Here is a 144,179-nt window from a genome sequence, read left to right as displayed (position 1 = left end):
TGTTAGTAGTTGTTGTAATAGCAGTAGTAGGCTTTCATTTTACTTCAACAATGTGACAAATTCATGCAGCATTTTCCTTAAGTGTGCCGTACACATGTAAATCGAAGAGTATTCCAAGAGTATGAAGCAACTATTAACTGACGAAGCCTTGGACTCTTTACTACCAAAGAGAAAATATGAAAGTCACATGATTTGGAGACAAGTCCTAACAAAAATAAAATCGGAACGCAACCCTAAATGAGGATTGTAAGCAACCCACAAGCTGCCCGTGGGTTGTTCCTCAACCCTCTTGGGTAAACTCTATGCATTTACTATCTCTGCCTGTTTCCATTGTACACCTGTGGGTTGCTTCTCCGTCACTGCTTCTTGGGTGCACTCTACACATTTACCGTAGCTGCCTGAATCCACTGCACACCTGTGGGTTGCTTCTCCATCACTGCTTCTTGGGTGCACTCTACACAATTACCATCGCTGCCTGTATCCTTTCCACACCCGTGGGTTGCTTCTCTATCACTGCTTCTTGGGTGAGCTCTGCGCATTTACCATAGCTGCCTGTATCCATTCCACACCCATGGGTTGCTTCTCCATCACTGCTTCTTGGGTGAGCTCTCCGCATTTACCATCGCTGCCTGTATCCATTCCACACCCATGGGTTGCATTTCCATCACTGCTACTTGGGTGAGCTCTACTCATTTACCATCACTGCCTGTATCCATTCCACACCCATGGGTTGCTTCTCCATCACTGCTTCCTGGGTGAGCTCTCCGCATTTACCATCGCTGCCTGTATCCATTCCACACCCATGGGTTGCTTCTCTATCACTGCTTCTTGGGTGACCTCTGCGCATTTACCATAGCTGCCTGTATCCATTCCACACCCATGGGTTGCTTCTCCATCACTGCTTCTTGGGTGAGCTCTCCGCATTTACCATCGCTGCCTGTATCCATTCCACACCCATGGGTTGCGTCTCCATCACTGCTTTTTGGGTGAGCTCTACTCATTTACCATCACTGCCTGTATCCATTCCACACCCATGGGTTGCTTCTCCATCACTGCTTCTTGGGTGAGCGCTCCGCATTTACCATTGCTGCCTGTATCCATTCCACACCCATGGGTTGCTTCTCCGTCACTGCTTCTTGGATGAGCTCTACTCATTTACCATTGTTGTCTGTATCCATTCCACACCCATGGGTTGCTTTCCCATCACTACTTCTTGGGTGAACTCTACGCATTTACAATAACTGCTTGTATCCATTGCACACCTGTGGGTTGCTTCTCTATCACTGCTTCTTGGGTGAACTTTACGTATTTACCATAGCTGCCTGTATCCATTGCACACCTGTGGGTTGTTACTCCGTCACTGCTTCTTGGGTGACCTCTACTCATTTACCATAGCTGCTTGTATCATTGCACATGTGCGTTGCCTCTCCGTCACTGCTGACTGGACACTGCCAAACATTTGCTGTAGTTGTCTGTGTCCAGTGCCTCCAGATGAGTTGCTCCTCTCTTGCTCCTGGACAGACTGTACAAGTCATTTACCATAGAATAATAACTGTGGGGCCAGTACCCAGTGCATTTATGCAGGTGATCCTCTGTCACTCATGGGTGAATGCTAGAGGGTTAGGGGACATTCACCCTGAATGACTTTACCCAGGGTTACTCCTAGTTGGCTTCTATAAGCACTCTGCTGACAAGCAAACAATGAAATGTGCATGGCCTTCTAACAGGCATGTTAGGGAGCGGATGTAGCCTTACGGCTAGAGCGGGAGACCTCGAAGCTGGGGAACCGGGTTCGAGTCTCGGCAGGGACGCTCAACATCCTGTGATTCTGGGCAAATCACTTATTCTACCTGTGCTTAAAAAAAAAAAAGATACATGTGTTCTTTTGTAACGAAACTGGTGCTTATGTAAAGAGCTCTGATACCCGATGTCTCGAGTCTAGTTAGCGCTATATAAAACAAAAAAAACAAAAAATTGAAAAAACGGCTGACTATACCCAGAGCATGTTCATGGTTGCTTTTCTGTCGCTCCTGGGTAGAACCTTTACAGCATCTACCAACGCAGTGTTTGGTCTCCCGAGCATGTCCAGGGATTCCTCTCTATTGCTGGTACGTGCATTCTTCAGGTGACTCCAGTGGTCGAAGTAGGCGGGATCGGCAGGGCATGGCGTGCCTCTACTTCTTTAATTCTAAGGATTCCGTTCCCCTACTTTTTTATTTTAAAAATGAGTCCCAGGATGCAAGAAACCGCTATCGTCTATAAATAAAGCTCGGTCTTCATGGCGTTCTTGATGGCGGGCGGCAGATAAGTAACAGGACTCTGTCTTTTATTCTTGCCCAGAGAAGACAAAAACAGTGTCCACTTCTGCTCTGCCGCTTCAGCTGCCCCCCCCCCAACTCTTTCCTTCTCCCCTTCTTCCCTCTCTTTCTGTCTAGCAGTTCTTCTCTTCCTGAAAACCGTGACTTCAAGACGGGGTTCTCACTCTCTTTTCTCTCCTTTCTTTTATTCGCTTCCCTGTGAAATGGATCCAAAAAAGAAAAACACATTTGCGGGAAATGTTGTATTTTCCTGACATTTTAATTCCAATCACTGCTTCTTGGGTGAGCTCTCCGCATTTACCATCGCTGCCTGTATCCATTCCACACCCATGGGTTGCTTCTCCATCACTGCTTCTTGGGTGAGCTCTACTCATTTACCATCGCTGCCTGTATCCATTCCACACCCATGGGTTGCTTCTCCGTCACTGCTTCTTGGATGAGCTCTCCGCATTTACCATTGTTGTCTGTATCCATTCCACACCCATGGGTTGCTTATCCATCACTACTTCTTGGGTGAACTCTACGCATTTACAATAACTGCTTGTATCCATTGCACACCTGTGGGTTGCTTCTCTATCACTGCTTCTTGGGTCAACTTTACGTATTTACCATAGCTGCCTGTATCCATTGCACACCTGTGGGTTGTTACTCCGTCACTGCTTCTTGGGTGACCTCTACTCATTTACCATAGCTGCTTGTATCATTGCACATGTGCGTTGCCTCTCCGTCACTGCTGACTGGACACTGCCAAACATTTGCTGTAGTTGTCTGTGTCCAGTGCCTCCAGATGAGTTGCTCCTCTCTTGCTCCTGGACAGACTGTACAAGTCATTTACCATAGAATAATAACTGTGGGGCCAGTACCCAGTGCATTTATGCAGGTGATCCTCTGTCACTCATGGGTGAATGCTAGAGGGTTAGGGGACATTCACCCTGAATGACTTTACCTAGGGTTACTCCTAGTTGGCTTCTATAAGCACTCTGCTGACAAGCAAACAATGAAATGTGCATGGCCTTCTAACAGGCATGCAATTGTTTTTTACTTTTTCATCTAGTTTAACCTCATATGTGGACTGCTTATTTTTGAATCAACTTTCTGTACTTATACACACTGTACCTGTATTTAAACACCTTTCTGTTACAATTGTAAAGCGCTCTGATACCTCTGGGTCCAGCCAGCGCTATATAAAACCTCTAAAATAAAATAAAATAAAATAAAAATAAAATAAAAAATGTTAGGGAGCGGATGTAGCCTTACGGCTAGAGCGGGAGACCTCGAAGCTGGGGAACCGGGTTCGAGTCTCGGCAGGGACGCTCAACATCCTGTGATTCTTGGCAAATCACTTATTCTACCTGTGCTTAAAAAAAAAAGATATATGTGTTCTTTTGTAACGAAACTGGTGCTTATGTAAAGAGCTCTGATACCCGATGTCTCGAGTCTAGTTAGCGCTATATAAAACAAAAAAAACAAAAAATTGAAAAAACGGCTGACTATACCCAGAGCATGTTCATGGTTGCTTTTCTGTCGCTCCTGGGTAGAACCTTTACAGCATCTACCAACGCAGTGTTTGGTCTCCCGAGCATGTCCAGGGATTCCTCTCTATTGCTGGTACGTGCATTCTTCAGGTGACTCCAGTGGTCGAAGTAGGCGGGATCGGCAGGGCATGGCGTGCCTCTACTTCTTTAATTCTAAGGATTCCGTTCCCCTACTTTTTTATTTTAAAAATGAGTCCCAGGATGCAAGAAACCGCTATCGTCTATAAATAAAGCTCGGTCTTCATGGCGTTCTTGATGGCGGGCGGCAGATAAGTAACAGGACTCTGTCTTTTATTCTTGCCCAGAGAAGACAAAAACAGTGTCCACTTCTGCTCTGCCGCTTCAGCTGCCCCCCCCCAACTCTTTCCTTCTCCCCTTCTTCCCTCTCTTTCTGTCTAGCAGTTCTTCTCTTCCTGAAAACCGTGACTTCAAGACGGGGTTCTCACTCTCTTTTCTCTCCTTTCTTTTATTCGCTTCCCTGTGAAATGGATCCAAAAAAGAAAAACACATTTGCGGGAAATGTTGTATTTTCCTGACATTTTAATTCCAAAGTGCAGCATTGGTAATAAAAGGTTAAAAATATGAAAAATAACTAAATAAAGTAAGACAGAGTGGTAGCAAACTGGCCAGATTGATTTTATTCACACCCAAACACATTAGCGCCACTTTTACAGAGTTTGCCAGTGAAGCGCTAATTTTGTTTTCTTGTCTTTGTTTTCCTTGGGCTTGCAACTAGTGCACAATCCTGGAGGTACTGCAATATGTGGAATGGAAAGCAAAATGTGTACTGTGTCCAGGGATGTGGTCTTTTTAACATACTGCTTACCTTTTGTAAGGATATAAGCAATGGACATTGAAATGGGTCCAGTCAGGGCCCTTTAGTCATGCCCTTAACTTTTCAGGCAAAAGCACTCCCTGATTTCTGAATAGTGAGTGTAAAAGCGTTAAGGTAACCATGTTGTTCCTGCTTACATTTCACATGGTTTGCTAAATTTTGCATTCCCAATGAGTGTTTGCTTTTTCCAGGATGTTGTTACTCTTTTTTGTAGGCCGCATATTGCTCTTGTCTAGTGCGTAATTTAAATTGAGCCGCATCCAGGTGTTTATAGCTAGCAACAATTGGATTGTAGTTAAAGGCAGTGTGAGATTTTCTCAGTGGGGTAGTTTGGTGTTCAGTGTGGGAGAGGATGTAGCACTATGGACAGAGCTGCTTAATTTGGAACTGGGGAACCAGGTTCAGCCTTAATGACCAGTCCACCAGTCCACTCTCCTGAGAGAGCACAATCCAATGCTAGACCTTAGAAGGCTTCGCAAGACCTTAGAATCCCTGGTGTCTTAGCACCAGCAGGTGGACCCTAGTGCGGCAAGTGTGGGTTAACCTTCAAGGCTTGTTCACCACTATCCCTACTGAAGTTCACCTCCAGTCTTGCGGGCAGGCCTATGAAGCAGCACACCCTAGAACAACAGTGACTCTGTCACTGAGGTCACAGGACCCTTGAGAAGGGCCAGCTCTAGGGTGGTGCAACCAGTGTGACCGCACCGGGTGCTGACTTTGGATGGAGGCATTATGTTTGCAGGTATATTATGGTTTTCAATGCGCTTGATGCCTCCTTCCTGCCCTCCAGCAATTTTCGGCAACAATACAAATGTCATGATGACTCTAGTGATTAATGTTCTTCCTAGAGAGAGATCGGAATTTTGTCTAGTGGAAGTTTTGACTCATTGAAAGGTAGGACAGAGGGTTACTGTGCCTGCTGCAAAGAACATGTGCCATGCAGATCACAAAATGCACATAATGTAAATAGGTCAGTGGACTACTGCTTTTGTCAGAGAGATCCTTTGGTTACTTGCAGTTTATAAGTTAAAATCCTAACATAGAACAGTGAGCTATTCACTGTCATCTAAGAGCTGCATACAAACTGCAAGGTATAAATGAGTGCTTTACGTTTCCCCCCCAGTCTTTGATTATCCTAATGTTGCAAAAAGTGTTCTTTTGGACTGATATCAATTCTGATTATTTAAGAGCACCCCCAACCATTACGTTTTAAATTCTGAGTTTGCGTTTCTCCAGACCAATCACTATTAAACTATACGGCCTACTAGTATGGTTGTCATGTGACTCTTACACCTTGTAGTCCTTAGTCTTATGTAACATTTTCAATACAGTGGTTTACACACATATTGATTGTCTCTGTGTAATGTGTGTGATGTAAAGTGCTTTGACACCCTACAATGGTATGAGTGGCGCTGTAAATCAAAGTGAATGCATCTGAGAGAGAGTGTGGTTATGGAGACTTGAGGGGCACTGTTAAAGGGTGGTAGTGAGGGAATCCATGGCAGAGGTGGTCATTGGAGGGCACTAACAAACATTAATGCACAGGGCACCAACAGTGCTAAGGCCTGTTCTGCCCTTGAGGCCAGTCTGCCTCACCCATAGGTACCTCCATTGGCCTTGTTTCAGCAGTAGTAGCTGCAACTCACCAGGGTTTGGCAATGCAGGATTTGCACGCACACCAAACTAAGTTTGCAAACTTCACAGTCTCTCTGCTTCATTTACGAGCACTTTTAACATGTGCTGCCTGCTGTGGGGCCACTGGAATTAATTATGCAGCAAAGGAGGACATAATTATGCTGCAGTGTTGACTAAATTATGCATTTAAAAAAAGGGCTGCACAGAATGCAGTTTATTTTGACATGTGTGCACATGCTAACAGTCTCTGGAAAGATTTTGCCCTATTAGTACCAGTGTAACATACAAATGCAGCAGTGAGAAAGGTGATCAGTCAACCTTTGCAATAAGCCCTCCACTCCTCAGAAACACGTCACATTTTTTATTAACTTTTGATACGTTTGAGCTACAAATAATGTATTCGTTTAAATGGTCAGATCATGCAGCAGATCTTGCATTATGAGGCAAATATGGCAGAGCCATAATTATATAGAAAACATTTGCAAACTAGGATATTTTGCCATTCATGTTTGAACTGCTGTTGTGGAAAATGGGAGAAGTGCTGATGACAGAAACTCCATGGCTCGGAGACAAATATCTTGTACTTCCACATTTTATCATATATTTGGGACATTCTGGGATTAGAAGCATATCCCACTTTGTGAATGTATTTTAATTTCAATAACTCATTATAACCTTAAATAACCATGTGCATCCATTGGTTGATTAAACTGGGCAGTGAAATGCCAAACAGATACTAAAAATTGAGATGTTTGCACATCTGGCCACGCCTCTGGCTCCGCCCACTGATCCAATTCTTGGGTTATTCCAGCCCTCTGATCCTCCACCCACAGTACCCCTACTTTTTTTCCCCCCACTTCGACCACTGGGTGACTCACCCTGCAAGCAGGTATCCAGTGCATGTCTGTGGGTTGCTCACCACTCACTCATGGGTGAATTAAATAGGTCATCTATCATGGCTGTTTATGTTCTCTGCATGCCTGTGGGTGGCTCATCTCTCAATTTAGAGAATTCTCTCCGCGTCATTCACTCTGAACACAAGTATCCAGTGCTCACCTGTGGGTTGCTTTCCACACGCTTGTTGGTAAATCATCTGTCCTACTTATTAGTATCCAGTGTATGCCTGCGGGTGGCTCCTCCATTGCTCCTGAGTAGACCCTGCAAATTATTTACTATGGCTGTCTCTATGCAGTAGATGTGTGGGGGCTCCTCTCGGTCTCTTCTGAATGAGCTCAAAATACCTGCTCCAATTTCTGAGGTTCTCTTATTCATGCCTGACTCCTAAAAACAGCCTCCCTTTGATCCCACAGCTGCCTGTACCAGGAGCATGACTGCAGGTTGCTCCCCTAGCACCGCTGAGTGGACTCCACGGATCATCTATTATGGCTGCTTGTATTCACCGCATGCCTGTGGGTTGCTCTCAAGTCACTCCTTAGTGGAATCTTTTGATCCTTTTCCCAGGCTGTCTGTAAGCTTTGCTTGATCGAGTGGTCCTCAGTCACCTCTATAGCTATTGAATGACGAGGGCAGGGGCGACTGCTCTGCAATGAGCATCGGTCCACTCACTCAGAGCCCGCAGCTGAAAAATAAAACGATATATTGTCATTGTTTTATTTTTCAACTGCTAGCGAGGGTCAGGGCCGTGGGAGCAGGGAGGAGGACAGGTTGTGCACTTATAAGTGCGCATGTGTCTTTGGCCAGCTGTCTTAGGCTGGCCAAACACACATGCGCACTTAGGTTTCTCCAGCCCAGCTATATTGTACAGCTCGGCTGGAGTAACAGCACAGACTCCCTGTCCTGAGCGAAGAGTAAAAGCAGCCTGCTCAAGCCAATCCCCACGATGCTCTTATAGCATGAGAGCAGCGCGGGATTGCACAGGGAGTCTTATGCTGTCCCAGTGCCTGCTGGGACGAGGAAGACCGAGGCGCTACGCAGGGGGCAGCCGGCAGGTCCAGGTAAGTCTCCTTTTTAAAAAATGTTTATCATGATTATTAAGCCCACTACAACGCGCTCCCCCCACCCACCCGCCACTGTTTGTTATTGACAGCCGCCACTGGACGAGGGGTAGTCCTTTCCAGACCAATACTTTTGCACTGTTTGGGATGATAAGAAAGAGTACATATTTAGAAACCTATCTAACTAAAACAACACAACAGAGGCAGACAATGCATCCATAAACTGGTTGTTTTATTTCTTTATACTTCATAATTCAGTTGTTCTAGACCAGGCCAATGAATTCGCATTTTCTTTTTAATAATTTGCATTTGCCACGTGGTTCGCTACTATGTAATATCACTTAAATACAGCAGAACTTCCTTTGGTCCAAACTTGACAAAAAATACTCGCTACATATGTAAAAAAAAAAAAATACAGAAACGAGTCTTTCTGCATTATCAGTCATTTTACACTCAGGCTCTACATGCGATTGCATAAGATGTTGCCGATATCTAATAAAGGGTAGCCTGTACGGGTAAACTAATTAATTAGTTAATCTTATCCATCTTTACATGAATATTTAGATGAGTATTGAGTTCATCTATGTGGCATTATAATAATATTTGACATGCTCTAGCTCTCTTATTTGACTTTTCTGAAGCATGATATTATATTTGATTCTTGTATTTGACCTGTTCAATAGCTTGATCTCTGCCTGTCTAGACAGTGGAACTCCCCTCCCACTTTTCTCAGAGTAACCATGTAACTTGTAGTAATCTTTTTTTATTTGGCACCACTAATGTGTTAACTAAAAACGCTTGCCTTGCCTCGGTGACTGTTGCAAAGACCTCTGTCCAATTTTTCTGTGATCACAATGTTTTAATAAATGCAGTTTCCAAACTCATTCCAAATGCAGAGTATTGTGTTTTCTTTGACAGTCTTGGTGCCGTGACTTCCAAATTGCAAACACTTTATAGGGAGTGCAAAGATCTGAAGCTGTGAAGAGCCTGGGAGTCCTCAGTGGATGCAGGGGCGGCTCCTCCGTTAAGGCGGAGGAGCGCGCCCCACTCAAAAACTGCCCCCAGAGTTGGAAAAATAAAATGGTAATAAAAGTTCATTTGTTACCATTTTTTATTTTTCAAAACCTCAAGCCGAGCATCAAGACGGGGGCGGGGCTTTATGATTTCTGCTGCTACCAGTCAGGCAGCAGCAGAAAGCAGTTATAGGCAGGGCCCTTAGGTTTAAAGTGCGCATGCCTTTTTGGCCGGCCGTCTTGTGAAGGCCAGCCAGACATGCACATTTTCAACTTCTCTAACCCAGCTGTTTAAAACAGCTGGAGACAGCATAGGGCTCTAGTATCCTCGGGCGTGGCAAGAGAAGCCACTCCCTCCAACCCTGGAGCTGCTCTCATGCAGCATGAGGTATGAGAGCAGCGCCAGGATTGCTTACTGAGGTTTCCTGAAGCCTACCTAAAGAGAAGACCCAAGCATGGAGGAGTACGTCGCGCCAGGAATATAATAATATATATATTTTTACTTTTATTTTTGTCCACCCCGCCCTCCTTGTATGCCAGCTGCCACAAAGTGGATGGTGGTCAATTTATCTTATATGGATTTACTAAACATCTGGATCACTCTAGCTCACCGCGACCTACACAAGACATCCTCGCTGTACTGGATTTGGAACAAGCAACAAACTGACGGAAGGACGGCTTCAATTTATGGAGGCTGTCAGACCCCACCTTTGGAGACCAGACTCCCTTCTCTACCTGTGCTTCAGAGCTATATTTATGTGACTTTCAGTGATTAGCCAATGGCGAGGAGGCAGAAGTGGACGTCACGTTGCCATGTCAGCAGCCATCGTGGAGGTTCATCCGCGGGATAGTCTATTAACCGTGATCAAGCAGCGCAAATAATATAGGGCCACATGTATCGTTAATGAAAATAGCGATTACCTAACTTCTAGTCTCTGCGAATTACAATTAGGTAATCGCTATTCCTAATGTATGAAACTTCATGAGTTTTATTCAACGATTCCCAGTGGCTCGAAATTGACCTACCTCTTTAATATTCATAAGGTAGGTCGAAATTTGCGAACCATTTGGGAATTCCTAAAAACACTGGGATGGTGCCCTGCTGGGGACAGCAGACCACCATGTCTGTGTTTGCTGTTAAGTAAAGCAACTTTTTTTTAATGCATCCAGTTTTCCTTAAAGAAAAGAGGGAGGCTTTTAAAAAAGAACAATTTTAAGTTTTCTTTTCATTTTTAAGAGCAGCCAGTGTCCGTGGGACCAATGTCTGCTCTGAAAAAACGTTTTGCCACCATTTCCTAAGAGGGAGGGGCCCCTTGAGGACCCTTGCCAATTAGAGAATGGATTACCACCTAAAAATGCAAATGTTTTGCAACCGCATTTCAGTCGCAAAACATTCTTACATACCGTTGTGATTCAGTATTAGCCTGGCAACTGATCGAGCACTGTATTTTAAATTCAGAGTGGGCTCCCTTCCAGTTGGTGCCCTGGTGTCTAAGTGGAAATCGGGTGCCCACAAGTCCCCCTTTTGCGCCCGTTGCACCACGAGGACAGAGTCTATCCCGCACATATTGTTTGAATGCCCGGACTATGCAAAACCTAGGGGCTTTTGGCTGAATCCCCTTTGTCGTAACATGGGCACGCGTAGTCATCTGGTAGCTCTTCGCATCCTTATGACGGACACTTCACCTCCTATTGTTTGTGGTGTAGCCAAATTTTTAAAACAGTTTTGGTTGATTCGTTGCAAGAGATTGTCAATAGCGGTTTAATTTGTATTTTAGTTAATTTATTCCGACTTCATATGTCTTTTTATAGTTTTTAACTGTACACTCAATACTGTTCTTAAAAAGTCTTTTTCCAGTTTTTAAATGTTGTATTTGTGTACGCTTTCAAGATATCTTGCATATCGAATAAAAGCTTCAACCGAGTATTAGGAAGGGGCACCCTAAATACGCCCCTTCCTAATACCAAATCTAGGGGCCTATTAGGATGGCGGACGGACCTGCGTCCGTCCGCCACCCCGAGGTGGAGGGACCGTCCGTAGGGGCAGCGGCGGTCCCTCCGGTGCAATTAGGATGTGACCGCCACCCTGGGGGTCACGTTTTACATTTACATGCACAAAGCGGCAGGCACCGCGCGGTGCCTGCTGCTTTGTGCATGTAAATGCTGGGGTGTACCATAGGTACCCCCCATGTGCACTCCCCACCCCCGACACCCTGGGGGGCTGCAACGGGTCCCCAAACACCAAAGACCACATGCTTTTCCACGGCGGAAAAGCCGCTGTGGAAAAGCATGTTTCAATGCACATCGTAATTTGGCTGACGGTGTCTTGCAGACACCGCCACCAAATAGCCCTCCACTCCCCGCGGATCAGCGGCGGAAGGACCTGCCGTCCGCCGCTGGTCTCACCGCAATCCCACCGCCATCCTAATCTGGCGGTGGGTGTTTTCTGTGGCCGCGGCGGTGAATCCTCATCCTCCAGGCCAGCGGTGGCTTACGCATGCCCGGGGGATGCGGATTCACCGCCATCCTAATCGGCCCCCAAATTAGTATGTACTCACAATTCCAAATTACAATTCGTTAACACGGTACCGAATAGCAAATTGGAATTCATACATACCAAAATGCATTTTACTATGTAGCCCAGCGTTTATAGATTTTTGGGCGGGCAGCCATTTTGGATGGAATTTCAAAGCTGTGGGGGAGATTGTGCATAAGGCCAAGTGAGGGACAACTTTCATCCATTCTCAGAAATAAGAAGGAGCTTATTTACATGCACTAATTAGGAGGGCAAAGGGAGGCAGTGGGGGAGGGTGGCAGAACAGGGTGTGCTATTAATGCGTGGGTATCCTAGGGGATGAGAGTGTTAGGGCGCAAAAGAAAGAGGGATACGATGATGTATATCTTTGCAGCTGCTCGGGGTTATGTTTCATACTTCACACCGGCGCCAAGAGTTCTGAAAGAGAAGCTTCGAGAAGAGAATTAATTAAGAGACTTCTAGTGCACGCAAGCACTCTGCCCGCCCCCGACCACTGCACGTGAACCCGCCACACAGATAAACATAGAAACAGCTGAAATCCAAAAGAGATCGCACAAACAAACAAGCATTGGCAAAGTCAATAGGGCTTGCCTCTTCGAGATCTATTGGCTTTGCTAATGTTTTTTAACCATGTTGGAAATGGCTGAAAGTAAAGATATAAAGCTTTATGACACCGTCAGCGTTGACTGTGTGATAGCTTTTTTCTACGCTACACTGAAGCCAGTGCTGCTCTATAAGCTATACTATAATGTCCCTATAGATCTACAGTCTGGGGGTCTCAAGCACATTCCTGACCTTTAAATGCGGCACCCTGTTCAAAACGTGCAAGCATTTATTTACAAATTAATCGACGTGAAAAAAAGCAAGAAACTAGGGTGTCTTGCACAGTTAATTGTGCCACCTTCAATTTTAAAGGCTCTGCAACAAATGTGTAAACAATAAAAAAATGCACAAAAAAAAATCAGTGCAAGTATTTTTTTTTTTTAAGGAATTATTTACAAACATGGATTTTGAAGCGTTCATGCTTCCACCCACCCTTTGACAACACCAATAGTGAGCTAAGAGGCAAGTCAGTTATGTGCACCCTTTGGACGGCCTGGGTTGCTAATCTACATGGACAACATTTTACTAAAATCAAATGTTGGAGATGTTTTCATACAGTGCACATTCTGAAGGTATGTATTTCAAGATTGTATTATATGTAATAATAAAGAACAAGCATTGGCAAAGTCCATAGGTTTCGCCTATGCAAAATCTATTGTCTTTGTCAATGTTTTTTGGATATGCAGATGACTATAATAAAGATGTGAAATAATGGAAAGAACTGCCAGCTTGAGGAACCGGATTCAAGTCTCGGCGTTGGCTCAACATCCTGTGATCCTGGCCAAATCATATAATATCCCAGTGCCATACAAAAGTGTCTTTGTGCAATATAACTGGTGCTCTTATATAGCGCTGAAATACTTTATAGAACTTTTAAATGCTTTTTTATAAAAGCTGCCCAAACTGCAAAAAAGTGAACCGTACACTTTTAAGGAGTGCCAGTGTCCTAGGTGAGGAGTAGAGGAAGCCTGTGAGGGAGGAAGCCTGTAAGGTTAGAGAGGATGGGCCAGGAAGCTCGGCAGCGGTGGAGGAAGAGGAGGCGCTCCCACTGCGCCACAGGGTGCACTAGGACGGCAAAGGGTCACCCAGGGGAGGGGAGATATCGGCCAGAGCTGGTTCTCAGTTGGGAGTAATAGTAAAATAGAACAATAATCGGTGTTCAGAGGATTTTCTTGATATTTTGGCTCCTGTGTCACTCACCTGCTGCACCATTTAAATCATAACCCCAGTGCCTGCAAGTTAAAAGCACTTGACTGATTGTTTAGTAGCAAAATATAGCAATAATCGTTATTTTTTGGTTTTCACACAGCTTTTGGAACCTGTGCCACTGCAGCTGCTACACCATTCAAATCATGGCTCCAGTGCCTGGAAGGTGACTGTACCTCTGACTGCTTGTTTAGTAGCAAAATCTAGCAACAATTCATTTGCATTGGGTTTCCTAGACCTTTTGGCCGCTCTCCCACTGCACTTGCTGCCCCATTCAAATCATGACCCTGTTGTCTGCAAGGTAACTGCACTTGTGACTGCCGGTTTAGGGCCCGATTCTGATGCGGGTTAGAAAGCTTCCCAACTGAATCGGTTTGGAAATGGTTTCTGACCCACTCGGATCGGAGTCCGACCGACGGAGTACGATGCATCCGGATGCTTCCAGATACAATTTGGTTGGACTCCCATTGACTTCAATGGGAGCATATGTTCCTAACCGCATCATAATTGTGCCCTTGGTCAGGAAGACACGTTCCTGGTCCGATTTGGAAGGAGCAAATGCCGTTAGGAGGCCTTCCTAACTGCATCAGAATCAGGCCCATAGTAGTAAAATATAACAATTTTTTGTGTTCATAGGGGTTCATAGAGCTTTGGGCCCTGGTGTCACTGCACCTGCCGCACCATTGAAATTATGACTCCAGTGCCTGCAAGGTAACTGCACCTTGCAAGGTAACTGCACCTGTGACTGCTTATTTAGTAGTAAAATATAGCAATAATCTGTGTTCAGTGGGTTTCCTAAACTTTTTGGCCCCTGTGCCACTGCACCTGCTGCACCAATCAAATCTTGACCTTCGTGCCTACAAGGAAACTGCATCTGTGCCTGCTTGTTTGGTAGTGAAATATAACAATAATCAGTGTTCAGTGGGTTTCTGTGACCTTTTGGCCCCTCTGCCAGTGCACCTGCTGCACCATTCAAATTGTTACACTAGTGCCTTCAAGGGCAAATCACGAAAACCTTTATATCTAGTAATATATGTGTTCCAAAAAAGGCACAGTTGCAGATTAAATACATAATTATTGTGTAACCAAGCATAAACACAAAAGCTTTCATAAAAAGTGCCTTAAAACTTACCCAACTCTTTGAATCTCTGAGTCCCCACAGATGTCATAAATAAAGCGTATGCTTTACACATCAAAGTGAAAAGCAAGCATTGTTAAATTAATGTGGCTACCTCTTTCCTGTGAAAAGATAATTTCCTGTGCGTGACTGTGAATGGGCCATAAACTGTGTAAATTGCCCAAGATCACAATACGTGAGCACACTGAGACTGAAATGCGGTTTGGACTTTGTTCATTTTCATTTTCATTTCAAATAACTTTATTTCGATTCCACAAAGGAATCATAAAAGTATACATTAATATAAAAAACACAAATTACAATAAGAAACCACGGTACATATTTACATATTTCTGGATTTCAATACATTCAGTATCGGTTTCTAATAACAAGAGCTGATCTAATAAAACTAAGTACAGCGTTACAAATGTTTGGGGTTGACAAAGATAATAAATATTCATATCCCTCTTTGTAATAACATGATCCAAAGGATAGTAATAATGGTCTAATAAAGGTGTTTCTTGGGACCTTGTACAAACCACAAAAAAGAATAAGGTGCAGAGTATTTTGCGAAACCTTATCATTACAGGGGCAAAACGGTAGTTTCTCACACCACCCGCCCTGCTTTGGAAAGGCAAAAAGGAAGTGTAGAGTACTAAGGCGAAACCTTGTCAAATAGAAACGCCATTGCGTGTTGATGATATATGATAGATAAAAAGGTCGTACCAATTTGCCCCTGATACGTAGTGCATGTTCACTATTCCTTAGGGTACCCAAATTAGAACCATAGGCATTTTTAATAGTTAACTTAGCATCCTTATTGATCATGCCAGGGTTTACAAACATGTTATCTAACCCAATCTTATGAAGGGTATCCTTAACATATCGAAGCCATGGAATCTCCCTATAATGATCAAGTTTAAGGCAATCTTGTAAGATATCTTTTGTCAATTTCAATTCCTCAGATTGCCAAACTTTAGACCATAGTAGTAATGGAGCTACATGTATGATGTCACTCGCAAACTCCATACCAACCTCTCCATGGCAAAAACTGTTTGACTTTGTTCATAAAACAGCAGTTTCTCAAATTAAATGGAGTCACCAGGGAAGAGGAATTTTGGAAAAAATGTGTTAAATATGAAAACGTCTCTGCAAAAATTCCAAAAATGTATTTTATTCACATGCAGAACTGTTTCCTTTTAGTAGTACTGGTACAGTACACTAAATCAGTGTGGTCCACAAGCGCCCTCCTGAACCTAGCCTCTGGCACCCCATTGAAAATGGGCAAGCCTTGAGTTGCGGAGTGAGCTCCTTCGCTTTTCCGCCCGTTTTTTCACAAAAACGACAAATTTCAGTCACCAACTTTGCGCAAATGAGGTCGCTAGACTAGTTTTAGTGGCACTTACTGGCTGAGGAGGTTTGACGCCGTTTTGCTCGAAGGAGGTGCAGTTTTGTGCTTTGTGGTTCCTGCTCCCAGCTCTCTCAAGAGGTACAGCCTGGAGTGTCTGTCAGGGGGGCGGAGTAGACACCAGGAAAGGGCCTTGCTTGGGCCTAGCCACTCCCACAGCCCTATTTAGCTGCTGCACCTGTATTTTTGAAGAGAGCTTATTACTATTTTACTTTAAATTCTCTGGTATTACTTATTTGCTCATTTTACTTCAAATTCAATTATTTTTCTTCTCAAAAATGGAAAAAAAAATTCTGCTAACAATAAAAGAAGACAGCAGGTTTCACCTCCTCCTTTAAAATCGAAAGTGGTGGAGTCATCTGAACCTTCACTGTCTTTAATTTGAGAAGAAATTCAAGCGCTTCGTGCTAATACTGATACTATTGGAGTGGAGTGGAGTAGTGTGGCTCACTGATTAGAGGCGGCAGGCCCGAGAGCAGAAGTCAGCCTGGGACCAGGGTTCAATTCCTGACGCGGCAGGGTTGTGGACCTTGGTCAGCGGACTCGATAATTCTCGCTTCGGTGCTTACTCTAATCAGGGGTTCCACTCGGCAACTCTGGGCATTAGCTTGCCTAATCTCCACAACGGCCCCACCAATTCCGGGGATGCCTGGCTCCACCTTGGGGACTCCCAGCAAGGGACCATCCCACAGGGAAAACCAGGACGGGTTCCCCAGAGTTATACAGCGCTGGGACGCCCCGTTGCTGGGGCAGCTGTGCGCTTTACAAGTATACTACATTTACATTTACATTTATTGTGACAGAAGTTAAAAATGTGAGAAAAGAAATGGCCAGTTTGTCTATGAAAATATCTGACAAATCAATTAAGATACAAGATGATAAATCCAAAATTGATGCTTTTGCCCCACTGGTGGCGAAAATATCTCCTATGGGTTCACATCTTTTGGATATGGAAAATCGTAATAGACAATACAACCTTCGCATATTTAATTTACCAGAAGAAGTTGAGGGGTCTAATTGCCGATTATATTTGGAAAACTTGATTCCTGGTCTTTCAAATATCAAATTCCCAGAAAAATTTGAGGTCAATAAAGCACACAGAATTCCCTCTCATCGCAATCCTCAACATGCCAAACCAAGGCAAATGATATTTAAAGTTTTTCGCCTTCATCACTTGGTTTTGATCAGGAAAGCTACAAGAGAAATCCCCTCACTAATGGTTAATGGCAATAAAATCTTCATTCATCAGGACTTTGCTATGGAAACTGTTGCAATGCGTAAGGAATTTTCTGACCTTCGCCTTTAATTACGCAGTCTTGGATACAAATATGGCCTTTTTGACACATCTACAATGCGCATATGGAAAGACACTTTTTCAAAATCTTTTCATCGACCAGAAGACCTAAGACGTTTTCTTGATCTCCAAACCCAACATTCAATGGATTCTCATGCCCCTACTACTTGAGAATGTTTTTGCTGACCACTTCATAAGTCATTCTTCAATTTTTGGGCTCCAATGGTTTTATGCCATGCTTGTAGGGCGCGTGTGCGTTTCTCTGTTCATATTTATGTTTTTTTGTTGTCTTTTTTTCAATGTTTTCCCTTCTCTCTTACCTTTTTTATTCTCTAGAGCTACTCACTTTTTCTCATATGTGCTTTTTATCACTGTCCTCTTCTTTTCTTTTTCTTTCTTCCCTTTCCATTATGGCTAACATTAAAGTAATTTCGCTAAATGTTAAAGGTTTGCGCCATCCAGTTAAGCGTACTAAAATTTTAGATTATTTAGGCAGTTCTAAAGCTGATTTTTGTTTTTTACAAGAAACGCATGTTGATGATAAAACCTTAGATTATATGAAAAGAAAATGGGTTGACAATATTATTTCCTCTCCTGCTAATGGCAAGAAAAATGGCGTAGCTATGCTATTTGCAAAGAAATCTCATTGCCAAATTTTGAGTAACGTTACTGATACTGAGGGGAGATATTTAATTGTTAAAGTTAAAGTTCATGACTTTATTATATTTTTATTAAATGTTTATGGGCCTAATGCGGATGATCCTGCTTTTTGGACTAATCTCACAACGGAAGTACAAAATTGGGAATGTTCCTTTAATGTTATTTCAGATCCCTTACTATAAAGATTATCTCAAACGAAGTTTCATCCCCCTAAGGCTTATTTTGCTTTTTAAACTTTTCTTCAAACTAGTAAATTAGTTGATATTTGGCGTCTCCATTTCCCTACAGAAAAAACTTTTTTTATACTTTCTTTTCTAATCCTCACAATTCACATTCTCAAATTGATTATATATTAGTCACTAGACAACTTATTAATTCTATAAAAACACCTATGATTGGTAATATTGATGTCTCTGATCATGCTATGATTTCTTGTATTTTAAATCTAAATTCCACCCTTTCCAAACAATCTAGATGGAGAATGAATTCTGGCATAGCTGTCAACGACAATAATAAACCAAAAGTTTTATCTGCCATTAATGATTATTTTCAACTGAATCCTGAAGGCTCTACTTCTATGGTTACCAGATGGGATGCTTTTAAAGCTTATATTAGAGGAGCTACTATTTCTATTATGGCCCATGAAAATAAAATATTTAATGCAAATATTAAACGTTTAGAAAAACAAATATCAACATTTGAACTACTCTTTATTACCTCTAATGATCAACAATATAGGGATAAGTTACAAAAACTTAGATATGAATGTAATACTATTCTTAGTAAAAGAGCTGGCATTCAAATTTCTAAAGCCAAAGCTAAATTTAGTTTTAATGCAAACAAATCTGGTAGACTTTTAGCAAATTATTTACGTATTAAAAAAAGATAAAACCCAAATCACTTCTATTCATGGCCCCAATGGTAAAATTGCATTGTCTCATAAAGACATTGTTAATTAATTTTTGGACTTTTACTCTAAATTATATAATAAACCTGACGTTAATGATGTCTCACTGGTAGACTCTTTCTTATCCTCCTGTAATTTACCTAAGATTTCTCAATCAGATAAAATTGGACTGGAATTACCCATTACTAATGATGAAATTGTATCTGCTATAAAATCTCTCAAACAAAATAAATCTCCTGGTCCTGATGGTTTGCCAGCAGAATTTTAAAAAGAATTTCAATCCCAACTATCACCTTTGTTACTTCAACTTTTTACATCACTTGGTTCATCAGGAATTACATCTGGCACTTTTACTGAAGCTTTAATTATTGTTCTTCCTAAACCAGACAAAGATCCCACTCTTGTTTCTAATTATCGCCCCATTTCATTAATTAATCAAGATTGTAAATTATATGCAAAAATATTGGGTACACGTTTATCTCCTGTTTTAGACTCTATTATTCATCCTGATCAATCTGGGTTTATGAAAAATAGATACTCTGCTAATAACACAAGAACTTTGTAACATGTCATTGAACAAGGTCACACATTAATTAATCCTTCAGGAGTCATGGCTTTGGATGCTGAAAAAGCCTTTGACAAACTGCATTGGCAATTTCTATTTCACACCTTATCGTCTTTTAATTTTGGTGACACTTTCATTCGTATGGTTTCAGCTTTATATTTTGCACCTACTGCTCGTTTATTTATTAAAGGCCAAGTTTCTAATCAATTCTCCCTTTTCAGAGGTACGCGTCAAGGGTGTCCCCTTTCCCCTTTGTTGTTTTTAATAGGTGTTGAACCCTTTCTTACCACTATAAGGAATTGTGATACTATTAAAGGAATTAAGGTTAATGCTGTTACTATTAAAACTCTATATTATGCTGATGATGTGCTTTTATTTATTAGTGATCCATTAACTTCTTTTCCTGCCTTAATTGAAATAATAACGCAATATTCTTTAGTATCTGGGTATAAATTGAATACTAACAAAACTGCATTTTTTCCTTTAAATGTTTTTTGTACTCCAGATGTGATTTCTATGCGTGACATTATTTGGCAAAAGAATAAATTAAAATATCTGGGTATTTTCTTCTCTTCTTCTAGAAAATCAACATTAACTTTAAATAGTGATTTTGTGTTAAAATACATTAAAGATAAAAAGTCCAAATGGTCCTAATTACATCTTTCATGGTGGGGTAGAATGGAATCTATCAAAATGAATATTGCTCCTAAAATTCTTTACACCCTTGCCATGGTTTCCATTCAATTTCCATTAAAATTTTATAAAGATATTGATAAACTTCTTTCCAAATTTCTTCGGAATAACAAAGCTCCTCGTATCAGTTATAAAAAATTAAAACTCTCTAATGTAATGCTGGTTTTGGTATCCCAGATTTTCTTCTTTACCACAAGGCGTTTATTTTGAAACAAAGTGCTATTTAGTTTAATCACTCCTTTTTACAAAACCCTCCTACTTGGTTCCATATTGAAAAATCCATTGTGGAACCTTTTCCACTTCCCACTCTATTAACAATGTCTAACAAATCTTCTTTTTTTCAGAAATCTCTTATTCTCAAATCCACTAAAATGATTTTCAATGATATAGACTCAATTTTTTAATATCCCATGTACAGTACGGTCGAATTATCTTTGTGATATAGCAATGTTAGGTATAGCAATGTTATCAAATTGAACAGAAATGTCAGTTTTTGGTTCTCATGGATTAAAGCTGGTATTTTCTATCTTAAAGATGTTTATTCTAATAATACCTTTATACCATTTAATGATCTACAAATAAAGTTTGGTTTAGCTAATTCTGAACTTATAAAATATGAATATTTAGGTAATTCAATTTTGGATTCATTTTCACAAGTTAGTCCCTCTAATATAAAAGCTGATTTATCTATGTATATCCAAACTATTCCAACAAATGCTCATGGTGTCTCTATTCTATATAAAAGATTATCCAACAATCTAGGCAGTAATATAAATATGATTTCAATGTTTTGGAATAATGAACTATCACTTTTATTATCTACTGATACATGGGAAAATATATGGCTTTATAGTATATCTGGATGTTTACCTGTTTCACTTTTCCAAACGAATTCCTATATTTTATTTAATTGCTTATGGACTCCATTACGTTTATCTCAAGCGAAACTACTTCAATCTGATACATGTTGGCATTGTAATTTACACTCCTGTTCACTACAACACATGCTTTTTACTTGACCTCTAATTTTCTAATTTTGGACAGAAGTTTGGGATATTATTAAAAAGATTCTCAATATTCAAGAAGACTTATCGTATAAATTGTTAATATGTAAATCTGTGATTTTATCACAGGATTTAAGTCCTCTTGAATGCAAACTTTTGAATTTTTTTATTTCAGCTGCGATAAAATCAATTACGTTCTGTTGGAAAGATGTCTCAAAATGATCAGTTCATGCTTGGTGGTCCTGGGTTATTTTTACAAGAAGAGGTGCACAATTATCTTTATCTGGGGTTTGTCAGAATTCTATTTCGTATCATTTATTTTGGACTCCTGTTGATACTTATTTATCCAATTAATGGTATATTTATTACCTGTTGCCTCTATAAAGTTTATGTATGGTATAAATTGTATTAATTGATGTTTCATAGTAGCTCTATTTATAAAGTAATATGTATTCAATATTATAGAGGTACCTTACCCTCCCCTTCCTCTTTTTAGTTTTTTTTTCTTTTATCTACACATGCTTATCCTCTTTCATTCCAAAAGGACTATGATGTTGTAGTGTAGTTCCTATTATCCCAATAGGCTCTGCGCATTGGAATAATACCTTCAATAGTATAGGCCTAGACCAGACGTTAACTAGGTCTACTACTGTCGATATTAGACTTAAAGTTTTGGGTTTGCCAGCTAGCTCAGAGTTCACTAGAAACTTTCTCGAATAGGCAAGGAGGAGTTGAACCTCCCTGGATAGACAAGAAGGGATTTAGTTTCTGACAACCATAGAACATGACAACTTTGCTCTCCCCTAATCAAGAGTGTATCTCGAGAGTCGTGTGAACAAAAGGCAATTTATTTTACTCAGTCAGTACGTGCATTCTTAGTCTCATCAGATTGTAGAGAAAAGGAAGAGACGGGCGTGTTCAATAAAAGATGTTATTTATTGATCAGTCTCTTTTCTCATACAAGAGAAATGGATCGATATTATTGCAATACTTATGGTTAAGTAAAGTGCATACATTAAAAGCAGAAGTATAAAATAATACTGTAAAAACATTGATATGGTTTCTAAGCCATATGAAGGTTTAAAATGAATAAAATATATTACATACACATATACATTTGACTAATCGGACTCAACTGGTGTTTCTAACTATGCCTACCCCGTGTACCTGACCTAAGCCTAATACGTGGGCGGGAATAGAAAGTTACAGTTTAAGTTAAGTTTGTTTTTGCCAAGTGACTGACTAAAGAATTCTCTGCGAGGGGTTATTCAGTTCTGTACCTGGAATCTAGGATGGATGAGGGATGGTATCTCTGGTCTCTGGTCTCGATATTCCAGGCTGCCTGCGAGGGCTACCCGGAAGCGCCGGAGCTGGATTTCTCGGCAGGAGAAAAACGGCTTCTCGTTCTCAGCGCGTCAGGAAGGCGGGGCTGCGCCAGCGGGGTCTGCTCTGCTCTGGGCTTCGGCAAGTCTGGCTGCTCCGATCTCGTCACCACCGCGTGTGTTTGCATAGGGCAATATCGGTAATATTTATACCTTTAAGGTGCCGAGATTGACGTAAGGATGGACATAGATACGTCAATAAAGATGTCATACGACCAGGTCGTTAGCACATTCTTTTGCTGAAGTTCTCGGTGAAATCAAAACAATGGCTGCAGGGTTTTTCCCAGGTCTGTCATAGGTTTGATTTGTTTTGAGAACTCCGTATGCCTTATCAGGGGCTGGAGGAATATCGCTTGTCTAATTAGATGGCAAGCGTTATGACCTAATCAGATAACACGTTCCTGTGCCGTAGTGTGGCTTTATCAGGTAACGGTTCCTGCATCATGGGGGTTTTCTGCCTCATGGGATGGCTGCTAGTTAACTTGTTAGTTTGTTAACCAGAATAGGGTCAGGAATAGGGGGATCGATACAGAACCTATAGGAATACATCACACCCACTCCACGCTAACTATGGACATATTTACTAATCTATGCATAGTAAAACATACTGTAGAGTATCGTGTATACCTTACCACCCCAAAATACATAAATGCATTTTGAAATTATCAAATATACGGAAAAAACAGTCATATGTAATATATGCACTCAAGCTGTAGAATAATGCTAAAGTAATCACGCATATCTATATATTATCACTAATTGGTATATGAGAATTTACACATGAAATGGCTCTTAATACAGAAAAAAGGTTCGAGACCATTCCATCACAGAATAAAATAATTATGAACATACCAGCGGGCAGCTAATGTCTATAAGCTATCTAAAATTAGAAATTTTAGTTCTCTGAGAATAGTTCTTACTTTAAGCAGAAGATAGTGTCCCGAAAAATTCGAAAAATATTTTGGGGCTGCTGGAAAAATTGCTGTCCGTGAACTGGAGGGAAAATTGTTCATGGTATTTTGCTTTTCTAGTTGAAGGTCAAATTCAGGGAACGCCGTGTACGAGCTTGCTCAAAAGTCTCTATTTCTGCTCTGGTGAGAACATCATATCATTTAGACTCTCGAAAAAACTGTCAACAGCTTCCTGGGAGAGTTCCACTAACTCGGAAATAGGTGTAACCATGCATTCGTGCGCATGATTGTCTCCATTGATATTTTGATTTGGATTGCTGACAGAAGGTCGTACCTGATCGATGCTGCTTTCATCTTGAACTTCACTACCCCTTAATCGTAGTGGTGAAGCTTCCACGAATGCCGTCATCAGGATTGGTAGCCGTTGAGGGCAGCACAAAGCATGAGCCTTTGTTGGACTCAACAATGTTTCTGCATCCATTGGCGCATCCGATTGTAGCGTCAGACAGGTGTCTAACACGCATTCTTCTCCGCATAGCAGGCACCTTAATACAGGTAAAACACATCGTTGCCACATTGGTCGAAATGATAGAAACCAAGTCATGTTCAGGTCTCTAAGCCGGGATAGTCCCAGGATTTTTGATATCCGGTCCCGGTATCCAATGGCTAGGATTGTTTCTTCCCTTGTCGCAGGTGTTTTGTCTGTGACATGGTTTGCCATAACGAAATATAAGGACTAAGAATAGGATTCCTGCAATTAGTCCCAAAATGAGGGGAAGTCCGCCAAAAATCGAATGGACGAAATCTGGAAAAATACCCAGTATGGCTTTGAATGGTGTTAATGCCATCGAAAATACTGTCTTAAATACTCTTGAGACTCCACTGGTATCAGAAATATTTAAGATTTCATTTAGGATTTCTGCGAAATGTATGGGGGAATTAGTTGATAACAATGAATGTATCTCTGCAGTCCTTGCGACTTGGAGATCATACGTTTCTTTTGATGACGTGAGCCTTGTCGGCGTCTGAAGAAGCACTGTTTTCATTCTGCTTAAAGTATCTATTCGAATAGAAGTAATTTTCAAGTTGGGCCATGCCCTTGCCTCCCTGTCTGGAAAGGAGCTGGGGAACAATGAGTGTCCACAGCACTTGACCTTCGCAGTCGTAGTTACGAGATAAGGAGTCCCGGGCATAAGACTACAACATCTGCGATCTACAATTAGAATGTAACTCCCATTATAGAGTCTTTGAAAGAATGGTTCTATCTCTGTTGCAGGTGCGCCTTGCTGGTGACATGAAAGGTTATTTGAGTTCCCTTCACAGGCTCCATGCAAACTAATTCCGTTACACAGAAGTGTACCGCTTAGTGACATTGCACAATTATTGCCACTAAGAAACACTTTCTGTCCTTTATTACTGACACATGCATGTGAATAGGGCAAGTTCCATGTTGTTTTAATGTACCCTTTTCCCAGCTTTTCGTACATGCCAGCCTGTATATATTTTTGGCAGTATTGAAACCTGAAGGTTGATATTGGAATATTAATTATCCCATGTATTATCCATTCACTGACAGGTCGTTCTGACATTGTCACTGGTAATCTTTCGAGTTTCTCAATGCTCAGGATTGTATAATCAGCACCCTTTTGTGCCATACTGATTTGTTTATCAGTAAGGTTAAAGATATTGAAAAGTGACGTTGTGTTGATTAAACGCCAAGGCACATAGCCTGAACGCAGATTTTGTAACGTCCAGCCAAGCTGTACAATAGAAAGCAATTGGGACTGACAGTGTTGTAACAACAGTAAGTCTTGCGATATTATGTCGATTGCTGAAGACACAATGCTGTCCAGAGAAAAAATTCTGGAGGACAGAGTCATTAACCCATTGTCCACTACAGAAAGTGATTTTTCCAAATTAATACGGTCAATTTCCCGTATACTTTCTGCTGTCTCAATTTGAGTAACCTTCCAGGCCTCGTTGTATGCTGCGTATACAGAGGCTGCTATGAAACGTTTTTGACGCTGTTTGCGCGGTCCCATTATGAAATCACGCAAGTCAGCACCATCAGTAAGTAAAGTTAGGTGTTGCTTAATTTCTGCCAGTGTGGAAGTTTGCAGCCATTGAAGGCATAATTTGCCCACACTGTAGGTGGTTATTATCCCTGGGTGATGTCTTTGGGGATATCTAGGGTCTGGCCTGGTCATTTTGAACCCCTGTGGTTTGTTCAGGAATCTGTCTTGACAGTTATTAGTATCTGTGGGCCAGATCAACCACTGTTTCCAATCTGGATGTGTTCTGTTTTGGTTTAATACATAATTTACGTCTATCTCTTCATCTGTAGAACTATTGCTGTTCATTGTTGGTTTTGGAATAGACGGTTTATTTAAGTCTTTGATTTTGGCTAAGCCAAGACAGGTAGTTTGTTGAACAGTGTCATTTAAAAATATAATTTGTTCTGGGATCATGCAGGCTCTAAACAAAGATTCTATACCCTGTACTTGCCATTCTTTTGTACCCCAAACACTCTTTACTTCAACATTTTTGTCCCAATAATCAAAACCAAAAGTATTCATTTGTTCAAAGAATGAGTCTGAATATATCAATTTCGTGTTTGTTATCATGGTCTTTGTCCCTGTCTTATTTGACAATTTGAAATAAAATGTTTCAGCATTACTTATGTTAAAACCTGAAAAGTATGAATATTTGTCGTAAACGGTTCTTGAGCTTCCTTTTGGAGGGGTTGCACAATGTTCCCATTGATTATAATTTAAAACATTTCTAGGTTGTGCAGATCTATGTAAAAAATGGTTACCATAGTGGTTGTAGCAATACATACTATCATAATTTGTAGAACCCTGCAAATAATCATGTTTGGTAAATTTAGCAGACATCACTAAGTCAGACATATTATTTATACTTTCGAAGTCCCAATCATCAGCAAATGAGCTTGGTTTTACAAAGTCACTCAATGAGATCTTAATTTGGTGTGGATATTTCAGGATTTCAACCGGACCATAGATTTCGTAGTCAGTGTTGTCCCATGCTACCCCACCCGGTATAGGATTGGCTGTGAAGTTGACTGAAGAAAGTTCTCTTTTCTCGACGTGTGAAGATGTGTGTGGTTTGAGGATCAAGTTGATTTTCTGACTTGCTGTGTCCATTTTAGCATATTTTCCCTCAATGAAGCGTCCCAATGTTAGTATCATGATGAGCCAAAGTATGAGGATAAATGCACCAAAACCCACCCAAAATTCGATCCATGGAGAAATTAGATATGTTTCTTTCAGTTGTTTCAAAAGTTCTTTAGCTTTATCTTTAAAGGTTTTTGATGATGGCTGTGTCTTTGATTCACTGAAGCCTTCAGAGGAATCATCGAAGTTTATGAAGTAGCCGGATGCAGTTCTGTCAATTGTTCCAATTGCTTCAGGATTAATGTTCCTTGCATTATCATTTGGTACTTCATTATAGATTGGTGTGTCTCTGCTAAATGTTTTTATTTGGGTTTTCAGAGGTCTAAGTTCCATTGCATTGTTGCATAGTCCTTGTTGTTCTTCTGTAGGCGTTTCGAATGTGATTAGCCTCTTTGTTAGGACCTCTGTACTGGTAGCAAACCTTGGTGTTCTGCTACTTATGGGGAGTCCACTTGGCCTACTATTTGTTATCGGCCACATGATTGTGGTTTTACCAGGTCGATGGATACAACTCGGTTCTCCTTTTTACCAGCAAGTGGCGGTAGTACAACTGATCTTGTCCCGTTGATAGACAAGACAGGAACTGCTTTTCTGTAAGAAGGCCCAAATTCCTTCTTTACCGCGATCTTTTCTCTGACTAGATCCCCGACTTTTGGAATCCAGACAGGTCTTGCTGGGACAGGTGGTTGTTGGCTGCTGTTTCAACTTTATGTTGCTCAGGTCTTGTTTCGTTTAAGTCCTGTAAAATAGCCAAACGGTCTTTGATATCAAAGCTTTTTTCCTTTACCACTGAAGTCTGACTGTCAAGGTCAGAGATTAACATCCTAGTTCCAAATAATAATTCGTACGGACTGAATCCCTTCAGAGAATTTCTTGGCAGGTTATTTAGACTACGTTGGACACTTATTAGATGTTTGACCCACCCAGCTCCCGAACCTAATATCCTTTCTGTTATAGATAGCTTTATGCCTTGGTTTTTTCTTTACACCATCCCGTATCCCTCAGGAAGGAAGTGAGAAGATTCCCGCTGTGCTATGCTCATTTGGCCATGTTTCCCCTCAGGCTGGAGGGCTAGAGTGAAAATCATGGTCAAACGTAGCATGCTCTTAGCGTATATGCCATTTAGACTCGCAAATCTTTGTATAACAGTCCAGACGTCAGCCGAGTGCTGGTGATCTACATTATAAGTGGAAACTAGCCTGTATATGTTAATCGCAAGCCTTGCTTTTTACTGTTGATTTTTTCTGGAGTGAACCGTTTCTCTCACCACTGCGATTCCTGTTGCAGTTTGTGCAGTTTTTTACAAACATGGTATGATGCAGGCTCATGCCTGGCCACCAGTACCTTGATTGTAATTCTTCCAGAGAATCTTTTTGTTTGAGGTGTCTAAGACCCTCACCCATATGCGCGTCTGCAATTAACAAGTTTCTCCTGTCCATGTTTGGAATCACTCTATCCCCCACTCCAGGGATTCGAGCAAAAGGGACGGAGTTTGCATCGATTATGTATGTATAATTGAGTGGATAGTTGATCGGTAGCGCTGAGCAGTCGCCTTTTAATGACGTTTTCACCGCCAGCACTGTTTCACCGTCAATATACTTCACTGTACGCTTTTTTCGAACTACGGAAGCCGATTTAGTTGCTAACGCTGTGGCTGTCTCAGCCAATGAATTCCCTGCAACGTGAACGCCATCACGCTGATGACTCAGTGAGTGTGTCACGTGAGTCTTTGGTAGTTCTTTTTGTAAAAGAGCTATTTGTTCCCAGAGCAGTTTCTGCTTTATTGTTGCATCTGTGTCATCTTTGTAACCGTTTTGAATCCATGTCTGCAAATCGTTGTTATATGATTTGACGCAGTAATATGAATCGGACACTATAAGTGTCGGGAATTCGCGATCCGCATTATCTAGCGCCATTTTCAATGCTATTATTTCAGTCTGTTGTTCTGAATTAGTTTCTACTGAGTGTGTTTTTGTTAATAGAGGTTTTAGTTTACCTCCGCGCCACACTTCTTTTGTAATCTCACATGTGGGGTTGTATGCTTGTTCTCCCCAAACGGAGGGTTGAGCATGTCCGTCTGTATAGATTACACAAGCGTATTGTCGTAAGGGCAGAATGTCGATTGGCAGAGGGAATGTTCTTTCATATTCTAGATTCTTTAATTCCTCTAGTTCTGGATCAAAGTAGTAGTATACTTTGTCCGTTGTAATGGAATTCACCCATTGTATCCATTCCGGATTCAATGTTGTTGTTGGTAAATTACACGGTGTTGTTAATGCCTCAAAGGCTGATTCTGCTGTTCTGACTGTGATACGTCTACCGTCAGCTTGATCTTTTTCTCTAGCTATTGCGGTTTGAACTGCATGAACAATTTTTTCTTTAATGCTGAATTTCTGTTCAGCTTCTGTGTACAAGTGTGATTTGAATGCAATTGGTACCTTTTCTCCCTCATTAGAGGTCAGGTATGTGAATCCGCATCTTCCTGGGATGACTCGAATCACAAGATTGCGTGTGTTATCACGTGTTTCTAATTTTGTTTTAATTAGCATGTCTGTTTGTAAGGATCTCAGAATTTCTGTGTGTATTTGAGTCCAATTGGTTCTTTTAAAATCTGGTTTTATTAGATCATAAAGGGGTTTGACCCTTTCTGCGTAATTTGCAATGTATGTTCTTCCGAAATTTAGGAAGCCTAGAATTGACTGTAGGTTTTTTAGTGTTCTAGGTGCTTGGAGTACGGCACATTTCTCTAGAAAATTGTCAGCCAGGCTTTTGCCTTCACTTGATAATTCATATCCTAAGAACAGGACTGTCAGATGGGCAATTCTGGATTTTTTAAAGTTGAATTTGTAACCCTCTGCTGCGAACCCAAGTATTATGGTGTTCACTCTCTTCAAGTGAGTCTCCAAGTCATCATCTGTTAAGTATATGTCGTCGACATACGATAATGCTTCGTCATCATATGTTTGTAGTAATTCTGTTACTCTCGCTGAGAATACTCCCGGGCTGTTCTTGTACCCCTGGGCTAACCGACAGAATTGTTTTTGAGTGCCATTTATTGAGAATGCAGACAAATATCTGCTCTCTGGTGCTATGTTTTGACAAAAGAATCCATTAGAGATGTCTAATGTTGTTTTGTATTTTTTGCGCACTATGTTATTCATTAGTGCAGCACTATGCGAGTTTTGCACTGAAAAAGTTTTGCAACATGAGTTAAGGTGTCGGTAATCCAAAACTAGACAATATGAATTGTCTGGTTTGGAGACCGGAAACAAAGGGTTGTTCATTTGTGAGGTGCAAGTTTCAATCACCCCCTGGTATTCTAGCTGATCTAGGATTTCTTTTACCTGTTTTTTAGCTTCTTGCTTAATTGGGTACTGCCTCTGTGCAGTAGGTTGTGATTTTAACTGGATTTTGTGAGGAGGAGAGTCCTCATCCCATCCTACGTGATTTTTATATAAAGCAGGAGCTAGAGCTACTGCCCACTTTCTAGCAAGTGTGTATTTTTTATGAATTGGGATGTGATTTGAGAAGGCAGGCATAATTATTTCTTCGCCATGAGGGCAATCCCTGACAAACTCTGGTGGCCAGTCTTTTTCAGCTAGAAGGATGTCATAGCCCTTGGAGAGATTATCCCAAAATAGTCCCCTTATTTTTCTAGTCTTATCCCCCTCTATACGTAAAGTTATTTCATATATTTTGTGAGGTTTGCTAACTCTGGTGTCTGCAGTTTCCACTTGAAGATATTCATTCGTGTCCACTGTCTCCAGATGATTCATAAGGACTTTGCGAGCTATGCTCACTTCTGCTGCGCTGTCTAGCATTGTCTGAGCCCATTCTCCGTTTTTCAGTTGTGTCCTCAGTATTCTCGGCATTGTTAACTACCTTGATACTGGCTACCTTCTTTTTTGGAAATTGTAATTTCTTTTTTAGCTGAGCAGGTTCCTTGTCTTTGGACTTGGCGTGCTCTTCTCTTTGTTCTGATCGTCCTCTTCTTTCCGATTTCTGCGAGGAAGTCTGAAAAGATTGAGAGGGACGTGTATCAATGTCTTGATATCTATCAGGCTTCTTTATATTATCCCTATTTCTAAGGTTATATCTTTTCCCAGAGGGGTCACTCTGGGGTGACCTGTGTCTTTGGTTCGGAGATTTTTCTCTTCGCCTAGGAGACCTTCCTCTGGACTGGAATTTCTTTTCTTTAGGATTGGATTGTTTGTTTCCATCCCAGCTCTTTTTCTGTGATGTTGAATTATTATTAAAAAATATTTTTTCAGGACTTTCAATCAGTTGTGGTTTTACTGGTATTCCACCTAAACTATCTCTACCTAGTTCCTCATAGGATTTTTCTATGATTCTGGCAATTTTAGCTGGTTGGTCTGCTATATCTGTCTCCTTTAACCTCTGGCGGATCGCCACGTTTGCTGCTTCTCCCTTTATGTTGGCTAATAATATAGCCGAGACCTGCTTGAAGTCTTTTAGTAGTTTCATACCAAGAGTTAAAGCGGGTTCTGGACCATATTCATCTTGAATTTGTTTTAGCACATCTGGTATTACCGAAATGGATGGAACACCGTGCGTTTTTGTGTAAATGGAAGCAAAGACTGTACCCCAAGTGTCACAGTCCTCAATGTGTAGTGCGATTCCCATTGGAAGACAGATAGTCAGAATCCTGTGTTTTTCTAACGGGGTGGTGTCTGGAAACACAGCCTCTATTTGGGTGATTTTTTGTGCTAACCAGAATGGTATTTGTTCCCGTTTAGCTGGTACTTTACCTAGGCAGGATTGTATGTTCTGTGGTGTAATTTTATTTGTGTTCCCCTGGTGAGGGGTCAGCTGTGGAATTTTAATTGCTGGCTGAATTGTTGAAGTCCGCATCACATATTGGACTAATTGTCTATGTATCTTTATTAATTGTTTTAGTTGTACTAAAAGATCTGCTGCAGGCATTCTTTCGAACTCTGGAGGATGTGGTGTGTATCCGGCTAGGACCGGCCACGTTGCTCCTGGTCTACCTAAAGGACCGAGCCTGGTGATGTGATTATTATGTTTTAGGGCGCCATTAAATAAGAGCAAATGCTCTTGAAATTTAAGTGGTACTTCCACCTCCTCGAAAGGAGTGTACATTTCAGGAGGTTCCTCTATTTTGTAATAGTGGAAGTACTTTGTTACAGCATTTGCTGCTGGAAAATGTATCCATGAATAGTATACCTCTGTCTGCCGATATTCGTGTGCCTCAATTACGAATATGACTGTACCACCTCTAGGTGTCAGTCCATTTTCTATAAGTTTTAAGGTTATAGATTTCCTTTTGATGACCGGGATGAGTATTATATCCTGGTCTGCTTCTTGCAGTGCAGTATCAGCTGCTGCCAGTTCAGTTGCTAATCTAACTGCCTCTCTTTCATCATCACTGTCTACCATTTTACCGACAGGATGGTTACTTTGTTTGTTTGCAGATCAGGTTTCTTATGGAAACAATGATTAGATGCACAATATTTTGGAACGGTTTATCCTTCAACGTTGACTAAACCAAGTACCATACATAGGAGTTTCCTCCTGCGAGGTTTGGCGGATATTACCTTTCACCCACTCCAGACGTCTTTGGAGTATTATGGGAAAAAGGGGTCTGAGTGAGAAAGCACGACTGAGTTACTCTAAATGTCTTACGTTAGTTTTATCGCCCTTCCAAACGAGTTGGGCGCCATGTAGTGTAGTTCCTATTATCCCAATAGGCTCTGCGCATTGGAATAATACCTTCAATAGTATAGGCCTAGACCAGACGTTAACTAGGTCTACTACTGTCGATATTAGACTTAAAGTTTTGGGTTTGCCAGCTAGCTCAGAGTTCACTAGAAACTTTCTCGAATAGGCAAGGAGGAGTTGAACCTCCCTGGATAGACAAGAAGGGATTTAGTTTCTGACAACCATAGAACATGACAACTTTGCTCTCCCCTAATCAAGAGTGTATCTCGAGAGTCGTGTGAACAAAAGGCAATTTATTTTACTCAGTCAGTACGTGCATTCTTAATCTCATCAGATTGTAGAGAAAAGGAAGAGACGGGCGTGTTCAATAAAAGATGTTATTTATTGATCAGTCTCTTTTCTCATACAAGAGAAATGGATCGATATTATTGCAATACTTATGGTTAAGTAAAGTGCATACATTAAAAGCAGAAGTATAAAATAATACTGTAAAAACATTGATATGGTTTCTAAGCCATATGAAGGTTTAAAATGAATAAAATATATTACATACACATATACATTTGACTAATCGTACTCAACTGGTGTTTCTAACTACGCCTACCCCGTGTACCTGACCTAAGCCTAATACGTGGGCGGGAATAGAAAGTTACAGTTTAAGTTACGTTTGTTTTTGCCAAGTGACTGACTAAAGAATTCTCTGCGAGGGGTTATTCAGTTCTGTACATGGAATCTAGGATGGATGAGGGATGGTATCTCTCGTCTCTGGTCTCGATATTCCAGGCTGCCTGCGAGGGCTACCCGGAAGCACCGGAGCTGGATTTCTCGGCAGGAGAAAAACGGCTTCTCGTTCTCAGCGCGTCAGGAAGGCGGGGCTGCGCCAGCGGGGTCTGCTCTGCTCTAGGCTTCGGCAAGTCTGGCTGCTCCGATCTCGTCACCACCGCGTGTGTTTGCATAGGGCAATATCGGTAATATTTATACCTTTAAGGTGCCGAGATTGACGTAAAGATGGACATAGATACGTCAATAAAGATGTCATACGACCAGGTCGTTAGCACATTCTTTTGCTGAAGTTCTCGGTGAAATCAAAACAATGGCCGCAGGGTTTTTCCCAGGTCTGTCATAGGTTTGATTTGTTTTGAGAACTCCGTATGCCTTATCAGGGGCTGGAGGAATATCGCTTGTCTAATTAGATGGCAAGCGTTATGACCTAATCAGATAACACGTTCCTGTGCCGTAGTGTGGCTTTATCAGATAACGGTTCCTGCATCATGGGGGTTTTCTGCCTCATGGGATGGCTGCTAGTTAACTTGTTAGTTTGTTAACCAGAATAGGGTCAGGAATAGGGGGATCGATACAGAACCTATAGGAATACATCACAATGTTGTTGTATCATTAATATTATATTAGATTTTTGCAATGTTCTTATATTTTGTATGTCTTGTTTCTATTGTTTATCCTGAAAAATTTCATTAAAATCTTTTGAACACAAAGAAAATGGGCAAGCCTTAACTTACAAGTTAGTTGACGTGAAAGAAAGCAAGTAACAAGGGTGATCTGTACACTTAACTTTCGGTCCACCTTCATTTGTAAATATATTTTGCAAACAATGTGTTAAATGTGGAAAAGTCCCTGCAAATATTCCAAAAAAGTAATTAATTCACATGCTGAACTGTTTTATCTCAGTAGTACTAGTACAGACTAAATCAGTGCAAGTTGTTTTTGAAGTAATAGTTTTCAAACATGATTTTAGAAATGTTCATGCATTCACCCACCGTGACAATGCTAATAGTTAACTTCATGCCCCACGAATGAAAGGCAAATGTCTTGTGCAGATGAGGAACGAGATACCTTTTGAGATATCGATGCAGTGGCGGCCGCCGCCAAACTAAAGTGGTGGGTGGGGTGGAACGGGAAATGTAGGAGAAAATAATAAAAAAAAATTAAAGTACCTATTGTTGCATCCTGCCTCGGGGCTTCTCTCCCGGCAGGCACTGGGGAAGCACAGGCTCCCCTCTCAATCCAGACGCTGCTCTTGTGCTATACCAAGCACAAGAGCAGTGCCAGGATTGGACTGGTATGCCACTCAGACAGTGCCTGGGAGCCTGCGGCATTTCTCCAACCCGGCTGTGCAACACAGCTGGGTTGGACAAATAGAAGTGTGCATCTCTGTTAGGCCGGCCTAAGACAGCTGGCCGAACTGACATGCGCACTTATAAGTACCCACTACTCCTCCCTGTCATGCCCTGGCCCTGCCCTATACAGGCATGCCTCAGCCAGAGCCAGTCACAGAAAGATAAAATGATATTATTGTTTTATTATCATTTTATTTTTCAGTGACTGATTCTGACGAGTGGGGCAATGTTCCTCTGGCATTATGGAGGAGCTGACCCTGTGACTATGTCTAAAAAAATAAAAAAGGGCACAAGTAAGCTTCATGGAGAGAGTATGCTGCATGCCTTTTTCCTGTAATCGTTCAGGGAAACTCAGGCCAAGGTTAAAGAACCAATGAACCCTAAAGGAAAACAATGAACCTTAGGTAGTCATGAGGTACTCATGAGAATCTAATATCAGCAAAGAGTCCCCGCATGAGCGGCCCAATGGGCATTGCAGAGTCCGACCTGTGAGGAACATTGCCCAATGATGAAGCATGCCACCTCAGTGGGTGAAGGTACATGCATCCTATTAGGGATGCTCCCTCTGACTGACCTTTACGACCAACACCAGTGAAGTGTTGAACGCACAATGGAACAACACACCTTGAAATGAACATTGCCTATTTACAAGGGAGGGCGTGTGCTGGACCGCTCTATCTCCTCTAAAACTGCTCCAGTATTTATAGGTAAGCATATAGTGGTCACAGACACTGCTTTAAATGTCCGAGTACTCACCGGGATGGAGCACCAGCACTTTTTTTTATGTTCTCTCCTTGAGTCCTGAGACTTTTCCTCAGAGAAGGAGAGTACCGGTACTCATAGTTAGCCTGGCTTCAACGCAAGTGGTGTTGCTCATGAGTTCTTGGCTCGATAGCAACTTCTGCACGACCTGCATCGGTTTAAACATGTCTTTCAAGTGGTGGAAGCCTGGGCTGGGCTGGTACAAGAGCGCCAGAAAAACTCTTGTCTCTAGGGCACAGTGATCTAGGTGTGCTGCTGAGAAGTTATGAGGAGTGTGGCTGCTGGGTGTTATCTTTATCTTGCACAGTGGGGGTAGAAAGGTAACCTAATGGGCAGGGGTGCTGGACGTATTGTGCAGGGCAGTGCAGCTAGTTTAGCATGCCCATTGTTTTAGATGCCTGCAGATCTTCACTCCTCACCAATTTAAAGGCATTTGCGTGAAAGAAAATCCCTGCCCTCTCCACCAATTTCCTCAATTAACCTCAAAGAAAAATAACATGAGGCTAAATATATTTTATTAAATTAACGTTTTAAAAGTGGCAACATCTTTCTCCAGAGGGAAAAGCAGACCTAAACCAATTGTGATGGGAGGTGCAGTGGAAGATGAGACAATTTCATGCAGTTTTGGATTTTACCTGCCAAACCTTTACATTCTGGGATTTTTTTTTTTTTTTTTAAACCTTTATTGAGAAAAATAGGAGATACATGCGCAAGCCCACAACCAACATGGCCGGCCGCAAAGACAGTCAATAGAAACAGGAGAACCGTAGGTCAATCTATAGTCAGGATATTACAAAGTACACCAGACGTGACTGCGGGGCGCGCAACACAGGATATGAGGTTTTCATTTTTAAATGTAGATGAAGAGAGGGGGCTGCAACAACCAGGACTGCACACCTTACATAAAGGGACACAAAAGAAACAAGGGGACGCACCCCATGTACAATCGGAGATAGGCTACGAATACAGCAACTATACAATAAGCAGCCGCAACAATAAGACTGGAGAATAAGCAGCATCACAGAAAGCAACAATTCCAAATATGATCCCAGAGAGCCCACCCCCAAAAACAGGAAACAAAGGTTAATTGAGACGCAGGAAAAGAAGAAAAAAAGGTGCGAGACCCAGAGACAGCCAACCCTGTTAAAGAGGAAGAACCCTCCCAAAGCCGGAAAAGAGCGATAGGGACCATAGAACAAAACAAACTAAAATAACAACCCCCCCCCCCGCGCCCTCCACCCTGCACCCCTGCAATGGCTACGGCCTAACCCACTAACAGTGTGCCTGTCGCCCCAGAACTGCCCCAAAGTAGGGAAAAATATAGGAAAAGGGATATAGAATGGTCATAGAAAATAACAAAGGAAAAATAAAAAACCCCTCCCACAACCCCCCACCCTACACCCCTGCCAACGGCTACGACCTAACCCCACTAGCAGCGTGCCTGTCGCCCCCTAAACTACACCCCAAGGAAGGGAAAAAGGGTGGAGGAGGAGAATAGAACAAATCAATTCGAGCTCCCGGAGTCCCATCCCCCCGCCAAGAGCAGACATTCCCTGCCATAATGTTAAGCAAATTATAGCAAATCAAGAGGCATTTCGCAGGGGAGCCGCAGGCAGAAAAAGGACTAACCCGCCCGAACTCCGGCACTATAGAGGCAGCAAATCCCGCCCCGAACACATCAGACACTTAAATATCAAATACTTAGAACCACGTCTGGCCTGCACTCCCACTGATATAATCCAGCAAAAACAAAAGAATCATTGCATCAAAGTCTATTCAGGTTTAACCCCAACCCTCACGTTCCTACAACAGCAAGAGCCAATACAATAGAACAATTTACAAGGGACAGACTCAGCCCAAGACAGTGTATCGCATATCCCCCACAGCCCTAAAATCAGAAAATGTCAACACGGAGGAAGCATCCTTTATCCTTGTCCAGTCTTGCTCATACCACCAAAGCCCACCGAATTACCATCCTCCAAGTCCATGGCCGTAGGGAATCGGAATGCCAAGGCGAGCCCAAGCAGCAACACATTTGCCACACTGTGATGCAACCGGACCTCATCCAATCCCGTTTTCTGCAAGTACGGTGGACCCAATCTGGTACAGAAACAGATCTTACACACTTCCTTCGGCGGGGTAGCGCAGGGGGAGAATGTCTCAATGTCCAAACACAGCTGGAGTAGCACCAAAGTCACTAGCAACATGACGTGGAGAGAGGTCCCATCACTCAGGTCCAATCTAGAGCCTACAGGTTGTCCAAGGCATCCGACATCGCAGGCTTGAAATGGCACGAAAACCAGCGTCTCTGGCCCTCCAGTATCAAGGACGGACGCCATCTTGTTGCATCTGGGTATTGAGTAAGGCATCTCGCTGTATATCAACGGTCCAGCCGATCTCATTCGCCCAGCCGCGAGAATAACATCATCCATCTTACTCCCCAATGATCGGGCATCCTGCTCCAAGGAGTCGTGAAGGGCAGTTAGGGCAGCCACAAGATCGCCAAGGTGTAGCTCTGCCCCGTGCCCCCCCGTTGACATGCTCCCCCTCTTCATATGTCCCGCATTAGGTCGAGACTCAGTCTCCCAGAAGCTGCACTCTTCCCTGCCCACCATTCTCCGGGGCAGCACTACTCCGGAATGGGGCCGAGGCACACACAATGGGGCACCGGACGTCATGTAACCACCGTCAGGGTCACCAAGACCGATTCAATGTGACCAGATCGCGGCCACCGATAGAGTCAGCCCTGCTCGATCGCGGCTCGGTGCAAATTCGGGATCCTCCCGCCGAAATCGGGACGAGTCTCAAGCACTTCCCGGCGGCGAGCGATCAAAATATTAATAATCACTAGGTCCACACAGGGGCACAACGACGGGCTGGCACTCGATGCGTGCCTCCAATCGGTCAGTGCGAGCGCTGAGAAAATCGGTCATTCCCTGCCACACCAGAGCCGACCGGTCCCTCCCAGCCTCCGGTGGCCGCTGTTGTGCACTTGGTGACCGGCCTTACAGTCCAATCGAGGCCCCTGTCATAACGCTGCTGCGGGCCGCAGACGTCGTTGGCTGTTTCTCCCTTGATAAAGCAGGTAAAATTCTCGGGATTGCGCCATCGATGATCGGTCGTGTTCATGTGTCCGTTGTGCCAGTTTGCGTCAGAATAATAAGCAGGATAAAAGCACCGGAGGAGATGGTACTCGGAGCCGAGGGACTAGGCGGCCATCGCGGTCACCGGCTTGGCTCCTCCACATTCTGGGATTTGTAGTTGCCTTTTCTCATTCTACACAAGTGATAAAAAAAAAAAAAATCCCAGCATACAAAGCATGTATTGCAAAAATCAGGGATAGATTGAAAACGTCACATGGCATGGTGCCACTTGAGACTACCAGCCCCTGCTCACATGTTTTGTGGGAGTCCACACACAGACTGCATATAAACAAACATCAACAAAGACCATTATTTTGACTTTTTTTATGGTGAATATTGAATCTTTTAGGGCACTGATTCTGGTGCATTCATCTGGACTGTCAATGAATCCTTTTGTCTCCTGGCATCTGTTTAAATTGGGAATAGGGGATAAGATCCATCCTGGCAGAGTATGCAGCCTCCACACAAGAAGCCCTGCCAATGCCTGAAGGGGAAATATAATGCAGGAATCCAGGCCTAAATTAATGCATTAATAAATACAAAAAACTGCAATTTCTTGATTCCTTGGTCTGCCATTTATTATTAAATGTTTCTTATAGAACTGTAAAAACTTCTTAGGTGATTTGGAGCAGCCAAAGGACCTCCTAAGTAACTCTGCTCCAATGAGACACACCTATGGCACCCTCTGAAAATGTTTCGATTGTGAATACGCACAATGCACAGAATGCAACTTCAGACTTGCTATTGTACCTGGTAAAATGTTTGAGAGCTCCCACTGTATGGCAGTGCTTGTGTAAGACAACATGTGAGAGATGAAAAATAAAAGCAAGAAGTGTGTGAGTTTGCAAGCATGGGTATGCCTGTGAGAATGAAATGTGGAACTTGCGTGTTTGAGCAGTGGCGGCTGGTCTCTACCACGAGTCGGAGGGTTGTGGAAATTACATGAAATAAATAAATACAATTTAAAATTACTTACTGTGCAGCAGCCGTTCTCCTCACTCCAGTGCTCTTCTTCTCTGTTACGTCAGGCCCCCGCAACTCCCTTAACCAATCCTGATGCTTCTCTCATGCTGTTAACCAGCATGAGACAAGTGCCAGGACTGGATGAAGTGGCCTCTGTTGGCACTTCTGAAGGTACTGGAGGCCTGCACTTGCTCTCAAATTGAGAAGTTTAAAGTGCGCATGTCAGGCTGGCCATCGCGAGATGGCCGGCTGAAGGGACATGTGCACATTAAACAATGCGCGGGCAACCCACTGTCCACCACTCCTCACTGCTGCCACTCAGCAGGACCTGCCCCGTCCTGACACTCGGTTCAGACAGGGTGATGAAAAATAAAATGGTAATGAATTAACTTATTTTTTTACTTCTGTGGGGGCACTTTAGTGGACAATGATCCTCCGCTATAATGGAGGAGCCGCCTATGCGAAATTGAATGTGAATCAGAGTCTGAAATGGGTGTTTAAGTGTGTGAGTGCATGTGAAAGGAAGGAAATAGATTTAGACTTTTCGAGCGTAGAGAGAATGCGTATGTTAACAGCCTGTCTCCGTCTTATCCAGTGAAAAGTCTGTGATGTTTTGTGACTTTTTTAACTTTTGTGAATTTTTTTAAGAAATGGTCAAGGGCCAAGAGTTGGAAGCAGAAAGTCAGCGAAGCCACAAATAGCAAAGTCTAAACGTATTTAATTTTTAAAACTCTGACAACAAGACAATGTGATAATGAAACGAAATGAAAAAGAGATTTATAAAGCACAAACCAATTACCTGAAGGTGTCAAGGCACTAGTCTCAACAGATAAAAGTGTTGTAAGATCTTGGCTAAAGTCAGAGGTTAAATAGCCAAGTCTTTACTGCCTTCCTAAAAACCAATAGGTGATTCTCGTCTTTTAACCTTTGGGGAAGAGAATTTCAGAGTTTAGTTGTCCCACCAAAAAACTTCTACCACACCAAGCACTTTTCTTGAACCTGGGGATCACCAGATTATGAGATTGAGCTGGACGTAGCTGACGTGTAGGGACATACAAGCAAAGGTTTTGCTTAAAAAAGACTGGCCCTATATCATGAATACCTTTAAATGCTATACATATGACTTTAAACTCAATACGTCGCTTCACTGGTAACCAGTGCAATTCTCTTAAGGCTGCAGTGGCTGATTTATGCTTAGGAATATTCAACAAAATCCGGGCAGCGACATTTTGCACGATCTGAAGTTTAGTCAGGCATTTGGAACTCAGATTAATAAAAAGGCCATTGCAATAATCGGCTATGGATAGAACCAAGGCTGTGATCACCAGCTTACGTAGCTCGGCAGCGATGAATGGGAGAATCTTTCTCAGTAGTTTTAACATATAGAAGGATACTGAGGTAACCTGGTTCACATGAACTTCAAATGTGAGCTTTGAATCAAAGGTGACATCAATGTTTTTTACTTTAGTTGAAGGGGTGGGCAGAGGGACAAGTTCCGGTGGCCAGAGAGTGCTTTCCTTAACTGTTCACACCAGGCTGCATTTCAAAATATCACCTGGTACAGAGATCTTTGTGTATTCAGCAAGTTTCCGAGCAAAATTACTCTTTGATAACTCTGGCAGTTAATGCACTTGCTGGAAAGATCTGTGTGTATTATAAACAAAGGTTCGACTCAGCATAAAATTGCATAGAGGATCAATGTGCCTCCTGAGAAGCACACCATGAAACGTGCTGATCAAATATTTGTTTATGTAGATAGCTCAGATGGTTATTGTTTTTGTTGCAGAGATTCTTGTGTTACCTGCAGGTCCAAAATTAAAATCCTTGGTTTATAGTTTAGCGATTTATGATCCTGCTTGAAGGAAATGCATGCAAACTTCAAGGCATACATTTGGAACCTTGCTGTTTTTTCCTCAATATGACGTTATTCTAAGATTTCCAAAGAAGGGAGACTTTGGTTAATAATAAACACTTAGAGGCCTATTAGGATGGCATACGGAAACTTGCACTGTCCGCCATGGTCGCGGCAAAAACACTCCCGACCGCACCGCGGATAATCCGCGGTAGCGATTAGGATAATTCTGTCAAGAAACACCAACCGCGGCAGACGGAGCACACAAACACCGTCCACGGCGGACGGATCCCACCAAAGACCGCGGTAAGCGGACGGAACCAAAGAAACATCCTCCGCCGCGGACGAACATGACCGCGGAAACAGGCCCAACCGCCGCAATACCTGCAGAGGTTCCGGCCGCACGATTAGGATAACGCCGCCATTCCAACGGAACTCACCACCTCCCTCGACCGCAGCGGAAACAATGCTACGACAAACGGAGCATGACTGCGGAAGGACCAAACGAACAACATCCCTGCCGTCAAACCAATTCCAAAATGGCTGACGGAAGTAAATAGAAAACACACTAAACAGGACACACACCCACCTGAAACACCCACCCCCAACAACTACACGCCCCAATGACACCCCTTCCCAAGCCACGAAAAATGCACCCAAGTCACCACACCCACAGAACACCTGACTGGCAACAACCATTGGGACACAACCAACACACAGAGTATAAAAAGAATCCCTCCCATTACCACAATCCTTTGCATCACAGCATAGCAGCAAGAAAGAGGCAGAATACCACAAACAGCATACACACACAAACACACATACAACCTGCACACAAACACACCCATCACACAAACCCCCACAACACAATTCCTACACACCACACACCTGCACACCCCACCCCACCACACACACACCTTGCACATCACACACCATGGCACCCAAGAAAACCCCCAAGTTTACAGACAGTGAGTTGAAGGTCATGGTGGATGAAATCATCCGTGTCGAACCACATCTGTTCGGTACCCTAGTCCAGCAGACCACCTTGACAACGAAAACAAACATGTGGGACGGGATAGTGACCAGAGTCAATGCGTCAGGGACCGTGCCACGCACCAAACTCGGGATCCAGAGGTGGTGGCACGACCTCAAGACAAGGGTTAAAGGCATCAGGGCCAAGAACCACCTGCGGGCACACCACACTGGCGGCGGCACTCCCCCGGAGCCTATACCATTTGCTGAATGGGAGGAGAAGGTGCTGGGCATACTGCACCCTGAGAGCCTGGAAGGAATCGAAGAGGGACTAGAGGCTGGTAAGTACAAACCAATGACCACTATCACACTGCCATGGTCTGCCTTGCACAACTGCCAAGACACATCCCCCATGCACCAATCCATGCATGTGGGCCACATAGTCACCCAAATGTGAAGTCCTGTGCTCAAATGCACCCACCATGAACAAACACAAATGTTGCCTCCTACGTTACCAGCCTTGCATGTTGTCAAAGCAGCCAGCACCATAACACTCCCAACAGGCCCACATGTCTACAGGGAGGGTGGTGGTGGGTGGGGGGTGTGAGAGACCAGCACTACACCTCCCAACAGGCCCCTATGTCTACAGGGAGGGTATTGGTGGATGGGGGGGGGTGAAGGAGGTGGGTGGGGGATGTGAGAGACCAGCACTACACCTCCCAACAGGCCCCCATGTTGACAGGGAGGGTGGTGGTGGGTGGGGGGTGTGAGAGACCAGCACTACAACTCCCAACAGGCCCCCATGTCTACAGGGAGGGTGTTGGTGGGTGGGGGGTGTGAGAGAGGTGGGTGGGGGGTTGAGAGACCAGCACTACACCTCCCAACAGGCCCCCATGTCTACAGGGAGGGTGTTGGTGGGTGGGGGGTATGAGAGAGGTATGTGGGGTGTGTGAGAGAGGTGGGTGGGGGGTGTGAGAGAGGTGGGTGGGGGGTGTGAGAGACCAGCACTACACCTCCCAACAGGCCCCCATGTCTACAGGGAGGGTGTTGGTGGGTGGGGTGTGTGAGAGAGGTGGGTGGGGGGTGTGAGAGACCAGCACTACACCTCCCAACAGGCCCCCATGTTGACAGGGAGGGTGGTGGTGGGTGGGGGGTGTGAGAGACCAGCACTACAACTCCCAACAGGCCCCCATGCCTACAGGGAGGGTGTTGGTGGATGGGGGTGTGAGAGAGGTGGGTGGGGGGTGTGATAGACCAGCACTACACCTCCCAACGGGCCCCCATGTCTACAGGGAGGGTGTTGGTGGGTGGGGGGTGTGTGAGAGGTGTGTGGGGGGTGTGAGAGACCAGCACTACAGCTCCCAACGGGTCCCCATGTCTACAGCGAGGGTGTTGGTGGGTGGGGGGTGTGAGAGAGGTGGGTGGGGGTGTGAGAGAGGTGGGTGGAGGTGTGAGAGACCAGCACTACACCTCCCAACAGGCCCCCATGTCTACAGGGAGGGTGGTGGGGGGTGGGGGGGTGAGAGAGGTGGGTGGGGGTGTGAGAGACCAGCACTACACCTCCCAACAGGCCCCCATGTCTACAGGGAGGGTGTTGGTGGGTGGGGGTGTGTGAGAGAGGTGGGTGGGGGTGTGAAAGACCAGCACTACACCTGCCAACGGGCCCCCATGTCTCATCCCAGTCTGCCCACCATTTGCTGACCAGTGCATCTCCTCCTTCAAACTTACAGGTACATAGACATCTTCACAGGGGCACCATCCAATAGCAGGACCGGACCACACAAATCCAAGTATTGTCTCCCCACCTCCACGCCACCATATTGCCCTGTACTGTCAACCACAACAACATGATGACAACAACAACCATGTCCTGATACCATAGTGATTTATAATGTGACAACCAAAAGCCTCTCATGTCCACAGCATTGATTCTGAAATTCTTGTCCCTCAGGTGATCGCAACTTGACAGGCGAAAGCATCAACCCCCAGCAACAGTCGCCCCCCTCACAGCCCGGACTCTCTGATGAGGATCCCATTGACACCTCGGGTGCAGAGGACGATGCTGGCCCCAGCACACTCCCAGTGCCATCAGGCTCCCAGGACATCCCGGCCTTCACCACCTTGGCCAGTGTCACAAGACCAACACCTACCATTGTGAGCTGTGCAGCTACCACCACCACCACCACTCCTGCCTGTGCCTCCCTGCCTGACCCATCGGCCGACGATGGGCCATCGACATCTCAGGCTAGCAGGGAGAATGGACGGGAGAGGACACAGGTGAGGCCACAGCCCACAAACAGGAGTGCAGGTGCTAGGCGAGGTGGTGAACGAGACCCACCCCATCCTGGGACGGAGACCCTGGATGCCATCGCCAGAGTCCATGCCTCCTATGAGCAGTCGCAGGCACAGTCAGATCGGGCCCACCAAGACTCGCTACAGAGATGCCAGCTGTTGCGGTCCATTGACACTCGCATTGGCCAAATTGTCGACCTCATGGGGCAGCAAAATGCTCTTTGGAGGGAGTGGTTATCCCGCGCCACACCACCTCCCCCTCACCCAAGTGCCCAGCGGGACAGGTCACCAACACCACTGCCACCATCACCTGAGGCCACTGACCGGGAGACTGTCTCTGACCAACCTGCCCCCACAGCTGTCTCCGCTCCGGCTCCAAGACAGAGGGGCCGTCCGAGCCTGGATCCAGCTGAGAGCAGCGGCAATGCACCATCCACCCACTCGAAGAGGGGCCGCCACTGACTTCACCCTTCCTTGTGCCGCCATTCACCCTGCGAACTATCTTGTCACACAATGCCAAGCCATGGCATATGTCTATTGGACTAGGTATACATCACACAATGTGGTGTTCCCACGGAGTTTTCATCTGCCATGACCTTCAACTCTCACTCCCCCCAACACCTACTTGTAAATATGCACTAACATCAATTCACAACCTGTTAATAAACACCATGTAAACACTCAATGCTGTGTGACCTCCATGTTTTAATCACATGTTTGTCTTATAAGTTGTCATTACCAGGTGCAGGGATCAATGTTCTTGAGAATCATGCCTCTGTGGGAGTGACCCAGGGATAATGAGAGAACAACAAGCACTGGTCAGGAAAGTGATTCACACCCATCACAACACACTGTACTGCAACAACCCACAAACCACACTCATCACCAAATTAGTGGATCACAGGACACACATCAGGGAGCTTTGCATGTACACCATCTCCCACACTCATTTGCGAACAGAACATACCAGAATAGGCAGCATCCACACACCACATCCACACATCACCAGCAAACATACATCACGCATTGACCAGCAGCACAAGAGGTAGTTACTCACATTCATGGAAAGTAGCGATCAATGAGCTGACGCCTCTGGTCCACACCTTCTTTCTCCCCACTATTCTCATCAGTGGACATGGGTGGGATGGAAGGCGGAGCAACCTGTTGGTCTGAAGGGTCCATGATCAGTTCAATATTATTGGGCAAGGCCAGGTTGTGGAGCATTCAGCAGGCAATCACGATTTGGCATACTTTGCCTGGCAAGTATGGCAGGGCCCCTCCGGTTTTATCCAGGCAGCGAAACCTAGACTTCAGCAGTCCAAAAGCGCGTTCCACCACTCAACGTGTCCTCCCATGGGCCTCGTTATAACGCATTTCACCAGGGGTAGTAGGATTCCATATGGGGCTCAGCAGCCACGGCCGGTTTGGGTACGCAGAGTCGCCTAGGTGGGGGATAACAGACACATACATCATTACCAGGATTGGTGGGAACACCATGGCACACATACAACACAATAGTCCTCAAAGCACACTCACCTACAAGCCACGCACGTTCAGGACGCAGATTAGCCATCAGTTGGGGGACAATGCTGCTCCGCAGGATGTGGGAGTCATGTGCGGACCCGGGAAATCTGGCACACACATGGGAGATGATGTTGTCAGCCAGGCACACCACTTGCACGTTGATCGAATGGTAGTGCTTCCGATTGCGATATACCGATTCACGTGCCTGGGGTGGAATTATACCAATATGTGTGCCATCAATGGAACCCACTACGTGTGATATCCGTGCCAGGGCATAGAAGTCCCCTTTGACTGCTGCCAACTCTGCCGGCCGTGGGAAATGGATGTAATCATCCTTGTAATGCATCATGGCATTCAGAACATCCCTTAGCACCATGCTGAACATGGATTGTGACATCCCCCCGGCATGACCAACTGTGTACTGGAAAGTGCCTGTTGTGAAGAAGTGAAGTGCCGCCATCACCTTTGCTGTGGGTGTAATAGCTCCTGGATATGTCCTGCGTGGCTGCAGATGAGGTGCCAATTGTGCTACAAGCTCCTGCAATCTACGACAGTCAAGGCGGAATTTGCGGATCACCTCCTCGTTAACCATGTCCTCCAGCACAGTGTATGGTCGATGCACATTTGGAGCCCTCCTGTGTGGGAGTAGATGGAAGCAGATGTCAATTGACCAACACCGCATAGCTGTGCCACACTATCACATCTTGACCAACACAATACATAGGATGCATCTTTCAGACACTGACTCAATGTGTGACGTGAGCAATATATTAGGCACTACAGCTAACTACACACACAATGTTCACCCACAAACAACATCCTGTGTGCAAACATGTCCAGTTTAATGTTCACACATGTTGAAAGAACTGCCAACAACACATGATTGAGGGCCCAAGTGTGGACAAGCGTCCCCACACACACACACACATGGACGTGCACACACAACACAAACATGGAACACACCCTCCTTGTCTTCATGCACCCATGACCCCACCTTCAATGCTGTGCATCCTCACATGACATGCATGGGCACACAACAGGCGACACACATACGCATACATAGAATGCATGTATACCCCCATCATTGCTACTTGCACACACAAACCACACACTCACAACAGCTTCTGAATGTGGGTACACATCCTTGATGTACTGTGTAGATGTGTACAAATGGAAACGTGTGTCCGCAAAACCAAGACGTCAACACATCGCCATGCTCATCTGACGCAACTTGGGTGCACATCACTGGCCTTTGTTAACCACTGGCAAGGTCAATAGTATGACCACACATGCCACAAATGGACATGAATGACACACGTGGACACGGGCCATTTACTTGACATCATGATTCTTGATGCACTCCGGACATGTCCTGACACACATGTACAACTATGAACATTACATGTGTGCGGAGACATGCAGTGTGTGTACACACGCCATTTGGGTACGCCTTCCCCCAACGCAGAAGATGATCCTTGATACTGCAATGGTGCATGACATATGCTGCATGGGCAAGGACCATCACGGTCACACCCCGCCAAACGCATGTGCGCACTACCGCGATGGTGCATCTTTTGAAAAACATCACTCACTGGCATCGCAATGGCGGAGCACGCATTCCACGTGGGCAGTGCAGGCTAACACATACATTTGAATATGCATTTGGAAATGGCAGTTGGTACCCCCCCTTACAGTCACATTGCAGCACCCACCGCAGACCGCCGGGTGCTGGCCGGTCACCCACCACCGGCCCAGGCCGGTCACCCACCGCCGGGTGCTGGCCGGTCACCCACCGCTGGGTGCTGGCCGGTCACCCACTGCTGGCCCAGGCCGGTCACCCACCGCCGGGTGCTGGCCAGTCACCCACCGCTGGCCCAGGCCGGTCACCCACCACCGGGTGCTGCCCGGTCACCCACTGCCAGCACCTGGCGGTGGGTGACTGGGCAGCACCCGGCGGTGGGTGACCGGGCAGCACCCGGCGGTGGGTGACCGGTCTGGGCCATCCATGCCAGGGTGACCTCAATGCACAGGGCGCTCACCCACCGCCAGCACCCGGAGATGGGTGACCGGCCAGCACCCGGCGGTGGGTGACCATGCAGCACCCGGCGGTCTGCGGTGGGTGCTGCAATGTGACTGTAAGGGGGGGTACCAACTGCCATTTCCAATTGCATATTCAAAAGTATGTGTTAGCTTGCCCTGCCCCCGCGGAATACGTGCTCCACCATAGCGACGCCAGTGAGTGAATAATTTCAAATGATGCACCATCGCGGTAGTGCGCACATGCGGTTGCCGGTGTGTGACCGTCACGGTCTGTGCACATGTAGCCAATGGGAACAGGTAACGCGGGCTGCGTAAGCGCATTCAAAAATAGCGGAAGCCATGCACCGCCACACCAGGGCCAGTCATTGGTTCTTTTTGAATGAGGCATACCGGGAAAACCAATTGCTGCAGACGTGTGCCACTGATGTGAGCTCAGGGCCCTATAAATGTGTGAATTTCAGCAGCACACATTCACTGCTTCCAGCCACTTCTGCCTGCCCCATCACCTCGACCTGCTGCTGCTGAGCTATCCAACAACTGCTGCCTGCACCCATCACCTCGACCTGCTGCTGCTGAGCTATCCAACAACTGCTGCCTGCACCCATCACCTCGACCTGCTGCTGCTGAGCTATCCAACAACTGCTGCCTGCACCCATCACCTCGACCTGCTGCTGCTGACCTATCCAACAACTGCTGCTGTAGTGCCACAGTCCCGGACCTTGCCATGTCGAGATTGCGAGAGATCCGGTCTCGTCCCTTCACCGCAGCGGAGCTGGATGTCCTTGTGGACGGTGTGCTCCGCCACTATGAACGGCTCTACGGTGCCCCCGGACAGGTGGTAAGTGCAGAGGGGGAAATGTTGGTGTGCATGAGGTGGTCACTGACTCCTGGCTTCTGCAATCTTGGCGGTGTGCTGTGGGACCTTCACATGTGTTGTACTGTGCATGGCTGCTGGAAGATATGTGTTGCTATTATGTTTGTGAATGTCCAACTGTCCACTGACGTTCCCCTCTTGTCTCCCATCATGGTAGGTCAAGCTGCACCTTTGCACGGCCGTGTGGAGGACCATAGCACGTGATGTACGGGCAGTGGGGGTGTGCAATAGATGACACACACACTGCCACAAGCGCTGGGACGACATCTCCAGGCTCAGCAAGAATGTGGCGGAGATGACACTGGGCCTGATTCCAAGATCAACCCGGCTTGCACGACGTACCATGACCCCTCTAATGCACCGTACCATAGCTGTGACGCATCCTGACCTGTCCGCACGGCTGAGAGGGGATCAACAGCAAACTAGCGGTAAGCACACTGAATGGGTTTGTGACTTGTGAGTGCATGCATGTATTGCAGCTCAAACACAGTAGTGACATCTGTGGTGTATATGTTGTGCTGCAATTGCATGTTGGTGCCATTAGCAGAGTGAGCGTTGGCATCCATGTCCGCCAGGTGGACATACCAGTTGCATTGTAGTGCAGGGTCCCAGGACATGCCGTTGAGGTCTGTGGTCCCATGGCATCACATGTGTGGTGGTCTGCATGCACCTGCCCTGTTTGTTTGATGTACATGTTTCACAGGCACCCACGGTTTTTTGACATGAGGATGTCTGTTAGGGGTGGTTCGTGTGCAGGATGGGTGTTACATGTTAGTCTACTGTGAGAAAAGTTGTGATTTTGTAACCTTCAGTATGTGAGTGTGGCACTTAGGTAAACCTCTTTTCTCTCTCTTTCAGATTTGGCAGAGGGCACTGAACAACAGCCGACTGAGATGAGTGGTGCCAATGCTTCCGGATCCGAGATCACACACACGCAGACTGAGACTGAAGAGAGCAGCCCCGGAGAGGGGGACAGAACTGTCCCTGAGGAGTCACATGTGGATACACCATCGTCCTCATCTTCAGACAGTGTTGGTATATCAGCACAGTTGGTAGACATAGGGAGTGGGCAATCAACACCTTCAGTCGGTACACAGCACACAGGGCCCACACTGCCACCAACTGCAACAAGTACTGCTCGTGCTCGTCAGAGTAGGGGGAGCAGAGTTGCCTTCGGTGCAGGCACCGCTGCCCCTGCCCCTGTGACACAAAGTGCACTTTGTGCTGAGGCTGTTGATTTGCTGCGACAGCTGTGTGTAGGGCAGACCAACATAATCAATGCATTCCAAGACCACGATAGGAAGTTGGGGCAGATGGTAGCATTCATGGAGGGGATGCATGGCGATGTTGCTGGTCTCCACAGAACAGTTCAGTCATTAGCAAACACAGTGTCTGCAGCCATTCAACAGTCGCATGGACAAGGTTCTACTTCAGTTCCCCCATCCACTCCACTTGATGTCTCAGGGGAGAGTGACATTTCAGGGCAGGCTTCATTTTCGGGTTATTGCACTAGAAGCAGCCACAGGGAGCAAGGCAGGGCAACGGAGGGCACAGACACCATCCCCTAGGACAAGGAAATCTATAACCAAAGACGACACCAGCTACCCTAGATTTGACACACAGGATCCTCAAGGGGTGTTGGGGGACAGGGATTCACATGTAACACAAGCATCCCCCTCAAAAGGTACTCCCAAGGCCAGGGACACTCCCAAGGACACTACAAAGGAAAGGGCACCTCCCAAGGCCAGGGACACTACCAAGGACACTACAAAGGAAAGGGCACCTCCCAAGGTCAGGGACACTCCCAAGGACAAGGACACTACAAAGGAAAGGGCGCCTCCCAAGGGCAGGGAAACTCCCAAGGACAAGGACACTACAAAGGAAAGGGCAGCTCTCAAGGCCAGGGACACTCCCAAGGACAAGGACACTACAAAGGAAAGGGCACCTCCCAAGGCCAGGGAGACTCCCAAGGACTAGGACACTACAAAGGAAAGGGTAGCTCACAAGGCCAGGGACACTCCCAAGGACACTACAAAGGAAAGGGCACCTCCCAAGGCCAGGGACACTACCAAGGATACTACAAAGGAAAGGGCACCTCCCAAGGTCAGGGACACTCCCAAGGACAAGGACACTACAAAGGAAAGGGCACCTCCCAAGGGCAGGGACACTCCCAAGGACAAGGACACTACAAAGGAAAGGGCAGGTCCCAAGGCCAGGGACACTCCCAAGGACAAGGACACTACAAAGGAAAGGGCACCTCCCAAGGCCAGGGAGACTCCCAAGGACACTACAAAGGAAAGGGCAGCTCACAAGGCCAGGGACACTCCCAAGGACACTACAAAGGAAAGGGCACCTCCAAAGGCCAGGGACACTCCCAAGGACAAGGACACTGCAAAGGAAAGGGCACCTCCCAAGGCCAGGGACACTCCCAATGACAAGGACACTACAAAGGAAAGGGCACCTCCCAAGGCCAGGAACACTACCAGTGACAAGGACACTACAAAGGAAAGGGCAGCTCACAAGGCCAGGGAGACTCCCAAGGACAAGGTCGCTTCAAACGACAGGTACACTACAATGGCCAGGGACACTACAAAGGACAAGCCTACTCCCAGGGACATGGCACCGCACAGGGATCAGGGACATACCAGAGACAGGACACCTCCTACGGCCAAGGCACATCCCAGGCCCAAGGGTTCTCCCATGGACACAAGCTCCATCAAGGACAGGCATACATCACCCCTGGCTGCCCTGAGGCTGATGTTGTTGAAGGAACGTAAAACACATGTGTCAGCGGTGGAGTCCCCCCATACCTCTACTCCCATCCACACCCCGCCGAGGCAGAGGAAGGAGTACACTGTTGTTGCATCCCCCATTACACATGATGCAGAGGGCAGAAGGCAGGGCCACAGCAAACGTCAAGCAGGGTCCAGCACGTCCCCAGAGAGCAGACCCCCACCAGCACATGATCCACCTTTGATGGGTGATGTTTCTGATGAGGCCAATCCACTTACCAGTCCAGTCATGTCCTGTGTGCCCCTACATATCCCAAAGAAACGGAGACACACACCAGTGACACCTGACCACCCCAAAGTCGCTCCAGTACAGCTGTCCCCAGCTCCCAGAGCCACCCTGCCTCCTGGCCCATACAGCCCTGTGGCTCATCATTTCAGTGGTCCTAGTGGGTCAACTGCAGTCCACTCTCATGTGTCAGATAGTGGCACTGTGTCTGTTGTTCGCTGTCATGCCTCATGTAGTAGCACTGTGTCAGTTGTGCCCTCTCCTGTTTCAGGTACTGGCACTGTGTGTGTCCGCCACACTCATGTCTCAGATGCTGGCATGGTATTTGTTGGTCACTGTACAGGGACATGTCCTGACAGTGTGTCTGGGTCTATGGCTCATGTGTCAAGCACTAGAGGTGTGGCTGTGTCTCACACTCGTGTTTCTGGTGCTGGCAGTGTGTCTGGGTCTATGGCTCATGTGTCAGTCACTAGAGCTGTGGCTGTGTCTCATACTCCTGCTTCTGGTGCTGGCAGTGTGTCTGGGTCTATCGCTCATGTAGCAGTCACTACATCTGTGGCTGTGTCTCACACTCCTGTTTCTGGTGCTGGCAGTGTGTCTGGGTCTATGGCTCATGTGTCAGTCACTAGAGCTGTGGCTGTGTCTCTCACACTCCTGTTTCTGCTGCTGGCAGTGTGTCTGGTTCTATGGCTCATGTGTCAGTCACTAGAGCTGTGGCTGTGTCTCACACTCCTGCTTCTGGTGCTGGCAGTGTGTCTGGGTCTATGGCTCATGTGGCAGTCACTACATCTGTGGCTGTGTCTCACACTCCTGTTTCTGGTGCTGGCAGTGTGTCTGGGTCTATGGCTCATGTGTCAGTCACTAGAGCTGTGGCTGTGTCTCACACTCCTGTTTCTGGTGCTGGCAGTGTGTCTGGGTCTATGGCTCATGTGTCAGTCAGTAGATCTGTGGCTGTGTGTCACACTCCTGTTTCTGGTGCTGGCAGTGTGTCTGGGTTTATAGCTCATGTGTCAGTCACTAGAGCTGTGGCTGTGTCTCACACTCCTGTTTCTGGTGATGGCAGTGTGTCCGAGGCGACTAGGTCAAGCAGTCCACCAGATTCTGTGCTGTGAGGTGTAGCTCCCATCACTCACATGTCATTTGACTTGGTGTCTAGATTGTCCATTGTAACCACCCTTGCATTATTAATGTCCTTGGAACGGTACGCTTGACCCCTGTACTTGTGCTGCCTCTGATGTACCTGTGCCTTGCCATGGACTGTTGATGCACTTAGCCCCTCTCATGTGCTGCCACAGATGTACCTGCTCTGTGCCTTGCCATGGAATGTTGATGCACTTAGCCCCTCTCATGTGCTGCCTCAGATGTACCTGTGCCTTGCCAAGGACTGTTGATGCACTTAGCCCCTCTCATGTGCTGCCTCTGATGTACCTGCTCTGTGCCTTGCCATGGACTGTTGATGCACTTAGCCCCTCTCATGTGCTGCCTCAGATGTACCTGCTCTGTTATGAACACTGCCCTGTTGCTGTTCTGATACTTCATTGTGCCCTCTCATGTGCTGCCTCTGGTGTACCTGCTCTGTGCCTTGCCATGGACTGTTGATGCTCGTTCCCCCTCTCATGTGCTGCCTCAGATGTACCTGTGCCTTGCCATGGACTGTTGATGCACTTAGCCCCTCTCATGTGCTGCCTCAGATGTACCTGTGCCTTGCCAAGGACTGTTGATGCACTTAGCCCCTCTCATGTGCTGCCTCTGATGTACCTGCTCTGTGCCTTGCCAAGGACTGTTGATGCACTTAGCCCCTCTCATGTGCTGCCTTAGATGTACCTGCTCTGTTATGAACACTGCCCTGTTGCTGTCATGATACTGCATTGTGCCCTCTCAAGTGCTGCCTCTGATGTACCTGCTCTGTTATGAACACTGCCCTGTTGCTGTTCTGATACTGCATTGTGCCCTCTCATGTGCTACCTCTGGTGTACCTGCTCTGTGCCTTGCCATGGACTGTTGATGCTCGTTCCCCCTCTCATGTGCTGCCTCAGATGTACCTGTGCCTTGCCATGGACTGTTGATGCACTTAGACCCTCTCATGTGCTGCCTCAGATGTACCTGTGCCTTGCCAAGGACTGTTGATGCACTTAGCCCCTCTCATGTGCTGCCTCAGATGTACCTGTGCCTTGCCATGGACTGTTGATGCACTTAGCCCCTCTCATGTGCTGCCTCAGATGTACCTGCTCTGTGCCTTGCCTTAGACTGTTGATGCACTTAGCCCCTCTCATGTGCTGCCTCAGATGTACCTGTGCCTTGCCATGGGCTGTTGATGCACTTAGCCCCTCTCATGTGCTGCCTCAGATGTACCTGTGCCTTGCCAAGGACTGTTTATGTACTTAGCCCCAATCATGTGCTGCCTCAGATGTACCTGTGCCTTGCCATGGACAGTTGATGCACTTATCCCCTCTCATGTGCTGCCTCATATGTACCTGTGCCTTGCCATGGACTGTTGATGCACTTAGCCCCTCTCATGTGCTGCCTCAGATGTACCTGTGCCTTGCCATGGGCTGTTGATGCACTTAGCCCCTCTCATGTGCTGCCTCAGATGTACCTGTGCCTTGCCAAGGACAGTTGATGCACTTAGCCCCTCTCATGTGCTGCCTCAAATGTACCTGCTCTGTTATGGACACTGCCCTGTTGCTGTTCTGATACTGCATTGTGCCCTCTCATGTGCTGCCTCTGGTGTACCTGCTCTGTGCTTTGCCATGGACTGTTGATGCACTTATCCCCTCTCATGTGCTGCCTCAGATGTACCTGCTCTGTTATGAACACTGCACTGTTGCTGTTCTGATACTGCATTTTGCCCTCTCATGTGCTGCCTCTGGTGTACCTGCTCTGTGCCTTACCATGGACTATTGATGCTCGTTCCCCCTCTCATGTGCTGCCTCAGATGTACCTGTGCCTTGCCATGGACTGTTGATGCACTTAGCCCCTCTCATGTGCTGCCTCAGATGTACCTGTGCCTTGCCAAAGACTGTTGATGCACTTAGCCCCTCTCATGTGCTGCCTCAGATGTATCTGTGCCTTGCAATGGACTGTTGATGCACTTAGCCCCTCTCATGTGCTGCCTCAGATGTACCTGTGCCTTGCCATGGACTGTTGATAAACGTAGCCCCTCTCATGTGCTGCCTCTGATGTACCTGCTCTGTTATGAACACTGCCCTGTTGCTGTCATGATACTGCATTGTGCCCTCTCATGTGCTGCCTCTGATGTACCTGCTCTGTTATGAACACTGCCCTGTTGCTGTTCTGATACTGCATTGTGCCCTCTCATGTGCTGCCTCTGATGTACCTGCTCTGTTATGGACACTGCCCTGTTGCTGTTCTGATACTGCATTGTGCCCTCTCATGTGCTGCCTCAGATGTACCTGCTCTGTTCTATCCAGTGCCCATGCTCTTGGCTACTCTAGGATTACACCCCTATTATGTGCAATAAAGCAAGTAAATCATGTGTATTGGTTTGTCGTTGTCATTCCTGGTTGTTTCCTTGCATTGTTGATATATTGGTGATCTCGTAAATGCTGTTTCCCCAACATGACCCTCCCCACGTCAGAGCCCTGGAGGGTACTCCCCTTCTGACAGCAATTGTTGTGTTGGCGTACCTGCGTCGTCGTCGGCGACGGTCCATGTCTTGCTGGTGGTGGAGCACGAAGAGTATCGGAAATGCGTGTAGCGCTGGGTCCATGACGGCGATCTGCTTGTGGTGGGTATCTCTGCAATGTGTTGTCTATCCGCTGTGGTGAATCCGCCGTGTTCAGGCAGGTTGTTTTTCCGCAGCGATTTGATATGTGTTTTCCGCCATCGTGATTTAGAGGATGGTCGGAGACGTCATTCCGTACGGCGGTGTCTCTGGATTGGTTACGTCCGCCGCGGGGTCGGGTGTAGTTCCGCGGCGGTGCGTGCTCTTTCGCGGCATACGGACATTTGACTGGGTTTCCCATCCTAATATGGCGGACGGACTGACCGCGGCTGGCGGACTGTAAAAAGGCATTTTCCGCCTACTCCAGGCCGGCGGTCGTCCTTCCGTCCGCCATCGTAATCGACCCCTTAGTAAGTACTGTATAAATGGTTATTAGTGTAATAAAGAATGGACAGATACATCAGACATTCTTACAGTGCATGCATATTTCTGTCATATAAGGCTTATAAAGGTCAAACGCCTTCCCCTGACCCTTGCCCCACCCTTAAACCCACCCCATACTCCAACTTAGACCACCTCTGCTTTTGGTGAGTACCTGCACATATTTTTTTCCATTAAAATCACTGGTCACAGACGAAACAGCTAATGCATAATTCAGGCGCATTACAATTCTAGCACAACCTGCAATACTTGGATAAAACAGGTATGCATTAATTCACACCATGTATACAGTAACCCATATTATATACTTAGTTTTTGATAAACATGCCCAGAGGAGATTGGGGATGAGAGTAATTGTGGATGTGGGAAAGGCTCCACCCTCAGAACAGTATTGGTAATCCCCATATCTTACATTTCTGCCATCCAGAGACGTCAACCAATGATCGTTGCATTGAAAATCCCTCTTTATGTAAATTCCTTATTCCATGTCCCTTTCCTTGATTTGGTCATGTTATGTGCTGCAAAGTAGTCCCACCTGCTAAAGTCAATGATCGTCCTGATAGTTATTGTGTTATAATTAAGCCAGGGCGGAGTTCCTGGAGTTCCGATATGGGAACTCCGCGAATTTCAAAGGAAACTCTGCCACGCTACGCGGAGCTCTGCGAGTACCAGAGTGCGTTAGAAAAATGTTGTTTGCAGTGATTTTCAGTGCCAGGTGCTTGTCCGCACTGTGCAATCATCACGAATGGCACCATGCACAGCGCAAGTGGGTGCTGCTTCCTTTCTGCCACTCAAGTAGATTTTTACTCGAGCAGCAGCTTTCTCAACGAGAACGGACGGTTTCTTAACGCGAGAAGTCGTGAGCAGACGCGACCATGCGCAATGAGAAATCTGACCGCCCGCCTTGAGAAATCTTGCCGGGAGGTTGATTTTCCACCCTTGCGCTCCCCAACTTGCTGTTGCCGATTGTAAATGAGGTAAAATCTCGCTGGGAAATGGATTTTCCTCGCTCACGCTCGCCATCTTGACATTAACGAACGCGAGCGAGGAAAAAAACTCCGCTATGCTACTTGAAGCAGAGTTTTTCGGAACTCGACGAGCTCCGCTTAACGCGGAGCGCAGAAAACTCTGTGAGCCGAGCTGAGTTCACCGCCCAGACTTAGTTATATTAGATACATTCTGTATAATTTTCCTTCAATTCTGTAAGCATTACTATAGTCTTTAATTTTACAGTCCATAACTAATCCTTACCAGTGTGTTTGTATCAGATAGCTATGCTAATGATCGGCCTTGGGAATATGGGTAGACGCCACATCTTTTCTTTTCCACTTTTTTGCAGTGTCTCTATCAGATTGTGGCAATGGGAGGGGAGTGTGTGTGTTGGCCAGTTTCACATTCCAGGCTAGTACCTAGACACAGACATCTCTCTATTTTAGGCTAGGCATTTCCCATACCTTTGACCCCAAGCAGTGGTGTTCTAGAGTGATGGGTGCTCATAACAGTCTGAAATATTTGTAATTGTGTAGCATCTGCTCCCCAAGCTGACTTCCTTCTTGCAGAAATGGAGGTTATTCAAAGTCCTTTTAAAAGTACCTGCCGGAAAAGGATATGGCCGCCATGTGGCATCTGCACCTCATCTGAGAACAAAAATTAGTCCGAGGGTGTGGTTGGTAATTAGTATAAGTGTGGGTGGAGGCTACTGAAACCTTCTTTTAGTTTCTTCTTTACTATTCTCAGGCTACAAGATCTTGACATCAAGGGGAAGTGATCCTCCAAATTGTCTCTTGGTTGTTTAGGAATATTCTATAATCCTAAACTCAGGTCTGGAGTCATTGATAATTTATTGCTGTGGTGCTTGTAGGGGACCCATGTCTCCTACAGAGATATCACCCTTACCTAACCCAGAGATGTCACCATACCTAAACTAGCCCAGGAATATCACCCCACCCAACACAGGGATATCACTCTACCACCTAACCTAGAGATGTCACCCTACCATACCCAACCCAGGGATATCACACTGCCACCTAACTCAGAGATACTACCCTACCATACCCAATCCAGGGATGCCACACTACCACCTAGCCCTGAGATGTCACCCTACTATACCCAACACAGTGATATCACCCAACCCAACCCAGAGCTGTCACCCTACCATATCCAACCCAGGTATATCACACTATCACCTAACCCAGAGATATCACCCTACCATCTCCAATCCAGAGATATCACACGAATCACCTAACCCAGAGATATCATCCGACTATACCCAACCCAGGGACCTGACACTAACACCTAACCCTGAGATATCACCCTACCATATAACCCAGGGATATCACCGACCATATCCAACCCATGGATGTCACACTACCACCTAACCCAGAGGTATCACCCTGCCATACACAACTCCGGGATGTCACACTACCACCTAACTCAGAGCTGTCACCCTACCATACCCAACCCTGGGGTATCACACTTTTACCTAACCCAGAGATATTACCCTACCATACCCAATCCAGGGATATCACACTGCCCTGCTAACACAGAGATATCACCCTACCATACCCAACACACAGAAATCACACTACCACCTAAACCAGAGGTATCACCCTACCATACCCAAACCAGGAATGCCACACTAACACCTAGCCCTGAGATATCACCCTACTATACCCAACCCAGTGATGTCACCCGACCCAACCCAGAACTGTCACCCTACCATACCCAACCCTGGTATATCACACTATCTCCTAACCCAGAGATATCACCCTACCATATCCAATACAGAGATATCACACTATCCTCGAACCCAGAGATGTCATCCGACTATACCCAACCCAGGGATCTCACACTAACACCTAACCCTGAGATATCACCCTACCATATAACTCAGAGATATCACCCTACTATACCCAACCCAAGGATATCACTGACCCAACCCAGAACTATCACCCTACCATACCCAACCTAGGGGTGCCACACTACCATACCCAACCCAGCGATATCACACTATCACCTAACCCAGAGATGTCACCCTATCATACACAACCCAGAGATATCACCCTACCATACAACCCAGAGATATCACTCTCCCATACCCAAGTCAGGTATGTCACACCACCACCTAACCCAGAGCTGTCACCCTACCATACCCAACCCAGTGATATCACACTATCACCTAACCCAGAGATATTACCCTCCCATACTCAATCCAGGGATATCACACTGCCCATCTAACACAGAGATATCACCCTACCATATAATCCAGAGATATCACCCTGCCATACCCAACCTCGGAATTTCACACTGCCACCTAACACAGAGCTGTTACTCTACCATACCCAATCCAGGGATATCACACTACCACCTAACCCTGAGATATCACCCTACTATACCCAACCCAGTGATATCACCCAACCCAACCCAGAGCTGTCACCCTACCATGCCCAACCCAGGTATATCACACTATCACCTAACCCAGAGATATCACCCTACCATATCCAATCCAGAGATATCACACTATCACCTAACCCAGAGATATCATCCGACTATACCCAACCCAGGGATATGACACTAACACCTAACCCTGATATATCACCCTACCATATAACCCAGGGATATCACTGTACCATATCCAACCCATGGATGTCACACTACCACCTAACCCAGAGCTATCACCCTGCCATACACAACCCAGGGATATCACACTGCCCACCTAACACAGAGATATCACCCTACCATACCCAACAGAGAGAAACCACACTATCACCTAAACCAGAGATCTCACCCTACCATACCCAAACCAGGGATCTCACACTGCCATATAAACCAGAGATATCACCTTACCATACCCAAACCATGGATTCCACACTACCACCTAGCCCTGAGATATCACCCTACTATACCCAACCCAGGGATATCACACTACTACCTAGCCCAGAGATATCACCCTACCATGCCCAACCCAGGGATATCACCTGACCCAATCCAGAGAAATCACCCTACCATACCCAAACCAGGGATGCCACACTACCACCTAGCCCTGAGATATCACCCTGCTATACCCATCCCAGGGATATCACACTACTACCTAACCCAAAGAACCACCCTACCATACCCCAGGGGTATCACCCTACCACCTAAACCAGAAATCTCACCCTACCATACCAAACCCAGGGATATCACACTACTACCTAACCCATAGATAGCACTCTAACATACCCAACCTAGGGATACCAACTCACCCAACCCAGGGATATCACCCCACAGAACACAGAGATATCACCCTTTCATACCCAACCCAGAGATATCACCCTCCCACACCTAGATATAACCCTATCATACCCAACGCAGGGATATCACGCTACTACTTTACCCAAAGATGTCACCCCACCATGCCAAACCCAGCGATGTCAACCGACCCTACCCAGAGATATCTCCCCATCCAAACATGTGATTTCACCATACCATTTCTAACCCTGGGATATAAACCTACCACTTAACCCAGAGATATCACCCTACCATACCCAACCCAGGGATATCACACTACATTACCCAGCCCAGAGATATCACCCTACCGTATCCAACCCAGGGATTTCACTTCACCAAAACCAGAGATATCACCCTACCATTCCAGCACAGATGAATTACCCAACTCAACCTAGACATACCACCCTACCATACCCAACCCAGGGATGTCACCGTATAATTTAACCTAGATATATTCCCCTATGATACCCAACCCAGGGATGTCACACTACCACCTAACCCACAGATATCACACTACTATACCCATCCCAAGGATATCGCACTGCCACCTAACCCACAGATATCACCCTACCATACCCAACCCAGGGATATCTGCCGACCCAACCCAAAGATATTACCCTACCAAAACCAAACCAGGGATTTCACTCCACCAAAACCAGAGATATCACCCTACAATACCCAACCCAGAGAGATCACTCTACCAACCCCAGCACAGAAGAATTAACCGTCTCAACCTAGACATATCACCATACTATAACCAGGAATGTCACCCTACCCAACCTATATGTATCAGTCTACAACACCCAACACAGGGATATCACCCCACCCAACCCCTGATATCACCATACCCAACCCAGATATATCTCCTACCCAAGCACGTGATTTCACCCTACCATACCTAACCGTGGGATATAAACCTACCACCTAACCCAGAGATATCATCCTACCATACCCAACCCAGGGGTATCACCCGACCCAACCAAGAGATATCACCTTACCATACCCAAACCAGGGATATCATCCAACCCAACCTAGAGATATCACCCTACCAGGCCCAACCCAGGGATATCACACTACATTACCCAACCCATAGATATCACCCTACTGTATCCAAACCAGGGATTTCACTCCACCAAAACCAAATATATCACCCTATCATACCCAACACACAGACATCACCTTACCATTCTCAGCATAGATGAATTACCCCACTCAACCTAGACTTACCACCTTACCATACCCAACCCACGGATATCACACTATAACTTAACCCAGAGATATCACCCTACCAGACCCAAACCAGGGATGTCACACTACTGTCTAACCCAGATATATCACCCTACCATACCCAACCCAGGGATGTCACATTATAACTTAACCCAGAGATATCACCCTACCAGACCCAAACCAGGGATGTCACACTACTGCCTAACCCTGAGATATCCCCTACCATATAACCCAGATATATCACCCTACCATACCCAATCCAGGGATGTCACACTACCACCTAACCCACAGATACCACCCTACCATACGTAACCTAGGGATATCACACTGCCACCTAACCCACAGATATCACCCTACTATACCCAAACAAGGGATATTACCCAACCCAGAGATATCACCCTACCATACCCAACCCAGTGATATCACTCGACCCAACCCATAGATATCTCCCTACCATACCAAACCCAGGGATATCACACTACCACCGAACCCACAGATATCACCATACTATACCCAACCCAGTGAGATCACTCGACCAAACCCATAGAAATTTCCCTAACATTCCAAACCCAGGGATATCACACTACTACCTAACCCAGAGATGCCACCCTACCCTACCCAACCCAGCAATATCACTCGATCCAACCCATAGATATCCCCCAACATTCCCAACATAGGGATATCATACTACTACCTAACCAGAGATGTCACCATACCCAACCCAGTGATATCCACCGACCCATCCCAGAGAGATTACCCTACCAAAACCAACCAAGGGATTTCACTCCACCAAAACCAAAAATATCACCCTACCATACCCAACCCAGAGAGATCTCCCTACCATCCCCAGCACAGAAGAATTACCACACTCAACCTAGAAATATCACCATACCATAACCAACCCAGGAATGTCACCCTACCCAACCTAGACGTATCAGACTACCACACCAAACCCAGGGATATCACCCCATCCAACCCAGAGATATCACCAGACTCAACCCAGAGATATCGCCCCACCCAAACATGTGATTTCACCCTACCATACCTAACCGTGGGATATAAACCTACCACCTAACTCAGAGATGTCACTCTACCATACTCAACCCAGGGATATCACCCGACCCAACCCAGAGATATCACCCTACCATACCCAACCTAGACATACCACCCTACATTACCCAACCCAGGGATATCACTCCACCAAAAACAAAGATATCACCCTACCATACCCAACCCAGAGATATCACCCTACCATTCCCAACCCAGAGATATCATCCTACCATTCCCAGCACAGATGAATGACCCCACTCAACCTAGACATACCACCCTACCATACCCAACCCAGGTTTGTCACACTACCACGTAACACAGAGATATCACCCTACCAGACTCAAACCAGGGATGTCACACTACCGCCTAACCATGAGATATTCCCCTACCATTCCCAACCCAGGGCTGTCACACTATCACCTAACCCACAGATATCACCCTACCATACCCAACCCATGGATATCATACTACCACCTAACCCACAGATATCACCATACTATACCCAACCCACGGATATCACCCGACCCAACCCAGAGATATCACCCTTCCATACCCAACCCAGTGATATCACTCGACCCAACCCATAGATATCTCCCTATCATACCAAACCCAGGGATATCACACTACCACCGAACCCACAGATATCACCATACTATACCCAACCCAGTGAGATCACTCGACCAAACCCATAGAAATCTCCCTAACATTCCAAACCCAGGGATATCACACTACTACCTAACCCAGAGATGCCACCCTACCCTACCCAACCCAGCAATATCACTCGATCCAACCCATAGATATCCCCCAACATTCCCAACATAGGGATATCATACTACTACCTAACCAGAGATGTCACCATACCCAACCCAGTGATATCCACCGACCCATCCCAGAGAGATTACCCTACCAAAACCAACCAAGGGATTTCACTCCACCAAAACCAAAAATATCACCCTACCATACCCAACCCAGAGAGATCACCCTACCAGCCCCAGCACAGAAGAATTACCACACTCAACCTAGAAATATCACCATACCATAACCAACCCAGGAATGTCACCCTACCCAACCTAGACGTATCAGACTACCACACCAAACCCAGGGATATCACCCCATCCAACCCAGAGATATCACCAGACTCAACCCAGAGATATCGCCCCACCCAAACATGTGATTTCACCCTACCATACCTAACCGTGGGATATAAACCTACCACCTAACTCAGAGATGTCACTCTACCATACTCAACCCAGGGATATCACCCGACCCAACCCAGAGATATCACCCTACCATACCCAACCTAGACATACCACCCTACATTACCCAACCCAGGGATATCACTCCACCAAAAACAAAGATATCACCCTACCATACCCAACCCAGAGATATCACCCTACCATTCCCAACCCAGAGATATCATCCTACCATTCCCAGCACAGATGAATGACCCCACTCAACCTAGACATACCACCCTACCATACCCAACCCAGGTTTGTCACACTACCACGTAACACAGAGATATCACCCTACCAGACTCAAACCAGGGATGTCACACTACCGCCTAACCATGAGATATTCCCCTACCATTCCCAACCCAGGGCTGTCACACTATCACCTAACCCACAGATATCACCCTACCATACCCAACCCATGGATATCATACTACCACCTAACCCACAGATATCACCATACTATACCCAACCCACGGATATCACCCGACCCAACCCAGAGATATCACCCTTCCATACCCAACCCAGTGATATCACTCGACCCAACCCATAGATATCTCCCTATCATACCAAACCCAGGGATATCACACTACCACCGAACCCACAGATATCACCATACTATACCCAACCCAGTGAGATCACTCGACCAAACCCATAGAAATCTCCCTAACATTCCAAACCCAGGGATATCACACTACTACCTAACCCAGAGATGCCACCCTACCCTACCCAACCCAGCAATATCACTCGATCCAACCCATAGATATCCCCCAACATTCCCAACATAGGGATATCATACTACTACCTAACCAGAGATGTCACCATACCCAACCCAGTGATATCCACCGACCCATCCCAGAGAGATTACCCTACCAAAACCAACCAAGGGATTTCACTCCACCAAAACCAAAAATATCACCCTACCATACCCAACCCAGAGAGATCACCCTACCAGCCCCAGCACAGAAGAATTACCACACTCAACCTAGAAATATCACCATACCATAACCAACCCAGGAATGTCACCCTACCCAACCTAGACGTATCAGACTACCATACCAAACCCAGGGATATCACCCCATCCAACCCAGAGATATCACCAGACTCAACCCAGAGATATCGCCCCACCCAAACATGTGATTTCACCCTACCATACCTAACCGTGGGATATAAACCTACCACCTAACCCAGAGATGTCACTCTACCATACTCAACCCAGGGATATCACCCGACCCAACCCAGAGATATCACCCTACCATACCCAACCTAGACATACCACCCTACATTACCCAACCCAGGGATATCACTCCACCAAAAACAAAGATATCACCCTACCATACCCAACCCAGAGATATCACCCTACCATTCCCAACCCAGAGATATCATCCTACCATTCCCAGCACAGATGAATGACCCCACTCAACCTAGACATACCACCCTACCATACCCAACCCAGGTTTGTCACACTACCACGTAACCCAGAGATATCACCCTACCAGACTCAAACCAGGGATGTCACACTACCGCCTAACCATGAGATATTCCCCGACCATTCCCAACCCAGGGATGTCACACTACCACGTAACCCAGAGATATCACCCTACCAGACTCAAACCAGGGATGTCACACTACCGCCTAACCATGAGATATTCCCCTACCATACCCAACCCAGGTTTGTCACACTACCACGTAACCCAGAGATATCACCCTACCAGACTCAAACCAGGGATGTAACACTACCGCCTAACCATGAGATATTCCCCTACCATTCCCAACCCAGGGATGTCACACTATCACCGAACCCACAGATATCACCCTACCATACCCAACCCATGGATATCATACTACCATCTAACCCACAGATATCACCATACTATACCCAACCCACGGATATCACCCGACCCAACCCAGAGATATCACCCTACCCTACCCAACCCAATGATAGCACTCGATCCAACCCATAGATATCTCCCTAACATACCCAACCCAGGGACATCACACTACTACCTAACCCAGAGATGTCAACCCTGGGATATCTACCGACCCATCCCAGAGATATTACCCTACCAAAACCAACCCAGGGATTTCACTCCACCAAAACCAGAGACATCACCCTAACATACCCAACCCAGAGAGATCACCCTACCAACCCCAGCACAGAAGAATTAACCCACCCAACCTAAATGTATCAGACTACCACACCCATCCCAGGGATATCCCTATACCCAGCCCAACTTGTAGATATCACCCTACTTAACCCAGACAGAGCATCGCACACAACCAAACTCACAGGTGGGAGACCAGACTGTAGGAAGGTGGAGTGTTATGTGGTGATGCTGGTTAGGCTTCACCATGCAGTACTCTCACAGACCCCAAAGATGGTCCTTGGATTCACAATAATAAATCCTTAGCTCAGTCCTGGTAGAGTGGCAAAGAGCAGTCAGGGTTTACTAGAGGAACGTGTGTTAAGCATTTCTAGAGCACCAACATGGACAGTAAGTAATTGACACGACTCAATAGAAATCCAACAGCAATTAATAACGATAAAGTGTATTTTATCTTAATTTAGACACCAAAACGAACTTGATCAGATACATATAACTGGAGTTATGAATTTTAGAAGAAAACATAAACAATAGCAGTTCAGTACTGCAGATCTTTTGCATTATGGTCAATGGGAAAAAGTGGTAGTGACAATCGGTCACTTGCAGATCGAGTTGTGTTGGACCCAGCGAGGGTGAATGTGATGCAGGTCCCAGGACCAAGCCACAACAGTCAGTTCAATTTTACCTGGCCGTGGAGCCCAGGTAAAGAGTCGTCCTGGCTGTCTTTCGTGCTGATTGAGAGCCGCAGGAGAGTTACTTTTCATCGCTTACGCAGTGCTGCTGCACCCAACCAAAGCCAGGACTGGGAGAGCTGACCTGGTGCTTGCTATCCATAGAATTCTAATAAGGAAAGCTGACTTTAAGCCTTGCACCTCCCAAACCTGAGATATCACCCTACCTAGCTCAACCCAAGAATATCACCCCTCCCAACCCAGAGATATCACCCTACGTAATGTAACAATAGACTATTACCCTACGAATCCCTACGTAATTTGGTTTTAAATTCTTGAAAATAATTTTTAAACAAGTAATTTATCTTTAGTATTGTGCTTTATGGTAGTGATAACCAAATAAAGTTTTTCTTGCACTGAACTGAACTGAACATAAGCTAAAAATCTGTGCTTAGCATTGTGAAAGAACTAACGAGTCTCTCTTTGAAGTTACCTCAAAGGCAGTGAAGGGTGGTACTGCTGCAGAGTTAAGATGTTTTTTGCACCCTGAGGGTGAGGGCAAAATTGGAGAGCCCAATAGAGACCCATCTCAGCACCTGCTTTTTAGGTTTTGCCTGGCGAAAAGATGCGCTCTGCGCATCTTTTTCGCGCAGGCGAAATCCTGATGAGATCTGTAGTGTGGCTTTGGGTCGGCCCTCGTCATTGATTGGCTGGCTCCATAAATGGAGCCTAGCCATTGGACGAGGGGCCTGTCCGTCAATGCCGGACCAGATTCGGGGGCGTTCCCGCGTTTCTTTGGCTTTTGCCGACGTCACGCGACGTCAGCCGAAAGCCGGGAACGCCCCCGAATCTGGTCCGGCATTGCCGGGACCTGCCTTGCCATTGCCTGCCTTGCCGGTCTCCCGTGTTGTGAGGGAGACCGGAGATGCTGCCCGCAGCGAGAAGCCGGCCTGAAGGAAGCAGCCCCCTACCCCCGGCGACATACCTCCGTCCTCCCCGCATCCAGAGCCCTCGCCCCGCTGCCTGGGTCCTCCGCGCTCTGAGCCCGCCGGTCACTCGTGGAGCAGGCTGCAGATGCGGCAGAGAGGTTAACTCTTGCCGTTCCGCGGCGCAGACAATGCTCCAGCCTGAAACAGCTGAGCTCTGGCCAAGGAGGGGCACCCCTCACTTACATGAACCCCAGCCCTGGCCGGCGCAGCATGTCTGAAACAAAGCGGAGAATACAAGCGCTTACTTTAGTACTCTCTGCAACTGCAGAAAAATGTAAATGTATTGTTTTCTGGTTCCCGTGAGTGAACAAAGGGAAACCCTGAGACTGTATGTCGTGCGCACGTAAAGAGAAACCAGGGTACGAGGGTCTGAGTGAGTGAAGCTGGGAGAGACACGGGGCGGTAAACGCGGAGTCGGCAGGGATAAAGTCGGAGGCCCTGTGGAGTTTGTACAACACAGTGGGCTAGTGCCTGTTTTACTGTGCCTCTACGGTACCTTTGTGGGAAGAGATTTCAACACTCAACAGATTTAAACGAGGTTTTGCTTTTAGGTGTCCTGTTAGTGTCACTCTGTAAAAACTTTACTTTCTTTCAATGTCCGCCCCCCCCCTCCCTCCACCCTCCCCACCCCCCACTGAATTAGGGCCCGAGTGGGCTTGTGGTGCCTTATTTGCTTCTATAGGTACGTGTCTGTCCTACAGGAGCGGGATGCAACAGAGCCACCATTAAAGTCAAGTAAACTGTGGGGGTTACTTGTTCGATATTAAACGTGTTCCTCCCGTGTTGTCCGAAATTCTGTGTTTGTCCTGTATTGTTCTATGTTATGTTTTGCAGAGCATTCTAAGCAGCGCATAACATTCAAGAACGCTTCTAAGTCAAGAGAACACCAAACCATTACTTACAGCATAATATGGGGTAATCTTTTTTAGCTGTCTTTTACGTCACCCCATGTTTGATAAAGTTAAAACAAAGCGGAGAATACAAGCGCTTACTTTAGTACTCTCTGCAACTGCAGGAAAATGTAAATGTATTGTTTTCTGGTTCCCGTGAGTGAACAAAGGGAAACCCTGAGACTTCGGTAAAATGCCCTAATCCGTGCCCTATGGAGCTGTTTGGCGACGGAGGAGCAGGGAAGGGGAAGAACTCGCCGCTGCAGCTAGTTACGTCTGAAGGAGGCTTGGCTTCTGCAAGGAAAGTTTGCCTCGCTGAGTTGGGTCTGACTTATGCAACAGGTGAAACATTTTTGTGTTCGAGTGTAAAGTGTTTTTACTGATGTGCCCACTCTGATGTTGTTAGCTTTTTTTTTTTAAAGAAATATTTTTTCACAGATCTCAGAACGTAGACCGACAATAGCGTTCGTATCCCCCTGGGGAAGCCTCGGAGTGCTGAATGAGCCCAGAGCCTGCCGCTTCTCACAGATGCGCAGGGCAGTGGCGTAACGAAAATGTAGCCTCCCGTTCCTACAAAGTACATCCCCCCCCGGCTCCTGACCCAGTCCTGAGCTCTAATGCTAGGGACGTGGTGGTGGTGGGGGGCAGGGGGCAGGGGGCTCCGGAGCTCCGAGCTGCCCGTCCTGCGCTTCAGAGTGCAGCTTCAGAGTGCAGAGTGGAGCTTCAGAGTGGAGCTTCAGAGTGCAGAGTGGAGCTTCAGAGTGGAGCTTCAGAGTGCAGAGTGGAGCTTCAGAGTGGAGCTTCAGAGTGCAGAGTGGAGCTTCAGAGTGCAGAGTGGAGCTTCAGAGTGCAGAGTGGAGCTTCAGAGTGCAGAGTGGAGCTTCAGAGTGGAGCTTCAGAGTGGAGCTTCAGAGTGGAGCTTCAGAGTGGAGCTTCAGAGTGGAGCTTCAGAGTGCAGAGTGGAGCTGCAGATTCAGAGTGGAGCTGCAGATTCAGAGTGGAGCTGCAGATTCAGAGTGGAGCTGCAGAGTGGAGCTGCAGAGTGGAGCTGCAGAGTGGAGCTTCAGAGTGGCGCTTCAGAGTGGAGCTTCAGAGTGGAGCTTCAGAGTGCAGAGTGGAGCTTCAGAGTGGAGCTTCAGAGTGGAGCTTCAGAGTGGAGCTTCAGAGTGCAGAGTGGAGCTTCAGAGTGGAGCTTCAGAGTGCAGAGTGGAGCTTCAGAGTGGAGCTTCAGAGTGCAGAGTGGAGCTTCAGAGTGCAGAGTGGAGCTTCAGAGTGCAGAGTGGAGCTTCAGAGTGCAGAGTGGAGCTTCAGAGTGCAGAGTGGAGCTTCAGAGTGCAGAGTGGAGCTTCAGAGTGCAGATTCAGAGTGCAGAGTGGAGCTTCAGAGTGCAGAGTGGAGCTTCAGAGTGGAGCTTCAGAGTGGAGCTTCAGAGTGGAGCTTCAGAGTGGAGCTTCAGAGTGGAGCTTCAGAGTGCAGAGTGGAGCTTCAGAGTGCAGCTTCAGAGTGCAGAGTGGAGCTTCAGAGTGGAGCTTCAGAGTGGAGCTTCAGAGTGGAGCTTCAGAGTGGAGCTTCAGAGTGGAGCTTCAGAGTGTCAAGAGCAATGCCAATAGCTCTAACTTTAACAAAGGCAAAACCATTGAATTGTAAATGCTTGTTAGAACTGCCGGTGCGGAGTAGCGGCGGGACCCGGCCCACTTTAAGCCCTTCCTCCACCACTGAGGGATGATACATCTTCCCGCATCAGCACCCTCCTGCCGCCAGAGTCAGTGACGACCTCCCCCGCACAGGGCAGCAGCATCCTCGCCCAGCGTCTCGGACAAGTGCCACCCCTCGCATGTGCCAGGGCACAGCTCATACCACAGATTCTCTTCCCGGGAACCTGGGCACGTCACGAGCCTTTCGGCACGTTTATGCGGTGCTATTTCAGACCAACTTGTGTCTTGGGGAAGGGGGGAGTGGGAGGGGGTGATGAAGGAGCAGCGAAGAAATGGTTCACACGATAGCCGGCCCCTCCCTCCACCACCCCCTCCCCCGGTGCCTGTAAATTCTAAAGCTATGGGTCCGGGCTGGGCGCATTTTATGGGGCTGCTGGCTCCGACGCGTGCTTTATTTTAACTGTTTGTTCCAGGGGCAGACCCCCGGCCATGTGTCGCCCCCTCCCATCAGCTGCTCCTCCGGGGAGTTTATAATTAACACCCCCACCCCCGCTGCCCTACCTGATCGTTTCTTCCAGCATCACGCACACACAGGCTCCCCATAAATCCCTGCAGCTAAATTTGGTAAAATGACTCTGCCGCCAATCAGGGTGCCTCCAGGGGGCGGCCTGGCCACTCAGAGCATTGTGTCCGAGGGCGCCCAATCCTGGGGGGTTGTCCGGGGCAGCTGCTGGGGCAGGGACAGTACAAATTTGAGGGGGGCCTGTGGACAAGGAAGTGGTGTGGTGTGCCAGGCAGAGGAGAGTTCCAGAGGATACCCAGTCGCATCTTCATCATTCCCCACTGACGCGCGGGCAACACTATCACAATGGTAAGGGGCGAGATCAAGCAAACTCAAGGTGTGCTTCTATAGCGCTAAATGACTGTCGACTCTAAGCGCTATGATAGCAGACAGCACTGAATGGTAGTTATTCGTCTGTGTCTGAAATATTTGCAAAGTTAGCCCATCGCGCATAGACCCTTCATACTCCATTGTTGTTAGCCAAAATCAGTGGTCCTCTTGTTATCTGAGCCAAGGAGGATGAAAGGCTGAGCCGTCTCTTCCATGATCCGCACCGGGCTGTTTCTTGAGCACAGCAGAGCTATAAATGAAGGGTGACTGCTTCAGGGCTTCACCCCTTTTGCCATAGGCAGATCTAACACCCATCACTTTTAATTTTTCGAACGTTTCCCTCAGAATTCCCGCCAGTTTCCGCAGGAGGTGCATAAACATACTCGACTATATTTCTGGTTTGAAGGCTCAGGAAACAGAACATCCATGGATGAGAAACGTATCAGACAGCGGACCCGTGTTGTAGTAGGCGTTGAAAGGGATGACACCCCAATATTTTAATTCTCCGACTGACCAGTGAGGGATATGAGGCTGCCTGGGAAACATATCATAACAACAACGATATCATGTTTGCATGGCCCGTACTGCACCCGATTGCAGCTTCGGAGCGCTAAACACACCAGCAATTTCTCTGCGTTCACGTCGATGTCACTCCTTTTTTCGACATCGGAAGACTGAAAGACTCGGTTGGCCTCACTCAGCCTAGAACCACTATCGGCACGCAGACAGTGGCAGCAGCTGGCGCTCTACCGAAAGAGCTGTTCACGGTCGGGTTCGTGAACACTTACCTCCTCAAGTGCTTTTCCATCTCCAGAACAGACATAAGGGCTCAGACGCACATTTTGCGCGCGCACCTTGGAGCGTCGCGTGAGTTCACTATCGTGTGCAATGGTGAGAGGTCAGAACACGCGCTGGTGTCATGGAAAGTGTGATGCTCCCAGCAGGCACGGGCCTAGGGGCGCTCACACGCTGTGGCTGTCAGGATATATTTAATTGAAAACAGTGACAGGAAGATGGGGCACCCACACCCCAGGGGGTGCGCTAGTCACGCAGAGAGCTCAGTTTCGCAGCCGCTGTGTCTTGGGTCCTAGTGTAAGGGAGGACATTCTCCCGCACTCCTGACAGCCGAATAATTATAAGATAGAGCAATAAACAGAGCTCAGTGGCCCCACTCAGGGCTCCGGTGCCACTGCACCTGCTGCACCAATTGAAGCCACATACCTGAGAGAGCTGAGTTCGATGGCGCTCAGTCTTGGAGTGAGGGCTGCTTGCCACAAACAGGAAAGAGGTCAAGTGGGGGACAGCACCGGGGTGTTGGGGGGGGGGGGGGGTGGATCAGGGTGCAGCTGGAAGGGCCGGCGAGGAGCAGCGACAGTGAGGCGCCGGAGTGAGGTGTCTCTCGGAGTGAGGGGACAGCAGTGCAACCACGGGTGCTTGGATATAATGTGGCCGCGAGGGTTTGAAACCCAGAATGGAACTCGAGAGAAACCCGTTCGACAAAATGTTGCTGCTGAGAACATGGGGCAGATTTACAAGCCCCTTGCGCCCCTTTTAACATGTGAAAAGTGACGCAAGGGGCTTGTAAATATGCCCCATGGTGCACAAGTGCAGAGTAACTGTCTGAGGGAGAGGGTTTGTGTGACGATTTATAAGGTAGCGCTACAAAGGACAGGCTTGTCGTCACAGTGCGGAAGACGTGTGAGAGTCGGCGTACGTGTACGGGAGAGAGTCTGTGTCAGAAATTGTGAGTCTGAAGGAGGATGCGCGTGTCTGTGAGTTAGACGTCGTGCATTTGTGAGAAAGCGCGGGAAAGGTGTCTGAATTATAGTGCGTGTGTATGCCTGGGTAAACCACTGAAGTTGTGCATCTCAGAGAGAGTGCAATAGTCTGTGTGTGCGTATGTGTGATTACGAGGTTGTGTACACGTCATAATAACTGAGAGTGCATATGTGGCGGCAGTGGTTAGTTTGTATATAAAAAAAAGTGCTGGGGCTCTAGTCAGGAGGCAGCTTGCACCAGCCAATTTCTCCAGTTAACCTCCTAAAACAGAACAAACTACTAACCGTGAAATTGGGCAGAGGATGTGGCTAATGTCCAGAGCTGCCAATGGAGCTAGGGAACCAGTGTTTGGGCGTTGGCCCAACACCCTATGATTCTGGGAAAATCTCTTAATCTCCCTGTAAATTAACGTGTTCTTAACTGGTGCTCATGAAAAGCACCAGTGTTGATGATTATGTGCTTCAGCACCATAAACCACCGGCTCAAATTAAGCACTGTCTGGCGTTTAAGAAAATGTTTATGTGTGTATGATGTGATTAGAAGTGCGTGTCAGACAGCGGAATATTGTGTCTCTGAGTGTGATTGTGAGAGAAAGACTAAGGGTGAGCATATTTGCGTGAGTGTCTGTGTTTGTATGTAAGCGTGTTTGTATGCCTGTGTGCGTGAGAGTGTCCATGTGAAAGAGTTTGTGGATGAACAAGTGTTTATGTGAGCAACAAAGTGAGTGTGTTGGTGTATGACTCTCACTGTTCTCTAGATCATGTGGATACAGCCTGGTTTTCTTGAGTGACCAGGGCTACTTGAATGAATGAATGAATTTATGATTTATATCGCGCTCGAACGCCCCAGGGCGTCTAGGCGCTATTTCATAGACAGAGGCGAGCAGGGACCTCATGTCTCATCTGAGAAAGAGAGGACCACCTCACCTGGTGGAGTAAAGCCAGGACCCGGTACATCACTAAGGCTGGCTGCCCTGGAAGCAGGCGCCCTGTCCAGAAAGGACTGGACCAATGCCCATACCACTGGAAGGGGGATCCAGAATGGAGGATTCTGTCTTGTGTTCTTTTGTTTAAAATCCAGAAGAATATCCAGATCTTAAATTGGATCTAGCCGGTGATTATGGTGGTCACGGTAGAACCCTATGGTGCATAAATTCAACAGGCTTTCAATTCTGTTTCCTTCATAGCCACAAAGTGGGGTTTGTATGTCAATAAAATATGGAGAATAAAAATTGAACGAGGAGCGGGGAAAGTGGTTTAGGCTAACATCTTCAAAGATGTTCTTGATTTCAAAGTAAGGTTGTGCTAGCCGGTGTGAAGAGATACTGGATCTTTGACCAAAATAAATGTACCGAAAATGTTTGCCCTGCCTGTGTTCCGGCGCGTATTTGTGCGCATACCTTTACAACTATTGAAAGAGCAATCGGCTCTTTAGTGTTTGATATCTCTTAGGTGGAAAGAAAAACCCATGGTTCTAACGGGCACTGTAGAAGTTCGATTGAACAAATACCTTTTGGAGTCCAGGATCTAGGCTTTATGCTTCATCGCTAGCTGAGGGGGCTTACTAGATCCAGCCTGGAGACCCCGATGGACAATAAGTGATCAGGCAGCTTTTCCATTCACTAAAGACCGTGGACCATTTCAATGGATTAGTACATTGTAAAGCAGCAATACTTCCTGTTTGTGGCAGGGTTGACAAGACCTTGAACTGTCAAAGGGACATATCTGATTCCTCATTATGAAAAATCCAAATGTCAGGCTTAACACTGTTTTGAAGATCTTGGGCTTTAAGTCTGGGAGAAGCACATTTGGCATTGGTGTTGTCATGTTCCACTTTTCACCCTCAAACGACTGCCCCATCTGCATTACAAGGTTTTATCAGTTGTTGTTATGAGAAGCTCTCTGAGCATCAGCATGCATGGTTAAAGGGGTACCTTTGGGTGTTTTCCCTGTGCCCTTACTTTTATGGGGTAGTGTGATTCCTGCATCAACATTGAACAAACTATTTATATTACCTGTCTTTGTTCATGATGGTTACCTTCCGGGGTATCAGGTCAAAATAACTGACAAATTGCAATTCTGAACTTGAGTTATGAAATAGTCTGGCTTGAGCTTACTAGCTCCGACTCTGAGACTCTCTGTCCTAAAGGTTATTTTTTGGGAAATATTACACACCAATTTGGTCACAAAATTATATTATCAACCACATCTTATTGCAGAGTTGTGCACCCAAGTGGTAATGTGATGGAATGAGATATTTGAAGTACTTCAGTTGATATCTTACGCTCAGCCTAGGGTGTTTCCTTGTTTGTCAATTTTCCAGTGCGATGGTTCTCTTGATAGAATGTGTGAAGGTCTCTACTCTATGCGCCTTTACTCTTTTAACTTTGACTATGACCAAGAGAATGACTTACACAAAGCAGATATCCATGCATAAACCTAAATCGAAAGATTTTGTAAAGTTTTTTTGTAATAACATAGATATGAAAGAAATGATGAAAAAGGGAGACATTTGCCACATATATCTGATACAGCTTCGAAAACATTTGAGAAGGATCATCAGTTGCTGAGTGGTGCTGTGGTGGTGCTGAGTGATAATATGGTGGTGCTGAGTGATGCTGTGGTGGTGCTGAGTGATGCTGTGGTGGCGCTGAGTGATGCTGGGGTGGCGTTGAGTGATGCAGGGGTGGCGTTGAGTGATGCTGGGGTGGTGCTGTGGTGGTGCTGAGTGATAATGTGGTGGTGCTGAGTGATGCTCTATTTTTGGTTGAATGCTATGGTGAGATAGGGCACCCGCATACCATCGTATTGTCCCATGGGTTCCTTCATTTTATTTGTTTTGTCTTGCTGTTTTTGGGGTTGCTTCAGGGATCAGGCTAAACATCTGGGCTTTTAAATTGAGGCCACCGTTGGTGTTGTATGTATTTGCTGTTTTGATTTTGAATATAGATGTTTATATAAAAATGTTCATTGTTGAGCCTTATTTATGCTTCAAATTTGCAAAACCTTTTCAGTACATATATGATTGTTTCCTTAATGAATAAAACATGCATACAAGATATTGTTCTATGTTCTGTCCCATCACAGAACAGTTGAGCTGCAAAATTTGATGGGCAGTTTTTAAGACTGTGGCCCATAGTCATGGAGTCTGTCAGGAGGGCGGGGCCCCTGAATATCGAAGACGGGAAATTGTGGGATAAGAATACTGAGGACTAATAAAGTAGCGAAAGGAAAGTTAGTATAGGTTTTCTATACCTAACTCCACTTATGTACCTTGACTAAAAAAACACATACACCCACCTTCTCTTTAAGGTTGATAGATGTGAAGCTAGGAATAGTAAGTCTATACTTCCTATATATGCACATACCTTTCAATATCACGATGTTCATAGCCTCGATATTCAGTAGTACAAGCCAGGAAAAGTTGAGAATGTCTGACCACTCTCCTCTACTCTAGCAGTTGCACAAAAGTCCATGTGATATCAGTGTTATCGATAGGTCTGGTGCCAGGGTGCAAGGGAACGCCCCAGACCTGGAGTCAGTTAGTCACCATACTGGCTCAGAGAGGCACATATTAAACAGCATAAAATATGCACACAAATCACATAGATATTTTGTGGAGACTTGTCTTCATAGAAAATCTTCTTTATTCTTGATCCACACAGCCAACGGGTTTCACCCACACGGTTCCTTCTTTTGCGAGTTATCCAATGTTCTCAGGAGGGGTTAAATAAAACCGTCCCACTCTACAAGTATTCCAAGTGCAATGTACCCACACGTCAGTTTATTCCATGTTCTGTACTCTGCACCGTATACGGCGGGAACGGCGATTTGATAATCCACCCAGGTCAACAAACCTGGGTGGATTATCAAATTAATATGACATGGATCACTGAATAAAAACCGAACATTGGAGGATTGCCTATCTACATGCAAGAATGTGGAATAGAGTATTCCACCTTAGCCCTGAGGAAGCCCGTGTGGGTGAAACGTGTTGGCTGTGTGGATCAAGAATAAAGAGGATTTTCTATGAAGACAAGTCTCCACAAAATATCTATGTGATTTGTGTGCATATTGTATGCTGTTTAATATGTGCCTCTCTGAGCCAGTATAGTGTATAGTTTGATTTTAGGTCCTGTGACAGTGGACCTACAGAGGTGGGCACGCTCTAGTTCGATCTGTGTGGATACTTATAGTGATAGAAGAGTAAGTGCGGCTGTAATTGAGTTCCCTCGCTGCCATTAGCGTTTTTTTAAACTGGAGTCAGTTAGTAGCTGCTACTAGTATTGATTGTTTTTTTGTATTGACTAATTGTGTCTTGGTATCAACAACGATGGGTGCGGTCAAGGTCGGTGGGGCAGGGTGGTGGGGATGTTGACAGACGACGGAATAGGAATTATTTAATTGGCCCTATTCCGTCGTCCCCTATATGGACACCTCTTATTTTGGGGTTGTGAACTGTTCTCCCATAAACTCTCTCCCCTCATCTTTGACAGCCACTATCATCTGACAAAAGGTTCAGTTTCCCAAGTTGTTAACCTCTCTCGCCTAAATTCTTGTGGATACCTTCAGCCACGCAACAGGACTCCACTGGACGGACCACAGCTGCGTCCACTTCACCTTCAGAAGAACGACGATCCACCACCTCCAGCAACAGGTTGCTCGAAGAAGCTGGAACAAGATCACAGCCGACCAGCTCACCGCCTCCCTGAGCCAGCACCCTCCCGCCAACTCAGCGAACCCCAGCCAGGCCGCCGACAACCTCACGAAGTGGATCAGCAACTGCGCGGACGAACTCGCCCCTCTAAGGACCCCGCCCAGCAGACCCTGCAGCAGAAAAACACCATGGTTCACCGACGAACTCAAGTGCTCCAAGAAGAACTGTCGAGCCCTCGAGAAAGCCTGGAGAAGGGAACCAACGACGGACAACATGACCACCCTCAAGCTCGCCACCCGGAAACACCACCAACTGATCCGCGCCACCAAGAAAAATGCATACAAGGACCGGCTGGACAACAACGCACACAACTGCAAGGAACTCTTCAACATCGTGAAAGAGCTCTCCAACCCCAACGCCGGAAACAACGACATCACACCGTCGCAAGACCTCTGCAACTCCCTCGCGTCCTACTTCCACAACAAGATCACGGACATACACAACAGCTTCAACAACCAACCAACGCAAGCCACAACCGCTACGACGCCACCATCCACCACCCTCCGCACCTGGACCCCGATCAGCACCGAAGACACCATCCGCACCATGAACTCTATCCATTCCGGATCTCCGACTGACCCCTGCCCTCACCACGTCTTCAACAAGGCCGACGCTGTCCTCGCACCCCACCTGCGGGACATCATCAACACCTCCTTCGACTCCGCCACCTTCCCTGAGAGCTGGAAGCACGCCGAACTCAGCGCTCTCCTCAAGAAACCCACAGCAGACCCCACCGACCTCAAGAACTACCGTCCCATCTCGCTCCTCCCGTTCCCGGCCAAAGTCATCGAGAAGACCGTCAACAAACAGCTGGCCGCCTTCCTCGAGACGAATGGATCCCTCGACCCCTCACAGTCCGGCTTCCGAGCGAACCACAGCACCGAGACCGCCCTCATCGCCGCCACCGACGACCTCCGAACTCTGATGGACAACGGAGAAACAGCGGCCCTCATCCTCCTGGACCTCTCCGCGGCTTTCGACACTGTCTGCCACCGCACCCTAGTACAGCGCCTCAGCAACATCGGAATCCAGGAGAAGGCACTGGAATGGATCACCTCCTTCCTCGACGGAAGAACACAAAGAGTCCGCCTACCACCGTACAAGTCGGAGGCCACCAAAGTCATCTGCGGCGTACCCCAAGGATCCTCGCTGAGCCCAACCCTCTTCAACGTCTACATGAGCCCCCTCGCGGCCATCGCACGCCAACACAACCTGAACATCATCTCCTACGCCGACGACACCCAGCTGATCCTCTCCCTGACCAACGACCCCGCCACCGCCAGAGCCAACCTGCACGAAGGGATGAGAGACGTAGCCGAATGGATGACGACCAGCCGCCTGAAACTGAACTCAGACAAGACGGAGGTACTCATCCTGGGCTCCACGCCCTCCGCCTGGGACGACTCCTGGTGGCCCCCCGCCCTGGGCACCGCACCCGAACCGACGGACCACGCACGCAACCTGGGCTTCATCCTGGACTCCTCCCTCTCCATGACCAGGCAAGTCAACGCCGTCTCCTCGTCATGCTTCAACATCCTGCGCATGCTACGTAAGATCTTCCGGTGGATCCCCACCGAGACGAGGAAGACGGTCACCCAAGCCCTCGTCACCAGCCGACTGGACTACGGCAACGCCCTCTACGCCGGAACTACTGCCAAACTCCAGAAGAGACTCCAGCGGATCCAGAACGCCTCGGCGAGACTCATCCTCGACATCCCCCGACGCAGCCACATCTCCGGACACCTGAGAGATCTGCACTGGCTCCCGGTCAACAAGAGAATCACCTTCCGGCTCCTCACCCACGCGCACAAAGCCCTACACGACCAAGGCCCGAGCTACCTCAACAACCGGATCAACTTCTACACTCCCAAGCGCCTCCTCAGATCAACCAACCACGCCCTCGCCGCCGTCCCCCGCATCCGAAGAGCGACAACAGGAGGAAGATCCTTCTCCTACCTGGCCGCCAAGACCTGGAACTCACTCCCGACCAATCTGCGCCTGACCCAAGACCACCTCTCCTTCAGGAAGAAGCTCAAGACCTGGCTGTTCGAGCAGTAGCGGCACCCCCCCCCCCCTCCCAGCGCCTTGAGACCCTACGGGTGAGTAGTGCGCTCTACAAATGACCTGATTGATTGATTGATTGATTCCACCCCTGCTCTCCAGTAGAGTCTTAGAGCCCTTCTCTCAGCTGACCTCCCCACTCCCCTCCATCAACAGGTGTGAGATGGAAGGCAATGGAGGAGGAGGAGGGCCATTGTCAGCTGTTGTGCATTTGTTGAGTGGGATTCCAACACTGACCACTGGCACATCCCTTACTGCTTACAAAGGAGCTGGTCGACATTGTTGGCAATTCTCATTATTCTCCGATCACAAGTGGTTGTATGTCAAAATACAGAGGACAAAATATAGACCTACACATTTAATCGATCCCAAAAAACAGGCTAACCCATATCACCAAGGTAAGCATGTGGAAATATTGATTTTTTTAACTCCATATCTACTCCCCTCGCCGATAAAAGCGGGAGTTGATACCGTGGAGCCGATATATATATATATGAGGTCTACATTAAAAGCTTGCTTTGTAGCACTACACCCACAGGCAGCATACTATGTATGCATCTATGCCAGGGCAACTGGAATTTTGCAATTATACGGCTGCATCGTTTTCTGCATATTTATAGATTTGCCACATAATCCGTAATCTGCAGCATGATCTGCAGCGTTTAAAAACAAAATTGTTTCTAGCTCAAATGGATCAAAAGTTACCAAAAACTCTGCAAAGCGCGTAGTAGAAGAACCATCGCAAACATTGACCGGTCACATTTCCGTGGCTTATCACTGGATTTGTAGGTTAAACGGATACTAATGAGATGAAACTTTTGCCCAGATATTTTTAACATGTAACAATGACAAAATGAATTAATACTAACACAAATTGTGCAGCATTATGCCACATAATTTGACTTCTCCTGCCACATAATTTAGTCACCCCTGACGCAGAATTTGATCCTTTCTTGCTGCATAATTCCACTGAACCTGTTCTATTTAGGGCTCATTGCACAGCAAAAATCTAGCTAGTGGTGCTTCTAATCCCCTTGTGGTTGAAACTTCATAAACCATTCCACCTGCAAGCTCATGATTTAGAAATAAGCATCTGTTATTTCAGTGCCAAGATACCAATCTGGGTTACCAACTACCCATGCCAAGTTATATGTTTGGTGAACATTGTAAAGTGTAGGTTGCCAAGAGTTACTCCACCAGCTTCAATTTATAACCCACTTTTGACACTCTAGGGGTCAGCATCTCTTGTCAAACATCTCGAGGGCAGGATCTCGTGCCCCCCGAACTATAGGGTCCCACCACCCCTAAACAGACTGTCATCCTGTGTCCACAATGCTCGTTCCATCCAAATTCCCAGCGAAGACATTTTGAGAATCTGGTGTCCTGGAGAATTTAGGGAGTCTTCGCTAACTCCTGCGGTTACCGTTTGCTCCACAGGTGGTCCAGAGAGTTGTCTGATTTCAATTTACACCTAAAATGGATTAAGAATGATTCACCTATAACTAGTCACATCTAGTCGGGGCTACCACGTCAATGGGAGTTTTGAGGCTGAACAATTCCATTTACGCCTACTTGGGTCTAGGGATGAGCTAAGGCTTTTTTTGTGCAGTTCTGCCAATTTTCGTCCTCTTAAAATGTTGCAAACTTTTCCAGTCTGCCTTCGCCTGGTTCAACGGGTTTCTTTCCCTTGCAAAATATTTCTCTGCAAATTTTACTTTGTGAAGCTTTCCAACGCACAATGAAATTGTTGGTCAATGCACAGGAAAATAACACTAAGGGGCCCATTAGGATATAGGGCGGATCACGACCGCCCTCATGGCGGTGGCGATCTGCCCTACATCCTAGCCCGCCTGCCACCCATTTCCCCCCCGCCATATTAGTATGGTGGGGGACCGCGGCAGACGGGAAGACCGTCCACCACTTTCCCGCCTGGTCTTCGAGTTGACAGGGCGGAAAAGGGTTTCATATGGTAGCGGTGTCTGCTAGACACCGCCATCCATATCAGGATGCAGGGGGGAGGGAGCAAAGGCATGCGGTTTTTGTGATTGGGGGCCCGTTGCGGGCCCCCAGGATGTTGCGGGGGGCACATGGGGGGTACCTATGGTACCCCCCAGCAGTTCCATGCACAACATGGCAGGCACCGCACGGTGCCTGCCATGTTGTGTATGGAAGTGCACAACATGCCTTCCTAGCATTGTGGCGGGCAGTGCTGAGTGCACCACCCGCCGCAATGCCAGGAATCCAAGCTGCGCCCGCCACTGTGGCGGGCACATCCTAATTGCCCCCATGGGACCCCGGGCCTTATGGCAGGCGGTCCCTTTTACCGTGAGGATGGCGGGCAGACAAAGTCCGCCCGCCATCCTAATGATGCCCTATGGGTCAGTGGGGTGGCCAGTGCCATTTTAAGAATGTTTGAGTTCTTGGGCCAGACATATTTTGATGCCTGCTGTTCCGAGCAACTCTGAATTTTACTGCCTCTTTTCTGTTAATTTAAAACGGGTCTATCCATCCACCCACCCACCCATCCATCCATCCATCCATCCATTCATCCATCCATCTATCTGTCTATCTATCGGACCCTAAAGCAGAGGGACAGAGTCAAAAGTATAGGTAGAGAGGTGCCGATAGAAACATCGACAAAGGTAAATTAGACATATTTTGATGCCTGCTGTTCCGAGCAACTCTGAATTTTACTGCCTCTTTTCTGCTAATTTAAAATGGGTCTATCCATCCACCCACCCACCCATCCATCCATCCACCCACCCACCCATCCATCCATCCATCCATCCATCCATCCATCCATCCATCCATCCACCCACCCACCCACCCATCCATCCATCCATCCATCCATCCATCCATCCATCCATCCATCCATCCATCCATCCATCCATCCATCTGTCTATCTATCGGACCCTAAAGCAGAGGGACAGAGTCAAAAGTATAGGCAGAGAGGTGCGGATAGAAACATCGACAAAGGTAAGCTAGAGAGGGAGAAAGATCTCATTAACTGGGGGGCCCTTTGAAGGAGGGGGTCATGGAATTGCCCACTTTGCCCATGCCTAGAAAACGTCTCTCTGCGTAGCCAGTGTGTCATGGGGCATAGTGCAAGGAAGGAAGCTGCCCCCTGGCAACTGTCTGAATCGAAAAATACATCAATATTCAGTGTTCTGTGGGCCCCTCAGGGCTCTATGCCCCGGTGCCACTGCACCTGCTGCACCAAAGGAAGCTACGCCCCGGACTGGGGTCCTCTTTACAATAACCATGGGCATCCCAATTTGGTTAGAGCTGCGAGTTGGCGATTGGATGAGAATTCACAGATTTGCAGCAATTAACGGACCTGCGGGTTTCCCCCGAGTCGTTTTATGCTTTGTAAAACCGGCTGGATTTTTTTGCGATAAAAAATTGCACCGTTCCTGGTTTTGACACGTCAGAATGGAGGCAAACACACATTTGAAGCTTAGAAGAGTGCAGTAATACGATCTTGGATTTATAATGAGGGCCCATCAGCTTTCTGAAAAGTATGTGTGTTGGGGACTTTGATAGTATTAAATAAGGCTATGCTTTACCTGCGGTGTCTCATAAATTATGGGTCTCACACCTACATGGCAGGGAGCAAAACTCTGCAAAGGTGCGGATGAAAGCGCTGCAACTTCGCGCACACCTACTGTACCTTCCATCCTGCTGAACAACACACCCCGAAATCTAAACAATGTTGCACTTTAGAGAGAAGGTGCAGAGATGCCTACACCCCGCCCAGTCTCAGGATCAACACCCTCAATTTATTTATTTTATTTTAAAAGTTTTATATAGCGCTAGCTTGACCAGTAGGTATCAGAGCGCTTTACATACACACTGTAAAAACAGAAGAAATTTGCATTACATAGTAGGAAGGCGGTAAGGAAGCAAATCAGAGATAAAAAAAATAAAACATGAAAAATAGGTAAACAGTGCATGGGAGGGAGAGATGGTGCACCCCAGTGTCCTTCGGCCCCTGGAGACCCTCGCTAGGCGCTATGAGCATAACACCTAAATATAACCATGATTGTGAGATGGGAGGGGGCGGCGAAAGGGTCAAACAAGAAACATGAAACATATTTTATTTGACTTGATTTAGACCTCTACTGAAGTCAACAATTACAAAATACATGAATTTTAAACAATTAATATTATACACTTTAAAACAGCTTTTAAGAAGTTAAAAACGTGAACAAATTATGACAGGTAAATTCATCAGGATACGACGTGCAGAATATGATTAAGCCTTGAGCAGAAGAGAAATTATATCTAAAGAAAATGGGCCTTATAAACCCTAGACTCTACCAGAATTGCGTTAAAAAAGAGAATAATCTGAGGTAGGACTACACTAGTGGGTGGGGGGGCTTTCTGGAGTGTGAGGGCCAGTGCTTTAAATGGGCTGGTACTGTCCGGTACTCAGTACAAGCACTTTTTTACTTTCAGAGGGAGAGTACCGGCACTTCTCACGAAAAACGTGATTCTTTCAATTAGAGAGTACCAGCACTTCTCAGAAACAAGCAGGTACTCTGGTACAGAGTACCTGCACTTTTATTTTTCCATTTCAAGCACTGGTGAGGGCACAACCCCAGGGTAAGCAATACTGGGGTGGTTGGAGCCATGGAAGGGGGCCAGAGGTAGAGGGAAGAGTGGAGCGGTGGATCGGGAAGAGTGGGGGATTCTAGAGCTGGTGTTTGAGGAACGTGGTGGAGAGGAAATTGGAGATGAATGAAGGGGATTGTAGGGGTAGTTATACCGTTGATAGTAGGTGGAAAAGTGGAGTAGCAGCAGTGCTTAATTTCAGCCGGTGGCTGCATGCCAGCCCAACTGCACACATTTTTGGATATCCAGCGCTTATTTTCCTTCACAGACTTTGACCCAAAGCAAGAGAGAGCGAAACACAAAAGGAGGAAAGAAGGGCAATGAGAAAGACAGAAAAACAGTGAGAAAGCGAGAAATTAGAGGTGATAAGGAACCTGCAAGATTGACATAAAGAGGCAGGGAGTGTGTGGTGGTGGATGAAAGAGGTATGAGGTGGAATCAAGACTACGCAGCCTTGGTATTTGACAACCCAGACATTCAGCATTACTGGCTGCGGTCTTCTCCGCAGAATGTTGGGTATCAGCACTTATTCTTTTACAAACTGAGCACTGGGTAGAGGCAACACTGGAGACACTGGATAGAAAAGTAAGGGGACAGGGAATACTGAAAATGGTAGATAGGTAAGTAGGAAGAAAGTAATACTGCAGATGGTGGATGGGAAAGTAGTGGGATCAAATACTGGAGATGGTGAATAGTAAAGTAAGGGGCAGGTAATTCTGGAGAAAGTGAATAGGAAATTAGGGGACAGGAAATAATGGCGATGATGGATAGAAAAGTATGGGGAAAAGGAATACTGGAGAAGGTTAACGGGGAAGTAGGGGGACAGGGAAACCTGAAGATGGTGGATAGCAAAGTAAGGGGACATGGAATACTGGAGATGATGGATTGGGAGAAGGAAAAGAGTGAACAATAGAGATTGCAGCTAGGCAGAGAGAGAAGAGAGTGAACACTAGAAATGGTGGATGGTGAGATGCAGAGGAGAAGGAATAACAGAGATAATTAAATAATTACAAGTGGGGAACATCGAGATTGAGGGACAATTACAGGTTGAGGATTGAGTTCTGGTCATGATTCTGCTGCCTGAGCGAATCCCAGGGGAAGCGAAACATGAGGCAACGAAGATCTGAAGGGGGAGAGTGGATGCTCCGGAGGGAGGAGGGAGTGCTGAGGGACTGCTATGAAGATGGTGGTCAGGTGGTGGCCTTGGGTCCTGGCGGGAATGAGACATAAGGCGGGGAAGATCTGAAGGGGTACAGTGGGTGCTTCGGAGGGAGGAGGGATGCTGGGGGCAATGCTTGGAAGATGGTGGTCAGGTGGTGGCCTTGGGGCCTGGAATCTCAGCTCTATTCATAGCCAGGGACAGCTGCCAGCTTTACTGCAGGGAGGAGCAGAGCGCATTCTCAAGCAGCCCTGTCAGGGCAGGAAGGGGGCGGGCAGGGCACTGGGGATGAGGAGAGAAGGTGAGATTCGAGGACACTGTAGGACCCGAAGTGGGTACGAGGAAAGGGTGCTGGGCTACTTCCCCTCGCCTGCTCCTTGCTTTTTCTAAACCTTTGTGTCCTAAGGGCCATATTATCAAGAACGGCGATAAAATTATCTCCACTTTAGCAATAGGAAACTGCTGCTAAAGCGGCGATAAGCGGCTTGATAATATGCCCTTGTGAATTCCAATAGAAGCCCAGGTTGTGGTGTGAAGGACATCAAACCTGGGCTTCTATTGGAATTCACAAGGGCATATTAGCAAGCCCCTTATCGCCACTTTAGCAGCAGTTTCCTGCCACTAAAGCGGTGATAATGTTATCATTGTTCTTGATAATATGGCCCACTTTGTCTAGGGTGGCCAGATTTTGAGAAGCAAAAATTGGCTTTAGTCCAGACATAAAAGTAGGACTAGAGCCTTAATTCTTATTGCTGTGTCTGGCTTGTCCCGGTTATGCGTAGTCTTGTAAATATATATGTATATTATGCACACATTTACAAGGCTACAGTTACATAACATTAGCTATGGCAACACCTCTACCCTGAGCCACCACACCCTCCTCGCACTCTGCCAGGCATTCAATTTCCTCCTGCGCTGCCTGAAAGAAACAGATAAATCGCTTACATTATTTCAGACTCTGGATGAGTCTGTGGAAAGGAAAGCATACATTCAATTCTGCTTTGCAGGATGACTTGACCTTTGTCCCAAAAACCAGGACATGCATTTAAAATTAAGAAAAGCGTCGGGACACCAGGACAGTCGTTGCAAAACCACGACTGTCTGGGCAGATCCAGGAATTTTGGTCACCTTATCTTTGTCATCGCAGGGCTCTCCACTGTCTCCTGTGGTCAGATGATGGGGCGTAACACAGGTGCCGTGAGGCCATGAGGTTCAGTGGAGCCCACCCTTCAGGGGGTGGGAAGGGGCACCCTTCAGTGGAGGCTCTGTTTGTCCAGTGTCACATTTGCAGGGGGGTATCATGTTGTGTTACGCCTCAGGTCAGATCCCATGTAATCAGATCAGACTGCTCAGACTTGGTCCCACCTCATGCTTCTCTGTTCCACCACCCAACCCTTCCTGCACCTTTATCTCTCTCTTCCAGGTTCTGCCTCCCCCTTTGTTTCTGTTTTCCTATATTTCTGTCCCTCCTTGTAAATTGATACTTGTATAGCGCACTACTCACCCGCAAGGGTCTCAAGGCGCTTGTACGAATACCGCTGTGGAACCCATCCTGGCTTTCCCTGTGAGGTGTCCCCTCCTGGGCACCCCCAAGGTGGAGGCCAGGCATCCTTAGCGTTGTGGGGGCCGTTGTGGAGATTAAGCAAGCTATTGCCCAGAGTTGCAGAGTGGGACTCCATGATTGGAATAGGCACCGAGGCGAGAATTATCAGGTCCGTGGAATTTTGAGCCCAAGACCCGCCGAGGGTCTAGACCTCTGCATCAGGGTCTGCCGCTCTAACCATTGAGCCACACTTCTCCTTCTCTCTCCCTTTGCTGTCGTTCTGTCTTTTACTCTGGGTCAAAGCCAGATGATTAAAACATAAGCCCTATCCTCAAAAATAAAAGCTGGTGCCCACCACCTGCATCCACCGGAACAAATTAAACGCTGGTCATCTCTCATATTTGTCCATAATATCTCTCTTTTCTGTTTCTTTCAGTTTTTCCCCCTATTCACGTTTTCATTCTCCTTCATTACTCCTCTCGATTACCGTAACCATTGCCATTCCACAGTCTACGTAACTTATCGTCGCAGTCTGTCTCCTCCCAATTTCGTCACCTCCATGTCTCTGTCACTTTCCTTGTCCACAACTCATACTTCTCCCAGTCCCTCTTCCTCCTTGCCGTTACCCTGTGGTCTTTTCTAATGTCTCGTGTCCCTCTCACCAAACTTGAACACTCCAAAAGTAGACAAAAACATCAAAAGATGATGATGATCAGTGCTTTAAATAGAAATACAGAAGTACTGGTACTCATCATATAGAGTACGTGTTTGCTCTTGAGAAGTGCTGGTACTCTCCCATTAAATGTATTGCAGCAGTCAGGTACTCTCCCTTTCACATTAAAGAAGTGCAGATACTCAGTACCGGACAGTATGTGCCCATTTAAAGCACTGATGAAACAGACTTGTTTCGTACACAGCTACTCCAAGAAGTGTCCCGGCACTGGACACAAGTCACAAATAAGTCATTCATCAAAATTAGAACATTGGAATGTTGGGGGCTCCATTAAAAACAATGGAGTGCTCCGGGCTTATAATAGCTGGTATAACCCTGGAGCTCCAACATCCCAATGTTTCTTTGTTCACAGCTCTGGCTGTGAACAAAGGCTTCAGGGAGCCTGAAGGAATTTCAATCCCCTCACACTCCTTAAAGCCTTTGTTTAATTTGTTAGAACATTCTGCCCTCTAGTGGCAGAATGTTCTAATAGCCTTATAGCCCTTCGTAGCTGAGCTATGCCGGCTATTAAAGTCCCGCTGCCTTGTTAAGATCCCTCGCCTTTGGCTCTGACCTTTAACGCTGCAGCGGACGTTTAATAGCCGGTATAGCCCGCTAAGGCGAGCCATAAGGCTATATCATATATTTGTGTGCTACCACACATCATGAGTGGCAAAGGTTTTGCATCATCCCAAAGTATGCAAAGTGAGAGCCACGGAATTGGGCTTCAATTTGTAGCGCATAAATACCACTGGGGTTAAAGTGCGAATATAAATACTGCCAGATCTAAAACTTACCCTCAACACAGCGCTTTCCCTATTACAATGACGTGCATAAGAAAAAGTTCTACACAGTTACAGACAACCCTACCAGATCAAAAGACAGTAATGGGAAGCTTTAACACCAGTCGTTCACAAACTGGCATTAGAATTGTAACACTTTGTCACTGACAATCATTCACACACAGAGCTTCCATTACAAAGCACTTGCTATTTCCTATGTGGTAATAATGCACATTATGACCATTATTGGAGGTATGAGTAATACTGCGGCGCAATATCACTGGGGAATTAAAAGTTAGTCGCTTATAGGTCTATAGGAAATGGGGTAAAACATCCAGAACACTGGGGCATATTATCAATGGCCAGCTATAATTATCGTTGGCCGTGCTTAGCGATAATTTTGTTATTGCAGGCTATCTCTGCAATTTATCGCCCTAGTAGTGCGTTATTAACAACACGTTTCTCCAGGGCGATAACAATTCCAGAGATAGCGAGGTTATCGCCGTTTTGCAGGGAACATCGCTGGTTTTCCAGCGATCTTCCCTACAAAACGGCGATCAGCCTAATCCACCCCAATGTTAGGGATAGGTAAGTCTGCATTTTAGCAGAAGTTAGTTTTTGGAGAAAACAGCGTTTTTCTCCAAAAACGAACGTTTGCTAAAATGCTGAGGCAGCCATGTAAATATCGCGATGTGAACATCAGCGATATTTGCAAGGTAGTCCATCCGGGATACGCCCAGTGATGCCCACTTTGCATCTCATTGGAGATGCAAAGGGAGGCGTTGGGAAAAAGGGTGCGAACATGCGATTATGCATATTAGCACCCTCTTGTAAATAGGGCGATAGTTATATCCCCACTTTTTTGGCTTTTCAAGCCAAAAAAGCAGAGATAAAGACCTTGTAAATATGCCCCTATGTTAAACTGAACCGTTTTCCACATCTAAAGCTGTAATTTCAGAACGTCTACTGCGATTAAGACCTCTAGTTTTGACCTGGATATTTGTACCTGTAAAATTATGTGGTATTCCCACATGCACTGATACAGTATGCAATGAAATTGCAGGACTTGTAAATCTGGTTTGGGGGCAATAATGCTTCTGCCAAAAAGAGGTTTTAAGAGGCCACTCACACCAAGGGCCACACTTCTGACAGAATGCCGCCTTCCCTGAATGGTGGTGGGAGGGGTGTGAGGGCAATTGGGAAGAGCAATAACAAGTATGCAGCTTTTTTTATTTCTAAAAAACACAAGGAGCAGAGTGCTTGCCAAAACAAGGACCGGCAGAGCCAGCCCAGATCAATCGACACCTAAAACAGATGGTTCAGAGTCAACTCCAAGCATACCTACTTAATAAAGTACTACTGACCAACAATATTCTCTCTCACAACTGCTACAGGTGGTAGGAAGAGCAAGCAGGAAGTACTGATGAACCTGTGCACTGTACTTTGTGCTCTGTAAATTCTCCAGTCCCGCTTTCCCACACAATTGGGGCTGTTCACAAATGTACATTTACACATGAGTACCTGTACACATATAACTGCACTCTTACATTATTTAGTACATTTACTACTTTTGGCTATTCACCCTTTTGAGTGAAAAGTTACTACCAATGTAGACTTGCATGTCTCCACCCCTTGACACTGGAGGTAGAGCCAAATTTACAAATGTAAAGTTACTGCCAGAAACATTTCATATGTAGGCATAGGTCTTGACACCGGTGCGGAGATCCCTTTATGGTAAAGAATAGGGACATTTTAGAAAGTTTACTAAACTATAAAATAACTTGTAAAATATTGTATGCTAAATATTCATTTAAAATAATTGTATATATTTATTTTAAATATAAGCAAAAACAAAAAAAAGCTTCAGCACTATCAACTTACTTTTGAATTAAATATTAAATCAATTTAAATATATTACATTGCGTAACATTTAAAAAAGATTCATCAAAACAACATTTCCACATAAAGTAAATTGTCTGTAAGTATTATATATCAAAAATGACAAAACAATATGAATGGAATAATTTTAAATGAATGTATTGTTTTAAAAAAAAGTTGCTGGTATTTTTAAAATGAAAAAGGTTATTAAAGTAATGTATTATAACATAATATTTAATGTTATTTATATATAATTTTCTAAACATTAAATTAAATTTATATACATTTTTTAACAAGTCACAATAAATTAATTTATTTTTACGTTATTTCTTGGATTCTATTTTAAGTCCCACCCTTTCTGTGGGATGGTATTGTAGTACCAGTGGGCGAACATGTAGGAAAACACAAGGAAAGTCCCTGGGCTATGTACTAACTTGGGAACCCTAGTATAGATCATGTGTACCAAAAGGCTGTACCCCAATATTGAAATATCTTCTAGATAACACTATAATACACCATATTTGTATAAATTGTAAAGCAGAAATGCGAAAAAAATGCGAAAAAAAAAAAAAAAAAAAAAAAAAAAAAGAACCTTAGATGTTTGTTGTTTTATATTTATTTATATTTTCGTTGACAACGAAAACAAACTGTGACTCCTGATACTCATTGTTTTTAATTTAATTGTGATATTGTATTTACTTTTATCTGTGCATAATAATGTTTTTAACCTTGTGAACATTGTAATAAACTGTACAACTTTTAATATAAAACAACAAACATCTAAGGTTCTTTTTTTTTTTTTTCGCATTTTTTCGCATTTTTTTCGCATTTCTGCTTTACAATTTATACAAATATGGTGTATTATAGTGTTATCTAGAAGATATTTCAATATTGGGGTACAGCCTTTTGGTACACATGATCTATACTAGGGTTCCCAAGTTAGTACATAGCCCAGGGACTTTCCTTGTGTTTTCCTACTGAATCCTCCTTGTCCCTCATCACCACACATAGGAGGCCTCCCTTTCCTTTTTCACTTTGTACCAGTGGGCGGCCATGTGCAGTGATGGAATACATTTGCTACTGTTTTGGGTCCTTTTTGCTTGTGGTCACATTAGAAGTGCAGGTTGTAAATTGCAATGGGCATAGTCTTGTGTGGGTGGGTGTCTGGCCCTCCCTAAACACCTCCTAAGACTTCCCTAAACTGCTACTTACTCATTCCTAAACCCATCTCACTTAATAATACCTATTATCCATTTTCCAGCTACTCCTCCTGGTCTTGCCCACATTTACTACTAAGGGCCTGATTGTGATGCGGGTTGGAAAGCTTCCTGATCGAATCGGTTTGGAAATGGTTTCCGACCCACTCGGATCGGGAGAGTCCGACCGACAGAGTAGGATGCATCCGGATGCTTCCAGATATGATTTGGTTGGACTCCCATTGACTTCAATGGGAGCATGTGTTCCTAACCGCATTCATAATTGGGCCCTGGGTCGGGAAGACACATTCCCGATCCGATTTGGAAGGAGCAAATGCCATTAGGAGGCCTTTCTTACCGCCTCAGAATCAGGCCCTAGGTGGGAATGCTTTCCTAACCACATCAGAATCAGGCCCTAGGTGGGAATGCTTTCCAACCCGCATCAGAATCAGGCCCTAGGTGGGAATGCTTTCCTAACCACATCAGAATCAGGCCCTAGGTAGTACACTTACATGTGGGGAGACCTCCCCATACCAAAGATAGGAGACGGAGATTTCCAATCATAGGTTTACGAATTGCATCTTGTAGTACGTAATTAGTACTGCTTTAAATAATATAAAATGAAGTTTGTGAATCTGGCCTGTGTGTTTTGGAAGTACTGAATCCCTGCTGTACTGCACAATATGCTTAATTCGGAAGTGTCACTATGCCTGAATGTATGCTATGGTTCTACTCCAGTCTTGGTGCATCACACTGTGCACTCTAGGAGTACGCCAGCTCTTGTGCACCCCTCCATGTTCTCTAGGATTAATTCAGCCCTTCTACACCACATTGTCTGCTTGTCGGGTAATCCAACTCTCCTGTGCTTCATTGTCTGCTCAGGGATTACTTTTGCAGTGGAGGACTATACTTGGTGATCTCTGGGAATCCCGGCTCTGCTGCACTGCATTGTGTACTCCTGGAGTACTCATGTCCTGGTGCACTGAGCGTTCTGGAAGCACTTCAGCTCTGGTACATCACACCATGTCTTCTGATGGGAATCAGTACTGGTGTACTACATCCCAAATGCTCTGCATTTAGTACAGTGGGAGTGTTTCAGCCCAGGTGCACAGCACTGTATGCTCTAGGAATACTCCAGTCTTGGTGCCCCGCACTATGTTATGTTAAATGTCTTTTGTATTGCGTAAAATCACCTTCAGGTCTCTAAGCACTTTTAGAGAGAGTGACCAGGATCACTGATGGCAACTGGTCCTAGGATGCTTGTTTCCGGTCCTGGGAGGACCTGGCTTGGCAGTTTGGGCTGGACTGTTCCCATGAGGCACAGGGTCAAGACTGATTTGCAAAGGGCCAGGTCTAAACTGGGGTGGCATGATGAGCAAAAGAATGATGGATTTAACCCAGATCTCTTGACTGGGGGTGAATGTTTTGATTTGTTCTGCATTCAGTCCATCAATTGTGTGTATTTTGCTTCATTGCACAAAACAGGAAAAGAGCACCACTCAGGCCACTGACACACAACACCAACCCTTTCCCACTTAGGCATAATTGAAAATACAGTACTTTTCTAACCAAGCTCTCCAGCACCATCTAGCTTCTCCAAATCTGATAAGCTCCTCCAGAGCCTGCATCTGGGCTGAAACGATATACAAATGCATTTACAATCACACATTATTCTGTGTTCTGTGGGTGCTCCAACCCTGGTACACCATCAGCAGTACAGGTACACAACAAAGTGTGCTGTTTGTGCTACTCCAGCCCTGGTGCATCACCCTGTGTGTTCTGGAACTACTCAGTCAAAGGAGCATTGCATTGTGCACTTTGTGTACTCGTGCACTGCAAAGGCCACACACCAACAAAAATACAAAAAAGAGTCCTCTGCACAGTCTACGCTACCAAGAGGAGCAACTGACATCAACAGTCCATTGAAGGCTGAAGCAGCCATTTTGGAACCTAATCAAGAGGCGAATAAAACATGAAGTCAAAAGTGCTTCACTGTCAAATCAGAAATGGAGATACCATCAGGGAAAGCCAGCAAGACCAAAATCCTCACCTACCACAAATGGCAAAGTGTCCATGCGAACGCCCTGAAAATGTGCCATGAACCATGGCAACTGCTAAATAATAAGATCATTTCATGGCTTAAAGATAAAACTGCCCCCGTGACTTTGAAAAGGCCAGGGAGGCTATCAATTGATGCATGGGCCAAATCTAGAGAAGTTATCATTGTTGGTTGCGGGAAGAAGGTGCAGCATCAGAGTATTTCATCCCTTTCAATCGAAAGGGGCCCCAGCTCACTTGGGGGCCACAGCTCACTGGCGGACCCCATCTCCGGAACCGATTCACAGAGCTAATCTGAGACAAAATCCTAAACTTACTACTTTTGGTATTCACAGAAGGCATTTAGTAGGAGTAAAGTTAGTATTTTGTCTTAAGTTAGTATTTTGTTTTAAATTAGTATTTTGTCTTAAATTTTGTTAAGACTAAATCCTAATTTTAGAAAATCCTAATTTAAGACAAAATACTAACTTAATACTAACTTAAGACAAAATACTAATTTAATACAAAATCCCAACTTAAGACAAAATACTAATTTAAGACAAAATAATAACTTAAGACAAAATACTAATTTAAGACAAAATACTAACTTTACTACTACTTAAAAGTAGTACGTTTAGGATTTTGTCTCAGAATCGGCCCCTCCATGAGGGACCCCTTCCATGATGGAACGAGCTAGTCAATCACCAGCTTCAGTCAAAGGCAGGCTGGGAGCATTCATAGTACACGTTATTCCACGTCCAAGCTGTTCACACTGCTAGTAATTAATCGTTTGTATTTCATTTTTTTAAAACAATTGTATCTTTAATTCATTTTATAAGGCACAGAGCCTGTATCACTCATGTTAGGCTACATCAGCAAATATAGCAATAAAAGCACATTGATTTTCATACCCATCATCTGGGAACTGAATCAATAGTCAAAGGCCGTGTCGGGGTATTTATTTATTTTAATGCAATATATTTTTATTGGTATTTGCTGATCGAAGTAGGCCCAGATATATCCAGGGGGCTCCATACATTGATTAGAATTGGGCCCCTTTTTTCCCTCCAGAGGCCCTGGAGGGAACAGCAAATTAACATTATTTCTAAGGTGTAGGACAGAACTGAAATAGAGAAGCTCAAATATTTTAAAAGTACTATAAAATCACAGCCTCGAGCCTTCGCCCTTTTAGTACAGTCCTGACAAAGCATATTTATCAATCTTGCCTGATACAATGCCCAATATGAATTACTTTCATTTGTCTTCACAATTGTTCCCAGATGTCCTCAACTCTCCTTTTCTGATTTTTCCTTTGTGTGTTGAAATACATTCGTTTTGTTTATATTCCACCTAAGCGTTTTCACATTACCGTTTTGTATATGATGTGACGTCTTTTTAATTGTAAAGCACCAATTTTTCTTTAAATAATAACTACATGTGACCAAATGGGGAAAAATCCTTTACAACGCAACTTTTACCACGCAGTGCCTTTACGACGCAACTTTTACAACGCAAACCATTACAACGCATTGCGCTGGGGGGCGCTCTAGGATAGGGAATACGTTTAATTTACTATCCAACACCTTCCCTAGTGTCCACGGGGACTGGAGTTGGAATAGTAAATTAAACTATTCACTATCCAGCACCCCAAAGCGCTATGCGTTGTAAAGGTTTGCGTTGTAAAAACCGCGTTGTAAAGGCATGCGATGTAAAAGCATTCGTTGTAATGTCATACATCCGACCAAATGCTATTAGGTTCTGGTGTGTAGACTGCAGCCCCCACCACCACACACACCTGAGCACTGCACATCTTAAAATCCTTTACGAAAAATCATCCGTTACCACCACTGCCAGGCGCTGAAAGCACTGAAACACCAAATGAATCACCCCCCACCAAAGATTTCATAGGGCTGTGTCTAGTGTAGTTTCAAGAAAAAAACAAGCAATGACAAATCCAATAGGTCGCTCCTATGGTTGTATGACAGAACCACGCATGCCTTTACCGTGTGGTTAATAAAACAAATTTGTCTTTACCACTTACCATGCAATTTCTTTCACACACAGGGAGCTGCCTTTCCAGCTGCTCCCTGTGTGTGAAAGCAATGCGGGCCATTATACTATGGGGAGGGGGGGTGCGCGTCCCCCCTCCCTGGGCTGATTTACATCCTGGGCACCACTTCCCCGGCTGTAAAAAAATATATATATTTTTATTAAGGGACGCGAGACACCATTCCCCAGGGCCCGGCCATTATACTATGGTGAGTGGGGCCATGTTGGGCCGATTTCAGCCCAGGGGACGCCATCCCCCGGGGCTCAGGCTCTTTAGTGTGAGTTGCCTCTGTTGGGGACCGCGGGGAGAGCATCAAGTACACCACGGTCCCTGCTGGCTCCACTGGCGTAACGAAAATTGAGGGGGCCTCCCTGCAAGGTATGTAGAGGGGCCCCCTCCGTGCTCAATTAGGAGCTCTCCAGACAGAGTGCAGTGCCGAGGGGGTCCCCTGGAGCTTTGGGCCCCCCCGCACCGCGTGGGCTGCGGGGGCCTGGCTGGCTCCACCCCTTATGCGGGAGCCGGCATTGCTCTGACAGATAGGGGCCAGCTAAAAGGCAGTACCCTGTTTGTCAGAGCAATGTTTTGATCTGTTTCCGGGAAACAGATGAAAACTCCGCTTTCTACAAGCTGGAGCTGTTTGACAGCTCAAGCTTGCCTAAAGTGCAGTTATGTTTGCTTTTGCTTGGCGGGAGGTGTCAGGTCCCACCAAAGCAAAAGCAAACATCTACCTCCCGAGGGTGGGCATCTCAGGAGGCAGCAGGAGCTGACCCTAGGGGTGGGGGGGGGGATGTAATCCCCAGGGCAATCCATGGCTCGAGGAGATGGGCCATGTGGCCCCTCTCCTTTACAGTAAATAGCCCTGGGAAGGTTGTGGTCCCTGGGGCTGGGACTCACGAAGCCCCGCCATATTGTAAATGAATTGCCCCGGGGAAGTGGCGGTCCCCAGGGCTGCAGGCCCCTTGCATTAATTTGATATTTAGCTCCAGGGAGGTGGCAGTCCCCAGGGGTGTGGGGGGGGCTGCACAGCCCCCCGTACACATAAAAACCAATGACTAGAGGAGGTGGCAGTCCCTGGGGCTGTCACAAGCCCTAGGAGGGGTGCCCTATGCGCCCCCTCCTATTTTTATGACACTGGCCCATCTGAGGTTTATTTAAAAGCAAGTGCAGTAGCCCGCGATTGCATTTTTAAACAAAAGACTCCTGCGAATATCGCATTTATGCCGCACATTTTAAAAAAAATGCTTTTTTGACCTTGCGGGTTACCAGTGGGAACCCAAGACAAAGGCATGGGGGGGTCAGGGTATTCCTACCCTGTCCTTTTCTTTTTTGAATTTTTTTTGGGTGGAACTCGGCTGAAGCCAAGTCCCAAGATGGCTGCCAACATTTCCTGGTTGAAGTATTGATAGCCAATCAGAGATCTACATTTCCCTGCACGAGCTCGTCATTTTTTGTGATTAATTGCAAAGGACCTGTGGCCACAAATATCACTAACTTTATTTGCTTAAATTTCTCAACAACTACTGAGCAGATTTACAATAAATTAAAGAAAGCGCAATTTGAGAACCAAAAGCTAGCTTTCCGCCACATTTTGGTGCAATTCTGTCCAGCAGATCGAGCTGGGGTCGTGTTCAAAAGTCCTATGGGATATAATATGGGAAAACGCCCTTTTTTTACACCCTTTTTCCCTCCTTCTCACGAACATACACAGAAAGGAGCCGCACCACTGGGGTGTTCATTCATCCAATTTTATTATTGTGCTACCGCTTGACACATATCAGCTGCATCGCAGTCTTGATCACAACAAAGGGTGCCTTTTTCACCAATGTTTTTAAAGTGCATACATGTTTACTCGTGATAGACATAGAAATCATCTTAACAGTTTAGCGTTGCACCAGTTTTTTTATTTTCTGTTTCTCTCTTATTTTCTCTTACTACATTTTCATACTTTTTACAAATGTCCAAGTGTACAACCTGATTTTGGATTGGTTATACATATGCTCATTAACTGTGATATCCATTCTATTGGTAGCCATTCTCATACTCAAACCTCTTGATTACTGTATCCTGCATATTGAGCCCATGTGGGCATTCTTCATAAAGTACGTTGGAAGCATCAAAATTGGCAACACATTTCTAATAAGAATCTCTATATAAATATATATACAGACTCATGTAAAATGATGTTTGGTTAAAATCATATAGTTGAAACCATTAACAAGTGCATTGGTAAAAAATATTTAAAATTCCACCCAAATGGGCTTATTGTATAGCTTAGCACTGTATAATTGTAATATTTGATATGCAATCCATATTTTTTGTATTTAATGTGCAATTCATATGGAGCAAATTCATAAAACATGATTTCATTTTAGCAATGCATAATACAGTGCTAATATATAGTGTATGTGTAAATACTATCCAAAAGTGACCCATGTATATGATATTCATTAAAAACACAATTTCATAACTCACCCTAACCTTGCTGACTTACTGTGAGAGTTATATTCACAAGTATATCATAGGAGTGTATGCAAGTCTTCTTCTGCATTAAGTCCTGTCAGCACTTTTGTGTTGAGTTCTATGATTTACCTTGATTCTAAACATCTCAGGGCTTTCTCCCTATTCTCACCTCTTCCATTCTTGGGGATTGCATCAATAATATAATAGGATAGTAAGTTTGCATTGCTTATATGGTACTTCTCAAAATGCCTCGCCACAAGTTAGTTCTTATCTCTGCTATTAATTGCCCTGATGAGTTGTAGGATTAGCTTATGTACCTGTATTGTTGTGCTCCCCACATATAGTAGGTTGCATGGGCAAGAGAGTAGATATACCACACAATCTGATCTGTTTTGAAAGTGTACTGCCTCTTGTACTTGCTCCTTATTTTCTGGAGTGGTATCTCATACTCCTTTGTGTTCTTGCCATGTAGGCACGCTTTACACTTGCTACATTTTCTAAAGCTCAGACTTTGAATTAACCAGGCTACTTTCTTAACATCTTCCAGACTACTTTTAACTATGTAGTATCTCATTGGCCTAGCTCTCCTAAAGGTCAGCCCTGGTTTTCTCACTGCTAATTCCCTATTACTGGGTCATGTTTGACAAGGTGCCAATTTTAAAGTCTTACGTATTGCACCCTCCTGCTTACTGTATGCTGTAATCATCCTAAAATTAGGGACCTTTTTGATATTCTTTGGCTTGTAAAGGAGAATTTCCCTGATGCAGTGACTGGCTCTTCTTATAGCATTCTACTCTGACTTTGGTATGTCCTCTTTCTTTAAATATTTCCAAAAGCTGTTTTATTGCTTTATTGGACTGTTCTTTATTGCTGCAATTCCTTCTCATTCTTCAGCGTTCCCCATAGGGGATGCTTGCTACTAAATTCTGTGAGTGGAAACTACTGCCATGAAAGAGTGCCCTGCTGTTGGTGTTCTAAATACCTTTGTTTCTAGTTGGTTATTCTTGGCATAGACTGTGAGGTTCAAGACGTTTACCTGCTGTTTGCTTTTCTCACTAGTGAATTTCAAATTGAGGGTTTTCTTATTGATTCTTTCAACAACATTCCTAGCACTGTCAACCGACCTCTTCCACTTTACAAATAGGTCATCAATAAATCTGCACCATAAGGAAGACAACCTTGTTTTGCCACTCATCTGGGTATTGTATTGGGAGCAACTGCTCCTCCCACCAGCTCATGTGCAGATTTGCATAGCTGGGGGCAAAGCAGGTGCCCATTGCAGCACCCCTCACTTGTCTAAATAGCTCTCCATTAATAAAAAGCAATTGTTGTTTAGACAAGCACTTATCTGAATTAGTATTTGTGTATGTTTCCAAAGAGTTAATGGTCTTGTGATAAGAAAGTGCTATACTGTCTTTACTCCAGCGGTGTGCTCTATACTAGTGTATCGTATGTATAGTTAGCAGGGTATACTCTTCTTCCCTTGGGATATCAAAGATCTTCAAAAATCACTGGTGTTTTGTATATGTGATAGTAGATTTTTTACAAAATCCCTAAGGAAGTTATCCACATATTTGGATGTGTTCTCAAACATGTCTTTTATGGCCAAAATGATGAGCCGGCCAGGAGGGTTCATTGTATTTTTATGAATTTTAGGGATAAAATATAATACTAGAGGTCTAGGATACTCTGCATGCAAATACTGATATTCTTCTAGGCCTAACAATCCCTCATTGTACCATACTCTAAGTTGTTCATTATAGTCAGCTTTTTGTGTGAAAAAGAAATTTTTAGGTATTCTGACATAGCATGAAATATCGTCCAGCTGCTTATATGCTTCAATCATGTAGATTTGCATTGGCCCCAGAATTATGTTACCCCCCTAATCTGAGATACAAACTACACGATCAGTTCTTGAATTCAATTTCGTCGTCAGATCATTAATGTTGCCCCCATATTTTCCGCTTTTGTTGCAGATACCCACAAGCTCTTTCAATTCCTGGATTACAAAATCATTGAGTCTCTTGGCATCATGGGAGTAATTTTGGAGCTGTGTCTGAAGGTTGTATTGGCTTCCCCAAGTGCTTCCAAATTAAACTTTTATATTATTTCCTCCTCAGTGATTTCATCTGCAATTACAATGATCTAATTCTCCAACTCCTGGAGCTCTTTCATGAGATCTACATCAAGCCACTCTTAGTTGGTTTGGTTGTTCCTCATTTTTAGTCACTTGTTTTTTCGTAAACGTTGGTTGCATCTCAAAGTACTTTCTGATTTTTAATGGTCTGCTGAATTTGAAAAAATCTATTCTCGTTTTCGTGTGGTCGAAGTTTGATTCTGGACAGTATGAAAGTCCCAATGACAGAATATTCAAGATAAAGGCATATGTGGTAAAGACGCATGAATTGTAAAGTCTACTCAGTAATGGCATGCGGGATTCAGCCATCACTGTAAAGGCTGTTTCCCCATGCCTATACAAGAGCTATTGGTTTTGGCAATGTGGTTTTGCTATGTTGTACACCTGTTTGGCTGCTGTTCAGCATGATTAAAAGTGGCTTGGAGCGTCCTAAGAGTGCACTGGGGGGAGCAGAGTATTGTAAACTGGATTTTTTGGTATATAGTTGAGATGGGGGGGAGAGTGTCATAGAGCTGAGTAGACGGGAGTAGAGTTCAGTGGTTTAGTGGCAGAGAGTGTTGTAGAGTGCAGTGTCATAGAGTGGAGTGGCGTAGAGTGGAGTGGGGTACAGTGGAGTGGGGTACAGTGGAGTGGCATAGATTGGAGTGCAGTAGGGTGCAATAGAGTGGAATGGGTTGGAGTGGATTGAGGTAGTGGGGTGGATTGTACTGGAGTAGATTGGGTGGATTGGATTGGGATTGGATTCAGTGGAGTGGGGTGGATTTGAGAGGATGAACTGGATGGTGTAGATTGGATTGGAGTGGGGTTCGGTGGATTGGATTGAAGTGGTGTGGATTGGAGTATGGTGGGCTGGATGGATTGGATTGAGTAGGGTGGACTGAACTGGGGTGGAGTTGATTAGATTTTTGGGTTGTAGAGGGGGCAGATTGGAGTGAGGAGGATTAGCGTGGGACAGACTGTTTTGGATTGGAGATGGGTGGATTGGAGTGGGCTAAATGGAGTGTGGAAGATTGGAGTGTGGGAGATTGTTTTGGATTGGAGTGCAGCAGATTGGTGTAGGGCAGATTGTTTAGGATTGGAGTGGGGCAAATTGGAGTTTGGCAGATTGTTTTGGATTGGAGTGGGGTGGGTTGGGGGGATTGCATTGTGGTGGATTGGAGTGGATTGATTGGGGTGAGTGGAGTAGAGTGAGTGGATTGGATTGGTCTGGGGCGAGGTGGGGTGTATTGATGTGGACCGGAGTGGGCTGGATTAAAGTGGGTGGATTGGGGTGTAGTGCACGATTATGTGTTAAAACATAATTTCAGAGATTGCACATAAGAAACAAACAATGCCACTTTGCAATAAGATAAGCCTCATCTTTTGAGAACCGTGCCCACAATCAAAATAAAAACAAGCATTGGAAATGCAATAGGTCTCGCAGCATTAGAGTTAGTGCTTTTAGAATTGTTTATGGTTTTTTTTGTAAATCTTTAGCATTTTTGTTTCCTGTAGCCAATGCTAAAGAATTTTAAAAAAAAACCATAAACATTTCTAAAAGCTCTAACTCAAATGCTCCGAGACCTATTCCACTGTGTGAGGGTGAGGGGTTGAGGGTGAGTGAGGGTGAGTGAGGGTGGGTGAGGGTGAGTGAGGGTGAGGGGTTGAGGGTGAGTGAGAGTGAGGGTGAGGGTGAGTGAGGGTGAGTAAGGGTGAGGGTGAGGGTGAGTGAGGGTGAGTGTGAGTGAGGGTGAGTGAGGGTGAGTGAGGGTGAGGGTGAGTGAGGGTGAGGGGTTGATGTTGAGGGTGAGGGGTTGAGGGTGAGTGAGGGGTTGAGGGTGAGTGAGGGTGAGGGTGAGTGAGGGTGAGGGGTTGAGGGTGAGTGAGAGTGAGGGTGAGTGAGGGGTTGAGGGTGAGTGAGGGTGAGGGTGAGGGGTTGAGGGTGAGTGAGGGTGAGGGGTTGAGGGTGAGTGAGGGTGAGGGTGAGTGAGGGTGATGGGTTGAGGGTGAGTGAGGGTGAGGGTGAGTGAGGGTGAGGGTGAGTGAGGGTGAGGGGTTGAGGGTGAGTGAGGGTGAGGGTGAGTGAGGGTGAGGGTGAGTGAGGGGTTGAGGGTGAGTGAGGGGTTGAGGGTGAGTGAGGGGTTGAGGGTGAGTGAGGGTGAGGGTGAGTGAGGGTGAGGGGTTGAGGGTGAGTGAGGGACCGCAAAGCTATGGGGGGCAGAAATACCACAGGAGGGGGCTATAGCATAAATACCACTGGGAGTTGATAGAGCGGGAAAACGGCCAGAGATTTGCAGGGCAGAGAGAGCACCACAGCGAGACAGCAAGGTGCGAACTGTGTGAGATATTGTGACCGGCGCACGGTGGGGCATTCCCAGGGTAGAAACGCACTGGGACAGTGGCAGGACAGAGAACCCGCGCGAAGCTGGAATGGCAAGAAGATCTCTGGGGTTGGTATGGGTTGAGTACCACTAAGGCTGGTAGGAGGGGTGTACCACGTGAGACTGGGGAGTGTGAAATAGGAGCAGCTTTGTGAAAAACGCCGGAGGGTGGTCCGTGGAGAATTTGGAGATTATTGAAAGCATGGCGGCGCCCCCAGATGTTCTTGTTCTGCGTACAGTGTTGTGGACGCGCAAATAGCCGGAAATCCGTGAATTGCTCACGGCAGCAGCGGCGGTGTTGCAGGACTCCTGCATGGTGCTTGCCAGAACTTGGATAACTTCAGAGAATACGGATAAAGTACATTTCAATGCACGCAGGAGACTCCAGGAAAAGGTGCAAGGCGCACCGAAAATGGAACTGCCTGACAGGATGCAGATTTAGAAGGTCGCGTGCCAAATGCAAATAATTAAGACAGTGCTGCATTCCGTAATGTAGCCCGTGAAGCAGCATGCTGGAACAATGACAGAGGGATCTGCTTAGCAAAACAGTCATTCCAGGGAAAACAGCATGACCAGGCGAGAGCAGAATGCTGTGACGCACTTAAAGCAGGCATGGAAATTCTGCCAGGCTAACTCAATCTATCTTCGATGATTCAAGTCTCTTCTGCAGGTAAAGATTACGAAGCGGACGGCACATGAGCGTTTGTTATAATGCAAACCGCTCGAGCTAACTCGACAGACGTCTGAAGCAGGACCAGGGCGCCTAGAAGACCACCCGAGGTGATACACAGTGGTATGCAAGGGATGGCACCCACTCATTCGATCTCACGCAGGTTCACATAATAACAGCTCTCTAACACTCTAGGTCAAATTTTGAAGTGCATATTAGGGAGTCAGGGAGGAGATATGGTGGTGGTGGGGGGGGAGGGGGGTAGTGTTGCTAAAGGAGATTTTGAAAGGGGGCGTGGCTTGCGCGCCGCTGTTGCATGGCGTACCGCGCTTGAGCTCCGGGGTGAGTTGGTCCCGTAGAGCGTTTCTCTCCGCTTCTTCGTGCCCTTGCGACCTGAAACTTCACGTACCAGCGGCGGAACATGCGGTGACCTTCACGACGCTGTTCTTTCCGCGTTCTCAGCTACCGAGGACATGTTTCCTGAATTCTTCCTCACAGGCGCTCGCATTCCTGAAGAGCGACCGCCATTTTGTCGCGCATGACGCTCCTGTCATCGGGCTTCTGAGGCGCTGCAGCGGATACAAACTTGCGGTTTTCAGCGCTTGGCTGAGGGTTTCTACTCACGACGGCTGAAATGGTAACATTTATGCTTTTTCCTTGAATGTTACTTTCTTGCTTCTTGGCTGGTCTTTTGAGCTGCTCGCTTTTATTTTTTCTCTCACATTCTTCATGGAGGTGTCTGCTCTGTTTTATTGAAGTGATTTCCTGCGCAATTTTCCTCATACTTGAACAGCTTCTCTTCCTTTGCGTGTTTTGAGCGCAAACTGTCACTGTTCTACACTGAGTCTACATATTTTGCGCAACTTTGGTGTTCCAGCCTATTCCAGTGTATTCTCTCAGGCTCCTGCTGCGTCACTTGTCATTATGAGTCGACCATTGAACAGCAGGGACTCTAAGGAACTGAGCGCATCTTTAAAAAGACTTAAGTCAGTCTCTCCGTCGCCTGAATCTCCTCAGGCAGACAATGCTTCCACATTGGACACCATTTTGGCGCGTCTGAATGAAGTTCATGAAATTGCGCAGTCAACAAAGACTAACACTGACTTACTGCAAGTGGAAGTGTCTGCTATCCGGAATGATTTTAAAGCCCTTTCTCTTCGTGTATCAGCGACGGAAACACGAATAAGTTCTGCAGAGGATGGGATGCAAAAGCAATCCAGGTCCCTTTCTCAATTGGAGCGTTCTATGGTGGCGTTGCGCAGAGACCTCACGGAGCAGGAAGACCGTAATAGGAGATCCAATCTCCGTATTTTTGGTTTGCCGGAGGACTCAGAGAAATCATCCTCCTCTATGATTGAGTTTCTATCTCATTGGATTCCGGATACTCTCCAACTATCTTTTCACAGAGATTTTGAGATTGAAAGGGCACACCGTGTTCCTACGTTTCGGTCTAAGGCAGCCACCCAGCCAAGAGCAATTATTTTTAAACCCTTGAGACATCAACACACTGAACTGATTCTGTCTCATATGCGCAAGATTAAACAACTCAACTGGGAGGGTCATCGCATTTCCATTTCTCAAGACTTTGCCAGAGACACAGTCATAAGACGGAAAGGCTTCTTGAATCTTCGGAAGCGTCTCACCGATCTGGGCATTCCTTTTTCCTTTTCAGGTCCATCCAAGTTTCGCATCACTTATAAAGGACGTACCAGGATCTTTGATGAACCGGCAGACTTGACAACGTTCTTAGACAACCAGGAGGAAATAGAGATGGAGATTCAAAGAGCAACAACACAGGCTCCTGGGGCCTCAGTGACCTGATCTGTTTATCTCTATACTTGTGGTTGTACTGTTTTCAAGATGAATCCCTCTTCGTTCTTTTTCGTAGTCTTTACACGCTAATTTACCTCTCTACTATTGTACTTTTCTTCTTCTCTTTCTCTTCTCCATACTGCTCTTGAATCTCTTCTTCCTTCTCAATTCTGTCCTCTCAGCCTCTTTTTCTGGTCTATCCTTTGCATGATACTGGCCTTGTTCTAGTTATTGGGTGCAGTTTCTTGCTTGTATTCAATATACTATTTCTTTTTTTCACTAGCACTTTTTCTTCACATTTTTACCTTATGCTAGTTATTGTGCTACTATAGCGAAGTAGTATTCTCCTTTCGGTTTCTGCTCCTTTCCCTTTTCCATATTTGTCTCTTCCTTGTCTCTACATGCTCCTCTCTTGCACTTATTTTTTTCTTTTTCTCCTTCTACGGTTTCACTCTATAGTATAGTTATGTAATTCTTGTTATTATTAATATATGAAGTAGCTGACTATTCGTCACTATAGTTATGTAAAGTTACATATTATTTAGGTTGTTTATTGCGTAATTAAGTTTTTTTGCATTCTTGATTCAATTGTTCTTCATTATATGATCTTGTTCATGTTATGGTATCGCTCATCTACCCTGAAGTGTGTTATTCCTCTTATAGCGTCTCAGCTCCCCATTTTCAAAATGTTTTTGCACTGAGTTCGGCTGTTTCTTCATGTGGTTTATTTATTTTCGTGAGATTTTTTCTAATAATTGGGCTGTTTCTCCTTACCAATTTTTTGCTCTTAATACGGTCCCCTACTCGCCTTTTCCACGTTCTCCCTTGCATGATGTGGGTCTCTTTTAGACCTCCCCCTCTGCTTCTTTTCTTTTTCTCTTCTTGTCTTTCTTCTCTTCTGGCCTTTCTTTTTTCCTGGTTCTCCCACATGGTGGCTCCAGTAACATCTATTTTGCTTAATAGCTGGCCCACTGTTTGTTTGCACACCGTTTTTTGTTTGTCATCAATGCTGTCTCCGTTTGTATCCCCCTTTGTTCCATGTCAGGTTTAAATGTGTTATCCCTTAATGTTAAGGGATTAAATCATCCAGTAAAACGATCTAAAATCCTGGATTATTGTAAGTCGCTCTCGGCAGACTTAGTCCTCTTTCAAGAATCTAAAATTACCAGTAGAGAAGCTTTATTTTTAAAGAAGGAATGGGTGTCGGATGTGTCTTGTTCTGATGCTTCTGGTAAACGCAATGGTGTGCTTATGTTAGTCTCAAGGAAGTCAGGATTATCAATCGTCTCTTCTGAACACGATTCTGAGGGTCGCTGGCTTCTATCTAAATTGTCGGATGGACAACATGACTTGTTTGTTATGAATATATATGCCCCGAATGTGGATAACCCAGCCTTTTGGCAATCCATTTCTAAAAAATTGCATGACACCCCTCATGCTGGCAATCTCATTGTTGGTGGCGATTTTAACTTACCAATGGATCCTTTATTAGACAGGAACTCTGCATTCCGGTTTCGTCCACCTAAAGCACATAAGCAGATGATTAACATGTGTTCCAATGCTCAATTACATGATATTTGGCGTCTCCATAATCCCACTGGCAGTGACTTTACTTTCTTTTCTTCCCCTCATTCCTCATTCTCTCGTATTGATTATCTCCTGGTTCACTCCTCTCTTGTCTCAGCTTCTTCCTCTCCGCTGATTCATCCCATTGTCATTTCCGATCATGCTGCGGTCACTTTTACGCTTATGTCCTTTGCGCCGAAACCGCGTGGTCGTTCCTGGAGGCTTAATACGGAAGTGTTACATGACTCTGATCAAGTGGATAAATTCTCCACGGACATAAACACTTTTTTCCGTGAAAATGAGGACTCGGTCTCTTCTCCAATAATTCTATGGGACTCTTTTAAGTGTACTTTTCGGGGCCAAGTTATAGCATGCATGTCCAAACGCAACTTGACGATTAAGAGGGAACTTACGGACTTATCTTCTAACATCAAAACTCTGGAAGCCTCCTTTAGACATACTAAAGATCCGACTAACCTACAACAAATTAAGCTCCTAAAATACAAATATAATACTATTGTCACTAACAGAGCTCATATCGGTTTCCAGGCACAAAAGTCCAAAAAGTTACTTTTAAAGAATCGCGCTGGGAAACTCTTGGCTGCCACGCTAAAATTCCAAGACTCTTCCTATAAGTCCTCCCAGATCTCTTCGATTAAAGACCACACTGGCTCTACCAAATTCCAAACTGAGGAGATTCTTGAAGTCTTTCGCGATTTCTATAATAAATTATACACCCCCTCTAACCAGGCTTCTTTTGACAATTGCCAGGACTTTTTAAAAACAATTCCGATTCAATCAATCTCAGAAGGAGATCGCTCTACTCTGAATGCTCCTATCTCACCGGAGGAAATAGCGGCTGCTATCAAGGCCACCCGCTCGGGGAAAGCTCCTGGTCCAGACGGATACCCGATCTTATTTTATAAAACCTTTCTTCCGCTACTTGTTCCTAAGCTACAAGCTGTCTTTGACACTTTCATTCGTAATGGTTCTGTTTCTGGTACAGCTGCTGATGCCACAATAGTGGTGATCCCGAAAGAAGGTAAGGATCATTCAGATCCTAAGAATTTCCGCCCTATCTCGCTTCTTAATATGGAAGCGAAGATTTTTGCTAAAATTTTGGCTAAACGTCTAGAATCTTTTATTCCTCATCTAGTACATCCCTCCCAAACTGGATTTGTTAAGGGTAGACTGGCAAGAGACAATATCCGCACTTTCTGTCATATTATTGGAGCGGCTAAGCGGTCCCAATTACCTGCCGCGGCCTTAGCCCTCGATGCGGAAAAGGCCTTCGATAAGGTCTCTTGGCCTTTCCTTCGAGCTGTCTTATGTGCACATAACCTCGGAGACTCTTTTATTAACATGGTTATGTCTCTATACTCCCAACCTAAAGCTAACATTAGAGTTAATGGTGCTACTTCTTCTTCTTTTAATCTGTGCCAGGGCACGAGGCAAGGGTGTCCCTTATCCCCTCTCTTGTTTCTGTTATCTATCGATCCTCTTCTTCGGCTGATTGATTTACATCCTGATATCAAAGGCTTTTCCTTTGGCCCTCATTGTCTTAAAACGGCTGCCTACGCTGACGATGTTCTCATTTTCTCAGATGATATAGCGTTGGCCATCCCTGCTATCTCTGACACCATTTCTTTGTTCTCTAAAGTATCCGGATACACTCTAAACAGAGATAAGACAGAAATATTTCCTTTGAATGCCTACTGTTTCCCTGCTCATATGGGTTCGGCTGGCTTTAAGTGGCAATCTACCCATCTCAAATATCTCGGCATCTATTTCTGTTCCACGCTACATACCACGGTTGCCTATAATGAATCTCAAACTCTTACTAAGGTTCGTCATCTTCTGGATACATGGTCTCCGAAACATATTTCGTGGTGGGGTCGCCTACAAACCCTAAAAATGATGATCACGCCGATTATTAATTTTGTCTCATCCATGATTCCGATGAAACTATCCGACTCTTTTTTTCGGGAAATCGATGGGATCACCGCCAAATTTCTTTGGAATGGTAAACGCGCTCGGTTAGCATATAAATATTTACGTAGACCCTGTGATATGGGGGGGTGTAATTTTCCGGATTGGGAAAAATATCAGACGGCTTTCTTGGCCTCTCAGGGGGCCTTATGGTTTTCTCCTCCATCCCATCATACTCCTTTATGGCTACACATAGAACAGGACTTAGCTGCACCTCTACCAATTGCCTCTCTCTGTACTACCTCCACTTTCCACATTCTGTTTTCCCGCTCTATAATTATTGATACAATTTCCGCAATTAAGAGAGTAGACAGGAAGATGGCATTTCCTCTGCACAAAACTAGATGGTCTTCCATTTGGCGTAATTCCAAAATTAAACTTAATATCACTCCCACCCTCATGTCATATTGGGCTACGAAAGGTGTTTCTCTTGTGCAACATCTGTATAGTGACTCTGGGGAGCCTTTACCTTTTTCTACCTTAGCGCTCAATCACTCTCTAACTAATCTCGACTTCTATACCTTTCTTAAAATCAAGGTTGCCATCTCCAAAACTCGTCTTCACCCCTCCTCCCCTACCGTCTCGCTATTTTGTATTTGGCTCAAAGCTGGTCATGTTGCCTCCCACATATACAAGTTTCTATCTTCTACTTCGCTTCCTGACCAGACGGTTGCACAACAAAAATGGATGCGTCATTTTGATCACAATATTACAGATCATTTGTCCTCTGAAGCTTGGCAATCCATTAGCAAATTTGCGCTTCGTAACAAAATAGCTCCTTCCCTTATACAGTCCAAGTTTTTCTCGATGAACTTACTCCACTGGACACCTGTACGTCTTCATTCTCTCAACCTTAAAGAAGATGATCTCTGTTGGAGTTGTGGCCTGGAGGCGGGGGATTTCCCTCATATGTTCTATAATTGTTCCTTACTTAAACCTTTTTGGGACCTTATTCAGCAACATTTATCTCTTATCTTTGACATTCAGCTCCAGCTCTCTTTTCCTCTAGTTATATTAGGTCCCTGGGCTGCTCCTACGCCCCTTCCCCTTGATTTGGTACAATTACAGCTGTTAGATCTTCTGTTATCTATTGCGGTAAAGGTTATCCTTATGGATTGGAAATCCTTCTCATCAGTCTCTTACCATACGTGGTGGGCATGGGTTTCCTTCTTACGCAGTGCTCACACCTCAGTAGATCTAGCACACCTATCGCCTTACATTTCAAGTGGGATTTGGGCATCATTGGATGAATACATGGACCTCTCCTCGCAAGGTGTAGTCCCTCGTTTTCCTGTTGGTTTGTCTACTTAATGTTTGGTCTACTAGCTACGTTGCATTGGGCTATTCCTGTGGGATTCCCTCCCTCTTTCTCCCTCTTTCCTGTCCTCTCATCCCGTTCTTTCTGTCTACTGCTATTTTTTCCCTTTCTTTCTTTCCTTCCTTCCTCCTTTTGCTCTTGTTTCTTCCCCTTCCCCCTCCCTCATCTCAGAGGCTGATATGTTCCACGTTCTGCACGATATACCCATTATTGACTTATATTAGTAACTTCTTATTGATTCCCTTCTTTCTAATTTTATTTCCATATACTTGAATTATTGATCAAATGATATCCATGTTTGGTTTTTCACGTTTTACTCACATTGGAGTGTATCACCTTTTTGTATTTTGACTGCTATTATTTGGATCATTATTTCTCTCAATAAAATCTTGTTGAACTAAAAAAAAAAAAAAAAAAAAGGAGATTTTGAAAATCGTCAGGTCATTTAAGATATAAATGCGCGAGCGATAAGGATTAACACAACCAAGAATGGGGAAATGAAGCAAAATACACGCAGAATGGGGCAAGTGGCAAGACAAACTTGAAACAAAAGGGGGAGGGTAAGGGTTCGTAGGCATGCTATAGATGCCGATCCTGCCACGCCTCTGTAGCAAACTAGAAACTATATGGTAGGCAGGGACATTCGGAAAGATGTCAGCTACTTTAGGCAGTGTTCTATCTACCGTAACAGCATAAAAAATGTTTTTAAAAACGGTTCGACTTAATGGTTTGACGGTAAGAGCTGTAATTTTAAGTACTGAAAAATAGAGCTTGTGCAAAATTCCATGAAAAATAAACTGGAAATCTTTAGATTTATACAGCAGCTGAGGAAATTGCCCACTTATTTTCATTTTTTTCCATTTCAAAATACTTATTTTTTTTCACGCTGCATACAGACATGTAACATAATTTTGTTAAAGATTTGATCCAAACTTCAAGTTACCGGCAATATTTTCCATTATACAGAAAACCATGGCAGTTCACAGCAGCTGTGCTTTAATGTACAACAAATCGGGAATCTTTTTTTATTCCACTGATACATTTGCCTTTTAGCGGAATTGGAAGTAACATTTTCTTAACAGCTAAGGTGTGTTTAAATTGTGCCTGTGGTGGTGGGCCCGCACACTCGATGGTGACCCAGAGCTAAACAGAGAAAGACAGAAAACGAAGAAAGACCGAGGAAGATATAGATAGAAAAACAGTCACAAAGGAAGACAACAAAGATGAAAACAAGACGGAGGGAAGAGAGGGGAGGGGGGAGGAGAAATGCGACACGGCGGGAAGGGGAGGGGGCGGAGCGGGTACAATAAACAAGACGGAGGGAAGAGAGGGGAGGGGGGAGGAGAAGTGCGACAGGGGAAATGCGAGACGGCGGGAAGGGGAGGGGGCGGAGCGGGTAAACAAAGACGGACGTGCACGCGCTTTTAAGCTCAATGCGCATGCGCATTGAGCTTAAAAGTCACGGGCACTGCAAGGAATCGCCACGATTCCTTGCAGTGTGGATAAAGAGCGGATAAGTCCCAATACTCTCGCCTTGCTCGATGCGCATGCGCATCGACAGGCGAGACCTAAAAAACATGAGTGCAAAGTGAGAAAATAAGACTTGTCAAAAAACAAAATAGCTATAGAAAAAAAATTGTTGCAATTTTGTTTGTCCTGCTGGGCATGTTTTTGCCAGTGCCATGCCTTCCGTTTGCAGGGCACTAAAAGTTAAAAAGAACAAAATAGTATGTTAAATCACGTTTGGAGCAGCAGATGGACGGACACTGATTAAGTTGAATCAATCCGTGCTTGGTCCCTGCTCCACAGAGAGAAACAAAATGATGTTAGGTCATCCTTGATGAATTATGATGCATAAACAACAGGGGTATACCCAAATGACCCTCTAATACCTGGATATGGGACGTAATATTATATAAAAAGGAATTGGTATCAAAGGAAACAATACTGAATACTTTAATGAATAGAGTACATTTAATTACCCTCTCAGCAATGACCATTGTTCATAATGAATATATCAAAATCTCTCAAACACAAAAGGTACTAAAGCCTATCAGCAGTGAAGTTGTTCACATAGATCACAAATATTTATACAAATAAATGACGAACAATGAAACAAATAATAATAACCCTACAGAAATTATACGTACAAGTGTCCCCCCTCTACTTCTAGGGGAACCACTCAGAGGAAATCTAACAAGTGCAACACTAAATGGCTGTTCCCTTCATAAGCCTAACTCTAGTGTGGCAAAAAACAATTCTAGACAGTCAAAGTTATTCCAAGATTCCTCCACATAATTGTCGACACGACCACGTTTCAGCCTTATCTTCTTTGGTCTCTTCAGGACAAGGTAACATACAATAATAGAAAGATCGAGCAGAAGTAACGATCCCTCTCACACGCTGGAAAACCGCTATGGTCCGCGTGCAGTCTCTCACGGATGCTCCCTCTCTCTAGTCCGTCTCTCTCTCTCTAGTGCGGCACGTCCAATTATTCAAAAGCCTCAAGCCATGTATATACATCAATGGCGGGGTTCAAACCAAATCAATGATAGCTTCGCATCCGCTGAAACAAAGCAGCCGGCAACTCCTCACTGGCTGGACCACTCCACTCTACTTCCTTTCGTTTTGTCTTACTATGACTGTGGTTTCATACACTGGGGAAGATTTACCAAGTCCTTGAATCACACAAGGAGATGGTAAACCTTCAGTGCTGTTTAGTGTAAATCACGCAAATCCACCTTGCATGGCTCTGCTTGGCATAGTAACTTCAGAGTAATTAAAGGTAGTGCAAATCGCTGCCTTGCAAAACTGCGCTGGGAAGGTGCTCAAGGGTGGATCCCCATGCATCTGCCCTTGGATTTTGACGACATCCCAGATTTACTAAGGGTAGTAAACCTCGGATTATGTAAAAATGGTATGTCTTTCCAACAGAGGCGTAACAAGGAGAAATATATTAATTATTTCTCGTTATGTCTTCTTTCTCCGTGTGCTGCAGAATGAGAAAAATGCCTCTAAGGATTGTTTTTGTGCAGGAAGGTGCCCCTTCTGGCGCAACAACAATCCTGGCTGTAACGCAGACACCCTTGCACCATAGCACAAGAATGCCTGCGATGGTGGTAGGTAGTATTGGGTGTGGCAGTGCACGGCAAGAGCAGGAATGCGTCATTTCTTTGTAAATATGGCGCATTCCTGCTCACTCCCTGTCACGCAAAACAGCATAGCATGACTTTTTTGGGAAATCTGCCCCTGAGCCTTAGTCACTGCACAATAAAATGCGGCATGTGGGTTTTAAGGACTTTTTTTTGCAGCTGTGACAGCTCACAATTATCAGAATTCATAAAAAGTTAAATGTGCTCCAAAGAGGCTACCCAATGAAGTAGCTGATCCAGAAGAAATGTTGTCTCTCTCAAGTTTCTAAAGTCAATACGTGACTCATCTAGATCAGGTTTTTACTTTGCATTCTTCAACTTGTATTCTTGTTGGTGTGTTATAAAATCAGGACCACAAGTCCCAAAATGCTAGCAAAGCCTGAACTGAATGATCTAGTCTTGCATGGACTTAAGAAACGTGAGAGTGCTGCAATTTCATGTTTTTGCTAATGTCTGTCCGTTGCTGTTAAGAGCACTGAGTATTTAAGCTTCCCTTATAATGCTATGAGCAAGAAACACTCATTCATCTAACAGTGAACAGCTCTGTATTTCCTCACACGTCCCTCACCGCGCACTTCCACTTGTAGCACCATCAGAGTATGACCTTCCATCCCTTCTTGGTTACTCCATCGCTAAGTTTCCCCTTTCATAATACCTCTAGCTCAAACTTCCTTCCTGATTGGCTGAGTTTCTCTCCTCTATGACACAAGTGCCAATCACCTCATAGTGATATCATCATCAATATCCCTGCCACTCACACTGACTCCATACCCTTGGTACATATATACCCTGCTCTTTTTTTTCTCGCATAATTTATGCAGCACTCTAAACCTGAAAAGGGATTGTTTTGACTTATACTGGACTTATACTGGTTTCTCCTTGTGTCTGGATAACGCTATTTGTCTTTGATGACCTCTAATAAACCCAAAACATGTGTGTTTAGGATTTGTTTTATTCATTTTAGGCTATCTTGGATGGCATTTTACCAATCCAAAGCTGTAGTACTGTAGTGGAGAAGTGTGGCTCAATGGTTAGAGCAGGCAGACCTCGATGCAGAGCTCTGGCCAGGGACCAGGGTTCGATTCCCGACTCGGCGGGTCTCTGGCTCATTAATTCCCCATACCGGATATTCTCGCCTCAGTGCCTATTCTGATCATGGGTCCCGCGCTGCAACTCTGGGCAATAGCTTGCTTAGTCTCCACAATGGCCCCCACAACGCGAGGGATGCCTGGTCTGCACCATGGGGGTGCCCAGGAGTGGACACTTCACAGGGAAAGCCAGGAAGGGTTCCCTTGCGGTATTCGTACAAGCGCCGGGAAACCCACTGCGGGTAGCTGTGCGCTATACAAGTACAACAACATTTACATTTACTTGGAATGGCTAAAAGCTTTTGTTATTTTTCAGCTTGGCATGGATGGCACTTGCTAATACTATGCTTAAAGACTTTGCTCTAAAAAAAGGGCAAAAGGCTTTGCTCCTTTCTACCTCTGCATGGATGGCACTGTGCTAGTACTATGGTTAAAAACTCTGCTAGAAAAACAGACATTTGAAGTGAGCATATTTGGAGTGTCTGTGGTGTTGTAGAGTGTTACAAATAAAAGAGCTGCTTTCTTTCTGAAACTTGGGAACTACTTGGGGTTTCCTGCTCTGCTTTGCATAATTTAAGTGGCACTCTAAGCCTGAAAGGGGATTATTTTATATGTGTTTGTGTGTGGTGGGCGGGTGTAGTCTACAAAGATGGTTAGGTACAGAGAGATTGAAAGATAAGTGTAGATAGATATAGTCAAGCTATATAGTTGGATATACATAGATATACATAGATATATATGTATATAGATAGATAGACAGACAGACAGACAGATAGACAAACAAACAGACAAACCAACCAATAGACAGACAGACAGAAATCGGACCCTTCCCAGAGCAAACACTGAGCAGCTAGGCCTCAAGCAACCAGTTTGAAAAAAAACTAATTTATGAGGGCAGTCTGATAGGTAAGCTGCAGCCAGAGATGGGCAGGCTGGGCCATACATTCCTCTGGCACTGGTGCACTTGAGCAGATGCACCATTTATACAACCATGCCTGGATCTTTATTTTCTCTCGCTCTCCACATCTTGTCGATATCACTACTCCCTTCATCCTGCTCCCTCCTAACCTCTTCATCCTATCTGCACCCTGTTCCCACCATTCTGGTCCATTCATCCTCTTTGCTCTTACCATTTCACCTTGACCTCTTGATCACCCCTTCTTTCGTTTAAGCCATTCCCTCTCTCCCTAATTGAATTATTCTCCACCTTTATCTTATCCTTTGGACTTTTGCCTATCTCATCTCTCTGTTCATGCGTCTTCCCTTTTCACCATTCTGGTGTCTCCTTCCTCTCCCTTCTGTGCTCACCTCTTTCTCTCTGTCTAGCTTTGAGATCCCCTTATAAGTCCTCTGTCTTTTCATTGTTTCCTCCATTTTCATCTTCCTGATCCTCTCTCCTCACCTCTTCTGTTTCACAACCTCTTTTTTCACAATTCTGTATCACACCCTTTTCTTGTAAACTCTTGCCTTCTACACTCACCTTCTCTCTCACACTCTCCTTTCAGGCCCACCTTTGTTTCATCCCAAAGTTCCTCACACCTCTGTCTATTAACCCATGTCAGACACACCTGCCCCAAAGGCCTTCTTTGCCTGACGCTCCATCTTTTTTATCCAACTTTTTCACATTCCACTCACTCCCTCTCCATCTTAGTCCATCTCTGTCTTACATTCTCTCCTCTTGAAAAGCCTTAGTAACTCACTCACATAAACACTTAAGTGTGCACATTTTACACAAAGCTGGGATTCTTACTTTGCACAAGTGCACCTAATCATTCTCATAATCATGTGCACTGCACAAGCACATACCTTGTTTCTCTCTTATTTTGAACAAGTATCCATGCTCATTTTTAGGTTTCGCCGCCTGGACCACATACCAAAAAGGTACAAAGGGCTTAGAGCCCACCCATTGCTTACAATTGGTTGACTTTATTGTCACTATCATTTGCTTGCTTCCTATTTGATAGCTGGCGTATTTCTAGTGTTTGTCCCTCCCCTGGAGCAGAGCCTCTTTTCATCCATTTGACTTGTATCCTCCACTGATTATATTTAGGACCTGTTTTTTCTTTTTTTAACTTCCTCATGAAAGTGCATGTTTCTTACTCTCCCTTGTGAGCTGCTTTTCCCCCCTCAAAACCCCACCCCCTTGTTGCTTCCCCTTCACCAGCTCTTCGCTTGTTCTTCCTTTGCTCCCCCTTTGCTCCCCCGTTACTCTCCTGTTACTTCCTACCCCATGTGGTCCTTTAAGAAAATACTTTTTAAAAATGTTTTGGGAGTTCAAAGTAAGCTTTTGCAGATCTCTATAGCTCCCTTGCCCCCACATACCTCCAGTTTCCTCACCGACTAGCCCCCACAACCTTTGCAGTTCTTTAAATCACTTTTTTTTATGGCCTGCCACCTGGTGTTTGTTGTTGTGCTGTCCCCCATGTAAAAAGAGGTTTCAAACAAATAGAATTCCATGTTTGTTTATTTACTGATCCAAGTGGCACTCCCCATTTTGGTTCAGTAGGTAGAAAAAAGAAAATGGCAACCGTGTTTTTCCAGAGGTAAACTCCATGCTTGATGACCTATGCATGTGCATATGCCATCACACATGGGTGCACCTATGAAATGACACAGCTGCCAGTAGCAGTCCTGTCATTGTGCCTTTCGTTTTCTTTCGCCGCTGCTTCATGGCATCAGCTAAAAGCATTGGCAAAGCCAATAGTTCAACAAAGCGAGATTTATTTTCTTTCACAATGTTTGTTTAACTTATTTTGAACCCCCCCTTTTGAAAAGTTTTTCAAACACATTTGGTCTTTCTTGCTCTGTTTGCAGAAGAACCACAGCTCCCATGTATAGTTCGGGAAGGCTCCCATGTTATTTCTCACTTACTGTACTACGGCACGTTTCTCTTTCAGTTTTTTGTAAGCATCTATGTTGTGCACATCTCGTACTCGCACACATGCACACTATTTCCTTTAAAGGGCATGATTCACAAAGCTAACTAACTCTTTTGAGTAATTTTAAATATTTAAGAAAGTTTACTATTTTTCGGTATTCATAAACTGCCCTTTTATAGTAACTTACATTTTTGTAGAAAACTTACACTTTTGCAGTAATTACACATGTAACTTCCACATTTTTGTAGTTAACCACGCTTTTGTAGTAAGTCCAGCACTACACATGGCCAACTAATGCTCCTGCAAAACCCTTCCATAGAAATAAAATCTCATAAGAAATAATCTTAAATTCAATTATTTAAAATATGTTAAAATATAAATTAATGTTAAAATATATATGAACATAGAACATATTTATAATTTAATTATAAAATATTTAATAACCTATTTTTTTTATTAAAAATATCATAACATTACATTTCATTGAAAATAATTACGTACATTTTATTTAATTCTATGCATCTCTTTTATTAATTAGTAATGCAATAAAACATTTTTTGAGCAGATGGGAAATTATTTTTTAATATAAACTTCAAAAATGTAATTTACATTAATATATTTTAATTCATTTAAGTTTTAATTCAAAATGAGTTCTATTTTGTTCTATATTTAAACTAAATGCATACATTAAATTTACATTAATATTTGCCATAAAAATATTTACATTTTTATTTTCGAGTTGAATAAACTTTTCAAATCTTCCCTATACTTCAACCAGGGGAGAATCCACATTTGGGGCAGAGATCTTACTACAAAAGTGTAAGTTACACATATAAGTAGATACAATATTGTAAGTTACTACAAAGTGCAGTCATTGGTGAAAAGTCACTGGTAGAAACCACGATAAAAATAATATATTATAGTTGCAATTAATATTTCTATTATAAGTATCATCACCTTCAGGAAACCCAGAGAAGCTGCAGTCTGCCAGTGACTTGCTGCCTCACGAGGGACGCCATGTCATGTGAGCTAAATACATTTTGGGGGTCACACTTGTTAGATTTTTAGAGTCCCAAATAGAAATTGTGATCTTTGTGCAGACGAGGAAAACTTGCAAGGAAACTGACTGTTCCCACTGAGTAATGCTCATGCAGAACAGAGATTCCATAGTATCTTTGACAGAATCCTCTGTATTTGCGGGTGATGTAGCGAAGTTCCACCCGGAACCACCAACATGACTACATACACAAAAAATGTGATATTTTATAACGAGATAGAGTTTATTATGTGCTACTTTTCTACAAATCATATGTGGAAGAATCATCATTATAATATGAATGTGAGACAGGTTAGCAATTCGGCTGCATGTGCTCCACCTGTAATTGTGTGTGTGTGTGCGCGAGCATGTGTGTTTTTCGGTGTTCAAAATAATTGACTGTCACTACTAGTTTCATTTGTTTCTATTGTATGGTGCTTAGGCAGCCTATTGATTGCTTCAGAGTGCAAGGGGGAGTTAACACAAGTGGGGGGTACAAGAATGAAAATGTCACAAATTAAGAAAGGTCTGGACCATATGCATGGCAGGAGAGGTGGGTTTTAGGCCTTTCCTGTTCTTTCCACAGCCTTCCTCTAGAAAAAGGGGCAATGGGTGAGGGTTCCATACGGATGACCCGTGGGAAAGGGGGTATTTTATTCCTTATAATATGTTGGTGTTTTAGCTTCTGGAAAACACAATTTTACCCATCCCAACACGATTTTCTTATTTTTTTATTTTCAACATGTTTTTGGGTGTTGGCTTTTCTCCTATTCTAAACTCTCAATTTTCCCCTATCCATGTGTGAGTAAACTCACCCCCTACAAGCTATGTGCTATCAGATATTGGAAGGACCAGTAGCGGGGACCTCAAACTCTTTCTCGCTGATATCCAGAAGCATAAACAATGTATTAATGATACACTGACACACAATATTGTGTTTTCCCTGCACCACTCAAGCCCACTTCATGATTTCTGAAGTGAAGGTGGCTTTTTATAAATACTGCTCCGGAACACAATTTGGTGATATCACTAGTAACTTATAACAAATTATTACAAGCAGCAACTGAGGTCATTTTCTTATTTCTGGCAACATGTGACTTTATACTGTTCCGGCACTAATAAAATAAAAAATAACATGCTTTAGAGAGACTGATGTTTCCCACGCCTTATACAGTGCTTACTAATGCACTTCTGCTGGTTCTAAGTGCTGCTAAAGGTGCTGTGTTGCTGTCAGAATCTGAAGAACACATGGGGGGCAGATTTACAAGCCCCTTGTGCCTTCTTGCGCTGCCATTGCGTCACTTTTTTTGACGCAATGGCGGTACAAACAATGCAAGGCTGGACTGGCCGTAGCGGGCACCAGGCGTTTCCCCGATGGGCCGCTAGGGTGGGGGCCGATTTTGTGCCCCTGGGGGGCGATTTTGTTACAGGGCAGGCCCCTGTAACAAAATCAGCCAAAACCGGCCCTGGCTAACAGCTTGGCTGCTCCCAGGGGGGCCGGCCGAGCTCTATGCCATGGTCAGTTTTAGCTCCTTCTCCGGCCCTGAAACAATGCGGCCTATTTACAACGTGACGCACCTAGGGAGATGCATCACGTTGTAAAGTCCTGCCTCACATTATACCTGCGTCAGGTATAATGTATGTAGGGTGGGCGTTCCCATGCAGGAATGCCTCATAGAAGTGACGCAGGGAAATCTACAAGATTTCACTGCGCCACTTTTAGCAGCGCCACTGCGTCAAGCAGTACAGTAAGTATAGGCCTTAAAATACATTGCTGGAGTTGTGTCGTGCTTGCAACACGACTCTAGCAATGCATGACTTTTGGGTCAACAGATGCGTCAGAATTTCTGACGCATCTGTTAATCCTTGACATTTGACGATGGCGCAAGGAAATGGACGCATCTATGCAGATGCGTCAGTTTCTTGTAAATCTGCCCCTTGGTGTTAAATGTGTACAGGGATTTAATTACCCATGTGTGACTGCAGACACATTCCAGTTGGCAGACAAGGGAATATGGCATAATATCACATTTACTGGTATGCCTTTAATGCCAGCAGTTGAGACTTTTATAACTAGATTGTGGCTGCAGGGTACAATGGAGGCTGAGATTAGTGCCTGAGACTCTCTGCTCCTCTCCTTGCAAGCTGTCAGCATGGCCACAAGAGAGAACTGAAAAATATAAACATAAAAACGAGGACATGTCACTGAAACCTCTGGTAGATTTCAGTCTGGGTGTACAGAGAGATTCCAGAAGAGTCAGGAAGACTCCTTATTTATTTATTTATTTATTTATTTATACCATTTATAGAGCGCACTAATACCAACTCCTTGATATGGAAAAATCATCTGAATGAAATAGCGGTCTCCTCTTAGCAAACTTGTGCGGTACACAGTTAAAGTCCGGCTATGCTGGCTCTGCCTTTCATCCTTCCAAAGTCAATAAAATGATTTCAATAACTTATTTGACCTTCAAGAGACAAATTAGTTTATGGTGTGTGCTCTTGAAATGTATATTCTTCTACTCTTCTTATTATTTTTATTCAACTCGTAACTCCATATCGTCATGAAATTGATATCCAAACATGCCTTTCAAAAAGCTGATCAACCCCAAAACTTCAAAGAAAGGGATAGAAATAGATCATCCCCATCGAAATTATCGTGATATGGCAAGTGAAAATGAGTCTGTGGTATATCATTTGCACACACTTCACCTCCCAAAAAGTCAATGTCCCAAAAATGTGTTTGAATAAAAAAAAACCCAAATGTTGCGCTGAGAGAAAGAGACTTAGGCCTAGATTTACTTACACTTTGCGTCACAGCAGTGTCATTAAGGGTGGGTGGAATTAGCTGAATGTGATTCCATGGAATTCCATTTAAATTATGTGAGATTATGCAGAATTCCTCGACAGGGTGGAGTGGGCATTTGGTACTATTTTGCTAGTGAAAATGCACCCTGGTGTCCAAAAATGGAAGTGAGGATGCATTTTGCGCTAAGAAATATCCCTGCCAAATACCAAATGCACTTACAGTGCAAACCCCTCAGCACCCTTATGAACTCTGCAGTGATTACTGCAAAGTATATAACGTTGCCGAGGGGTATGCACTGCTGTTCATACCCCTTGGCGCCATCACTGCAGAGTATGTATGGGCACAGAGGGGTATGCACAGCAGTGAATGTCCCTCTGTAATGGTGCAGGGCCCAAGTCCCTTATGCATTAATGACTGACACCAGGGGCGGACTGGGAAACAAAACTGGCCCTGGCAAAGAGCTCGGCCGGCTCCCCTGGGACCGGCTGAGCTGTTTGCCAGGGCCGGTTTCGGACGATTTTGTTACAGGGGCCAATTTTGCAGTTATGCTGCAAAAACGTCCCTGTCCCAAAAACGGCCCCCAGGGGCCAAAAATCGGCCCCCACCCTAGCGGCCCACCGGGGAAATGCCCGGTGCCAGCTATGGCCAGTCCAGCCCTGACTGACACACAGACACCATTAGTTAATTAGTTAATGGGTAGAACTGGCCCAGGGCACGTGCGCCTGGCCCCTTTTATTACCAGAGTCACATGTCCTGTGATGCCTGTGGTGAATGAGTTTGGGGTGCGGTTTAAGCCAGCCTTCTAGGAGTGGATGGTACAATAACAACTAGACCAGATTAGCAGGTCACTAAACCCGCAAACCCCATACATACTCTATACTCTGCAGAAATCACTGCAGAGTATGTAAGGGTGCCTGGGGGTATGCACCCTAGACAAGTAGTGGTGCGAGTGACCCTACTGTGGTGGTCGGATAAGGCAACGGGCAGGCGGATGCTGCATGTTTTGCCATCAGGATGAGCAATCACATGCTTCTCCCCGCTCAGAATCACGGTCCCTGGACATAATATTGCCTGCCAGATTGCAATGTTGGTCAACAACAAAAATAGTGGCTACAGAAGAAGTTTCAGAATGCAAGTCAGTCCACACAAAACCAAGCTCGACCTCTCGACAACACCATTGTATTTTTATCAGACTACTCCTCTTTTTGGAATCCAGGATAAGAAAAGAGACGCAAAGTAGCTGTAGTGCCATTAAATTAGCACAGCTAGATGTTGAAGCTATTTTGAGGTCATTTCCAGGCCATTGCGTCGCATAAAAGGGGGGCAATCCTGACATTTTTTGCACGGGCATTACTCCCCAAGCAATAAAGAGTCATTCATACTGTAACACATTAGGCATTGAAATGTCACACATAAACACTGAGGGGCAGATTTAAAAGCCCCATGCTCCACTTTTGCGCCGCTATTGCGTCACTTCTGTGACGCAGCGGTGGCGTAAAGCTAGCGCGGTGCTGCAACGGATTTACAACGTGGCGCATCCAGGGAGATGCGTCACGTTGTAAAGCCCTGCGCCACATGAAATCTGTGTGAGGTGGGCGTTCCGGTGCAGGAAGGCCTCGGAAAAGTGCCTGAGTGAAATCTACAAGATTTCACTCTGTCAATTTTCTGACGCCGCTGCGTCAAAACCTTGGGCTTGCTTGTAGCAGGCGTAAGGCTTGAAGCACCAGGTTGTGTATGGGCAGCCACGAGCATTACTAGAGTTGTGTCGCGCTTGCGACTCAACTCCAGCAATGCGCCACCCTTCCGATGGGAGATGCATCACGCATCTGTTAAATCTTGCGCCATGATGCGCCGCATTGTAAATGCGGCTTATCTGTGGTGGCGCAAGGGTAAACTTGCATGACGCATCTTATCTGGCCCATCTCTGCTGATTTGCAGGGATGCGCCAGTCGTAATAAATCTGCCCTTACATATATGAAAATGTCGCACATATGGTGATAACTTGGCAGCTATAGCAATTTCAGGCAGGAGACAGCTAAAATAAAGCTATTTTTGGCTTAAAAAATTGGAAGTCTCCCACCTGAATTGGTTCTGTTGGCATGAATGCTATTATTAATGTCAGGGTCTCTGCTTACAACTTTCCAAATGTAGGTCTCTCCCTCTCTCTCCTTCATCAGAACCCTCATAGTCCTTCCTCTAAAAGCGAAGAAGACTGTAGAAGCAATGGGCGGTAGAATGGGGGCCCCTAGCGGTTGTTTTGTAGAAATAGCACAAGAAAGACATCCTGCCACACCTGGTGAGTTTTGGACATGCTTGTACTTTTATAACATCCTCTCGACCAAAGCGGTAAGTAATTGGATATGGGTACTCTATATATTCTCTCCTGACGCACCGAATTCGAACCATTAACTTCAAACAGGTGAGTAACCGCCGAAGAGAAAAAGTGAGGTAGAAAGAGGACTGCGCTCCTACTTTCACGCACCCAGTTCTTATGACCTATGACCTCGAACTTGAGACAACAGGTACCATTTGGGACAATAACTAGCGTTCATGACTACTTTTACAATAAAAAAAAAAAAAAAAAGAATGGACATAGGTTTTGGGTGCACACCTGACTGTTGCCTTCTTCATAATATTATACATTTCATGTGGGACTTTGACGTTGTAGAGGGGTGTGTCGGACACTTTGGAATGGATGTTGACATGTTGCAGTGATTTTTCGATAAGGTTGCCACCTATCCAATAGAAAAATATCGGCCATTTGTTGGTATTTTAAGATTTTGCAAAGGCCTAGACATGAAACTAAATAGGATTTTAAGTAAAATCGTATGTATTGATTTGTAACATGACTTTTCTGCCTTTGTTTACTTTAATTATTAGCTCTATGACACATTTAAATGTGTTTTATATTGATGCTTGCGGTTTGAAGTCTGTATAGGTAAGGGCTAAAAATACTGGCTTTGCCTGATTTTGCTTACTTTTGTACCGGTCTTAAAATTAAAACACCGGTGGTGGTGGTGGCAACCCCATTTGTTGATCGTTTGAAAATTAAATCTGGCCATTGTTTGATGGTTCATTGGTCACTGTAGAATGCTTTTTGAATGTTGCTTAATGTAGTGCAATCAAATTTAGGCAGTTTCGTAGTGAATTTTCCCTATTAAACATTTGAGTTTTGTACCCATTTTAGGATGGATTTAGCCATTGTGTTTTACCGAATGTGAGTATTGTACTGTACTGCAATTGTATCTGTATAGTCCTAGTGGATAACCCTGTGGTTATTAATCATTGTTGTAAATGTGCTGGTTATTGAGTTAGCCTTGTGTTCTGCAGAAACTGAAGCATTTCTTTCAATTGCTAGTGGTGGATTAAGTTGTTTTATATCAGTTAACTCTTAATTCATTTTTGGCGACTATTTGCAGGCGAATGTTGGACTTTCCTAGTGGATTGTACAAAGGACAGCTTTTTGAAATATGTTTTGGGTGACTGTGTATTTCAGCTTACTTTTTGCAATTTTTATTCTTTACATATTGCATGACTATCACTCTGTGTACCTTTCACGTCACCTTCTTCTCCAGTTTCAAATGTCCAGGACATTTCTCATGTTTTGTGAAAACATATAAAATACTTTATATTCATAATTTCTCAATCAAGCAATATCTCCTTTGAAAAGAGTAATTTCATAAGAGAATATTTTCAAGTAATTCATGCTCATCTCTTCTTGTCACACTAGCAGGGCATTACCAGGGTATAATAAACCCTCATTCTATTCCTGTCCTCAAACGGGGATGTCAGTGTGACTCTATATTATGTCTCAGTCCAAATAAGGGGGTGCTGTCAGTGTCCATTCCCCATTTCGTACTTTTCCTCTGTGGTGGCTGGTGTCAGATTCTCACCCACGTTCAATGCCTGTCCTCTGAGGGGGCAGTGTTATTCGCCATGTTGCTCCATTATTGCTGGTGCAATACTGCTCAGGTGCTCGCCATAATTTTGGGCCATATATTTTTATATAGTGTCACGTCTCACTGATTGGGATTGCATTGCACGTAAGTTGTGAACAAATATTTATGGAATCAATAATGCTGTTTCACAGAAACATTTATGAGTATGTGAACTAGCACTATGAAAGTACACTTTTACATGCTTTCGCGAGTTGGGCTAGAATTGTCCAACTCCTCATTAGTAAGAGGAACCAAACCCAACGCGTTGGGTTTGGTTCCATACTGTCCGTGTACTACATGCTGGAACTTTAAATGGAATAAATTTTCCTTCGCAAAACGCGCTGTTTGATGGTAATTATTTTGGACTAACTGGAGTGGAGTTGCATATACACAGCGGACGCTGTGTTTGGTGGTAAACAATATATATATATATATATATATATATATATATATAATACCACAGCATTATATATATCTTCAAGGTACGTAGATGTGAAGTTAGGCATTGTAAACCTACACTTCCCTATTTGCACTCCCCATTCAATATTTTGTCCCTTGATATTCTTGTATTAATGACCAAAGAAGGTGCCTGGAAGAATACACCACACACGGCCTCTTGTAACAATTTTTATTAATTGAAACAATACATGTATTTACTTACTTATTCTTGTGCCACAATATTCTGGGGGTCAATATTCAGTACTGCAGCCTGTGCTGAAGGCATCCCTACACCCCTTACACTACTGCTCTTATTGTTTCATGTGTTTGTTAGTGTTTAAAGGCTGATACCTAGTATATACCATCATGGATATCCTAATAGGCATGACATTGACTAGTTAATCTTATGGATATAGATAGCTTTACCTTGGATGACATTCTCAGTGACAATTGTAGTGTTTTGAGGGCTGCTGTGCTGGGCTTTAGTGATCAGCCAGCATAACCCTGCAGGCATTTCTTCAGCTGTGAGCATTTCTTTAACCGTAATGTAATTCAAAATATTCAGATAATGGCTTGAATGGTTGAATGCAGGCCAAAGTGTTCTCATCATTTCCCTTTTATCCTGTTTATGACATCAAATGCAATCAGTTTTCTACCTGTAAGCTTAGTTGGTGAAATATAGGGTCCCTCCAGTAGAATGCAGCTTACCTTTGGGGACCAGGAAGGAAAAGGGGTGCTGGACAACGCAGAGGCTGTAACCTGAGAGACCCCCCAGAGGATGCACAGTCTGCAGTTGGGTAAATTTAGACGCGTGTCATTCGACTACACAGTGCGTACTCCCATCGCTGCTATAGTCAGAGTCGGGGGTCTTGCTGGTCAAGGAGTAACACAATCCCAGGCCTTGCGCGTCTCCCTATAAGGAGCCCTGGTGTCCTTGCTAAGAATACCGGCAGATATCTTGAGGCACAGGAGCGGGGAGCCAGTGCCTGGTGTTAGACTTCGTGTGACTGTCCAAGGCGCTGCAGGCCTTGGTAACCCGCCATCATGAGTCAGGTTAGTGCCATGCCCTGGACCCCGGGCATGAACTTCATCTCATGGATGAGGGCTCCTTCAACCGAACTGCATTGGCTTCCTTTCTTGATGTCTGACAACTCCCACCATGGACTTGCATGCACAGACAGAGGGCTACCTTGGGGTGCAGGCTCCCTCTCTGCATCTGATTTTTTGGATTTACTTTGAAGAGTTTTTGATTTTTGACCACCACCCTGGGTTGACGCAGACATGTCCCTGCCGCCTGCTCACTCTTTCTTGGTTTTTTTTTGTTTTAGATTTTGTGCTTGGATTTATTATGGCAGGTCACATACAGAATCGCTGTCGGGTTTCTCTGCCCTGCTTTAGATTTTGGGATCCCTGCCCTTCGAACAGAAATGCAACTCATGGTGCTGGTCTGTAGTATCTCTAGGCTGGAGGTTGCAAGGGCAGGAAAATTCCCAGAACCTGTCTCAGTTTGCAAGTTACCCGAGATCCTTTAATGCTACCTCGTGAAAATATTGCTAGCAAAAACATTGAAAACAAAAACTTTAAATTTAACCACGTGTGTGAGTGCGTGTGTGTTTTTAATGTTTTAACCCCTTCCAAACCAAGGGATTTCGCAGGAGACATGTTTGACTTGTAAACATGCCTGCACAACAAAAGTGCAAACAAATGCTGGGGTGGTGGTGAAAGCACATGATGCAAACACAGCAGCTAAGCCAATGGGGCCTGGGGGAATAGGATAAAAGGGGCAAGGATAAGGGCTAAATGTGTACTTTACAATGTATTTTAGCTAATCATTCCTGCTTCCCATCCACCCCCTTTACTAGAAACACAATTGCGAAAAGAAATCAATTGATGACTATTTCTAAAAAAAAAAAGACCAGTGTGGCAAAACAGTTGACACTGGTGTTTTTTTCAGCACTATGCAGCACGCGTCCTTTTAACGGTCTGGGGTACTTTTCTTTTCCTGAAGTGTGCGGAGAGAGTGTAATATACTTCCAGTCGCCCTGGTGTCGCATCAGTGTCTTTACCCCCAAGTTAAACACCTGGGCAGGGTTGCCCCATTGAAGCCTTCGACATATATCCACTTCCTGCAGTCACCTTTGTTGACCTGGCGTTGTTTTGCTTGTCTCTTTTCTCTGTCTACAGCCAACAGACCAGCAGGCGGATGCTCGCTCCTTCCTCAGCGAGGAGATGATCGCTGGTGAGTCAAACGTCTCTTTTACAAACTTACAGTGTGGGCAGCAGAGATGAGATGGACAGGGGTGTGATGGGGGGCCGTGGCTGATGAGGGGCGAGTATACCCCTTCTGGTGAAGGCCGGGGTCTTTCCCCACTGACTCCCAAACTGACTATCCTTCAAAGATTTAATTTGGCCCCTGCCTTCGGTATTAAACCTGACAATGTTTTAATGACAATGAAATGCAGTTCCAACTAATTCCCTTGTAATGCACCGAACCGCATAAATAGGTGCCAATTAAATGGAAGTTTTGACTGAGAGATTAAGGTAAAATGAAGAACGTATATTCACAACAAAGGTCCCAGGAGTATGATGCACACGTGCACCCCCCCCTTCCCTCATGGTTTCGTTCAGAGTCCAGTGCATGAAAAATATACCAGGGTCTCAGTAAGGGAGTTCATGAAACGGCTGGTTTGTCTGTGGGGTGTGATTTTATGCTCCTGGGGTATTCCGACACAGAAATAGCCCTCGGTGCCCCCTGTGACCTTCAGTTCACCGCCCTAGAGTGATAGAATTTCTCGCCTTCGTAGTGAAATGAAAGCCTGTGCGAGCACCTGTTTAAATCAGTCGTTCAGGCCTAATGCAATTCCCCTCCCTCCCTGCCCCCTACAGAGAGAAGGATGTGGCCTTTTTAGACATGACAGGTGCCAAAAATGTCACCCCTTTTAATACCCAGAGGTAGGCCTCACCCTCCCTTGTGCATGTGAACATATCCTGCCCTCACCTTATCTTAATCCAACCACCAAGGCCACTGTGCTTCTCATCAGAAGAGAGCACCACACAACCCTTGTTTTAGAGTCTGTGTGCCCACTGGCTCCAGATCAAGCCATGGGTGAACAAGGCGCCTGTCCCATTTCTGTCTCATTGGAACTTTACTGACTGTCATGTGGTGGCTTTGGGCCTCAGTTTACCCTCGCCATTCATTTGCATATTGGAGAATGTTCTATTTTCTGATGTGACCCCTCAGAACAGTTCACCAGCAACTCATGGTTAAATATAGGGCGGCCTGGTAATTCTTTGGCATGAGGACACCATGTTTCAGGGCCTGTTTTGTAACCCACCTGTGCTTCTTCATTACTGTAGATTTGATTCATGACAGCTGCACCACTTAAACAAAAGCTCAAGTTTACTAAGATTGGTAAGGGAAAATGGCTCGAAAGGTGGTCACCCCTATAACTTCCATTCCTATTATCAACCCACAAAAGAAGTAGTATCACATTTTCCAATTTGAGATTTCACAGGATGTCAGATATGTCATGTAACCCAATGACATGGCTTCTCACCTCCCACCCTGCAAAGACAGGTATGCGTTTCACATACCTTTGGCACCAGGACACAAGGGGCATGTTTCAGGACCTCCTCCCCCGAAGACATTTCTGTCTTCCCTCCATAAGGAGGTCAATGCCAGAAAAATAGACATGTCCTTAAATAGGCTGAGCCTCCAAGGCTACAGGAATAGAAAGAGTACTGGAATGCAAGTGTACTGCCAACCCTTTCTAAGTGATAGCACAAATGTGGCAGCCATCTTGGCAAGAAAGACTTCTGTATTCCAAGCTTGGGCATGTCTAAAAGTGAAGTCACTGTGAAGGAACTATTTGTTCCATAGGTTATACTAGATGGTTTCAGAATAATTTAATCTGATTAATAGTCAACAATAATTCGGATAATAAAATGTAGAAACATGCTTCCACTAATTATCACAATAAAAAAATATATTTGGTATACTTTCTCCTGTTTTAAAATAATGCCATGTTGCTGTACAGTGTGCCTTGTGCTTTAAAATTCCACTATTATATAAAAGAAAAAGGGTGGCTAGAAAAAATGAGGGGACAATCATAATTTCCGATATTACAGTTTTGTGGAATAGGATTAGGAGAGCACTCAAATGTTGAATAACATTTTGGAATGTCTAGCATTTGACCACATAGCTGAAAACACTGTCTAAAACTTTTCGAGTGAGCATCTATGCAAGCATTTGTTTTATTTAAATTAGCGGTGTAACAGCACATCTGGTAATGCCCCCATAGAGTAACGTGTGGATTGCACACAAGGACCAGGGTTGGGAATGCTGTGCACCAGGCCTAGCTCAAATTGCACAGTTAAGTGTGTTTTAGGACAGAAGATTGCCCATTTTTTTGTCTATTAGAAAGTTCCACTGTGGTTATGTTCTGGAGCTCTGGCATGGGCCTAGCTTCTGGCTGACAGGTGAGTGTGAGCTTATGTGCGGGGAATCGAGGTTCTTACTGGCTGCCATATTCAAAGGCTGGATAAAAGTGATAGATAACAGTAGGTAATACCCGTTCTTACACCATTCCAAGCAGTTTGTGTGGTCATTTTTGCTCAGTTAGGGAGAGATACCTCACCAGAAGAGAGCGCACCATAGAGTAAAGATAAACGCAGTTGAATGGTTGCCGGGCCCATTACCCTTATTTATTTCATTTCTGTGCTCACTGAGCGTTCTCCCAGCCTAGAGGCTGCAGCAGGCTCAGTCATATCAGCTAGAACATGATGTTACTGACTCTGTCCCAGCCTCCCGCCTTTCTGTAAGTCTCTACATTTATGATAGGCCCTCCCGGCCTTTCTGTAAGTCTCTACGTTTATGATAGGCCAGATTACTTATGTCCTAGCACCATCACATTATTGCTGTTTCTACTTTAAATCCCCTGTTCCCAAAGCGCATTTTGAAGCGGGCCATCAAGGCGCTACACACTGCGCTGAGTTCAGAGCGGAGAGAAGGCGCGTTGACAGTTTTACCAGGGTGTGTTTGCTGCCCCCTGGCTGCTGCGGCGGTCCCTGCGCTCTAACCACATCTGTGAATGTCTCTTGCAGAGTTCAAAGCCGCCTTCGACATGTTCGACACAGATGGCGGCGGTGACATCAGCACCAAGGAGTTGGGGACAGTCATGAGGATGCTGGGCCAGACCCCAGACAAGGAAGAGTTGGACGCCATCATTGAGGAAGTAGACGAGGATGGTGAGTGCCTGTCCCTTCCGTCACCCGCACACTAGAGCGCTGCCTTACCTGTTGTCACAATGGCCGAGTCTGGCACTGGGAGCACGTGATTTACATTGCACATCTAGGTGCCCTGTATAAGGGGCTTTGTGGCTGAATAAAAGTGGTAACACTCGGTATTGTTCACCTGTGCGTGTGTGTGTGTGTGAGAGAGAGATACAGTAGGCAGACGTGTGGGTCGGAGTACCTTACATATGGCGGGCGGCTGGCTGGATGCGTGTTGTGTATTGTTACCTTATGGACATGGTAAGCTCCCAGGTATGTATCTGCACGTGGTGGCGTGTTCCAGACGTAAGCTTTAAATCAGGGTGGATATGGTGGGGGCTCCTTTAACATAGTGTATTGCTAGGGGCATTATGTTGTATATTGGGCCGCATTGTATGTGTGATTTCCTTAGGTCCCTATGTTCATGTCTAGCTCTGATAGTACTTGTTTTCTGGTGGGCATGTGCTGTGTGTGTGTGTGCAATCACAGCTGGTGGGGAGTGTTTTGTAATTTACAAGGATGTGCTGTGTGTGTGTGTGTGTGTGTGCAGTCACAGCTGGTGGGGAGTGTTGACGTGCAATTTGCAAGGATGTGTGTACTCTGGTTTGTATATTCCAGCCGTGACTGAATGCAGGCTGTATGTTTCCAAGTTGTAGGACTAGTGTTTTTTGTTATTAAGTGCAAAATGGTCCAACATGTGAGTTCCACCCGCCTTTCTCCCTCCAGGCAGCGGTACCATCGACTTCGAGGAGTTCTTGGTCATGATGGTGCGCCAGATGAAAGAGGATGCGCAGGGCAAAAGTGAGGAAGAGTTGGCAGAATGCTTCCGCATCTTCGACAAGTAAGTTAACGCCCCCCCTCGCGCCCCCGAGATTCCGGGTCACAGATGCCAACCTCTCTGACCATTGTCCTCTGCTGGCGGCTAGGGCCGGGCACCCAAACTCCTGGCAATGCCCTAGTAATTCTTTGATAATTTCTTCTCAGGGCGCCTGCTCTCACTATAATTATCATTTTGATTTGAGCTGATGAAAGGGCCCCTTATTTCAGTGATACCACGGATTGCCATTTTACCTGTCTCCATAGTTCCTTTTCCTCCTTCCATTCATTGGCTCTCCTCACACCCGTCCTCTACGTTTCCATTTTCTCATTCCCTTCTTTCATTTCACAAGCCTTCCTTCCTTCCTTCCTTCCTTCCTTCCTTCCTTCCTTCCTCCCTCCCTCCCTCCCTCCCTCCCTCCCTCCCTCCCTCCCTCCCTCCCTCCCTCCCTCCCTCCCTCCCTTCCTTCCTTCCTTCCTTCCTTCCTTCCTTCCTTCCTTCCTTCCTCCCTCCCTCCCTCCCTCCCTCCCTTCCTTCCTTCCTTCCTTCCTTCCTTCCTTCCTTCCTTCCTTATTTCCTTCTTTCCTTCTTTCCTTCTTTCCTTCTTTCCTTCTTTCCTTCTTCCATTCTTCCTGTCCCTCTCTTCCTTGTTCATTTTCTTTGTTCCCTCCCTCTCCTCTCGTTTTAAATCTGCCTCCTGCCCCCTCTCCTAGGAACGCTGATGGCTACATTGATGGAGAGGAACTGGGTGAGATCCTGCGCTCATCCGGGGAGGACATCACGGAAGAGGAGATTGAGGAACTGATGAAGGATGGAGACAAAAACAATGACGGCAAAATCGACTTTGATGGTAAGGAAAGCAATGTCTGTGCTTCTAATCATGCACCGAATGGTCATGCTCAACAACAGTCGCGGTTAGCTTTCTTTATCTCAGTCTCCGGAGGTGGTTGAGTGTCTCACAGGTGGGTGATGGATATGTCTGTCCTTGTTCTTTGGTCAAGAGAGGAGTGGCCAATCTTTCTGTAGTCTTGTGTTGGAGTACCACTGAGTGACCTAAATGTTGCACCCTAAAATTAATTAAAAAAAATATTGCCCCACCAGAGTTATAATAAAAAAATCCATGCTCTACTGCACCACATGTTTGTAAACAATATTTAGGACACAATATTTATGCCAGGGCGGTAGTTCTGTCTTTGATATTTTGACATACAACCCTACCCTAGTTAGTTGAGGTGTGGTTCGAATTGCAGGCACAATGGGATAATGGGGGATCTCTTATCACAGTAGTAGGGGGTGAGTTTGTTCTTTCATCCACGGTTCAGTGTGGAGCTTTTCTGTGCCATGAGTAAGAGATAAGTATCTGGTTGTTCTTGATCCCACAGTTGTGGTGACTTCTTTCCCCAAGCTACGCAGTGTGGGTGGGACTCAACGCACAATTCGGCCATTGGATTGTTCATGATACGTGGATGCGTTTTCCTTCAAGGTCATTGACCAAGTTAGCGCCTAATGTGTTTGTGTCATTTCCTTTGAGTGGTTGGTTGTTGTTCCCGTCCACAGTTAGGCCATGGATCCCTGTTCTCATGTCCTTGGTGTGTTCTTGCTGCATAGTCATTGCAGGGGCTGTTCTTATTGACTCCTTCAGGTGATGGGTTGGTGTCCACATACAACACTCAGAGGATGGGTGGGCCCATTCCTGTCCTGTGGTCCATTGGTGAATGGTTGATTCCCTGAATGAGTGTGGGTATTTTTTCATCACACGGTTCAGCAACTGGCATGTGTGTTTTTATTCCTGTAGTTATTTTGTGTATTGTTATATTTTGTCCTGTATCCCATACCTCTTTTCTCTATTCTGAAGCACATATAAAGTTTCATAGTGAACAGGTAGGAGAAGCAAGGGAAGCAATAAACTATGGTCCTCAGAAACGGAGACATCTCAACCTTCCAAAAGTGTCTCGCAATACCCAACTAGGGGCATATTTAAAAAGAAATGACACAGCTCACCAAGCAATTGAGCAGCGCCGCACTACATCATTTAAAAAATGCAGGGATGCACCTTATTCACAAGAACACGATTCACCCCTGTGTTTTCCCTGGCTTCTGCACTATAAAAGCTGCCTTGCGCCACCGCAGGCAGCCTTGCGCCATGGTGCAAGGGTGCCTGTGTTGCAGGGATGATTGTTTATGTGTCAGAACGCACACCAGTGGGTGTTGCTGTGGAACACCCACAGCAATACCCATTGAACGCCCCTTTGACACAGAAAACTGCACGAAAGGGTATGAAATGTACAATGCAGCATTAAGCCATGCGAAGTGGCTTAGCGCTGCATTGTAAATAGGGAGCAGGGAATTGCGCCACTGGAGCGTCGTTAAAAAATGACGCGCCGGTGGCACAATGCTTTTGTAAATATGCCCCCTAGTGCTTTTGTGACAGTATATGGGTCATGATTAAAAATAAATCTAATCAGTGGCGAATGAGAAGCTGACCAGAGAAGAGCATAGCTGTGAACACTGTTGATCACAATTGAATCCCTGGTTGTAGTGGTGACTCCTCTCTCCTTTCTTGCTTCTGCAGAGTTCCTGAAGATGATGGAAGGTGTGCAATAAGTGACCAGACATTCCTGTGCCAGGCCCTGCTGCTGCCGTCGCATCCCTGTACATTTCGAGACGTGCTGCATCTTTCACGACCCTTGCCAAGCGCCTACTTGCCTCCTTTTGCTCCTTGAAACAGTCCGTGAATGGACTTCTTTGGTGTAGACACAGCGTGTCCTCGAGATCCCTCCATTCTGGTTACCTCCTGACTGCCACCAGCGGCCTGCTCCACGAAGACAATTCCCTCTCTGTAGACACAGCCCATTCTTGAATGCCTCCCCATCTCCCTAGCATGGCCTGTTGCATGAAGACACTAAGAGAAGACCTGGCCTGTCCTTGAGGGACATCCTGGCTGCAGCCCACCGACTGCTCGTTGACACCACCGCTGGAATCTGCTCATTGCGGATGGCTCCACAGCATCCAGCGGGGCTACCAAGTTGCCTTTCAGCAGCCATTTCACTGTCTGTTTCAATCTCCTGTCCCACCTCTCGGTCGAGAAACCTTCGGTAACATTATTTATAATATTCAGATCTCATTAAACGGTGACCATTTTAAAGAAGTTGCTTGTTTCCTAGTATTTTCTTTGCAAAGGAAAGAAATTGTGGTTGCATGGGCTGCAACTGCTAGTGACCCAGTGAGATGAAAAAGTAATTTTTTTTGGAGGGGGGTGGGGGGGGGGGTTATATAGCGCAAACTCGACCCGAAGGTATCAGAGCACTTTACATGAGCACCAGTTGCCTTGCAGACAGACACATTCATTTTTTTGTTAGGCACGGGGGGGGGGAATAAGTGATTTGCCCAGAATCACAGGATATTGAGAGGCCAGTTCCCCAGCTTCGAGTTCGACAGCTCTAGCCATTAGGCCACATCCTCTCTGGTACTCTTGCTCTTACGTTCGATCATATAATCAATCTGTGGGATTCTCCCCAATCATCAGAGGGAGGAGAAAATACTTCTTGAGATAGGTATTGGGAATTAACGAGGCACTACATCCATACGAAGGAACATCTCAGGCCCTCTCAACACTAGACAACACGCGAAGAGCTGCCAGCGTTCAACATGTACCTGCGCTCAACGAGTTGTACATCCTCCCACAACGTACAGTGCGCTGTTCCTGTATAGCCAGCTTTACACTTTGCAAGTACCTCACAACCGACCCAACAGTACCAGAATATCATAACCAAAATATCTTCGGACAGAAGTATTGTGTAATAGTTCCCAGGTTTAGGAAAGTCAGGTGGGGGGGAGGGCATTCTCGCTTATTGGGGGGCTAACTTGTGGAATCTGCTTCCTCTCCCAATTTACACTCTGGAAGCCCACTCTTCATTCCATAAATCCCTGAAGACCTGGCTTTTTACCTGCTCCAATCTGTCACCTGCCGTAACCTTTTAGCTCTGCAACTCTTTAACATCTGATACACTGATTTCTGTCCCTGGGCTCTGTCCGCGCTTTACAAGTCTTATATTCATTCATTCATTCATTGTGCCTAAAAATTGCCCACCAAACTACAACCTCATTGGAGTTAATGATAGAAAATCTACACACAATAAGACAATATTTTTGTAAATGATATTTAAGACATGATATTTCTGTCAGACAATATTTTGCTAACAATATTCTGGCATTCATTACATCAGAGATCAACTGCTCAACTAAAACTCAGTTGGCATTACAGAGGTACGTTGCACAAATGTACGTACCCATGTTCCCGCGGTCTCAGAACAGTTGCACACCTGCCACATTTCTCTTTTCATAATTTATACCGGGTGCCAGAGTTGAATGTGTACCAAGGTGGGTACTAATAATGGCAGGATTACCGTAATGCCTCTTAAATATATGACCTAGCCGAAGTGAAGGCCCATCTATGGAAAGTGAGATGGCTGGTGCAAGGGAAGGTTGGGAAAGGACGAATACATGGATGTATTAGGGCATAAGAAAGAAAATAGGCATGTGTGGAACAATACCAAGCTGCCTGCATGATGTCTGAATGAGGGTAAGTTGTAGACGCGATAAGATTGAAGAGGGTGAAGCCAACTGAATGTGGGACATTTTGGGGTGTTGGAAGAAGTAATGGGTAGATCTACGAGACAGATGTGGCGGTGGTCCTGTGTATTGAGTGACTACTGCATAGATCAGGGTCTGGGCAGAACAGAAGGAGAGACCGGGCAGATATTGTAACCAGTGAGCAGCTGCCAGTGGTTTGAGGTAGAAATCATGGAGATGAAGGTAAAGAGCCCCAATCTGCTTTTAAAATTAAAACCATGTGATTGCAGCAAAGCAATGAATCTTGAAAGGAAAACTATGGAGTTGGAATGACGTGGGACACGGTGGAAGAGCGGAGGCACAAGTTGTATATCTTGGTATAGCCGGGTCTGGTGGCTTAGTGGACTAATGCGTCCATTGTAGGTGCCTGTGTGCTACCTCATGGGGTAAACCACATTTACAACGCAACTTTTACATCGCAGAGCCTTTACAACGCAACCATTACAACGCAAACTATTACAACGCATTGCTCTGGGGGCGCTCTAGGATAGGGAATAGGTTAATTTACTATCCAATAACCTTCCCTAGTGTCTACGGGGACTGGAGTTGGAATAGTAAATTAAACTATTCACTATCCAGCACCCCAAAGCACTATGCGTTGTAATGGACTGCGTTGTAATACTTGAATTGTAAAGGCATGCGATGTAAAAGCATGCGTTGTAATGTCATACATCCACCTCATGGTCACAGATTCAAATCCCGGCGTGGTCCACTCAGCCTTTCATCCATCTGAGGTCGATAAAATGAGTACCATTGAGTTGGTTAACAATAAACACCTGTTATTCAGCACCTTGATACCCTTGAGTGATACATGCACTAGACAAATACGTGTGTTATGTTATAGTTGATGGTTGGGCAGTACATGTCCATCTCGTGTTGGATGGCAACAAGTCTTTTGGCAACACAAGCAGGGAGGTGAGTCTGTTTCTTTGAAAAGAAGACCTGGGTGCAATCAGGAAGTCAATGTTAGGAGAAAGAGTAGATAAAGTCTCTTAGAGAAGCCACGTAGAAGGAAGAGGAGAACAATAACAGAGCCTTGGGGACACAGGCTGGTCATGTAGTTGGTGCAGAGATAATGGAGTGCAATGAAATACAGTAGAATAACTCAGCCAAGGAGAAGCATAGCCAAGTGGAGTAAGTACCAGGATGACATTTGGTGATTTACCTCTGAGGATCTCTTGGCCACAATATTACTGCTTGGCAGTTCGGGCTGGACTGTTCCCATGAGGCACAGGGCCAGACTGATTTGCATATGGCCATGTCTGAACTGGGGTGGCAGAGTGGGCTAAAGAGCGGTGATGGATTAAACCCAGATCTGTTGACTGGGTGGGAGTGTTTGATTGGTTCAGATTCTCCGTCCATCACCACCCCCTTTTGTAGCACAATATTACTTCATCACCGCCTTCACTTTCACACACGTTATTTTTTCATGAGCACTAACACCATACACCTTTACTTTAATATGACGCTTGCACCCAAAGTAGCTAAGACTAAAGTTAAAATAGTGAATCAGTTCAGTGGAAGAAAATAAAGGTTAAAGTCGTAGTATGGGAAAGTAAATCTGTCCAAGCATCGGCATAGGGAATGAAAAGTGTTGATTCAATGGTAGGGGTGTGTGACGGGAGGTGAAGTGATGACATGAATCCATCAGGAATATTTTGTGGCTAATACAAAGGTGGCTAAGACATCAATGAGGATAAAAATGGAAGAGAGATATTTTAGGTGGGCAGAGGGTGTGATGTCACAGCATAACAACAGTAGAGTGCATTGGCTGGAAACACGAATGCTTGGATTGCAGACATTATTATTGGGAGATCACCAAAGGACAGAGCCACAACCCATCATTTCAGCTCAATTTCTTTTAAAATTGCCATGAGCCCTTGCCACCAGCACTGCCTGAGGGCACCCACCAAATTTACAAGATATGCATTGAGTTGTTACTTAAAAAGTGCATCAAATGTCCACAGACATCTTCACACTAAACTGACTAACAACATCAGAAAAGATATGAAGATATTCAACAAAATAGATACATTTTAAGAACCGTCCCAAAAATAAAAATGCTCCTCTATTTTGTGTAGGTCAATACTGGGTACATTATAAACAGAGGAAGCAACAAAAGAGAATGAACTGTATGACAAGTTATCCTGCCATATTCTGAACATCTTTAAGCTTGTAAATTGCTGATACCGAAAGGGCAATGCAGCAAGCATTAGCCAATCTAGAAATGATGGTAGCATCATTGGAGGTAAGAGGACGACGCAAATACACCAGCAGGATGCAACGGGTGTAAACATCATAATTGTAATCCTGTCTGATGGAGTTCAATACAGTTGCCTGGGCAATCTCAGTGCTTAAACCAGGTTTTAAACTCATCTGACTAGCATCTAGTAACTGTCGCTCTTCAAGATGTTTAGAAAGCCAGTGAGCAAGATCTTAGCATCAATTTTAAGGAGAAATATGAGCCTATAGTTAGCTTCTACCCTGGGATCCAAGTTTGACTACTTGAAAAGGGGCTTGAAAACCCTTTATTCCATCCACTAGCAACTGTGACAGGTCTATAGTATAAAGATGAAAGCAGGTGTAGCAATTTTAAAGCTCAGACTTAAGGGTAAAGAAAGATGAACCTTCTCCTCTTCCTTAATCATTGGGAGAGCTGCTACAGGAGTTACAAGATGTGAGAAGGCTTTTAATTACCATAAACAACTTGGGAGGGGGAATAGTCATTTTGGGGCATATGTATCATTGAAATTCGCATTCGCAAAGGCCAAAATTCACAGAATTTCGGCCTTTGCGAATGCGAATTCTCAATATGGTATGTATTAAACAAATGTAGTTCAAAATAAGGAATCGCACAATTTGCTATTCCTTATTTTGCGATTGCATTTAAGGAATCGCAAAATTTGCGATTCCTTAAATGCAATGTATGATGAAAAAAATATTGCTAATTGTCCCTAAGGAATCGCAAATTACCACCAACTTCAAGTTGGTGGTAAGTTGCGAATTCCTTTTAAAAAGCATTTTATTTAAAAACAAAAGGTGCCATGTGACGCTCATACATGCCCTTAGGGCATGTATGTGCGCCATATGCGCACACATGTCATTTTCAGGGGTGCAAAGAGTGTCCTTTGGACACCCCTGCACCCTTGAAAATATTCTCAATTTACGATTAGCTAATTGCTAATCACACATTTCCCCTTCATTCCTATGGGCCTCCTGGCCCATAGAAATGAATGGGAAATGATTCCTTAAATTAAGGAATATTAAGAAATCGCTAAAAAGAAGCTGATTTCTACATACATACCATTTTGCGATTCCTAAATAGCGATTCCTTAAAAATCGCTATTTAGGAATCGCAAAACGGAATGTTGATACATATCGCCCTTTGACACAGGGCAGATTGGTGAGATTGGAGACTGTCTGAAACAGAACCTGTGAGGAGTTGGAGGCCTGAGGAATAGAATTTCAAAAAGAGGCATTGATAGCATTAAGAGACAATATGTAACGCCTGAGTTGGTGACATTTATGTGGGTCTTTCAAAGTCTGGTGTATGTGTGTGTACTCACAAGGTTGTAGTTTGCTAAATGCAAAATTGTATACATTTTGCATACCAAGCTGGAGGGGTTGCAGCCCTGTTTTTCTTCCCCTCTCCTTATCCGGATGCTCCTAAACTACCTCCAGCCTGTCCTACTCTCTAAAGAATTATGCTTTGCTATTTTTTTTAATTTTTTTTTTTCAAGTTCAACTTTATTCGGATTCCAAAAAATCCATAAAAGCACATCACAAATTTACAGCAAACTTGATAAAATTAGTTCCATATTACTCAATTTGCTATTTATCAAACCGTTTTTGGTATTTTCTTTACCACTATGGACCTAAATCTGGCAGTTTCAAAGGCAGAGGTGAAACTGAGCCCTTCATTTGGAGAATGGTGGATCTGGAGCACCACCACAACTCTGCAGTGCTTCCGCCCCACCAGACTAGCTGTTCCCCCTCTGCCTCGAGTTGGCGGAAGAGTGATGGTTACACTGGTGGAGTCTCTGCTGTTTCTCCATGTGTAACCTCTGACCTGGCGGCCAATCGGCCTAGGTGCTGCTAAGTCACAGTGATTGCCGTCCCACCCTATTGAGGGCAGTGGTACCATCATTCGTTTTCCCTGCTCGAGGCATTGTAGGTACAGGCAGGAAAAATAAAATGGTTATTAGCCTCCTCACGCTTGGGAAATCTCCCTGTGTATTTAGCCACTTGTGTTGTGTATTGAGAAAACACACTTCCTCTTAGATAGCTTATGTTCTCAATACAAAGAGGCTTTGCTAGTGGTTGCTTTAAAAATAGAACCACCTAAAAATTGTGCAAGGAGTTGTGGTGTAAGTGTGATGGGTGTGGAGGGTGAAGGAAGGAGGGGAGAATGTTATCTGGTATAGGAGAGCATGTAATGCTCCACCGTGCCTTCTCTGAGGTTCAGGCAGGGGTCTGGGATACAATGCAGCCTTTTCTCACTGGGATTTTACCTGCTGGATGCTCCAGCCAGGAAAATGTGGTAGACTGACCCTGAACCCAGTAAATCCAGGTGAAGGAACACTTGACCCCTTTTTATTATCCCCCTTTAAATTTACAGCTGGGTCTGGTGGCTTAGTGTACTAATGCATCCACTGCAAGGACCTGTGTTTGTCCTTATGGTCACAGGTTCAAATCCTGGCAGATCTACTCAGCTGCTCATCCTTCTGAGGTCAGTAAAGTGAGTACCATTGAGTTGGGTAACAATAACCCATCTGTTAGTCAACGCCAAGATGCCCATGGGTGAACATGTGCTTTATAAATACACATTATGGTTTGTTAATTGGCAGAATGGAATTCCACATTGGCACACCGTTGCTTAATGGCGTAAGGTTGAAAATCTGATGAAAAGCATAGGTTTCGTACCGGGAAGGGATTCTTCCATTTCAAAAACTATGCTTTAATGCTTTTCCCCCTTTGCACATGTGTTCAACAGTGCAGCACATGTGCAAAGGTGGAAAAATGTGGTGACTTTTTAAAGTTGATCCGCTGTTGCAACTACCCTGAGGAGCATAGTTCCCTCTAAAGTGCACGCCTGAGCAGTTGCGCACACTTAGGTTCCTCTCCATGCAGAGATCTACAAACACCACTCACCATAAAGAATTCCTCTGCATTTTTAAAGTGCTTAATTGGAGCCTTTGTAATGCTGCTGTAGTGATTAATCTGTGCTTCTTTTTTTTTATTTCAGTAGAATTTTATTGAAAATTATATTTACATGGTACAGAGGATATACAGGATATACATGGGAGATAACTGAGACAAGGGAGAGGGGGCCCCCGGGGGGGTGTGTGGGGCGGGGGCGTTAGGTAGTGATTTGCCGCCGTTTGTGCACTTTATTCTCACTTCTTCTTCTGTTCTTTTTGGCATACCTCCTTCCTCCTTGCTGAATTGTCCAATTGTCTTCCGTTCCCCCGGTGGCGTAGAGAGAGAGGTATAGAGAAAGAGAGTAGTGAGAGTAGAGAGTAGAGAGTAGAGAGGCCCGGTTAGTTAGCAGAGTAGGCGATCATAGTAGTCTATTCAGTGGCGTCTCATCTTGCTTGGGGCTTGTTTCCCTGTTGTCTGTCTGGCGTTCAGGGTGGCTTGTGTGAGGACAGGTAGTTGTACAGCGAGAGCCACATTTCACTTTTCTTCCCTGCGCTTGGTACATTGTTGGATGTCATGTTGTAAGCCCCCCGCAGGAAGATGACCCAGTTAAACCATGCTTTGAAGGTGGTTTTCGCTGTGTCTTTCCAGCTTGTTAAGACCGTCTTGACCGCGGCTGTGAGCAGGAGGTCAGTCAGGTCTCTGTCCGTATCGGATCTTATGGAAGGGTCGGTGTATCCCAGTGCTAGATGGTGGAAGTCAAGTGCTAGGGTGGCCCCTGTGACATCGTTTACCAGTGTGTTAACCGAGTCCCAAAATTTCCTGACCTTGATGCAGTGGAAAAGGAGGTGTGCCAGGTCCCCTTTCTGATTGTTGCAGTTCCAGCCGGAGTCGTTTTCTCTAATACCCATGGCCGCTAGTCTGGCTGGGGTCCAGTAGGCCTTGTGTAACAGCCAGAATTTTGTCTGATCTAGTGTTGTTGTCACCTTCCTTCTTGATGTGGATGACCAGAGGTCTGCGTTCTCCTTGTCAGTTAGTTCCCTCCCTGCCACTGTTCCCCAATGGGCTGTGATTTTTTTGTTAAGTTTAGAGGTAGTGGGGCACAGCGTAGTAGTGAACGGAGGCACGTCAGAACTCTTAAATCTTGAACGAGGAACGAGGCAGGGATGCCCGCTCTCACCAGCCCTCTTCCTACTGGCCATAGAGCCCCTTCTGAGCATGATATGGGCTAACCCAGACATAAAAGGGATACCCATAGAAGGAGAGACCTTCAAATTAGCAGCATACGCTGACGACGTCCTCATTGTAACAGAGGACCCAGAAAGATCCATTGCGGCCCTAATGGACACTATAGATCAATACGCCCAGGTATCAGGATATAAACTGAACAGGGAAAAATCGGAGTGCAAACCACTAAATATCCACACCAACAAGACGATGCTCGGGTCCTCTGGACTGACCTGGCAAAGGAAAGCCATCAAATACTTGGACCTGCTCTTCGAGAGAGACCTGCACACCACATTAAACCAGAACGAACAAGCCATCCTAAACAAAATCAAGGAGAAACTAGAGGGGTGGTCTCCAAAATTTACTACATGGTGGGGGAGGATAGAAACAATCAAAATGATGGTAACCCCAATGGTCAACTACTTGCTCAGCATGTTACCACTGACCAGTACAACAGACTTCCTCAAAAAATGAGACAAGCTGATCAACACATTCCTCTGGAGAGGGAAGAAGCCCAGAATCAGCCTTCAAAAACTCAGACTGCCCAAGACACTAGGAGGCCTTAACCTGACAATTTTTCAGCTTTTCCAAACAGCATGCATAGCAAAACAGGGCCTGGACTGGCTAACGCCAAAGAAGGACTACACCCCTGCCTGGCTCTCTCTGGAAAAGAGAATTCTGGGAGGGATGGAACCCGTGGCCTTACTCACAGCAACGAAACACCCCGCAATAGAACAAAACCCAATACTAAGGAACACAAGGCGAGCCCTACTAAGAATAGATAAGCTACTAGACACCAGCATCAGGCAGACGCAACTAGAATCCCTCTGGCACAACCCTAAAATAAAATACAGGAACAACACACTAGACATGCCCACTTGGTACAGACACGGCATAACCACGGTAAGCCAGCTACAGCATAAGGGAACCCAAGCCACCTTCGACACACTCAAGGAACAACACAAGTTTGAAAGTGCAGATCTTTATAACTTCCTAAAGATAAGAGTAGCAATCACCAAAGCAAACATAACTGTTCACACACCCTCAATACTGCAATATGCCACGAGCCTAAACATTACAGGACACCGATTAATCTGTGCTTCTAAATGCATTTTTAAAGACGTGATTTGCCTTTAAAAATGCTAATCGAAAGGCAGTCCTCAGAGCCTTCACTGCAGCCAAGAGTCCAATCTGCCCAGTACCTTGGGAATTGTGGCAGTTCCGAGACATTAGCATACTTTGGAAATTGTGGCACACATTGCTCATTCAGGTGTCGGCCATCAGTGACGTCCCAGAGCCTGAAAATATATAAAAAAATAAAGGCCATCAGTTTTGGACGCAGATAGTTTTAAAACTCGCCAGCTGACATGGCTGTGGATTTAAACTGCTGAAACTCCTCTTGTTTTAAAGGGCAACATTGATAGAAATTGTGCAGCAGGTGCAGTGGTGCCAGGGCCCAGGTCTGCAGGGCACCCTCCGGATGCTCCTAAGTTAGAGTGTGATTCAAAACTCCTCTCATTTTCACTGGTGTATACTTTCATACTTTCAAAAATAAGTACAAATAATCCTCACAGTCATACTACTTAGGTAATTCTCTTTTCAGGGTATTTTATCCAACGTAAGGGATAGGTTACAAAGAGGAGTACTACATTCCTATTTACTTATAGTCAGGACCACTGGAATTATGTGGTCAGAGAGGACCAAATTATGTGGCCGGGTGGACTAATTTATGCGGCAAGGAAAGACAAGTTATGCTGCACAATGC

At 45.3% G+C, this 144,179-nt stretch overlaps 1 protein-coding gene across 2 annotated transcripts; it reads left to right on the top strand.

Annotated features, from left to right (window-relative positions):
- The first annotated feature begins 71,044 nt into the window (after positions 1-71,044).
- Positions 71,045-134,564, top strand: TNNC2 (troponin C2, fast skeletal type). 2 transcript variants are annotated; one of them, XM_078651895.1, is made up of 6 exons: positions 71,045-71,128; positions 127,513-127,567; positions 130,432-130,575; positions 131,326-131,440; positions 132,130-132,266; positions 133,989-134,564. In XM_078651895.1, exons 1-6 carry the CDS (start codon positions 71,126-71,128, stop codon positions 134,018-134,020), a joined length of 486 nt encoding a protein of 161 aa, XP_078508021.1. In that variant the 5' UTR covers positions 71,045-71,125; the 3' UTR covers positions 134,021-134,564. The 2 variants fall into 2 exon arrangements, with proteins under 2 accessions (XP_078508021.1, XP_078508020.1); XM_078651894.1 differs by lacking the exon at positions 71,045-71,128 and adding an exon at positions 126,279-126,381.
- Positions 134,565-144,179: the final 9,615 nt, after the last annotated feature.

This window comes from Lissotriton helveticus, chromosome 7 (assembly GCF_964261635.1).
Source record: "Lissotriton helveticus chromosome 7, aLisHel1.1, whole genome shotgun sequence".
Lineage (NCBI taxonomy): Eukaryota > Metazoa > Chordata > Amphibia > Caudata > Salamandridae > Lissotriton > Lissotriton helveticus.
The sequence above is the reverse complement of the archived record's forward strand: the minus strand, read 5'-3'. Positions and strand labels throughout refer to the sequence as shown.

Coding starts and splice junctions, on each gene's coding strand:
- TNNC2 (XM_078651894.1), top strand. Junction 131,441..132,129: donor TGCTTCCGCATCTTCGACAA/GTAAGTTAACGC, acceptor CCCCTCTCCTAG/GAACGCTGATGGCTACATTG. Junction 132,267..133,988: donor CGGCAAAATCGACTTTGATG/GTAAGGAAAGCA, acceptor TTGCTTCTGCAG/AGTTCCTGAAGATGATGGAA.